The sequence below is a fragment of the Falco rusticolus genome, chromosome 1 (genome assembly GCF_015220075.1).
Source record: "Falco rusticolus isolate bFalRus1 chromosome 1, bFalRus1.pri, whole genome shotgun sequence".
NCBI lineage: Eukaryota > Metazoa > Chordata > Aves > Falconiformes > Falconidae > Falco > Falco rusticolus.
The window spans coordinates 108689779-108833174 of NC_051187.1; the positions used below are offsets into that span (position 1 = coordinate 108689779).

At 43.2% G+C, this 143396-nt stretch overlaps 4 protein-coding genes across 21 annotated transcripts; 2 read left to right on the forward strand and 2 right to left on the reverse strand.

Annotated features, from left to right (window-relative positions):
* Positions 1 to 2013: 2013 nt before the first annotated feature.
* SEC31A (SEC31 homolog A, COPII coat complex component) lies at positions 2014 to 47567 on the reverse strand. 12 transcript variants are annotated; one of them, XM_037395319.1, is made up of 30 exons: positions 47355 to 47567; positions 47013 to 47068; positions 46134 to 46216; positions 45462 to 45585; positions 42253 to 42451; positions 40810 to 40905; positions 38718 to 38858; positions 37273 to 37415; positions 36213 to 36312; positions 34801 to 34962; positions 34462 to 34614; positions 32839 to 33081; positions 32176 to 32250; positions 29744 to 29794; positions 28884 to 28961; positions 26404 to 26479; positions 25556 to 25734; positions 23564 to 23690; positions 22387 to 22532; positions 20414 to 20587; positions 19678 to 19851; positions 16947 to 17039; positions 16145 to 16274; positions 14760 to 15116; positions 11266 to 11313; positions 9532 to 9590; positions 7097 to 7369; positions 6602 to 6721; positions 3671 to 3742; positions 2014 to 2737 (listed from the first exon to the last, which is right to left on the reverse strand). In XM_037395319.1, the coding sequence occupies exons 3-30, from the start codon at positions 46210 to 46212 to the stop codon at positions 2558 to 2560; spliced, it is 3852 nt and encodes a 1283-aa protein (XP_037251216.1). In that variant the 5' UTR covers positions 46213 to 46216; positions 47013 to 47068; positions 47355 to 47567; the 3' UTR covers positions 2014 to 2557. The 12 variants fall into 12 exon arrangements, with proteins under 12 accessions (XP_037251216.1, XP_037251253.1, XP_037251233.1 ...); XM_037395356.1 differs by lacking the exons at positions 47013 to 47068; positions 47355 to 47567 and adding an exon at positions 46835 to 46961 and having other exon boundaries at positions 11275 to 11313; positions 14805 to 15116; XM_037395336.1 differs by lacking the exons at positions 47013 to 47068; positions 47355 to 47567 and adding an exon at positions 46835 to 46961 and having other exon boundaries at positions 14805 to 15116.
* Positions 47568 to 47881: 314 nt separating this feature from the next.
* Positions 47882 to 57119, forward strand: THAP9 (THAP domain containing 9). Its single transcript, XM_037395419.1, has 5 exons — positions 47882 to 48029; positions 48112 to 48307; positions 48405 to 48684; positions 49437 to 49587; positions 51099 to 57119. Exons 1-5 carry the CDS (start codon positions 47884 to 47886, stop codon positions 53023 to 53025), a joined length of 2700 nt encoding a protein of 899 aa, XP_037251316.1. The 5' UTR covers positions 47882 to 47883; the 3' UTR covers positions 53026 to 57119.
* LIN54 (lin-54 DREAM MuvB core complex component) lies at positions 56383 to 97909 on the reverse strand. 6 transcript variants are annotated; one of them, XM_037395439.1, is made up of 15 exons: positions 87423 to 88520; positions 84402 to 84565; positions 81245 to 81972; positions 75569 to 75689; positions 72123 to 72268; positions 70444 to 70599; positions 67901 to 68117; positions 67109 to 67182; positions 66761 to 66958; positions 64842 to 64933; positions 63525 to 63596; positions 61009 to 61111; positions 60700 to 60837; positions 59750 to 59952; positions 56917 to 59175 (listed from the first exon to the last, which is right to left on the reverse strand). In XM_037395439.1, exons 3-15 carry the CDS (start codon positions 81935 to 81937, stop codon positions 58974 to 58976), a joined length of 2415 nt encoding a protein of 804 aa, XP_037251336.1. In that variant the 5' UTR covers positions 81938 to 81972; positions 84402 to 84565; positions 87423 to 88520; the 3' UTR covers positions 56917 to 58973. The 6 variants fall into 6 exon arrangements, with proteins under 6 accessions (XP_037251372.1, XP_037251336.1, XP_037251328.1 ...); XM_037395475.1 differs by lacking the exons at positions 84402 to 84565; positions 87423 to 88520 and adding an exon at positions 97675 to 97909 and having other exon boundaries at positions 56383 to 58097; XM_037395431.1 differs by lacking the exons at positions 84402 to 84565; positions 87423 to 88520 and adding an exon at positions 97675 to 97909.
* Positions 97910 to 98179: 270 nt separating this feature from the next.
* COPS4 (COP9 signalosome subunit 4) lies at positions 98180 to 107827 on the forward strand. 2 transcript variants are annotated; one of them, XM_037395490.1, is made up of 10 exons: positions 98180 to 98365; positions 99617 to 99696; positions 100483 to 100634; positions 101918 to 102021; positions 102881 to 103034; positions 104166 to 104316; positions 104690 to 104860; positions 106203 to 106318; positions 106663 to 106747; positions 107248 to 107827. In XM_037395490.1, the coding sequence occupies exons 1-10, from the start codon at positions 98292 to 98294 to the stop codon at positions 107379 to 107381; spliced, it is 1221 nt and encodes a 406-aa protein (XP_037251387.1). In that variant the 5' UTR covers positions 98180 to 98291; the 3' UTR covers positions 107382 to 107827. The 2 variants fall into 2 exon arrangements, with proteins under 2 accessions (XP_037251387.1, XP_037251396.1); XM_037395499.1 differs by lacking the exon at positions 99617 to 99696 and having other exon boundaries at positions 98257 to 98365; positions 107248 to 107620.
* Positions 107828 to 143396: the final 35569 nt, after the last annotated feature.

Sequence of the window (143396 nt, forward strand, 5' to 3'; positions counted from 1 at the left end):
TGTGCCTTGCCGAGCCCCTTCTCACTCGGCATCCTCTTTTACGTGGATGGAAGTCTCACAAAAGCTTGTGCAATGCCTTTGAACATTCCTTGGCTTTTACAAAGCCACATCATACTGAAGAACTGTTCCCAGCTAGCCCTCTCGGTTCCCACTGCTCTTTATTCCCAACTTACGAACTTCCAGTTTACAGCAATGCTTTTGCCCAGAACCCTGCACAACGCACCTACCAGAGTGTAGCCTTCTTCTGCCACCACCATCACTCTCCCCAGCTGTTACTGCCAGAAACAGCCAACTTCACAAACTGTGGACCATCCGCACATCCTCCACAAGTGCCACTTGCCAGCCACTACTCCAGCTTCTTGTCCAGGAGTACTCCCAAAATACTCAGTGAGAGCATATGCAAGACCAGCTCCTGAATTCTCCTTGCAGCATCTCCCATCCACCAGTTTGGTCCTGAGGTGCTCAGATTCAATTTTGCTTTCCTTGACTTGCTGAACAGTGTTACCACAGAAACATCAGGCCAGCCCAGCACACCTGCTTTTCACCCTACTGAGGTTTTTTTCTATTTTATTCCTGTCTACCTTTGCACGTATCCTTTTAAAAATTGCTCTTGCCCACCTTGAATCAAGACACAAGGGTCTATGTTCCTCTGGCCAGACTGCACCCAGTTTGCTCTGAGGGAGAAATCAACACTGAAGTTCAGTGCAGCACTCCTTTCCGCGTGCGGAGATCCCGGGGTACTAAGCTACCCAAATTCTGCTTTTGCTGCAGGTGGCAGCCCCTTTGCTGCTGCCTTCTCCCTTACCAAGGCCCCAGCATTTCATTCCAGGCTTGCAGAAGGCAGGCCCAGGGGAGGAAAGGTGAAGCACACCGAGCCACTGCCATTCTCATCCACATCAGGAAGTGCTGTGAAATATTTACTAGATAACGTGGTCCCAGCGATCAGGTATGGGGCTGGTGACCTGAATGTTTTTCCCACCGAGATAGACTGCCATTTCCTTATTAACAGTTTCTGGCAGCATTAACATACTTCACATTTTTTTTTTAAATGTGGTTTAGCCAATACCAGAGCCTTCTGGACAAGGAGTCTTTAAGGGCATGGATGAATAAAGCAGGACACCCGCAAACCTTCCAGGTGACAGGACCAGAATACAAACCTACTTGTAACACTGCTTAGAAACCTAGAACCAAGATTAAGGCGAAGAAAACGACCCCAATTTTTTTTTAAAACTCCTGAAACAAAGCAACTCCGAATTGATGCTTTACACTCACCAATTATAAAAGCTTATGAGGTCAGAAAACACTGCAAGGAAATAAAATTAAGCTCAATTTTGCTGGAGGAAATGTTTTGCCTGACAGATCTGTGACTCATAATCAGCTTAAGTCACAGAAGCCAGCAATGCATTGTTATTTATAATATTTCTTGCAGAATGTGTTGCCAAATCTGCATTCCACAGGCACTGGTATTTTAGATAGTTTTCAGTCAAAGACCTTTTTTTTTTTTTATTTTAAATCGGGACATTTCTTCCAACTGTTGTTCCTCCTCCTAGGCATAAGTGCTATTCGTGGCACAGTGTTTCAAATTTTTAAAACTTAAAGCCAACTCCAACAGTGCCACAGGGAAAGACAGCGTGCTATGAAACTCGCCTGACCCGGCTTGCAGAAGCACGCTTGCATGCCCTCACAGTGCAGCGAGCAGTAATCTTCAGGTTCAGGAGACCGCAAGAAACAACGTGGACCTTGTTTACACACTAGGTATCAGTGTCTCTGTATGGGTAGCTTAAACCATTCCACTATTTCCATTCTTAGCTTTTAAAAATGCACACAGGTGTGTTCAGAATCCTTGCTAAACCTTTCTTTGAAATGTAGATCTCTACAAATGTTAAACAGAGCTTTTAGTGGTAAGCATGAAGGAAAAAAATATCCTCACGCCTAGGACACAACAGAAAGCCGCCCCACTGTACTTCAGGTTCAAAATCTAAGTTGCAGTTCATAAAGACACATTTTAATAAATTAACATTTATTGAACATATCACATGAGCCTTTATTTCGCTTGTTTGCCCCAGTGCAAAATTAAGCTATTTAACATGTAGATTATAATAAAAGAACTGTAAGCAGCTTCATAAAATGAAAGACCAAATACATTTTAATATGATCAGACTCTTTAATCTGGTGGATAAGGGACAGTGGGGTAGAAGGGAATAATCTGTTTTAGGGTCCGATATACAACCTATCTCATTTTTTAAACACAAATCTGTTAAAAGCCACCGTTTAGCAGGATAACATGCATCTAAAAATTGACGATATGGGGCATCATCCATTAAATATACTATTTGTAGACAACAGGGATGGGAAAAAGATTAAAATAAAAAGCACCAGGGCCCCACGGCCCACCTAAAATGAAGTATTTTGCAGGGAGAGTGTAATGCCATTTTGTCAGTGCTCTACTGCAACATGCTGTAAGGACTAGCATTTTTGTCTATTTCCTGCACATTTGCTGTAGAAATGCACTTCTTTGGAAAAGCAACCGTCAAGGCTTTGCAAACGCAGGGTGACTTCAGACACCCAGCTTATTGGCCTGGGTGAGGACAACTTTCAGAACGGGCATAAAAGCAGAGGTCTCGCTGAAGTTGCTGGTGCTGACTATGTGCGTGTGGATGTTCAGTCCTTCCTGGTAGTTGCGGGTTTCGATGCTCTTCACAATGTTGTGCAAACCGCTAATGATGGTTGGAGAAAGCTGCAAGGAAGCCAGACAAGGCAGGTCAGCAGAAAGAGGAAACAATGCATACACTAGTGCTAGAAAAACAGAGGTCCTGAGTGTAACATTTGGCCCTCGGAAAAGTGTAGCAATTAATTCCTTGAATGACAGCCACCTTCAGAGCTGCACCACACTGGGAACAGTCACTGGGAAGACTAACAGCAGACTTCAACCAGAACATACCTTCTCTGCAGCACTGCAAAGCTCTGCAAGCCTTCACTGCCAGCCCCTGGGTGCAATTCCCTGATGTGGGAGACCTGCTGTGACAGACTGTGGTGCATGAAAGACCTACTGAGCTTTTATACCTCTGGGCTAAAGTTAATTGCTCAGCAAAGATGGCCTGAAAACGACAGGATCAGACCACTCTAATCCTAAAGTACTAAAGAGATCTAAGCCCAGTCCTTTTATTCTGCCACAGACCTCCTGGAAGACTTTGGAAAAGTTACCAGATCCTCAAAAGTACTTGCACATCTGCCCTCTGGTGAAGTCAATGAGCCTTCAATATCTACATCTTCTGTTTTTCTGACCCCAGGCTGCACGTTTCTCACTCCCTGCTGGGAGCGGGGGAACTTGCTGTGCTGGGTTCATTCTGCTGGTGACAGGAACCCTCCTGATGCATTCACACAGTGCCTACTACAAGGAGCTCTGCTCTTTGGGCTCAGCACAGCTCCTGCACAGCACCATACAACTCATGACATGGCCCAAACACTGTGAAGTCTGCAGAGGCACTTAGGGCCAAGCACTATCTACCAGTTTCTGGGAAATGTATGGAAACATACAATAAATGGATTTGAAGCATGCTTCCAAAGAAAGAACAAGCACCTTTACATATTGCAGAGAGATCCACACCACCAATGAAATTCTTGGCTATACCTGCAATATCTGGGGTGAGGGGGAAGCAACAGAACTTACTGTCTGTTCCCTAAGTTTGTCATACAGAAACTCCAGGCGTTTATTTGCATCATCTAGTTTCCTCTTGGTTTGCTGCAAAAGAAATACATACATTAGAACACAGATTTTAAGAATACCATACTGATCTGATATTATTGCATAGGTCCATGCAGCATGTGAAATTCCTTTCTCAACAACATTTTCCTAACACATCATTTGAATTCTTTGCTCTGTACTTTTCTCCCCTGATTTTTCTAGGAAAGGCCACATGATATGACTGGTTCTCCACATGTAACTGCTCTAGTTAGCTAGACAAACTAGTAAACTGTTAAGAGGTACATTCCAAAGCCCACTGGTATAGCTGATACGGAAAAGTGACAAAATTCTGAGTTGCAGCATGGATTTTTTTTTTTTTTTGGTTCACTGGCAAAGCACGATAGCTGGATAAAGTTATTACTGGAATCAGGTATCCAGCAGTGTCAATGTGCTTAAGGGCACATGCAGTCACTGAAGTCTAAGGAAGTACAACTCAGTCCTTTATGGCAAATCCTAATTATATTTTCCAATATTTGATTAGTAAAACCACAAGTTAGTTTGTACGCTTTCATTTCAACAGAAAAACTAATAGCATAACTCAAACTGTCCTCCCAAGTCCTTTACACTTCCATGATTTTATCTAGAGCAAACCACACATTCATGTGTCTGGAATTATTCTGCCACCAAGGGCTCTTAAAACAACACCAGTATATTCTACCTGGAGTGCCACAGCAGCTGCCAGAGAAATGGATTTTTATCCACCATTTAGTTTTTATTCGCCTTTTTTTTAAACAGCTACAGAAATTGAAGATTTTAATCCAGAATAATAAAGCAGCAATAAAGCATCAAGGTTACAATTACAGAAGCACAAAAAAGGTGGTCAACAGCAGTAGAAATGGCATCAGTGCACAACAGTAATGGAACTTGCTCCCAAATCAGTATGCACTTCAATCCATCTTCACTTAGGATTGTGCCATTTCCCCTGGCAACTGAAATGTTTCCCTGGATTAAACAGTCGCCCAGAGAGAAACCAACAAAGCCTATGGCAACACTCTGGATCAGGGCTAAGACAGACTGGTGGCTGCCTGCTGTACTAGAATTTAGGGAAAGCTGTTTGGATGGCAAAGGGCATAAAGGAGAACACAGCACACCGATCTCAGGCCACACGTGGCAAACCCCTCAGCAGTAGTTACGCTGTCAAGGAACTGAGACAAGTAAGGAAAATATACCCCAGGAGAGGCAGATAAACTGGCTAATTCTTTTGGACTGGCTAACTCTCCCAGATACAGGACTTAGAACATTTGCTTCAAAACCTGCGAAAAGGCATACACGCTGTTTTCATTTTACAGATGGCCAACTAGGGCCTAGAGGAATACATTGTGTTTAGTGGAACACCAAGACATCTCTCCAGCTAAAGGAAATTAGGTGGAAGAAGTGTGAACTAGTTGTTCTCCTCACTTTTTGCTTCCAGTTCCCATGTTCTCCTTCAGAATCTAATAACTGAGTAGTGTCTGCATTTGTTCTGACAATAACTGATGTACACAGTCAGGGTGTTGTGTCTCGGCGCTGTGTGCCAGAAACGCTTGCTCTGCCTAAGGAAATCAAAGACACTTAACAAGAAGCAAGCAAAATATGATGGCAGAGCAGAAAAGCAATCCCTGGGTGCAGGTGTGAACTGAATGCTTTTGCCTTCTTTGTGTGTCTGGGGGAAGGGGCACTCAGAGGAGGTGAAGGTCAAAGGCTCTGTGCAGTATACAACTTCTAGCCCTGCACTCTACAGCCTAACCTTTAAAGAACGGATGTTGAGCAATGAATACTACTGAACCTTACACAGTTTGTCCAAAGAAAGGTCTATGGCCTTGAAAAGCTTCTGTAAATGTGTGCGTGGGTGAGTCCACCCTGAAATTGCTGGGCTGAGAACCACAGGAGGGGTACATACATTCAAGTGCCAAGTCTAAATTACAGAGCCAGCAGAAACTGTACAGCAGACTTAAGACAGAAGTGACATCAAACGCCCAACATACTCCCACAGCTGTGGCCACAGAGCCCTCAGGCAGCTCAGCTCCCAGTTACTGTAACAGGAGCGTGAGTCTGTGCTGCTGACCAAGCACATTTAGTGCACAAAGCTCTCTGCACATCACCAGCTTGTCTTTCATCATCCACCTTTCAGCATGCAGCAGGCATGAGCTGAACAGTCAGCATATGGGCTTTGAGGTAGCGTGCTATTTACTGACCACTGGAAATAAATGAGAAACTTTAAGACAGATGGCTCATTTACAAAGTACTAACTTAACTGCCAAAGGAAATGTTTTTCCTATCCAGCTCCATCCATCATGTTAAAGCCCATAACCTTGTACTTCTCTGCTAACTGTTATTTTCTTTTGAAATGAGTTCGTTATCAGAAATCACAGATCAAAATCTGTGGCATGTACTCACACGTGAGCCTTGTCTCAGACCTGGCATAATACCAGCTGCTTCCTGCTCTGAATTACAAGCAGAAGTTAAGCAAGTGTACAGGGCACACATCCACAGTGATCACCTGACAGAAGGAAGGACAGCCCTTTCTGAAGGTTTTAGATTTTTTTTTTTTAACCCATCAACATCAAAACCTCAACTATAACCAGTTCCAACCTTCCTCCTTAGAAAAGAGCAGCAGAGAGGGCTGCAATGGGTTAACTCCCTCCCCATAAACAGCACCATGGTATTCTGCCCCTGCTGAGGTCTGTAAGGACCAGAGTCAAAGTGCTTGGGCAGCTGGCTGTGTTCTGGCCCCGACTGCCACATCCTATGTGGATACAGCTTTTCTATGCATTGCTTGTGGCTGCTCAAAGCAGCCTTTAGAAAAAAAAAAAAGCTCTCAGGAGATGCTGTGATTCACCCAAACACAAGGGCACTCTGGGAATGCTGCAGACATACCGGGTCAGAGGCAGACAGCAGGCACCTCTGGATAAGAGCTTCAAATGTAGTCTTCAGAATAAGGTGCTCCTCAGGGATGGGCTTCTTGGTGATCTTCTCTGTTGGCAATGCCTGCACGTGCTGAGGAACAGAGAGCAGGTGAGGCTTTTCCAGGTCACCGTGACCACTCGTTGTTTTCAACTAAACCAAGTGGCATTATTAGCCAGCTTGGCACAACTCCTATTTCTTCCCTGTGGGTGTGTGGAGGTGACAGTAAGAGCATCTGCTGTCACTCCCTCTGGAGAGCTGTGAAGTCACATAAGGAAACAGCTTGTTGGTCCATACTGACTAGAGCATTAACTGCGAAGAGGTACTGTCTAGGTGGAGACTACAGCAGCAACGTGCTAGCGTGGTGCAGAGCTAGTGACTAAAAACTCCACCTGGCCAACAGGACCCCAGCCTGCAAGCCTCTACTGACGCACAAGCCAGAACCACGCAACGCTGGGGCTACATTACCTGGATGGCATTGCCAATTGGGGCCCCCGGGGCCCCCTCTGTACTGGGTTTGGAAGCGGCGGGTGGCATGATGCATGGTCCCAGGGGCTGGGGAGCAGCAGGGTAGCCCCCCTGCAGCACCGCCTGTCCCACAGGGAGGTGCGGTGGCTGGAAGCTGGGTGTGCCCATGGCTGGTGCTGGGCCCAGAGGCTGCTGCATCTGAGACTGCGGATCTGCCAGTGGATTCATGATAGGGGAAGTGATGGGAACCGGGGGCAGGAAGTTATCAGGGACCTGTTGAAAAGAAAAAAAAAAAGACACCAGTGCATTTACGCTGCTGTGGATGCCCAGGCAGAGCACAACATCCAGCTCCTAGACCTCCCAACCCATAGCAACTGAGAGCTTCCAGGCAAGCTGCTGAGTCCCCAGGATATAGAAATAACAGGGGCAGGCAATACAGGATTTCACTCTGGCTAAATAAGCCCATTCCTCTGGCCGCAGTTGCACAGCGAGAAGTGCCCTGGAGCAGTAATATCCTCCTGCATTTCCAGTCCTGTGTGTTCTGCCTGTCCTGCCCACACAGGGCAGGAGCAGTCTGCCCAACCCGCCCCCAGCCACAAAAGCTGAGCACAGCCACCTCAAATCAAAGCCAACCTCTCTCTGCTAAGGGTACAAAACAGAGGTTTGTTAGACCAGCACTAACAGAACAGTTACACTAATGAAAGTTAACTGACACCTACATCTATTCTTACTGTTGGGTCATTATATTTAGATTTTTGTGTCTCACTTTCAAGGGTACATTTTTGACTCCGCAGTACATAGGTCACAGCTAGCAACATGCACCGATAAAGCTTCTGAAAGCCTTTCAAGCTTCTGGCAAACAGGTTTGCGCTAGGACAGATTATGAATGCATTTCAGATTCATCCCTAAGCATCTGCCAGTCTTTACACAGAAGCGTTTCTGAAACGCTTGGTAGAGGGAAGAAACAACCAAATGAGCTACTGGCCTCCACTGCACATCATACAGGAATCCAAACAGAAGAAAGATCTCCCATGAGAATAAGCACATTTCTTTGTGTGTGCATGGAAAAAAAAAGGAAAGATTACAGAACCCTGAACGCCATCTTGAATGATGCCAGAATTAAGCTAGTAGTTATTAGTATTGAGAAAAATATTCTCAATCCAGCACCGAAGTCAGCTATAAAAGCAATTAATCACAACAATAAACATTTGAATGGTGGGTAAATTCTTAGGTAGAAAACAGTTGCAAATTACAGCCGGCTTAAAATGCCAGACAGTTCTTCTATTTTACAACAGTCCATTGTGGTGAGTCATTTCAGAATACCCTAAACTACCCCCTCATAGAGCAGACATAAGGGAAACAGAAACATTTCTGACAGAGGTTTGTTGAATACTCAAGAGTGAATGCAACAAATAAGCCCTTATTTAGGAGGGAGCCAATCCTCGAGACCTGGCTATGGCAGATATTCTGGCTGTGACACAAACTGAGCAGCAACAAAACCCCTGCTTGCAGAAGGCTGCTTCTTGAGCTCTCAGGTCCAGCAGTTATTCTCACTGACAACTCTCCTCCTTCTACTTAAGAGCCTGAAGCCCCGAAAGGCCGCATGCCGGCTGCTGTGCGAGAAACGCCCCAGCACTGGGGGCAGTCACAAGCACACAAAGCATCCCCTATCTATCCTCCAAAAGCTCCTTCATCTTGAACTGCAGAGACCAAAACTCAGAGTAAGGAAGAATTCTGCCTTCACCTTCACCCAGACCTTATCTTGCTTGCTCCAACTTTTCTTTTCTCTCTCCACACTTAACACACTCCAGACTGACACTTGCTTCCCAAATGCACCAGGCTCAGAGAGCAGCAGATGACACCGACTGCTGTGGAGATATGCAAGACTATAGCAGCACCAGGGGATGAAAAGGCTTACTCTGCTCTGTGCCAAGCATCCCCGGTTATTCTGTCCTGCTGCAATCCAAATCCATTTTACAAAACTATACTGTCTCCATCATGAAAATTGCCTTACTCTCAGCATCTCTCAGGGTCAGACCCTTAATCAGTATAAATGGCTTTCAGCTCCGGCAAAGTCAGTAATCTGTAACAATTTGTATGGCCTCATTTCACAAAAGTATCATCTCCTGCAAAACTCATCTGCTTTACTGCAGATGAAGAAAGCCCAAGGTATTTTCTTCCCTCAAACCAGGATCTACGCTGTTATTAACAACCACAACTTTAGCAAAAAGCCACCATCTCTTTACAGGCTTAAATATTTTGAGAGAGAATGCATATTGGAGAGGCATAAGGCCATTTCTGCTCACGAGGTGCAGCTTCTGTTTGCTGCTAGCCCTTTTTTCTTCTCCTGCCAACAGATTTCCCAGGAACAGCTTAAGTTACTGCTTTTAAAGTGGTAGGCACTCAGCTGTGTCAAGACAGGATACTTTGAGTACCTTCTTCTTCTTGGCAGCTCTGTTCAGGGCAGGAGGGTCATTCCAGCCATTCTGAGGCCCTGGAACAGAAAGAAAACAGACTTAAGCACCTCGGGAGAGTAGCGATGGCTTCTTGAGCTCAGCTCCCCACTACAGCTCTACTGGCAGGGGCTCGGCAGAGCCTGCCCTCACCTCCCTGCTCTTCTTCCCTTCACTGGGGACCAGAACAGCTCCTGCACCAGCCACAGCATGCCAGCCATCAGACCCTCTGGGCTCTGCACCCACTGTGCAGGTTTGGCATCTTGACCAACAGTTCTCAAGTTTGATAGAAGTTGATATTTTTTTGAAAATTTTTTTTTATTCTCTCGCAGGAATAAAAAAAAGCCTTTGAGCAGACACACCCTCTGAAGAGGCAGGCAGCTGCCTACCACACCTAGAACACAGATCTGCTATACAGACTGTATACATGAGGACAGCTTCAGCTACCCGTGAAGGTTTCTCCCATCTGTACCACACTCAAATGAGAACTGGTTCTGAGCTGCCTTTCCCGCCCCCATGATCACTGTAACATAATTATAAACATTAATCAGCAGCAAATATGTCAGAAACCATGGGTGAATAAAACTACCATTAAGCTGCATCCATTTCCCAAGAGCTGCTCTTGCTGCAATTGCATACTGTGATGGATTTATACAACAGTTGACATGTTCCCCAGCAACACAACATAGAGGCATAAGAGGCAACAGGAGCCTTAAACATTGCAGGCCAGATTCACCCAGCCACCCTGGAGATACAAGACAGCCATAAAATCAGGATTCCCCTGCCAGCTACAGCACATTTATGGGTGTTTTTGTCCCAAAAGCAGAGCAGAGCTGCTGGAGCAAGGTGGCAAAATCCAGCTTTCGGCACCAAGGGCAGTTTGTTTCAAACTGGGAGCAGCACAGAGGATGTCTGAGCAGGTTCAGTCAGAGTCTGGGGTGTTGTTCCTACCACATCTGATCTTCCAAGAAAGCACACTGTGCAGTTGCAAGATTTCTACACCAAAGCTTGCATTAGTGCATTAGAAATAGTTAACCATCTCAGAATGCATGTAACCGGGACCACAGCCTCGCCGAGTAATCAGGATTTATTGCACAAAGCCACAAAAAGCCAACAAAACCAAATCCCTGCTCAATGGACTTTTTCACCACAGTGTTTTTCACTTAGCAGATGATGAATTCACCTTAGAGCTTAACTTCACTGCAGAATTTGTTCAATTTATCTGAATTTTCATTTGCTCCTGAGCTTTTGTTGAAAAGGTTCCACATCCAGAGCATGTTAAAGGGGTAAATGAAAGAATTTAAAGCCCCTTTCACATCTGCTTTCTCTTTAACCAAAGGCAGTGCCATCTCCTGGCAGCCATGTGCCCCAGGAGCTCCTCTGTTCCCCCCTTATCCAGAAAATCCCAGAGTATTTCTGATACAGGAAGTCTAACTTCTGCAGTGTTAATAGTGATAACACAAGAAAATATCTCAGACTGTTATTGCTGTTAATTTCCTGGAAAAAACTGCTTTAAAAAGAAAACCAGCATTTGTTTCTGTGGTTAAAAACTCCAGATATGTTGTTATTGGTTTTAATTAAGGAACTGAAAATTAATTTGATTGAAGTCTAATCAGCAAACAGCATCACACTTATGTTCTCTGAAGAACATATGTGTTACTGATGTCTGTTCAATTGATTTCATGTAGTGGCTGTAATTTTCAGGTTAGGTGGTACCTAGTTCACCTGCGAAGGGAGGGGCCTGGTCTTGAGTTGGTAGACTTTCTGCAGATAAAATGCAAAGAGAACTAAAAAAGATTTCCATTGAAAATAATAAAACAATTGGTTTGTAATTTCTGACTAGCAATTTAGTTTCAATAAGCACAAGAAGTCAGGAGAAAAAATGCCTAACCTAATTACAATGCCATTTTAGAGACAAGTCATCTGTTCAAACCACCCTGTGGAATTACTTTTGTCTGTCTTCCCTGAAAACGAGCCTGTTGCTCTTCCCATGCAGTTAATCAGCGTTTCTGGTTGTTTCTGACAAATATTGCAAAGTCCTGGCCCACTTTCTTATCTCTTCTGGTGCTCTCATTTTCTATTCCCACCAGCTGATGCAGCCAACAGATCATTACTCTTTGCAACTTTTCAGAAGATGCTTAAAGTACTTCATTTCAAAGTGGAAGTCAAGCATTTTCCCAAATCAAGGTGTGCTCTCAACTGCATCCAGCCCAGCGAAAGGAGTACGTTCACACTGCAGCTTTGGACCCATGTGAAAAGACACATTGCTTGCTCAGACTGAGTAATAAATCCAAAGGGCAAAACACAGCCGACAAAGCATTTGCCATTTCAAAGAGAAGAGGAACACCGGAGATGAGCGTGCTGCTGTTCCTGGGGTTTGTCTAATGCAGTTCTGGTGCTAACCCTTCCCTTAGCTCAGATTTGCTCTATCACAATTCCACACAAGATTCAAGATTCTGAAAATTGAAACTCCCTTGAAAGCAGGTTCAAAGACCTATCACAAAACAAAGTGAGATAGGTTGAAAGTGAAATTAAATTTGGGCTTTTCCTGCTTACTGGAGCTCTAAGCACAGCTTAACATATTGATGTTATATGCATTTGCAAAACCCAGAAGATACTTACAGAACTATTTTTTAAAGTGATTTTTAAATCCAAGCCAGTTCAAAGTGCAGGTGCTTTTCAAGACTTCAAATGTGAGATCTTTTTTCCTTCCTGCCTTACCATCCCCCTCCCCCCCCTCCTTTAAGATAATCATATCTGTGAAGTGATACACGATGTTCTCAGATTGGATCATCACCACACACAAAAGTGCACCACCACTTCAAAGCCAAGATCAGCATCACTGTTATGCTCTGCACTGGAACATTCAGAGTTACAGGTGAGATCTGTGTCTGGCTGCAGATTTCTGTTGTTTTACGGGATCTCATGCCAAGGGGCCCTTCACAAAGCAATGCAGCTACTCTGGAAAATATGGTGGTGGTTACACATTAAGCATTACACCATCATTTCTGCACTTAAAAAGCAAGCTTTTTCTCTTTGTTTATATGTTTTTTGAAAGGCATAATCAAAAACTGGAAGGAAAGCAGTGTACTTTTTAGATAGCTCTTATCTTTTTTCCATAGTTCGTCAGCCACAGGCAGCAATTGTATGCCAGCAGCCCACATGCATGAGACACCTGGTCTCAGCACCTCACTGTGCCCTGCAGTCCACCCTCTGCATTTCAGCCCAAGGCTGGCATTTGCCAGGAATCGGAGATAATGCCCAGGTTTGGGTTCCTGAAGGCCTGACACTTTGTACTGGCTGCCTTCTTAATACAGCTGCTGGAAAAACACAAGCAGCACCAATAATTCTCAAGAAGTTTTATAAAAAAACTAGTACGGACAACTTTCGATTTTGAAAAGAAATCTGGCAAGGCAATGCAAATAACGACCGCTTCAATTCCCCTTACACTAAAATGACATGGGCAAGATGTGTTAGACTACTAAGTGGATTATAGAATTTTACAAATCAGGTTTTATTGTCAATGTCCCTAATTTCTATTGCCCAGAGTACAAAGCTTCACCTGCTCTAAGATGCCTCACTGACTACATCCCTTCACTATTAACGCCAGAAACGTAGCAAGTGACAGATCTGAAGTGCCAGCCAGTGACGCAAGTAGAGTAGTAAAATGAATAAGAACCATTTTCTTGTTCCTTGCATTTATTTGGAGGTGCAGAAGCTATGCTGGCTGCATCATAATGTGCTGATTCATATCCCAGGCCCAGAACCCTATCCGGCACCTCTTCCTCTGTTTAATTTAGTAACTCCTCTCTGGCTTAGAGATATAAGTTTGACATGCCCCATAATACAGGGTCAGGAGAGGTCACAGTACAGCATTTCCAAGAACAGAGGGGACACTGAATCTGGGTGCAGGATGGGAGGGAAAAGGCCTTTTCTCCCCTTGCAGCTGCCCTACACCAGTCTTCTCTATTTTTTGACAGAGCAAAAGACAGTTTCTCCCCAAAACACGAGCGTGTGTGTGAAGGCAATGCCATAAAGAGGTGTGGGCTCCCAGCCTCACAGATGCCAGGAGCACCTACTCCTGCTGCCGAATCAAAGACAATTACGCATTTTCTGCACTGCATCACCCCTAACAGACTTTTAAAATAGAGAGTGAGTCACAGTGAGCTCCTTAGTGCCTGTTAGTAGAGCCAGCATCCTGGAATATCCCTCAGGTCCTGCCCGATATTCCCTCTGCTCCCAGCTTCACAGATCTGGTCCCTGACTCTCAGCTGGACCACCTGGATGCGAAGTATGTTTGGCCAGGTTTAAAAAAAGGACCGCTCGTACTTCCTGTAGTCTGAAATATGCAAAGCTGCTGTTTCACAGGCTTCTAAGTGAAAAGACAGGTTTGTTGTCACAAGTGAGGTCGCCGTCCCACAGCAAACAGTTAAGTCCAGGCAGTCACAAGGAGACATCTAGCCCCACCTCAGTGCATGCGCTCTCACCATGCATGCTCAAACATGCTCATGTCAGCCACACACACATGCTTTTAATTAAAATTTAGAAAAGAGACATGTAAAAGCATTTCTAAATCATTATCTTTAAAGGCATTCACAGCTACAGTAAATCCCAAACTAAGTGGTTCGGAAAAAAAATACGGAAGTGAGCTGATGCCACAGGAAATGATGTTAGAATTAAATATGCTGTCAATCCCAGGCTTGGAATGCTGCTCACAAACAAGGGACACGGGGACAAATTTTATTTGCAAACTTGTTCTGTGAGGAGAATTGTGATCATCTCCTCTGCAGCAATTAGGAAAGCTTGCTCAATTTTGTAATTTGCCCTCCAGCCACATCGCAGGTTGTGACACTAGCTTCGCAAGGTGTGCCACCATCCACCCACAGCATATGACAGCCTCACGACAAGACAAGACAACGCTGCAGTACCCTGTCTTGGGCAAGGCAAAAGCTCTGTGTTTGTGGCAAGGTCTGACTCACAAGAGAAAGACGACTGTTCACGCTGCCCAGCAAGTGCTCACTGCAGCGACGTAGCTGTATCATGCCAGCTGCACAGGGGAGATGATGTGTTTTAGAAATGCTTTGAACTGACCTCTAAGCAAAAGCAAACTTTGTATGGAGCATCAACAAGGAAAAGTTGCACATTTAACCGAATGAGTAATACAGCAAAACCCTCCCCCTCCCTGCCTGCCCCCCTGTCCAAGCGCAGACCTGTTCTCTGGGATGCAGGAAGGTCACTGGCTGCAGGCAGAGTACCTGTTGGTCCAGTAGGTAACGCATAAGCCACAGAAGTTGCTGGAGGTCCTGGCCTGCCATGCTGAAAAGATGCGCCAGAAGGAGGAATAGGGAAGGAAGAGACTGGATTCAAGCTCGTTGGGGAGGGTTGAGGCTGCCCAGGGTACAGCGGGGAGGGCATGGAGTGGGCAGGGGCAGAGGACAGGTAGGGAGGGGTGGTGTTAGGGGCAGGGTTTGGGTAAGAGGCTGAAGCAGGGACAGCAATAGGCTGCTGAGGCTGATAGAGAGCTGGTCCCCCTGTTCCACAGGGGTACTGGTGTGCGGCCTGATACGCTACAACAGGGAGAAAAGGTATTCAGTCAGTTAGTTCATAACAGAGGGGCAGGTTTCACCTGCCTGCTTCCTTTTCCACCCAGCTCTCCTGTTTTCCCCTTTCCCCTCAAACCACTTAACCGGCTCAGCCAAGCCCTGGCTCTCACAACTCCACCTGCAGTTGCAAGGACTGCTCAAAACCTCAGCCTGCCACCGCGAGCCAGGAAGCGGAGAAAGGACTGTCTTGGCTGGAACCCCTTCTCCCCCATGGGCTGTCCAAAGCCGCCATGCCACTTGGGGTGGGGCTGGGTCACACACACACTGCTGCTCTGGCTGTTTTCTGGACCACTGAAATCCTCACTGTGCCTCTCAGGGAAGGGAAACCCCTGCCCCAGGTGTGCACAAAGGGAAAGCCTAGGCCACGGAGCTGAACGGCAATCTCTGGAAGTGAATGCAAGCTCACAGCCTTGCACTGTGGGCCCTGCAGATTAACTTCACTGCCTCTTCTCTGCCCATTTTTTCCCTCCCTGGTGCTTGTACTTTCAGCCCCCTGCTTTGAAAGGGTCAGTGCTCTGCCTCCTTCCTCACTCACCTCTACTACTGCCCTTGTCTCCTCATCCCCTTTCCCATCTTCATGGAGTCCCAATGAGAAGTGGATGGCCCAGCCACACAGAGATGAGTTGGGTCCCTCTTTGCCAGGCCTGCGCTGCTTCTTGAGGACTCACACTGGGGGGTTTCTGACCCCAGCACACCCTTGGGAAGGGCCAGCTGAGGAGTGAGTCTAAGAGCTGTGGACAGACACCTTTGCAGCGGAGAAGAGTGTCTGACAGAGGGTGCCTAATGTCTGGACTCCACCAAGAAATGTCAATCCTCATACATCATCTCCAGAGGTGGTTTTTTTTTTTTTTTTTTTGCTACCTAAGAAATGTGGGGCTGGCTTGGTCTGAACCCTCCCAACCCCAAAAAGGGGACTGGCTACCTCCAAGTAAATGTGGCTTCATCACCTAGCTGGCCAGCCTGGGTGGGAGGGGGAAGCTGCTGCTACTCACTCTGTGGGTAAGTTGGCCGGGCCCCTCCTTGTGAGTACATGCTGTAATTGGGAGATGGGGCTTGCTGCGGTGGCATGTTGGGGTTAACGGCACCTGGCATGATAAACCCTGGAGGAGGTGGGTTGTCTCCCTGTAAAAAAAAAAAAGATTGCAGGAAAAAGGGCAGGGGGAGATAAGGATTTAGTCAGTAACAGTAATGCAATGCTGAAGCAGAACTGTAACAAAACGATCAGTTCACATTTAAAGGCTTGAAACCACATGCCCTGGAAGAACCACCAGCACAGGGGCAAATGTCTCCAACCACCCCAGTGCCTCAGGATGCCCAGCACAACACTGAAAGCACAGCTTCTATGTGCAGTAACTTCAGCAGCAGCAGAGCAGCACACAGCTTCCCACACAAGGAAGAGGTCCTTGCCAGTGCTGCCTGTTATTCAGGCAGTCTGAGAGCACCCTGCCATCCACAGCTTTCAACTGAACCACTGAAACATTAAATTTTGAGGCTTCTAACTTCCATGGGAAAGAGGGAAAAGAAAAATACCATCACACTTCAAATATTCCAGTGTGGGGCAAGGGCTGGGGACGCTCAGGGCACACTGAGCTCCCACTCAAGGCTTTCCAGAGTCACTCATCTGGGTGTTGGTGGGAAAAAAAACTAACATGAGACACAGAGGAGCAAAACCAGAGCTCATGTGGAAGCTGCTCCTTCCGTCTATCCATACCAGACGGTGTCCAGCACACAGACTATACCAGGGGACATATTAGGGTGGAGCAGGGGCTCAGAGAGGAATAATGAAGGTTATACCTGTGTGTCAGAGGGACAGCCTGCAGGAGGATGGCTGGGAAGGGCAGTAGGAGTTTTGTTACTCCAGGTAGTGACAGTAGGGGCAATTCTAACCTGAATTGAACAAAGAAATACCAATCATGGAAAACAAAACAATAAAAAAAGTCTGAAGGGTTTCACAAAACAAGACGCAAAGTAGTGAACACAAAATAGTTTGCATGCTGGTACTTGTAACACAGCCATAAAGTCTCAGAGGAAGAAGGAAAACTGCATTCAAGACAGACTAAATGACTGTGCTGGAGCTGAAGTGAATTGCAGAGTGAGGATAAAGCACAGCAGAGATGCAGGTACAACAGGCTATGGAGCAAGTGCAGTGTTACACATGCCAGTGAGCCCGGTCTGCCTCTTTCATCACATTTTCCTATTGCAGAAACTCCCCCAAGGCTACTGCATGACATCAAGCATCACTAACCACATCTGGAAGTCCCAAGTTCCACGTTAAATTCAAACATACCGCCACACACAAAAGCAGTCTATTTAAATCGAGCTTAGGATGAATTAAAAAGGTTGAAATCTGACATTTAGATCTTGCACATGCACATACATACATCTTAACGCTAAATGCTTCCCAGCCAGTCTTCCACAGCTCCTTTCTGCTATCTTCTTTCTTTGCCACTCCAAAGCCCTTCAGTTCCATACAACCACTACTATCTTTCAGATGTGACAGAAGCCAAGAACCTCCTATGCCTGTGACATCCCTGGGCAAGAAGAAGGTCTGCTGCCCACCAGCAGGACACACAGCTGGGGTCAGGAGCCTGACATCCCACCTGAGCGCAGGCAGAGGGAAAGCTGCAGCCCTGAAGTCCTGGCTGGCTCAACTGGCTTCATGCTGTCTGTCTCTAACCCTGCGCAATGATGGGCTAATGGTGTAGTCAGCTGCACAACCACCACTGTTGATGTTTGCATAACTCATCACTGGACTCATCTAAAAGACTCTATCCCTTTTCATGCCTATTTTTTTCAGATGAAAAAGAGGGTTCAAAAACATACACTGAAAGGAAACCAAGTTTAAGTACATGTTCCTGTTTGGGACAGCAATTAAACAAAGGCCACCTCAAGCCTGAACAAGCACTGCGTACACAGTTTCTTAAAAGAAAAATCAGACAAAACAAGTATCTAAGGACTCAAATATGTCATTCCTTTCTGTTCTGGTTCATCAGCATACTGCTGGGCACCTTTCCGACATGGCACCAGCCCTCTTCAAGACCTTTCTGCTAAGCATGAGCTCCCTGGAAAGCCAAGAACATAGCAGATAACTCACTTGCACCGTGCTTGTGGGGTTGTGATACACCCCACCTTTTATTAACGAGCACGGCTTGCTTAAATAATAGTTTGAGGTGTTCTTGAAACAGTGGGAGAAAGAGGGAGCTCTTGTTTAAAAAGCATTGCTAAGGCGGCGCCATCTAGAGGACAGCTGCTATTGTCCGCCCCCAAACGCGAAACCCGCAGCACTGCTGCTCACGGCAATTCAGCGCTTACAAGGAGGAAGGTCAAAGACACAGGGAAGAGTAGTAGAGTTAATTATCGGCAGTGGTGCATTTCCAATCATACGCAATGGTGTTAGCAAGTAACTCTTGTATGAATGCCTTGTCCCTTCTGAAATCTACTTGTTAACACCCTGGAAAGAAGGTGAAGGCACACACAATTGTTGACATCAAGAGGGAGAGAACAAAGCCTGACTCTGCCCTGCTTCTCAGCCCTTCTTCCTTCCTGCCCCCATTTTTCTGGCAGGCAGCATGGACAGAAACCTGCCTCTGCTTGTGCCAATCTCCTCTCTGTAAGGAGAGTACTTGCAGCACTGACACAGCTCCGCTCTCGGAAAAGCCCAGCCTAGTACCCCTGCGTCGAGCAGGGACAGATGAGCTCCAGCATGGTGTTGAGGGATTAGGGACTTGGCAACGCTCTTTCAAAGCGGGCACACAGCTAGGGCTGCCCACTGCACCACGCTCCTGTGGTGGCCAGCATGGTCTGATGCAGTGTCAGCCTCAGGCTAAAGATAAAACCCAGGGCATCCGACCCCGGCCCAATTCTCCTCTTCCAGTCCGCGCAGCCCCCAGGCTTCCCATACTCACCGAGTCTTTCTCTTTGCACAGCTCTCAGCTCAGGCCTGCCTCCCCCTCCTATCTCACCCCCTGCCTGCGCTGTCCCCCTGATGCCTGGCTGGGAAGGTGTTTTCATTGTAGGCTGTACCCACAGCTGCTGAAACAGGCCCTGCATTTGCTGTTGCCACTGTTCAGCAACTTCAGCAGCTAACATCAGAGCTGGGGCAGGGAGGGGGGCCAGAAACAGTCAGCCCCAGAAGAGGCTGGTGAGCAGCAAGGGCAAGCCCAAAGGCCTGCAAGGATGGGATGACATCAGGGACTATGAAAGCAAGCACAGAAAAACCCTGCAGTGCTCTCCCACACTGTCACCCTTGGCGCTGAAGCACATTTGTAAATAAAGAGGGAAAACACCTGATCTTCAGAAGCAGGCTACTTGACAACTTGTTTAACAGATGTTTTCCAGACAAGGAGTCGAGGAGGCATCTGTACTGCCTGAAAAGCAGCACCAACGACTTTCACCACAGGACTCTCTGTAGGAGTACATCATACAGCCCCAGCTCAGACCAAGAGAAAGGAAAAAAAATTCCTCTATCCATCACTCTCCAGAACTCAAGCACCACGTCTCTCCCTGACTGCTGAAAAGCATTTACCTGTTGGTAATACTGCTGGGCTGGAGCCTGTGGCCCTTGCATCTGTCCAGCCACAGGGCCAGCTTGTCCTTTGGGCATGGGTTGTCTCTCGTACGGTGCCTTGAGGACTTCCTGTCCCACTGGAACCTCCCCTTGGGCTCTGCAAAGTCTGTCCCGTAACAGCATGATGTTTGGCTGCAATTAGAAAAGGACAGTGAAAGAAGGTTACCCACCCAGTGCATCACACTAAGAGGCTAACTGGTCACACGCTAATGAGTGCTCTCTCAGAAGCCTGCTCTGCTTTATGAGATTGGAACAAGTCTTTTCTGCATGAGACATGGGACCACTGGAACTGCCTTACCATGTGCCCGCCTCCCATCTTGGGTTGCATCATTCCCAAGCCAGCCTACCTATGAATACCAGCTGATGAAGGATGAGAAATCAAAAGAAAACCACCAACCAAGTGTCAAAGTACACATTTCACTATGTTTGGCTTGCAGGAGGGACAGCTGCCCTTTTGGCAGCCACTGGCTGCTGCAAGGACAAGGGTGTGCAATGAAGAGGAAGAATAAGGCAATATACTTCTGCCAGCTCAGTGAGGCTAATGGAGGGAGCGAGGAAACAGCCCGACCATCACATCCCCAGGTACATTTCAAATGGCAGCCCTGCTGGCTAACTGCACCATTCAGAGACCTTTGCTCAAAGTACACTTGCTCACACAGGGAGAAGGAGTAAAAAAAACCTGAATGCCCCGTACCTGGTTGGTGTTTGTAGGGAGGAAGGTCAAAGCTGCAGCAATGCTGCCCTGTGAAGCCAGGAGGTTGGCATACTGGCTCATCTTCTCAGCCAAAAGGGCCCCCACAGCATTAGGGTCCACAGCCTGGGTGAGTTGCACAGCTTTGCGCAGGATTACAACTTTCTCTATTAAATCCTGGAAGGTCAGAAAAAAACCCCAAGTGAGAACAGCAAGGTGAAGTAGGCCCTGGCTAACAGCTGTCACGGAGAGCTGTTCCTCAGGGCAGCCCTGCAGAACCCCTCTCACCCAACGGGAAGCCCAAGCCAAGTGCAGGTTTCTAAAACAGTTACAGCTACACTGAAGACAGCTTCTCTAGCATGTGAGACAACAGAACATCAACCAGCAGCTGTGCACCAATGACTTAACAGCAAAGCCAAGCAGTGCACCGGGTAGAGCTCAAAACCAAAAGACCCGTTTTTATTAAACAGGATTTCAGGGCCCTATCAGCAATAAGCATGTCCACCAAAAGAGTATGCTTTCATAAAAACATCTGGTAAGAGCCATGAGAGCCATCTGAAAACATTATGCCCATCACTGCTGTTAATGCTGGGGTGCCACACATTGATTTGCAGCATTTTAATAAGTCAGACCTTTTTGATCAAGATGGTTAAGAACTGACTCCTCCCTTGGGAGAGTTATCCATGGTTTTCTGGTTGTTACTGCAAAGATGGTTTTCCTGATATTCACCACGAATACCCCTCATTTTCCCTTTCTTGCACATCCCCAAATACCAGAGCTGGTCTTGGTTGGGTTTCCTCCTACTGCTGTTACAGGAACATTTTCTGGTCAGTCTTCTCAGGTTTTTCTTAGTCTCACTGTATTATATTGGTAGATAATATTGGCAAACGAATATTTGTAGTAACACTCAATAGCTCTTTAAAATCTTTTAACAGATTTATAAAGAGTATACCACACAGCATTTCAACCATACATCACTAATAAGGACTGTTTAATAATTCATTTTTGTTTTCTCTAACAAATCAGCACTTCAAAAAAAGACAAGGAAAAAATAAATCAAGATAACCAACAGCTCCTATGGCTTTCAGATGTTCCACATCACAGTAAACTATTAGCCTAATTATGACTAACTGTTTTTCAATTCTAGTGTCTGAGAAAACAAAAGCAATGCAATCAAAATGCAAATTCAAACAAGGTGACTCTGTAACTGAAGCCCTCAAAATCAAAAGACTGGAAAGAAATGTTGGTAATTCAAAACTGGAGAGAGTTAATAACGTGAAGCAAAATTCACATATACTCCAGTTCCTTCAATTAACTGAACAGACTCACAGCACTGCCCAGTAACATTAAATACTTTCTAAAACTGGTCCTTCTAAGGCCCTGAACAGTTGGAAGAAACTAAGATTATATATGTAGAATAAATTATTCCATAACTGCTTCATCTCACTGTCATCAAACCTATTCCCCCAATACATCTGCTATATGCAATATATTTCACTGCTGGCAACTAAACCCTGCATGTACAAGCCTCTAGAGAAAACTCTTCTGGAACCTTCCTACAACTTTCTTCCCAGATTTAACTCTGTAATTTATTAGATTTCTTCCCCTGAACACCCAAGCCACCTCCTCCAAAAGCAAAAACGTCCAGGTATTCTCCTATTGCAAAAAGTCCAAGTGTTCAAAGCCCCTTCTTTATCAAAGCACCTCTAAGCCCTACAACTACTTTGTTACACAAGAAGCTTATTAGCATGATTACCCGAAGAACAGAGCAGACACAAGGGCCGTCATGTTTCATAACTCATATTCCAATATTATATTTAGGTGTTATTTCTACAGAAGCCACCCATTCCAGAAGGAAAAAGCTTGATAGCTGTGTGTATCTCAGGATGCAGGCAGCACCAAAGCTCTACACTAAATCATTTAAGTGCCAAATGACTGCAGCGTGTTACTTCCAACACCTTAATGAAATTACCAACCTGGAGGGACAAGGGGCTGTTTCCGTCCCGCGCTTTGGTCCAGCAAGCAACAAGTTTTTCCACATTGCCAGCACAAATGTAACAGAGACAAGCCTGTGTCTGCAGAAGGCTGTCTCCCTCGCTCTCCAGCCTGTTACCCAGGAGATCTAGGAAAAATATGAACAAAGAAGATGCTGGTGAATCACTTTGTTGATCCCTCCATTACTGCCGAGGCTGGGGAAGCCTGCAAGGCCTGTTGTGTCTCTGCTCACCACAGTAAGGAGGAATATTGCCTCTGGGCTCCATTGCTAAGGACATACTCTGTTGTCCAGCACAGATTATCTCACGGGATAATCACTTCAGAAGTAGCTAGCGTCAGGGTAGCAAGGACTTGTCAAATGCCTACAAACCTGAGACATGTCAGAGGGACCAATCCATCTGCCAATACGGCAAAGGACAAGAGGCCAGGGTTCAATTTCCCCTCTGCCACCCACTTTTTACAGTCCCTCATTTCAGGGGCGAGGACAACCCAAGCACACAACTGGCCAAGGAACTGTGAGCAAAGCAGTGATACTGCCCTGGGCTGATATGTGCTGAAGTTAGTCATACAGCTCCCTAGACACCGTGGCTGGCATTTGAGGGGTACAGGGGTGTCAGGCACACAGCCATGGGCAATATAACTTCCCCATGGGTTAAGACCAGCCAGCTGTCTTGTCATGCAGCACACAATGAGGGCAGGCACACTTGCTGCTTGCGAGAGTAGACTCCTTCCACAAAAAGTCAAAATTGCTCTTGGGAAAGAATAGCGAAGTGCTTCGCTGAAACATTTCCAACACTGTCCTATGCACAAACACCAAGGCACTGGTCCCTTGGATGAGACACTTGTCACATCAACATCACCATTACCCATCTGGAAATGGTAAGAGACTGGCACCTGTGCAGTACACAGACAATGCCAGGACACAGTTGCTCACAAGGGTCTGGATTCCATGCCCAGAAAATCAGGGAACATACTGGGAACACAGCACCCCAGAGGTTCCTCTCCTCCTCTGCAACAGGAGAGGCATATCTACGAACTGTATTATTCAAAGCAGCTAGAGAGGCATAACAATAATTGACTGGAAGGAAATCCACCATGGCAAAGCATAATTTTGCTATAAGTGGAATAAATAATGTTCAGTTCGTAAAGTGTGCTTACCACAAAGGGCTGCAAACTCATCTGGCCTGGCATAAGTGAGCACAGCTGCCAAAGCTTCTCTCCAATTCTGCAGATCACAAGATTGCACGATCTCTTTCCAGTTCTTAGTTACCACTGCAGTGATGAGCTAGACCAGAAGGAGAGAGACCACAGTTAAGATCTTGTTAGGGTTACCTTTGTTTTTTAGGATACATTATAATTTATATCTATTCAAGTGCACTCATCCCAGCTGTATCCAAGCTCATGGCAGATACTGCACTGCAATTCAACAGCTATACAGGAGTACATTTTACTTCAAAAGGAATTCAGTGAAAAATCACAAAACAAGCTCAGATAGCATAGACAGGCCCGTCATTCTTGCTACAAAACATGCAAGAAGGAATGCACAAATCTGTGCAAGCTGGGATTGCTGCAGGTGGTTTTCAGCACTGTTTTTGCAGACAAAGATAACATACCAAGAATTTAGCTATAAATCTTCTACACAATGCCCAACAAGGGGTATAAATTTTGTTTGTCAAACTGTTTCACTCTGCTTTAAGCTCTTGGCCTCAGGCTGATCAGCAAGGGGCAGTTAAAAAGGCTGCTCAAAGGAAGCAGCAAGTTGGCAGCAGTATCAGCCTGAGCTGGCCACAGTATCTCTACCCTGCACCCACACACAGGCTGCCTGTCCACAAGCCCTCAGAATAGAATTCTAATTCTCTCCATCTCAAACTCTGCTTCCAGTCATTTTGCTTCAGACCAAAGACAGACTTGGCAGCTGTGCTGCTATTTAGTCAACAAAGCCCTTGTCATGCCAAGACTTCAAGCTCACAAACAGCTGAACAAGCAGTAAGTGTGCAGTTTGGGACCAGAAAAGAAAAAACCCACACCTGAACAACAAACACAAGGTCCTAACTACAAGGTCAACACTCATTTGTTAGCACAGTCACAAATAACGAGTCAGCTCTCCTTAAAAATACCTTTTCCTGAAGGATGAACTACAGTGAAGAAGTTTCCCATGCACTACACAATTCTCCTTCCTCTGATTAGGCCAGAGGCAGGAAAGGAGCTGGGAGCAGGGGAAGAAATCCTGAAGAGTTTTAATACTTGAGATTTTCCTCTTTTCCATTCTGTGTCCACTACTAGAAACACAAATTGTTCCTATGTCAAACTGGATTGTGGGTGATGACCAGCAAAATCCCACTTACAGACCCCTGCCTGTCGTGCTGCACACCATCACTCCCCAGCTGACTGTGCTTTGCGGCCTTCAGCCCTGCTGCAGGGAAGCACTGAAACCCATGCCCATCTTTGACAGTGGACTGATAGAAAGTGACCATGAGCAACTTTCTCCCCTCCTCTAAAAGCAGCCACCCTTGTTAAACCAATTATCCCGTGGCCCCTTCTTTTAAGGCCACTTCTCCCGTTTCAACCTCCTGTTGCTACTTTCACATCAGTAGTAAAAAGAGATTTGTACGAGCAATCTCAGCAATCCCTAGCACTGTAAAAACCTGAAGAGAATAATAACCAGCTGACCATAATGCGCTGTCTCCTAGGCAAAGGGTGATTGATCTACCCTGGGCATACTTTGTTTTCTTCTACACAGCAAAACCAAGCATCCACAAAATCTGTTAAGACTGATTACAGGCAGAAGTCAACATAAGGCTGCTGGCACTGAGCATGGGTCACGCGCAACTCTTGAAAAATGTAACAAAATAACAGACTTGAGATGTGTGCTGCTTGAGGTATTTATCTTTGTCAGTGAGAATCTACTTGTGTATATGAAACTCTGACACTGGAGACAAGGTAAAGAATACTCCACTTGTGTATTCATATCTGGGTAGTGTGCCTCTTCTCTCCTTACCAATGCATTAAAAAAGATTAACGGAAATCCTTCTGCTCTGAGATCTTGTGGATGATTTGAATGCTTATTAGCTTCTCACAGAAATAAACTATGGAACAGCAAGAAAACTTTTAAGGTAAAAAAGTTGCCATCATAAGTGAAAAAACCCATACCCTGGTAATTTTGCTCTGCATCTTGGCAAAATACTTTTCCTGTGTCCTAGAAAGCAGCTCTTGTCCACCTGCGATGGCCAAGATAATGGCATCAGCCATGCGGTTATCGTGCAAACAGAGATCCACCGCGCTCTCAAAGTTACCCGTCAGCAAAGTCTGGGTAATCAAACCGTCCACATCTGCAACAAGAGAGGAGAGCATTTTTAAACAATGGCACAAAAGTCACTTAAATATGCAACAGCAGGTGATTCTGTCCAACTGCACAACCCTGCGCAAAGCTCTCTGCAAAGCAGCCTGCTCCAGGCAGGTACTTACAGGGATGCTCAAGCCCATCTCCAGCCTCAAACACACTGTGGTCCCAGCCACATCATGTGGGGCACTGTCAAACATCACATACCTTGCTGCTGAGCAAGATGCTAGTAAATGCTAGCAAGATACTCAAGGTCTAAATGACCTCTAAAAAACCTACTCTGCATACAGTGCCAGATACAAAGTCAAACCTAGACAGGGATCAATGGCTTCTGTGTTATTTAAGATCCTCTGGGAGTTTCTGTACAAACAGTGACGCTAGCACTTCATGCCTGATTAGGTGTGTGTGCTCTTACATCACAAATAACTCAGAGTAGCTGCATTTCAGCCATGGGTTATATGAGTGCTGTATACTTCCTTTCCTTCCCTACAACTGTATTTTCAAGTGCCTCGAGACTGCTGTAAAATGAATGGAGTTAAGAGGCAGGTAATGATAATTCTTCTGTACAGAAATTGCCTTCTCACTGGAACACCAGTATCAACTTCAGTATTAATAAGTATCAGCAAATACAAGGAAATCTATTTCAAGGGTTTTTTACCTCCACTAACAGAGATGTTGAATGTCGTCTTTGCAGACCCCACATCTTCTGCTTCTTGTTTATGGTCCTTCATTCTCTAAGAGAAAGGAAAAGTGTAATTTTTGAGGTTAGGTAACACTTGGAATACACATTTAAAAAAAATTGGCTCTTGCATTACAAGTTGAAGACAGAGCTTCAGACAACCAGTCACCTAACAGACCATTAACTTTGTACAGGAAGAGCATCCTGTAATTTGTTAGGACACTGTTTCAGCACTGAATAATCAGCTTCTCCTGATGCCTGCACAAAGTCATCTTGTAAAGACACTGAGAAAGGCCTGGTCTTATCAAAGCACCTCCAGTGCATGTAAACACACTGTGATAAAAATCACTGTTCTGAGAGATCAGAGCAGACCATTTTTTAAAATGAATGCCAAGGGTGAAAAAATGCTGTAAGCCCCAGATTTCTGTGCACCAGGGAAGGCTTACACAAGCACAAGTGTGCATACCTAGAGATCACAAACACCAGCAACCAGACACCTGGATCCTGGGTACTGATTCGCATATGTTCACCTGTACCACACAACCACAACCACACAATAAGAAACCTTCTCCCTTTCTTCCTCTTTCAACTTCAACCCCTTACCAAGAACAGTCAGTCTACGATAATGCTACCTAGGGTTTGCTTCCCTTAGACTTTCAGCTCCTCCTTGAAACATTCTGCACTAGGCATACAACCTAGTTGAATTAAGCAAAACACATGAACACATGCTTAATTTTCAACAGAGAAGTCCAGTGTGGTCCAAAAAGATTTCAGTGTGCACTCAGTACAGCAGTGCTCAGCAGATGGAAGCTGCTTTTTTTATAAGTCTCCCCAAGAATTAAGACAGAGATCATTTCCTTCAAGTACTTGGATTTGGGGATTTCAAACAAAAACTTTCCATGATATAAAAATAATACCAAGAGGGAAGTGTGTCTCCACCATCAATCATCACAGCACAGCCTAGGAAGAGGGCAGAAATTGTCCCACAAACTGCCTCCTCCGTCATAAGCCGGTGCACTAGTACACGCGGTGGGAGTTCAGGAGTCTGCAGAGAACACTCTGCTTATATGCTGATCAGTGAAGCTTTATGTTTAACTCATGAAAGGAGGCAGCATCTGGAAAATTATTTTGCTGTCAGAAAATGCATGATGTGCGTTTGGTATCAGTGAGAATATGTTGTGACTATCACAGGAATAATGTGCCCATCCAGTTACTTTATGTGTGTGACAGCACACCTGTGATGTATCAGCAGTGGCTTCAGGCCAATCTCTCAAATATTTACTACCTATGCTGGCAGGCTAAGGTCATGTTTGGCTGTGAATTCTCTGCCAGAAGAGACATTTGTTATGAGACGTCTAATGTCTCCATGACTGCATACAGTGAAATCCTTACGCAGTCAGATACATGTGCCTGCCATTACAGTGTGTACTGAACTAACAAGCACCTAACCTAAGGACAGTGCTCTGTTTTGGTGTCCTTAAGAGGCTGTTATATGCACCACTCCAACACGCATTAGCCATCAACCACCATCCTCATCTTCACAGACAACTGCAGACAGGCATCAAGCACGGGTCTGAGCACAAGGAGTGTAGGTAGATTTGTGCTAACAGTGCAAATTCTAACCCAGAAGGGGTACTCAGGGAACAGAGGAAAGTGAAGCTGGCCTGTTCACACAGCGATAGTAGTGTTTTCAGTGCTATTAATCACACATGGCAGAAGCTAAGTCCTTAGTCCTAATTATAGACTTGTCCCCATATTTAAAACACAAGGGCTGAAACAATGCTGCTCAAATAGACAGAAATGAACAGAAGATGTAGGATTCCAGAGGCAGATGTGGAGCACAAACCACCTGTGATAAACATGGCTGAACTATCAGAACAGTTTTTTGTAAGACAGCTAGCTACCAAAACCCTGATACTCTCTGTTCAGGTGCAAAGGGGATGGATGGCACTGTGATGCTGGTGGGAACAGTTCAGAGAATGAACATTCCCCTTCTCTAGTACCACAGCTGCATCTCTGCAAAGGGGTATACCTAGAAACAGGGCAATAATAAGTTGAAAGCTTGGTAATAATCAGAGGTTGGGAAGTAAGGAACAAGGAAAGTTGGCAGGAGGGAGGACGCATTAGAGTTGTGGCAGCAGATCATTTAGTACGTTAGGAAAATGTCAGAGTGAAAATTATGGTAGAATTAAGCCCCCGAGTCTGGCGCCATCTGTACTACTGTTACAAAACAAGCTCGCTCTTCATTGCCACCAAAATCTATTCAACATGATGTCTGAGGCTGATGAAAATCCTCAAGCAACTTAACCAGAGCCCACACTTCACTCATTCTAAGTAACTTCTTGTATGTCGATATATCCTCAACATTAGGAAAAGGTAACAAAATAAAATGCTCTTAATAGTAACAAAGTAAATACACAGGAGGTCAGCACAGTTGCTCAAGAGGGCAACAGATATACCTGTCCCAAGGACTGCTCCTCAGTAGCCTGGCCTTCATCCCCCTCGTTCAGCGCGGATTCATCAGATTCTGCAGGAGCCTTCAGCAGAGAGAAGACACCATGAAAAAAAAAGCCACAAAAAAAAAGGAAGAAATAGTTCGCACTGCAGAGTATATAGCCACCTTCCCACAAACAAGAGCCAGAACTAGACTGCAAATCGCAAAAATGCATTGTCAATATATGCTTGAGAATGACAAACATGGTAGAGGCTCTCCATTTCCTTACTTTCCTTCATTACACAGTACTTCGTGCTGTTTTTATCTTAGCAGCCTGAAAACATGCAGCAAAATTTTTCTTCCTCATTAGGCAACTACAGATGACATGAGAAATGTCTGCGACACAAAAGCAATACAGTCCCCCTGTTGTAGACTCATGCCATGGCAATCACAACAGGCAAGGCCTGAACTGTATTTATCACTTGCGGGGAGCTGTTACGGCATCAGATGCATTCCTGCTTTTTTTAAAACTTGCAGAAGGTGCTGCTCTTAAAACCAGCTGCCAGGCAGCAAGGCTCTGCCCTGCCTCACAGACAGCAGCACAGTGTCACAGTAGGTAAGACACAGGTGGAGGGACACCACTGAGACCCTGAATTAAAACCTCTGACAGAGCCCTTCGTTGGGAAAGGCGGGGACATTTGAGTGGGGAAAAAGTAGTTCTTTAAAATAAGTATCTTTATCCTACTGAATGTAGGAACTTGTCATATGCTGGGTTATTTGTGACTGACTTTGTGACAGCTACCAAGCAGAAAGGTTAATCTTATTTTGCACATTACCATGGCATTATTAAACTAAACCCAGAGCTGTACACATGCATTTGCCTACCTCTCCTGAGTCACCATCTGCAAGACCCTCTTTATTCAGAGCAGATGTAATCTAGAAAACAACCAAGATTTAAGTAAGTGCCCTTTTATTTTCGAGAGGCAGACCTCTCACTGATGTCTCAGATTGCTAAACTGGCACATGTAGCTATTATATGTTGCTTGCAGAACAGTTAATATGAAACTAAAGCCATTTCCTTTCCCAGTCTGGCGGTGCATTTACTGCTGAGCCCCCTGCACCCCAAGCTCTGATGCAAACAACTGCTGCTTTATGCCTTTAAACCTTTAATTGTTAACCCAATGGCCTCAAACCTCACTAGAGCTGCTGGAAACCACAGTAATAAAAACAGTATCAGAGCATACAGGACAAACCCCTCTGTCTGCTCCTGTTAGGGAAAATGAACAATCCTTGTGGAGCAAGAAGCCTGTCAGGAAGCTGTGGTTTCAAGCACAGATGGCATATGGCTGTGGGCTAGGATTTTCCAAGCTACAGAAGAGTTAAAATGCCTATCTTTTACTGCTTTACAAGCAAATCTTAACACCAGATTCAATTAGGGCCCTCCAAACCACCATTTAACATATAGAGTTTAGAATACACACAGTTAGTTCAGTATCCAGGAGCCCGGGTTTCCTAATGCTGCTAATGTCATCTACTGCTTTTAGTTTTGCAAGGCTTTATTTTACCCTTGTAGGCTGGTTTTCACAAAAAGCTGAGCTCAAACTGCTGGAGATATTTTTTCTTTTTTAATCATTAGCTTCCAATGGAAAGGTGAAATCCAGGACTGGACTTGCATGTGAGAATCACAGGTTTTAAGATTATAAAACCCAAACCCCACCATGTTCTTAACAGCTTGTTCCAAGAAGCTGAAATCTGTGACCCCTTTTTGCTTTCCTTACCCTACTACCAGTAACATGAACAACTCAAACCACAACTTGTTTATCCTCTGGGTATCACAAGTTTTCAGACTAGCTGTCTCGTATTGTTTCCTGACACTAAAAACCATGGATTCAACTTCAACATGGAACGCTTTGTTGAGAAACAGCTACATGAAAACATGGCCTTACAGCTTCCCTCATCTGTTCCTCAAGTACGGAAATCATGGCATAGGCCCAGCGTTTCAGGCCTCTCAATTCAGCTATGCCCATTTTCCCAGCTTCTCCCCATGCCCAGGGCATACCAAACCCAGAGCAATAGTGACAGTGGGCTCCAGTCTGCATGAGGCTGCCCCACAGCACCACCGCTAAATGTCAACTTGATTTTCTAATTGAGATCTGCTTTTCAAAACCAGGATTTCCCTTGCTTTGCTTGCCTCTGACTCATGCAACAGAAATTTAGAAGCTGAAGACAGACTTAGCAAAGCCATGATTTTTTCTGTAATCATAATAAATGTGTCCCGGACGCCACTTAATTTATAAGCATGACGACATCGTTAAGGAGCCAGTCTTTGAAAATAAAACATTAGTTTGATACAATGAAAATAAATCAAACATTCAAATCCACTGAATCAGAACGGAAGAAATACTAGACAGTTCCTGAAAACAACAAAAAGCCAAAATGCACAGCCAGGTATCCCTCTGTAACACCGAGGTAAGAATCTTCTTCCAACTTAAAGGTGTGCAAGTTGCCTCCTGGTAATCCAAATTTTGCCTTTCCAAACATAACCAGTTTTGGTCTCAGTGGTTGTCTTTTTCGTAAAAATGAATGGTGACCCACACAAAAAAAGTAATCCTCCATGTTTTCCAGGATAGTTAATGAAACCCTGAAGACTGCTTACATATTCTTCAACCAGAAAGCCTAAAACCAGACCAGATTCCATGATGCTACAAGTAGAGGGATGTCAAACGAAGTTACATTAATAGCTTGAACTAACAAATATCAAAGCTTCTTGATGGGTAAGTATTTCAGATCAACATTGGACAGTCAGACGCAGACACGCCTCTGAAGTCTGTTGCATGCTTTGAAATTTTCACTCAACATCCACACTGCAAGATGACAATGCTAATAAAAACCTCAAAGCAGCAAACTGCTTGCTGTAAGAATTCCAAAGCTACTCATGAATTGTTTATCTAGACAAAATTTAAAAAGCAGAGGACTATTTCTAGTGTGCTTTGAAACAAAGGAATTCCCTAAATAATACAACTGTTCAAGTCAGCCATGTTTAAACAGAGGTCCTGGCACCATGGGTAACAGTTGTATTATGGCTACTTAGTATTTGACAGTGCTGCAGCTCTCCATCTGCTGGGAAACACACCAAAAATACTGTTGTATAAAAGTGTTTATTGTACTGAATAGCCTGTGGATACTGCTAAGTGCTCTTCCCACAAGTAAATGAGTACTTCGATCAAACATGGCATCGTCAACATTTTAGGCTATACTCTGTGGATACACCCATCAGTAAAGCATTTAACACAAGCACAGCTTCCAGGCATATTTACCTTCTTCCTCACATCATCCTTCCTGTACCCCAAGAGCTCAAGGTATTTAACACGGGAATCTTCTTCAAAGTTCACCTTCAAAAGAAGTTAAAGAATATATTGCAATTCACAATTTTTCCATTTTCTCCCTTGCTGGCTTTTTACTGGACTGGCACAAATTACCCAGTAAGAGCCAGTGACTGGGGAGACAGAGTGTAATGAAGAGAACTGAAAAGGTCTTGAGTGGCTTGGGCATTCAAGCAGTTAAGTAAAGCTTCAATCTGGTTATTGCAGGTGAACTATCTGCTTATCTGTTTCACTTTGAAACCTCTAAATGATCATAGTGAGCAGTGAAAAGCACATCTAAAGCTATCCCAAAGCTTTACTCCTTCTCACCAGCTCCCTGCGCAAAGATGTACTGGTGGAGGATGTCAAAAAACACAGGATACCTTCCTGCAAGCTTTGGCTTCTGCCATGATTTCTCACAAACACTGCCAACAGCCCTGGCCTTGAGGACCCTCTCTCCTGGTGGGCCACCTCCAACAACAGGCCTTATGGTATCTAATCCCACAGCCTACACTTTTTGTTCCCAGCATCTCTTCTGCTATAATCTGCAGAAGGAATCATTTTTGCACCATCTTTTCAAGTCACTGGGGAACTCCTGAACTGCTGTTATCCTGTTACCTTTAAGAAGGCCCACACGTTTTTCTCAAAGTCAGCCTGGGCCATGTCAATTTTCCTCTGGCAGTAGCTGACAAAGCCTTCAGATTGCACAGCCTCCTGCAGCTGGTTTGAGCGGGCCAGGAACTCCTCCTCTGTAACGACCTGGCTCACGTAGACATGGTGACGCTGCTGCTGCTGCTGCTGCTCAATGCCTGGCTGCTGCTGAGATTTGGCATTCTCAAATGTAACCAGCTTGCCTCCAAACTGGAATTGAAGTGAACATGCAGTATATAAAGACGTAAGTATACACTGAAGCGTATACAAAAAAGTATGATACACATACGTATGCACGTGATTTTATATAGCATACATATGCTTATCATCCAACAGACAAACATTCCTGACATCAACTCAATGACCCACCCCGCTTCTCCCCTATTTCTAGGCATGTAAGAAGCTTGCTGGATAAGTGGGTGCACATTTAATAAGATTCATGAGCAGCTGCTCCTGTGCCTTTTTCCCTCCAGCAAAAGATTGACTAGAAACTGAGAACTAGAGCTGTGGGTCTGTACAGTGCGCAGCATAAACCCAGTATCTCATTATATTGCAATGTAATTACCAAATAAACCTGTGCATCATTACATAAATGTTCAAGTATGATGTCTACCCTGCTCTTGGCACACTGTTTACTAGTTAAAAGCCTACTGAGAGATGGGCAGTAAGTTTATCAGCATTTGGAGAAGTAAAATAAACAGAAGAAAAAAAATTAGAAATGGCTTGTAATATTATTCCATTTTACAGCTTAAAGTTAATTTACACAGGCCAGGCCAGTAAATGACAAAGTAAGCATTGCAAAAAGACTACCCAAGAAAAAGACTGACAGCTGGCCCCTGGAAAACCAGGATGAATGAGGGAGTAAACAAATTTATAAAATGACACATCAGCCAGTGGCTAGGCAACCGCACTTCTGGGACAAAACTGCATATAATTTGTGCATCAGATTGTGAATAAGCAGACATACAATGCTGAAAATTGGCAAGTATTTTGGCAAAGAAATCCATTTCAAATGGACAGGCTAAAAATCTTCAGGAGAACCCTAAGAAATTGCCGGTGGGTCTAGAAAATAAGCTAAAGGTGGAGCCAAACATCAGACAACTCTGCTCTCACAAAAGCAGGGCCTTGCCACCTTCTCACCTGGCTCCTCTGCAAATCAACCACCCATGGAGAAACCCAGCCATGTGCTGCTACAGCAACTCCTGCTACCCTGATCAGAGTTAATGTGAGTATTCTCCACCACAGACTCACATAATAGCTTCAAGCTGCACTCAAGTCTCAGATACTTGCCCACTTAAGCCCTGTTCCCCCCTCCCAATGTATAAGTGTTTACTCCAAAAAAGAAACAAGTGCCTGTTGGCAACACCACGTCTTGTTTCTTTTTCCCAAGCGTTTTTATTACACTTTTGCTGGCTTGCTTTCCCCAAGCTCCCTGTCTGGAAGCTGCTGTGAGCATCTCTTGACACAGTCACAGGGAGGGGATGTTCTCCCAGATGGAGCACAATGTTGAATTCCCCTCTCAAGTGTTTTTCTGGTGGCACCACCATCTCCCTCCCTGCCTAACTATGCCCAGCCTTGTCTACTGCTTACTGAGAACGATGCTCCCACAGGTCGCCGGATCCACTTCGGTGGTTTCTTTAGGGGCAAAACAATGCTCTGTGGGGCAGTCTGCTGGGGAAGCTGCAGGGGTGGGAGGGACTGTCCCGTACCAAACGGATCAAGGTTCCCAAAAGATGATGAAAGCTTTGATAAGAAAAGGGGGGAAAAAACCAAAAGTGATGTTATCTCCAGTAAACTAAACATAAGCATTTATTTGCACCGGACTGGTACTCCTGCAAGCAGGGCTGCAGACAGCAATTGAAGACTTCCCACAAGCCAATGTTTCTGCCCACTGCCTGTCCATATTCATAGGTGAACATTTCTCAATACCTGGTCAACTTGCTTCTGCCTCAAGCCATCCGTGCTGCCTCCCATGATGGAGTAAATGCTGATCCGCCCATCAAATGAAGCTGCAGACAAGACAGCAGGGTTCCTGGGGCACCACTGGATATCAAAGCACCACTGTGTGTTTGTGGGCAACTCATACAGCACCTGGGCAGCAAAAACAAGTCCATCAAATCAGGACTTTTTTTACAGAGCACCACATTCAACAGCAACAATTCTCCTCTCTGCCCTGAAAGAACTGGTCTGCTCTTCCTATTGCCCAGCAGCCTCCACATCACCACAGAGACTAACAGTGGCCAAATTGGAAATTATCACACACTACTGCTTAATTTCCTTCTTCTCCCATTAAATCTTCTGTTTAATTGACAGAAGACAAACTATGCAGGTGGGGTATGTCTGTGCTGTCCCACTGCAAGCTGTGAACTGCTGACAATATTCATGCTAGCTTGTTCAGAGCTCATTTGGGTCTCTCTACACACTACATGGAGACATGTGCAGGCTCCAAAGTAAGTGTTCTCCCAGGAAAACTGGAAAAGTTAAGACCTGCACTCTGGGCAGACAGCCTCTCCTTCCCTGGAACAGAGAAGCCCACCACTGCAGCTGACATTTAACCATAACCTAGGATAAACTCAAAGAGCAAAACACTAACTGCCTTGCTGTCTCCCAGGAAATAGTTTGTTTTGAATAAAAACATGTAGTGTGATTCATCCACACAAAGCCTTCCTAGCAGCACAGGATCCAGCTCTCATAACTCATTCACCACCCCATGGCTTTTGCACTTCTGGGCCAATGTCTGAATTCTAGAAACACTTCCCACTCTGTTCTCCAGGATTGTTGCCAACGGCAGGCAAAGAGACTTCCCATGTGCCTGAAGCCATTCTCATAATTTGATTGTGTGCCCCTTGACCATCTGAAAAAAAGGATCTGCATCCTCAGGCCCAGAAGGGCAGGGTGGGAACACATTCAAGTGGCCCTCACTGATCTCCTGTTATTGTAGTAACCTACAAAATCCCTCTGGTCTCTGTAAAAGCTCTTGCACTTACAGAAGGGAAAAGGCAATTGCAACAGTAATTCAGCCACATCAAACCCAAACCAACAGAGTAGGGAGCAAATATTTATGTTTAGTGGGGCTATTTCTATTACTTATAATTAGCAGGGACCTTACTACTTGCAGGAAAGAAGCAGTAAGGACAAATGTATAATATCAGCAATACCAGGAAGGAATCCTGCATCACCAGAACAAGCTCAGAATACACATATACCAAACTACACAGGACAGGGAGAAACAGCCCACAGAAGCATCACTCTTAAGAATGCAAGCACACCAACACCCGCTTTGCCTAAGCCACTGTGCCACCTCTGAACAGAAATATTTTGACGCAATGTGTGTACAATACCTCGCCCGTGTTAGGGTTGGAGCAGAGAATTTTCGCATCCTTCCCACAGCTAAGCAGCAGCTCCGAATCTGCCATACTCCAAGCAATGGCCAATATACCCCTGCATGAAAAGTCACAACCAAAAGTTTAGCATAAGTGTAAAATGGTAATAAACAAAGCATATTTGTAAGTTGAGTTTCTACACTAGCTGAGCATTCCACCTCAAAATGCCCTCCTTGCCCCTTACTCTTACAGGAGCAGAAATTTTTCAGTGTTATCAGCACTTAAATAGAAGCTTTCTATTTTCTGCATGAAGAGGTATAAAGGTACAGCTATCATATCTGAAAAATTAAATGCAATAGTCATGTGGGAGAACACAGACAGTAGTGTAACAAAATGGTTTGTTTGCCTGCAGTATGATTAACAAAGTGTGCAAACCTGTAGGTAAGGTCAGTGGTTACAACATCTGTCAGCTTCTTTTTATTAGCAGGAGATTCAAGTCAGCAGAACCAGTGGCAGCAGTTTTGTTAGAATCTGCAACACAGACTTAACTGCTATTCTCTCTCCTTAAATGAAGTGCTGGTTTTAGGCAATAAGGAAAGTTTCACTAACAATCCAGGAGGGATGAGAACTTAAAAATCTTCCTTTGTACCCAAATTTAAGGCATTTAGGGGACTGATGGGCAGAGAGACTATGCATGTCCACAGGTGAGGATGTGCCCAGCTGCACCTTCAGTCTGTTACTCAGGCAAAGAAATTACCAACTCTTTGCACCTCAGCTCCCTCTTTTCAAAGTGTAAAAACAAAATAGCAACTTCAGTGTTTTGGCAGGAACTTTTTTTTTTTTTAAATTATTTTTGGCTTATGTTCCCTTCAAACCAGCAGGCCCCAAAAAGTCAAGCCTTTCAGAACACAGGGTTAGTTAATCAAGAAGCCAGCATGTAAGAGTACCTGCTGTTGGAATTGCCACCTCCAACCCAGTGAGCCTGCTCAGGGAAGGCAGCAAGGAGTAAGATGTACAAACCAGCACAGTCAGCAACAGTGCAAACACCATGGAGCAGCAGCCTACATAAGTCTCATACCTTGTATGGTTTTCTAGAACACGAAGTGGTGAGGAGGCAAATCTTAGGTCCCACATCTGAATCACAGGCAATCTGTCATCCTCTGAGGCCAAAACCATCTGGGTAGCAACATCAGGGTGCCACGCCAGGCCTGAGCAGTGCATCTGAGGAACAACATTGTGCCACAGCGTAAAAGAACTAAGCAGCACTAAGGACAAAAGACAACTAGCCTAAATACACCTACGTGCTTGCTAAGACACTGTTGCAAGGGAATTTGCAGCTGTGTTTCTGGGCATTATTTTTGACTGCATTCAGATTGGGATACTCTTGTTTTTGTGACTGAGGGAACTTGCAGTTAGTTTCCGAAGGTCCTCTCAAAGAGAGGACTTTGTGCTGTCTTGTTCACAGTCCTATGTTCTAATGCAAGAAAACAGTAAAGCCCTCTGTACAAACCTTTTCTCTATTACTTTTATTGCTATTTTAATAAAAGCTGTCATTAGGCAGAGGTTATGTAAACACTGTATCGCTAGACTACAATAACATGATGAAGACAGCCTACTGTGCTGCTGTTATGTTAGGCAATGAAAACATACATTGAGTTACACAATTTATCAGAATAAAAGTGCAGTGACCAAGCAGTTACTTCAGGAGCACTCATCTGTACGTTTCATTATGAACTCTTACTACATCTTCATAGTTTGTTATAGCAATATTCCTTTTAAAATATACAAAATTATACAAATGTGTCACTCTCCACAAGTTCAACAGGCTTATTTTTTTTTACATTTACACTGGCTGTGGAGCAGATGTGGTGGTTATGACTGTATGAGGCAGTGTCCCTTGTAACATACTCAATGGCAACACTCTTCTGTGGCACCCTCTGCCACAGACCCTGCCCTCTCCAAGCTCAGCTGCAGCCTGCTTCCATTTCCATGTCTGGACCAGCAGAAACACAGGTCCCAGCTCCATCAGTCACCACTGTCCTGCCAGGGCTCAGCCCTTGTGCTCACCCAGCTGTGATGGCAAGGAAGAAGCCCTCTCTGCCTGAGCAGTAAGTCATGACATGTCACCTGCTCCATGAAACTAAGCTCACCCAGAGCATGTCAGCTGCAACCTCATCTCTCCAAGCACACAAAACATGTAATTTCTAACTAGCTGAATAAAAAAGTATCTTTCTGTGGTAACCCCAGACAGATCAGTAATGTCTTTCTCCAAACTAATGTGTCACTCCAATAGAAAATCTGAGTGCCTTGCCTTGCTTCAGTCTGCATCTGCCTATTTTTGTTTAAATTAATGACAACCCCTCCGCATATACATAGCCTTTTAAGAGAATGCGTTAGATATTTAGTACATTGTATAAGAATGGGCCAGGCACCAGTATCTTTATGCCACGTAAGAAGGGGTGCTATGACCTGACCCCACACCTCTCCACAAGCATCTGTGCACCCCTGCGAGAGCCAACTCACCCGGTTATTGTGGTCACTGACTTTGATGATGGGTTCATTCTTTCTGAGATCCCACACAGTAGTTCGGCCACTAGGGCTGGCAGATGCCAGGATATGCTGGACTTGCCTGTTCCATGCGATGCAGCTGATGTCCTCAAGAGGCTGACACACAGAGAACAGCCTGTCTCAGTCTTTCCAAATCAAAGACTCAAAACACATTATTTTCAGGACTTGCTAAAAGACACATCTGCAAGGAGACCCATCCCAGGTATTGCATGTGTTCTGGTTTCCTATGTACACATGCTGTAGGGTAGAATGCCTGAAAATCCTGATTTATAAACTGCTAGTATTTCTCCAAAATCTGCATTTTCTGCTTTACAACATGATATATCAGTCACTTAAAGACAACTAAGCACAACTGCCTTCAAGAACAGCAAATTACTCTATGGAAATATTATAGCCAGGTATATCAACTGCCCTTTTCCCTTGGATTATTAGGTTTTGACTTAAAAACTTGCTTGAAGGAATTCTAGGTATTTTTTTAAACACAACACCCCCCCTCAGCTGCTTAATTTTAGATCAAGAATTAAAAGCAATGTTAACTCAGCCTTTGTTGCACTATTTCCAACTGTCACTAAGCATATGGACTAAAAGATTCCCCAGCCTAAAAAAATTACTGTTAGACATAAGAATCTTATACAGGGATCTTTAACTGAAGTGTCCTCCAAAATTCCCACGTGATAATAAATGACTCTGACTAAACAAAGTATCCAAATACACAGAGTTTAAATTAAAAATCTTTGAAGAGTAATTCTCATCCCATTTTCTCACTTTATCTCCAAATTTTCATGCGGTAATAAACCTGTTTTCCAGTAACCACAAACTTCTTGTGCAATTTTTATAACAGCTACAGAAATGCACTGAAACAGTTTCTTCCTGTTCTTCTATCTCCCTGACAAGGCCCAAAGTACTAAAGGCTGTTGTGTGTAGTCCCATTTTCCCCTCTTGCCCCCTCTAGATCATCTTTTAGGGACACAGGCTAAACCCTGGCCCTTAAGCATAGCAATTAAACACTCCCTGAAAAAATGAAGGTAACTGGCCAAGCCTACTGCCTCATCTTCTGACTTCTCAGTAGCTGCTTTTTATCTTCTTTCTATTTTCCTCAATCTGTACCTTCATGATCTTCAGACTCATGCATAAGTGAAACATGCAGAGGAAGACTGGAAGACGTGTAACCGTTCTGGTTATATCAAGTGGTGTAATCTGAGAAACTCTGCTTGATGTTGTTGCTTGATAAAATGCATCGTTTCTCAAAGACCAAGGGGATACTTAAGCTTTCCCCAGCCAAACACAACTTTCTAAAAAATAAAATCCCACCACATGAAGATGTCTATCAACTGCTTGTGAAGCCAGCCAAAACTGCAGGTCTGTTATGGATAAACATGACTGCACACCCAGGGTTGCTGCACGGAAAGCAGAGCAAACCACTCATCGCGCGAACCTGTCCATGCTTCCACTTGCAGGCACAACCAGGAAACCACACTCCAGGGGCTAAAACAGCTACAGCATCCAGTCATCCTTGTATGGAGCTGGGCAAAAAAAGTCATGGCTCGAGACAATGTGTGGCAAAACAGTGCTGTCATGACTGGCTTCCTTCTGAAAGCTCCCCAGGCTGCCACTCAGAGTAGTGTCCTTACAGACATGGGCTGCCATATGCTTTGAGTCACAGGCATGTCAGAAGGTGAAAAACATCTCAAACTCCTTTTATTAGACTCAGAAAGTCCAATAAACACATTACAAAAATTAAGTACCAATAGAAGCCTATTTTTGCTGGCCTTTGGGAAAGCCACTGGAGAACAACATGCAGACACCTATTTTTCTTTATTGTGATACAGAGTGATCTGTTGTACCACTCCTTAAGGGCTGTATCTAACATTGCCAGAAACATAGCTCATGCCTAACTACAATTAACTGCTACCCCAGTTAGACTTCAAAAGGCTTTCCTCCCACCTGTCACCTTTAGAACTGTATGCTTCAATGAGCGTTCAGCTTAAGTGACAGCATATTTTTCATTAGTCTGCTCCGCAGCATTTAACAAATACAAATCCGGTACCTGTGTCTTCACTCCTGGTGTCATTGGTGTGGCAAAATTGTTCAAGTCCCAGATGTAGATTTCTGACTCATTAGCACCAGAGGCCACCAGATTAGTCTGTAAGACACATTAATAGATGTTAAAAGAGTATTTTCAGCATCAGCATTCACAGTCTTAGCTGCTGGGAGGCATCAGACCCACAGGACTGTACCAATTTCTCCTGTCAGCTTAGGATACAGCCTTTGGCTCACACAGACCAGCTTAGTGGAAAAAAAGCAAGTTTTTTTTTTAAATTTCAGGTAAGACTGAGCTAATTAAATAAATCCACATGCTGCACTAGACTGGAATGCCATGCAGTGAATAACCATTCCACAGAATAGGGATTTTGGTCTTGGCAAACACCTATGAGGAGGCTGCAGAGGTGCAACCGTGGACGGGTGAGCAAAAAGCAATGACACTTCTGTGAGGGGGCAGACGAGGAAGCAGTGGTGCAGCTACTGCCACTGCAGGTTGCACCGCAGAGCTTTGCTCTGGGCAGATGGCAACACGCAGGGTTGGCTGGAAGCAGCATGGCATTCATGGCTCCAGCAGTGGACAGCACCCTGCCCACAGCGAGGACAATCATCTAGGGCAATCCTGTGCCTGGGATGCAGAAGTCCAGGCAGAGTGACCGGAGCAGAGGGCATCGAGCACCCTTTGATCGCACACTGCGGCTAGCTGGGGACAAGCAAGTCCTGACTTCATAACAGGCAGAAAGGAAAAGCAAGTGATTCAGGGAGGACACAATGAATACAGGGCAGCATGGCTGAAAGCAAGCGTGCAGGGACAGAAGTGCTATTTAGGAAACTAATTCAACTGAATTCTCATGCAGCTGGTGGGGACAAGGGAAAAAACAATCCACTGTATTTAGAAGGAAGTAAATGCTCATTAGTGATGGAGGAAAGCTTGTCAGTTTTGAGAGCTCTTCTGCTAGAGAGGCCACATCACCCTGTTTCCTGTTCTGTCTCCTCTTTCCACTTAATAATACTTAGAGGTCTTGAAGACTGACCCTACCCACCCTCCACAAAGGGGGTACCTAAATTCTGATGTCACCAGAAACATGAGTGAGAGCATGTAAATACTCCCCATGCGATAACAACAATATTGGCACAGTACACAGGAGCTAAAAACCCGTAGACTAGCTTAAAATACCACAGAAAACCACCTCTACTTTACATGTAATGCAAGCTGAGCTAAAAAGATCCACTAAATTGACAGGGTGAACTGACAAGTGGAAGGAATGAACCAGACACCTTAAAATCTTTCATTCCCCACCCTGAAATACCAGTAACAGGACAGGTTTTTCCTACTAAATACAAACAGATACTCAAACACATGCTTTTCAGGGGAGGGGAAGGGGACAGAAACATTTAAAGTTACAAGTTAAGACAGGCCACTCATCTAGAAGAGCAGCAGAAAACCAACCTGGAACATGTTGACATCAAGTGCTCTTACTGGTCCCGTGTGCTTGTCCTTCTGAGCAATTACTACTTCAGCATCTCCAGCTATGACTTTGGCTGGGTCGTACAGGATGACATTTCCATTTTCACCTCCAGCAATCAGGACTCCAGAGACTCTTTCACCTGAGTTCATGCTGTGCGGCCCCCAGATCAGCTTGTGGTACCTGTAAGACACAGTGGTCCCCAGTCTACAATCACCCACCACTGACTCCACGTACACTGATGCACCCCGTTTTGATCGTTCCAGCTAAGGCCTCCAGACTTCTGCTAACAGATGGAGCACACAGATCAGAGAAAAGACTGCCCACAGCTCTCCTTAAGAATGAGTCTCTGTATTTCTGATGGAAAGGGTTGTAAGTACAAAGTGTCACAATTCTGCTCATTATCAAGACACAAAGTCACGACATACCGAACCAATAACATCTCTCATCTCCTGACTGCAAAATCAGGTAAGTGCTCCCAACTGCATGTGATTTTGAGCTCACCTCTGAAAAAAAACAGGAGTAATTGAAGTAAGGACTGTAAGTCCATTCAGCCACAGCCTGGAGGTAAACCTCTGCTATTTGTGAACAACTCTCCATACAAGAGAGGAAAAAGATGGAACTAGAAAAATTCCAAATCCTTTTCTGTATCTGTGCTTCTGGATGTGCAAGTGTTTCATCTGCTATACTGGAGGCTCAGCAAGTTGTTTATTCACATCACAGACATCTCTTGGACCACAATCTGTTAACCATACTAAATAAAGAGGAATTAAACATACTACTAGAAATGAATTATTTTCACACCACCGTGTCCATCGGCAAATACCCAAATTTCCGTCAACTAAATGAACCTGCTGCACATGCAAAACAGCATGCCTGTGTATTCAACCACGCAAAGAATGAATTTTTTCTACAGAAAATTAACACACACTTATCAGCTCTTATGCAAGCAAAAAGCAAACCCACATTGACTGGAAGGTAGCAAGGAGTTACTTTAGCATTCACTGTGTTGTTATTAATCTCTGTTATCTCTGGACAATCTTCAAGTAATTACTTTAGGTCACAGCAACTTCACCATGGTAAAATACATAGTGCAGAAAGCTAGAAAGAAAGAGCATATACTGGGTGAGAAATACAATAACAGCCAAGTGCTCAGCCTCCTACTGCAGTGTTCAGGTCACAGTGTGGGTTCACCAAAGAATGGAAATGGGTCTGCAATATCAGACATTCCCTTCTCCGGGTACAATTTTTAAACTTCTGCACCTAACTGCAAGGTTACAAGAAAACAAAGTGATCAGCAGAGGTGTCTGGGCAGTAGTGTTACACCACTAGCAAGATTCAAGGGGACTTCAGATAATCCAAAACGAAGGCAGAAAACAGTGAGGAACAGAAAACAGTTAACTGTGCAATTGCTTTCTCCTTGCCCCTTGCTCTTTGCAAGATAACATAAAGCTCTATAAAAACAGTGCAAAACTTTCCTTGAAGGACAATTAACAAAGCTTGTTGCCGGATTTATCTTTTGCAGGTTTAACCACCTGGACATTTTCACTTGCTGCAAACCAAAATAAAGCCTGGCATATACATTGCTAGCTGGGGCATTCCTTGTTATCCTTAATTAAAAAAAAATAGTAATCAACTTCCCTTGTAACGCATTTTCTGGAGCAAAGTCAAATTCTTGTGCTGCTCACTAAGGGAAGTACTTGCAAAGCAGCACTGCACCCTGGCTATAAGGAGTATTTTTTTGAAATTCAGTAAGCAAAAGACACTTGGCAAGCCTTGAAAAATCCCAGTCATAGTTAAAGCTAGGTAGAACCAGGAAATTTTAAAAGACCAAGCACCTCATCCTGCTCCCAGCAGGTCAGTAGAACCTGTTAACATCAGCTTTGGCCACAGTGCAGGGCATCGAACAGAGGCTGTGGTGGTTTCTCAGGAGCCCCATGTACTAAAACACAGACAACTGCAGGGCACAGACTTCGAGCTGCCAGCCAGCACAACTGCTCTGCCAGCCCCACAAATCATTACAACAAAACTGACATGGCACAAAACCAGCAGCCTAACACCTTGTGCTTCCTCCTGCAAAAGCAACCACAACCATTTTCTACTGAAATCAGAAGAGCATCCTCAAGCAGGGTCACAATCTTACTGTGGGCAATTGCACACAATTTCAGCCCCTCTCAAGTCGTTCATAAGCAACACAGCCTCCAGGAAACAAGCCAACTTCACGTGGTCAAGAACTTTAGAATAGTTGTAGGTCCTTAGTTCTTAAAGTTAACTGTTTAGCACAGATAACGAAGACTCAAGTCCAATTCCTTTCTGCTCATGTCAGAGGTGGAGGAGATGAATTGCTTCTCTAGAAGTGTCAAATTCTCACTTGAACATACTGTGAAAACACTGTAATTGCCTGCACCTCCACTCACATGATTTCAGGTCACCAGGGAAAAGAGTGGTTATGCCAACACTGAGGCTGGTATGAAAAAGCCATGGATCCAATCCAATGGCAATGGAAATTGTTACCACCTCATCTACCCACAGAAACATCCTGTGCTTCCACCCAAGTTTTTTCAGCTTACCCACAAGAAGCAGTAGCCACTGAAATAGCCACCAGAGAGCCACTACAAATGCTTCCAAGATGGAAACTGGATGCTCTGATGCTAACTATTTCCTTGGACAAATGCATGGTAAGGAACTATGAGTTAAGTGGACTTTCACAGTCAGGAACTTGGCTTCCCAGCTGCGGGTTGAGGTATGATAATACACACACACAACATGACCCAGTTTAGTTACATTACAGGAGTCTCCTTGAAATACCTAAATGCAAACAGGATGGGGCAATGTGAAAAGTTGTGACTGCATTGTCATAATTTCACATTTCCTTCTGTTCTCTGAAGAATCGCAGAGGCTCCCGAAGATAAATGGCCTGCATACATACTCAAACCTACCAACCAATGCAAGATTTTTTCAGGTTTATGTCAGAGCATGAGCTGCTTGCAGCTCCTTGGAGTCCAAGCTCACTGCCTTCACAATGACATCTCACTGTCCCACAACAGCAATGACACTCAGGTGCCTTCATCCTTCAGCACTGAACTTCTGCTCCTCTCCTTAACAACCGCAAATAAACCTCACAAAGCAGCCTTTCCACACACGTGTAACAATTCTACAGCCATTACTTTTCCCTTACAACCCCGCTGCTTACCTGTGAGAGGAAGAGAAGGTGGCACAGGATTTCATATCCAGTGAGGGGTCCGATAAGTCCAACTCAAATATTTCTAGAGAAGCACTGGTACTGAAGGTTGCATCCAGCTGCTGAGCCGATGTACCTGCAAAGAAGGATGCTTGGCAGTGAGAAAGCCATGATACACAAAAGATCAACTGCAAAAGCAGTACAAGGAGGGGAATAAAAACATCATCCTTGCAATGCGAAAAGGATTGTGAAATGAGGACAAGTTTCTGTTTCTGTTATTTGGATGTAGTTCTATATAGCTCTCCTCCCCATGATTCCCCCTCTAGGCATTTCTTAACCAGCAAGAACAGGAAAAGCTTTGGGCAAGTGCTTTTTCCCCCCCATGACGATGCACAGAAAATGATCAAAGTTAGAAATGAGCCGCAGGAGACAGAAAACTAGTGGTTCAGATTGCTGTCAACTTACACTGGCAGCAAGAAGAGGATGTTTGCTGTCACTTGCAGAATGTAAAGCTTTTTTTCACACGTGACACAACTAGAGAACTCCACTAAAGACAGCACAGCATATACCCCGCTCCTGCCTTCAGGACATGAAATAACTCCTACAGCTTTCAGTTACAACCACTTCACGGCAGCCACCACACGTAGTCCAAGGCCTGCTAGCACACACTTCCCAGAAGCTCACCTGTAGCCAGGTAAATTGGGTGCTGCTGGGCAGGGCTCCATGCCTGCATGGCAGTGCGATCAATTTCCTTCAGCTTCATTTCACTAAAAAATAAAACCAAGAAAAACAACGCTTAAAGGGAGCAAGGGGAGATGGCACTGCCACAATTTCAGCAGCTGCATTTGGACTTGGCAGAAGCTGCCAGGGTGATTGCTTTCCTAAGGATATCCACAGACAGACACACATCCGCACATCCCAAAGCCATCCCCTCCAGCGCACACCCAGGAGGAAGGGGATGAGTAATTCTCCGTTGGCATAATAACACAGAGGGTACACAGAGGAAACTGACAGTTGCTGAACAGACCATAATAAAGGAAAATGTGGGCAAAGCTCCAACCGCTCTGAAAACCCTTCCTCTGGTGGCATGGAGGCACACGCCGGGCACCCCACGGCAGCCCCCTGCCTCGACCCACGGCGCAGACCCGCCTGGAGCAAAGCCCCGCCAGACCCCCGCCGCCAGCCGGCTCGGAGCGCGGCACACCGCTGCGAAGCCCCCACCGCTCCGGTTCTGGGTCTCACTTGAGCACCCCGGGGCTCTGCCCGCCGTCGGAACACCGCGCACGGCCGGCGTCCGCGGGCCGCCTCGCCCACCGGCACGGGCGCCCCGGAATTAAAGGGAAAAAAGGCGGAAAACGAGGGTGAGGGTGTCCGCCTCGCCTCACCTCCGCGTCCCCGCCGCTCACCCGGCCCCGGCCCGCTCCAACGTGGCAGCCACGGCCCCGCCTCCGGCCGCTGTTTCCGGGCGCGCCCGGCGCCTTCCGGGCGCGGGGCGGGGGGGGAGTGGGGGGGGCCCGGCCGGCCGCCCGGCGCGGGAAGCGGCCGGTGTGCGGGGGGACGTGCCTGTGGCTCCTGCAGGCTCTCCTCCGGGCTCCTGGGGGCAGGAACAGCGGTCGGCCCTGGGAAAGAGGGAGACAGACATTAGGGGCGGCCGCCCCGCCGGGGTGTAGAGCAACCGGGGGAAAGCGGGTGCGGCAGGGGGGACTCCGGGGCCGCCTGTCCTCCTCAGCTCAACAGCAGTAATCACGGCGCTGTCATGATGTGAACAGCAGAGAGGCTCATCATCGGACAGGTGCCAGGCCGACAAAGGGCTCCTCCGCCTCGCGGGACGGCGCGGGGGGGAAGCACAGCACCCGCACGCCTGAGGTACCGACCCGCCGGCTGCGGGCGCAGCCCCTGACCCACCTCTCACAGCAGCTGGAGCACAGCTCCGCTGCCACCTCCCGCCGCCGGAGCCTGCGGCCGCACAGCGGGCGGAACCTGTGCCTGGGGCGGGCGCTGCCCCGGCCCCATGGCGCGGCTGCGGCTCCCGCCTCGGCGCGGAGGAGCGACCACGCGCACAGGCCCCGGCGCACCGGGCAGCCGCGCACAGCAGCCCCGCCCCTACCAGGCCGCGGCGGGAAAGGCAGCGCGCTTTCCCGGCCCTGCTATATATACAGACGGTGGCGCTGCTGCCATTGGTTGCGAGGATCGCCGCTTGTCATTGGCTACCTCTCCCTCCACCACCACTACCGGTTGGCTCCGTTCTCTTCCCATTCCTACCGTCCGCTTTCCCTGCTTACATCAGACCGAGGCGGAACTGCAACACCGCTAGGAGGCGGCCCGCAGCGGCCGCCCGCCAATGGAGAAGCGTCTTCCGACGCGGAGGCGGAGCTGTCGCGGCTTGCGAGCCAATTGGGAAGGAGAAAGCTAGACGGGCAGGCGGTGTCAGCCAATGGGCCATCGCGTTCCGTGCCGGGCCGGTCGTGCCGGCGCGGCGCGGCGGTGCTGGGGGGCAGCCATGACGCGGAGCTGCTCGGCGCTGGGCTGCACCACCCGCGACAACGGGCGGAGCCGGGAGCGCGGCATCTCCTTCCACCAGTGAGTGCGGCCGTCCCCCGTGGCGGCACCCCGCGTCCCGCCCGGGCGGGGCGAGCGGCTCCCTCTCTCCCCTCCCCCGTAGGTTCCCGGTGGACGCCGCGCAGCGCCGTGAGTGGATCCGCGCCGTGAACCGCGTGGACCCGCGGAGCCGCCAGGCCTGGCGGCCGGGCCCCAGCGCCATGCTCTGCTCGCGGCACTTCACCGAGGCCGACTTCGAGCGCTACGGGATGCGGCGCAAGCTGAGGCGGGGGGCCGTGCCCTCCCGCTTCCCCCGCCCGGTGCGTGCGCTGCCGGCCGCCCTCCCCTCTCCTTCCCCCGCTAGCAAGCTGTGCTGGCCCCGCTAGGCGCTCACCGCCCCTCTCCTTCCCCCGCCAGGAGCCGCGGGGCGCCGGCCGGCGGAGCCCCCCCGCCCGAGCCCTGAGGCAGGCGGGCCTCACCCCCGCCGCCGAGGACCACAGCTACACCGCGGCGGGGCAGCGCGCAGCGGGCGCGGAGGCGCGGCCGGCCCCGGCCCCCCCGCAGAAGCCTCCCCCCGCGGCCGGGAGCCGCCCCGCCGCGCAGCAGCCCGCAAGGGTGGCCAGCATCCTGATGGAGCTGGTCGATACCCAGCAGCTTCCCGAGGAAACCGTGAGTTTGCTGCAGGCCCTGGTTGCAGGTACCGCTGGGGGCGTTTGCTGGGGCCCGGCGTCGCGGGGTCCCCGTTCCCTCGCCGCGGGTTTCATGCAGTCCTGTAATTTTCTGGCATCGGTTATCCGCAGCCGTTGGGAAACTGTAGCGCAAAGGCTTTGCCGTTTTTATGTCTGGAATGCAACCGCCAATGCTGCAAGGTGTTAAAATCTCCCGAAAAATGCAGTTGCTCGAGGCTGGGGTCGGACCTGGCGCCAGGGCTGTTAGATGAGACCTGGCCGGTGGCCCCAGGGTGTCTGTGAATGGGAAAACCCCCTTGTCTGTGCTGTCCGGACATGGGCTCTGTCAGTGCCAGTAACAGAGCCTGAAGAAGCCATTTCAAATTGCCGTCGGCCGCTAACGGCTTCCCTGCACTCACTCTGAAGCAGCAGCACCCACCTGTAAGATACAGCCTTTACTCAAAACTGGGGAGTGGTATTAGGTGGGAAAAGAGGGGAAGGACGTGCTGGGGACTTGGCCTGAGCGTGGGCCACATGCTCCCTAGCCATTCCTCTCTCTGGGAAGAAGTGATGCACAGTGACAGCATTGCTGAGCCCTGCTCTTCATGTCAGGCTTCAGGACCGAGCGATTCCAGAGGCTGCCCCATTGCTTTATATTGTGCAGTTTGTATTTTACATCCCTGTGTTAACTTACCAGCTGATTTATTTGCTTCTCTAAAGCTGACAAGCTCTTGGTTTGTTTGTTTTGTTTTGTTTTGTTTTGTTGTGGTTTTTTAACCAGATCTGCCTTGTGAGTTACACAGCTGGAGGCACATGACAGAATACTCACCAGAAATGAGGCAATTCGCTTGTATTCTCCACCTCTACCATGTTAAGGCCTATGATTATCTGCAGAAGATTCTTCCCTTCCCTCATCCTCACAGCCTGACCAAGCAAGTTTTTATTCATTCATTCATTCTGAGTGTATTGCCAGGTACTCGTATAGCAAATATGCGTAACAGATCTGTCCTGAAAACATTCAGCGGTAGTAGTTTTTCCTCTGCTTTAAGTAACAGAAGCAGAGTAGGAAGCAAATGTCAATAAACATTGATACACCTCGTCTCAGAGAGTTGGTATGTGGGTCACAGCATGAGATTATCACATTACTCACACCAACGATTTTGGAGTGTGGAGTTTGCTGAGTATTCCCAGATGAGTATGTGTGAAGAAAAGCTACATTTCAGGGCCTCAGCTGCTGTAGGGCCTATATGTGTTTACTGTTCACTGCGGAGGAAGGAGGAATTCAAAAAAACAGGTGCTTTACTGCATTGGCACATGCTTTTGACCTGTGATGTGCAGTGCAGGCTTGTGAGAGGGGTTGGACAAGCCGAACAGTGGAAGGAAGGGCAAATACGAGTAAGGTCATCTAAAAAGCAGCAGCAGGAGGCAGTGTAAAGGGAGCCGCTGCAGTACTTCACCAACAGCCTAAACCAGGTGAGGAGAGATGGGCAGGATTAAGTGTCAGCAGAGGAAATGAAAACCAATAGGACTAAACATGGAAAACTTTGGGACTGTTTTCTGGAAAAGGGAGTGGTCAAGAAGAGGGCATGAGAAAGCGAAGGACTGCATAAAGCAATTAGACTAGAGCTTTGTTTTTTCTCACCTTGCCCCACAAGGACTCTGGGAAGTTAGTGAATCTTGACAAGTGTCTGTTTCAAAGTTACAGAAGGGAGATTCTTCTGTATCATAACTCCTTTGCGTAACTCACGGCAAGTAGTTACGTAGGCTCAGAATTTAATACCTGAACTGCTATCAGACCCATTAACAAGGAGTGCAGTTGTAACAGCACACAAAACAAAAGCTGAAGAAACTCTCCCCCTACAGGTTTTGAATCTCAGATTCCTGTAGTGCAATTGGAGGATGCCCGACAGATAACAGACGTCCATGCCAGCCTGTGGGGGTTTCACACAGTATCTTCCAAATAATCTGCTTGAAGGGGTGCCAGGAGCTAGTGGATGGAGCATATTAAAGGGAGTAGCATTCCACACAGGCTGCCAAGGCTTTCCCATCTTCCAAACTGGAGTACGATGTACAGCGTGGAGAAAGCCAGCTGGGAAGGAGAGCAGCCTGGTGTTGCTGACCCCCTGCATACCCTGATTTGTACTTCTGTATTTGGTTTAATTTTTTTTTTCTGTTGTCCCGATTTCCTATACGTTGGAGAGGCAAGAAACTGCTTTGTTATTTCCCTCGATGGTCAGTACTTTCATTTGGCTTCCCATAGGGTGTGAGAAAAGAAACTCAGAGTATGCATTAGGAAAGGCAGGGCTGCTTGCTTTATACTCTGTGCCTTTGCCTGCCCTGCATGGCCGACCATATCTCCTAAGAGGTAAAAGGTGCTGACTGTTGCTTCAGTTTTCTCAGATTGCCTAATCACATCCTGTTTTTCCTCTCCTCACCCCTCCAGTTGGCTGTCTACTAATGAGGCTACTGCAGGCTTCAGCAATGACATTTTTCTCTGCCTTGAGGAAAAGGTGGAGAGTGGGGAACGGGCCTACCGCTACTGCACCCTGATGGTACAAGACATGTCCCTGCAGAAGCAGCAGGAGTGGGACCCACAGACGCAGCGCCTGACAGGCTTTGTTGACTTGGGAGCAGGCATCCTTGATGCTGATGAAGCGCCGCTGGCCTCAGAAGCGATAATCCTCATGGCAGTCGGCACCTTGAGTCCCTGGATGGCTCCACTTGGCTACTTCTTTGTGAACAGCACGACTGGCCACTTACTTGCTCAGCTGCTTCGTCAGACCATCAGTAAGCTGAACAACATTGGCATCATGGTGTTGGCTGTGACGTCAGGTGCCACCGCTCGTGGTGCTGAGACTGCCAGAGCTCTGGGGATCAGGATAGATCCCGAAAGGATTCAGTGCACTTTCCAACATCCGCCAGACTCGGGTCACAGCATCACGTACTTCTTTGACATTTGCCATGTGCTGCAGCTAATAAGGAATGCTCTGCAGTGCTTCCAGAAGATAGAGTGGCTCAGTGACACCGTGTGGTGGCAGCATGTGGTGGAGCTGGCAGCTTTGCAGGAGCACAGGGTGTTAGAGCCATGCAGTCCCAAGTCATGTAGACTGGGGAGCAAGGAGAGTTACCACCTGAAGGTCAACCTTGCTACCCTGTTGTTCAGTGAGGGTGTTGCTGATGCACTGGAACACCTCCAGAAGCTGGGCCTAGCCTCATTCCAGAACTGCAGCGGTACCGTCAAGTTTGTGCGTTTGATGAGCCGTCTGTGCGACGTGTTTCATGGTAGAGGTCCCTGTAGAAGGGGACTTGAAAGGCCTTTGCTAGCTGTAGATTACACCAAAATAAGCCACCTCTTTAATGAGGCCAAGAGCTCCTTCACCACTTTAACAGACTCTATGGGGAAATACATTATTAAAAGCAAACGCAGACTAGGTCTTCTGAGTTTATTGCTCAATGCTGAAAGCCTCCAGTGGCTTTACACCAACTACATATGTCCAGAAGGCACTCCTTCCCACCACCTCCTGGCCTGTGCCTTCAGCCTTGACCCACTGGAGCTGTTTCTCAGGGCCCTCCGGCAAGCCTGCGGCAGCAGCCCCACCTGCACTGTGTTCCAGGCCGCTTACCACAGACTGCTGGCCAGCTGCAGCCTGGCACCAGGCTTGTCACGCAGCAGCGGCGCAGGCAATACAAGCTCCTTGGACATATCCTTGTCTCGCAGGAGAGATCTGACCCTTGGCAGCATTCGTGCTCAGTATAACCCAGCTCATGGGAAGACACTGACAAAGGAGTACCCCTATTGTGCAGGCCTTCTTTTGCATGGCTCTGCACTGAGTGATGCACTGACAGACCTATCGCTGCACGCACAGAGCATCACCTGCATCGCAGGCTTTGTTGCTGAGCAATTAGCCTCTGACTTGCAATGCGAGGCTTGTCTTGCTTCCCTCTTTGAGTCAGATGACAGCAGGCCAGGATGCGGGTCAGTGCTTTACATAAAAAAGTTAGGTGGAGTGAGTCTGCCCTCAGCAAGTGTGTACCACATAACAAACATTTTGGAACGAGTCCTGAACCGGTATGGCGAAGTAGGAGACGGCAACAAAACCACTAAGCTATGGTGCTTGTCTCTAGAAGAGAAAGTCTTGCAGGAGCTTCTGGGAGAAAGTTCCCTCTTCCCTACTCTCATGAACCATTTATTTGATGGGGAGTTGTGCATCAACAATCACTACACAATCCTAGTAAAGGAAATAACACGATGTTATTTAAACATCAGAATAAACTGTGCCAAACACCTGAACTTGAAATACCATCGTGGAGGGCACAGACTGAAGGGAAAACATTTGTTTCCATCACCACTGCTGGGTGGCTCTCACTGAAGCCAGACCCACATGGGGTCACAAGTACTCACTGCTGTTCCAAGGATGCCTGTCCCCCACTGAGGCTTGGTGATGGCCAGGTCCAGGCAACACATGTGAGGAAATCTTCCCACGATTTGCCCAGCAAAACTGATGTTGATAAGCGGTGGTGTGTTGTGCCACCACTAACCATCTGATCAGAGTTTGGCTGAGCAAAGCAAGGAAGTTCATCTGATCCTGTGTTCCATTTAGCAATCCTGCAAAGCAGCTGCATGTTTCACAAGATTTGCGTGGCAGTTCACAATGAGCAATGGCTCCTCAAGGTGTTTGGCAAAGTGGCAGAGGTGCTGGGTGGCTTAGTGCTGTAAGCACTCTTTTGGGGAGAAAATTGACGCGTATTCCACACTGTTGGTGAGATCATGTGTGCTGGCACTTTGATTTCACCAAAGCAGATCTTCTTTAAAAAAGCTGGAGGCAAGAAAGCCTGCAGAGCTTTTACTTTAAAAGGAAAATAAAGACATGAAAAGAAAATGGCACTCAAGTTGTACACAAGCTCTGATCTCTACTCCTACGTGTCTCATCAAACAGCTAAACAAGCTGCTTAAGCCTGAATCCCCTGGAAGGGGCACTGTGATATCAAACTGTATCCCTTAAAGCCCCATGTTTTACAAGTGAGGTAGTGAATGCTCAGCAAAGAGGCTGTTCTCCACAGAGGTGAGAGGGCAGTGCTGAGACTGTGACAAGACTGTTGTGCCCAGCAGTACCCAGGGGCACTGACACCCTCTTCTCTGGGCAGGAGCCCCAGGCAGCAGCATATGGGTGTGCTGCAGCAGGGTGTGTGTTTCAGGTCCTATTACATGGCCCCATCAGGTCACCCGCTCCACTGTGCCACATGGCCCTGTCCTCCCAGAGCTGTTGTGTGTCCTGCAGCACAGGCCATAAGGCAGTTTCAGCTTCAGATGCTGTTTCCACTGGTGACTTGAGTCATAGATATAATGCCACCAAGCAGGACAGGCTTCTTCAGTCAGTTCATTGCTGTGGCAAGGAAGCTGCCTTGGTATGCAGTGCTTTACCTGGAATAGAGAGTTTGCCGTAACTGCTGCTAAATGGCTTCCCTTTGCCACGCAGAACAGCACTTGCATCCATAGAGATGCAAGGCAACTATTTCCCACATAACTCTGGCTGTTCAAGTTACTTTTGAGCTGCATGTTGGAGATGGGATGAAAAATGATGTACTGTGTGCCAGGGCAGGAATAATATTCAACGTGCCATTCTGCCTACTAGTGACTTGACAAAACCGTCCCTGGTTGGTTTGGGTTCTTCCTCCTCCCTTTAATCCTACTCACTCATGGCGGGTGCAGAGGTGCTGCGCTCAAGCACTCAATTCTTCAGGCTCTGCTTTGAGAGCAGCAGCACCGCAGAACTTCGTATGTTCTCTGGTGGGAGTAGCAAACCAAGAATCTCTATAGATGTTTTCACAGTCCAGTTACCTATGAAAAAACCCATGTTGAAGCTGTTGCTGCCATGGAGCCATTCCACCTACAAGAGACTCTGCAGGAACCGCTTCCCTCCCATATAAGATCTTTAGGACCACTGACAAAATGCTGCCGAAATCCCAGTGGTAGATTGTTTGCACTCACGTAATGTTTTAACATTTGCATTGCCTAAACCTTCGAGCCCCAGTATGAGCTGAGCCCCAGGGAACAGGCATTTCCTTGCTGTGCATTTTTTTCAGCTGAACATAAGCCTGTTGCCACTTCTGTTTACATCTGAGGCAGCCTGTCTTGCTTGATTCATACTGAGCCTCCTCCCAAACAAGAAGCTCTTGCATGAAGATGTGCATGAGCTCCTGGCTGCTGCGGTGAAGTTGTGAATATAGTAGGTGTGCTGTGCACAGAGCTCCCCCACCTCTGAATTTCTCGTGGGTTTTCTGCAGTTGCTGCTGATGGGTGAACTGAGCTAGAAACCACTAAGCATACAGGCTGATGTCAGCCTCTGTGCATTGCCATGGCTGACCTGCCTGTACTCATGACCACCACAGTTCACACATCCTTTTGTAATTCACTGAAATATTGATGACAGAGGTTTTCAAGAGATGTTGCGGAAGTTTTACAGGGCTTGGTAGGATAATGTTTGAACAAAAGCACATTATAAGAAAGAAGTGTGGCAATTACCTAATTAACAAAGCTATACAGTATTGTAAGAATGCTTGACAGTTGTTGCAGGAACCCTGTACCAATTGCCATTATTTTCCAAGAATACAGACCTGCTGTTTGCCTACCACAGATACTGCTGGCTGTACTCGCACCGCAGGAACTGTCAGGTTTCAGTGGAATTTTTCAGCATTCCTAACTCCACAAATGCAACAGAGTGATTTTCTGCACCACTCCCTTTTCCACAGTGTCTTTTGAACACTGCATTCTCTTCCCAGCAACTCCTCTGTCAGACATTCACTCTCTCTGTAACACTCTCACTTTTGCCACCGCCATGCCCCCCATTAGGTCCATACAAACCCATCCGTAAGTCACTCTGACACCTCATTCCTTCTCTTGGTCCTTTACAACAGCCCAAGGTAACAGACAGTTTCCTCTTGCAGTGGTTGGTGCACTACAGGGGGAAAAGCTCAGTCCAGTTACATCTTCTGTTCACTCAACATCCCAACAACACTCCTAAGGCTCCCTGAGCATCGATTGTATATTGCCTTTACCAAGCTGCTAAAAAAACTGAGCACAGAAATCAGATGCACAAAAATAAACCCAGGTTTTACTTTGCAGAAACAAACCACAAGCTCTCTTAATGACTTGTATTCTGGAATGCAACTGGGTAATATGGCTTTGCAAGAGCTGCTCACAAACCTCCCCCCCAACAGAGACACAGTAAGACACAAATGCCACAAGAAAATGGTGCGTTGCACCCCGCTAACAAGCAGTCTTAAGGCTCTCGACAAAGCTTTGCCGGGCTTCAACAAGCCCTGTGTAGTACCCTGCTGTCTTCCAAGAGCGCTGCAGAATGGCCTTGCACATCTTTCTGCTCAGTCCAAGCCTAACGCTTGTCCAGCCAGTGCACACTGAAAAAACCCTATGCTCTCTCATTAAAGAGTTTAAAAGAATTTGAGAAATCATCATGTGGGCTCAACTACCTGGTGTTGGCTTGGTTGACACATTCTGGCCATGTCACAGTGTGCCAGGAATTGTTATGTATGACAGTACCCAGTAACCACGGGTTTCTCTCTGGTAGGATTCCATCTCGTACTGAAAATGCCAGCCCGTACTTGCATCAGAAGTGGGCCTAGTGCTAATGGATTTATTTTGATATTTCAGTGAGAATCTTCTGTGTATATTTGTCAGTGCTGAAGGAAAGGCGTGCAGAAAAATCGTATTTACAGAATAGTATAAATGTTTATTTTTCTTTGTGATTTATCTGACTGTTTATTTGTACAATATAGAAAAGTGTATTCTTTGAATAGGTCTAGTAAATATAAATTTAATTTTTCTACTTTCAGATGTAAACAGAACTAGAAAATGAACCCTTGCCCCATTCCCAATTATTTTTATGTAACTGAATGAACTTGACTGTAAGTCTTGTCCAGCAGTTTGATGCAAATGGCTAAGGAAGTACAAAAACCAATTCACACATTCTACACCAGGGAGAGGGGAATCCAAGCTTAATGTTTGAGAAAGCTTGTTCAAAACAAAATAGAAGAACTAAGAGCATTTGATTGCACCTTCAAAGTCTTTACAAGCAAAATATTCTCAAGCAATATCATCATACATAATTACAACTGTAATCTAAATCTCACAAGTGTTTTTGCACACTGTATATAAATACACATCACAAAAGGTGCAATTTAGAGTAAGACATGGAATATTTACAAAATTAACACGGATTGAAGTCTAAACAAAAGAAGGCATATTGCAATCAGAAAAATACCGTAAATAGGTATTACTTTATTCACTTACACTAATTTACATTTATACAAATCTTACTGGACATACTATATTAGGTCACTAGAAGTAAACTGAATATCCGCACTATCTACATGTAAAGTTACTGCACTGATTTTTTTTTTAGTAAATCCAAGTCCTAATTATGAAAAAAAAAAAAAAGAAAAAATATGGCATTTACTTACACAAGAGGTGGATTCCCATTTCAGAGGTCTGCAAAAACACACTTGCTATTTATGCTCAGGGAGATGTTAATAGCAGACAGGGCCCTTCAGAGGGTGACTGGCAGGTCAAAACTTAACCTGCAATGACCACTCGATGGACCCGCCAGCACCGCTGGCCACCTCCCAGGCCCTTTCTGCCCCTGAGGCATTTAGAGGAGGCAACAGAGAAGGGTGGAAGAGAAAGGGCCTTCTGCTCAGTGCGCAGGACCGTGGGGCGAAGACAGAAGTGGAAGCATCCTCCCATCCCACTGCCATCACGCATGGAGGCACTTGGCTCTGTTGCTGGTTTGCCTAGCCCCTACCTTTCCCCGGCCTGGCCCTGCTAGAAAACCTGGAGGAAGAGCTCCAGAATACATTTCTCTGTATTAAGTTTTACACAAGGAATACAAAATCCTTTTTGGAAAAACCTAGCTAGTTCAGGTTGCACTGTTTAATAAAAATGCCTGTGATTAAACATGGTTATGGATATTCATGGTAGGTAAGTAACCTACCGGGTTAATTCTGCAAATGTGTTCCACTATCAAAAAATGTATTCTGAGATTGCCTGTAACAAATACTGAAAAAGTCCCCTGCCCTAGTCTGTACACAGCTATAGTTGATTCCCCTTGCCCCCCTTGCTGTGTGTAAAATGATCCATGCCTCTGTTTTGGTAGCAATCCTGATTCTGTGCTAGCATCCTCTCTGGTCACAGCTCTCACAGTCATTCTAGACAACACTAAAAAAAACCTTACACCCCAAGTAAATTGCCAACAGAGAAGCAGCATCCTGAAGACCCACGGCCAGGCTGAACATGATCCCTACCTGTGTTTGCAAGTCGATTCAGATGCAGATTGTTTCAAATCCTCATTAAAACAACTGTGGTTCCACTGCCTCCCATGGCCTCAGCTTCTCAGACTTAACACTCTTCCAGAGTTACAGCTCAATCCTAGAAAACACAGTGGACTGCACAGCCCTACCTCCAGTGAGGGACCAGGCTGCTGCAGACCTCTGAAAAACCAGGCTTCCCCTAAGCAAGAGCTTAGGTAACACTGAACACTGGGCAAACAGTCCGGCATTGTGGCGTGGCTGCTCTTCTTCACTTCTGAGAACAGGCCACTGTCTGTCTTAGCCTTCAAGCTCCATCTTAAGAAACATCTCAGCTTTCAGCCATGTTCCTATTAAAAAAATTCCCATTAATTCCTTTTGCCTCTTAAGTTTCTTGGGCCCTGCTCCAATGAGAATCTGCAAGCAGCTCCTTTGTATTATCACCTGTGTATTTCACAGTGCTCTGTGCACTACATAAACATGCTGTGTCATTTCCTAAACACAAGTACTACCTTCCATTTAGATGCTCATTTTTATACACTTCCTTTCAGAACTATCTTGGATACACTGGTACCTCCTTATTACGGACCTGTTTGCCAAAAGTTGCTTGGCTGTTGACAGCTGTGTTTTCCTGTATGCACAAAGAGATGCAACTTCATACACTGTAAATAATATATATTATAATAATTTATATATGCCCCAGGCAATTATTCTGGGGGAAAGGGGAGAACACATGTAATTATTTAGAAATCCAAGGTAAAAGCTGTACATCAGGAAGAAGAATTGACCTTTAGGCATTGTCTTAAGTAGAAGAGGATTTAGCTAAGATTTAAAAGGCTCTACATCTTGTTATAAAAGATTTTCTTGTTTCAATCTTACGCATGTCAATTTACAACAAGCACCAAATTAACAAATATTATTAAATCCTCTATGCCAAAGTGTCCCTGTGCCTTAAGTGTTCTGTTCAGTCCGCCTCATTATGGCTCATGTGCACGAGTCAGCAGTTCATGGCACAAGGGTCACTTTTGGACTTCCCTGCAGAGTTAATAACTCTCATCAAACAGCGTCCAAACTCCTCCAGTATCATGCGCTCTGCTGCAGCTTTTGACTTGCCCATCTTCTCCGCTTGCTCTGCCTGTGCGAGAAGGCATTCGCAGGTTGCGTCAGCTACCTCCTTGGTTACAAATGTAAAGGGCAGCCTGAAACAAAGAAAGATCCACTCGCTCTCAGCAAAAACACAAAACGCACCTAACTCCGTGGCTGGGCAACTGTTTAGTACGAGGACTGATGAGATTTCATCTGTCTCACTGCTTCCAAGAGCCTTTAGACAGCTAACAGGGAGTGAATAAACCAGAGTTACAGTCAAATGAACTGGTGGGCCACTGTGCTTTGGTGCTTGCCTCTATTGATGTAGATTTTGAAATAGGCTTTGAAATGCCCAGGTACATATAACAATTCTCCAGCTTTTACTATAAGGGTAGCTCAAGAATTACATTGTCAGTAATTGTGACACTCGTACTTCCATGTTTTCTGCGAGCATATGTGCAACCACAAGAAGACAACACTTAGTTACACGCTTGAACGCAGTTAAGCTTGGCATACCCTAGGTTCCACAGAAAGCACGGCTGTGTCAACAAAAAGCTCCATTCACCTGTGTGCTCCTGCTTCTATAGCTTACACAGATAACATTCAAAAATGACAGGGACATACCGGTCACGTACATCAGAAAAAATACATTAGAAGCAAATGAAACAGGGTGCTGCATTAACTTACTTCCCACCACCGCTGCTGAGTGCTGGTGTTGGCCTTGTCAGCAGATCTGAGATCTGGGAAGATAGCTTGGTCTTTGCAGCTGTCTGCTGCTGGACCCTAACTTCTGCAGCATCTGCTAAATGCATCAATGTCTTTCGCTCTGGGCTTTCTTCAAAATTTTTACAGCCAATGCATTTGCATATGGAAGAACACATGATTTTTGCCTGAAAGGAACAAACAAAACATGAGAAACCCATTGCACCCTTGACTCTCTTTATGGCAAGCCACAACGAAAAGAAGATCTTTAATCTCTTATCAATTAGCCACTAGAAGAAACCCCCAAGTAGCTGTTTCCTCTCTAAATTCTCACCTCAAACTGAGATGCCTTCCCAGAATGCATACTTGAATCAAATGCAAACCAGTGGTTTCCCACTCATCCCCTTCTTCAACAACCTACATTTTCCAGTGGAATTTAGGTGGTCGAGCTATGAGAAAGGTCAGTCTGCCACTGTTTCTGCATGCACAGACCAGTTAGCTGATGCAACAACAGCTTTTGCTTTTGTCTGTCACAGACATGTTCTATCCCAGAGCACCTGTGGGGTGCTGTTTCAAATCCTCCAATGGACCTGGTGCAGTAGATTTCTTTAGGAAATACTGCTGTTCAGTAAAGGACAAATCCAAGCCTGAGTTCAAAGTTGCTACATTTAAAATAAATTTATGTTTATACATATATAAAATATACATAAGTTTAAACATAAGTTTAAACTTAAACTTATATAACATAAGTGATCAATTTTGCCATATACATGTCTTTCTATGTGCAAACTGCTGGAATAAGAGAAAGAATCATAGCAATAGAAAAGAATAGAAGAGAAAACATTATAGCAATACAAAGAGACAAAGCAAGTCGGAAAAGTCACAGCACTAAAGGGAAAAAGGCAGTATCTTTAAGAAGAGATAATGTTTCATACCTCATAACATTCACAGTAGTTTTTGAGACATCCCGAGCGTTTACAGTTACACCCTTTGCTGTGTCTTCGATCCGATTCTCCTTCCTTTCCTTTTCCTATTTTGGGCTTGAAGGCTTCAGGGTTTCTGTCAAGGCAAGCCTGTCAACACAGACCCAAAGGGTCAGTCACTGCATGTGGGGAGCAGAATTTAAAGGTGCAATAAAAGAACTTAAGCCTTGCACATGTGGGAGGAGATCAGGGCATTATATACCCACTCTGTCCCATGCCGCAGCTTCAGAACATGCAAGCTAAATGGCTTTCATCCCTCACCTTTATTGCTTTTTGCCTATCATTTTCATGGTCCAGGTTGTTATAACAATTTGTACAGTTGCAGTTATTGCAGAATTCACCATTTGCAAAACAATCACAATACCTGAAACAGAAGATGCAGAAGGCATTTGTAAACATGTCTATTACATTGTCATTAACAGAAGTTCCTAGCCTGGTGATACACCTATGTACCAATCAGGGTAAGGGCCACCCTATGTTCAACTCCACACGTACAAGTGGTATCAGCCTCCTTGCAAAGCCTAAATCCTCCAGTGCAGGTCTAGTTGCTGTCTAAAGACACAGGTATAGCTCAAGAGTTTGTCTGAGCTGATGTTGACGTAGCACAGGTCCCCACAGAAGCAAGAAAAGCTAATGAGGCTTTTTTCTAGGGTGACTCCTGGGTGGCTGACCCACATATTAAGGGCCATCCTGCTGCAGCCCATCTTGCAGCCAGTTCCTAGCCCTGCCAGTTCAAGCCGGCCTTCAGGAGCTCTCATACAGCTGAAACAAAAGGCAGGCGATTGGACTGCCAATCAACAGGCAAACCGACTAACATAACGAGTCTTTTTTTGTTAGTTTTGCCCATAAACTGTTTGCAGCTGTGAACTGAGGCAGAGTTCACCAAAGCAGGGATGGAAGAACAGAAAAGGAGTAAGGAGTGGTACACCTCATAGGCTTTGAAGCACAGGTAATGAGGGAAAGGACCTGAATGAGGATAAAGCTGTGGTTATCAGAAACTTTTTAAAGGGACAAGTATGTGGATAAAAACCAAAATATTGACGCGAAAAGCCAATCACATTGCCAGGCCTCTTATGTACCTCTGCTACCTCTCACCAAAAACATGATCTCACCATCCCATCGGTCTGATATGTGGAAGCACCACATTCAGCCCCAGCTCAAACATGGCTCTGGGCCACAACAAACTGCCATGCTTCAATGCTTCCAGTACCACCTCTAGCTATAGCTGATAGAAACTGCGGATCCTCTTCAGCTGCTTTTCAAAACCTGCTGGGACCATACGTTCATCTTTAAGGAGCCCAAACCCCTTGCACAACTGGCTTCCTGGGGCTTGCCCTGGGTAACACTACAAGAACTAGATAAGGGTTGCCCTGGAGTCCACTATAACTATTCATCTTCTTGAACTGCGTTTGAGTGATTTTTAGCATCCTGAATGGTCTCAGGGATAAAACCACATGAAAAGCTTTTTCAACCTGTAATAGCTCTCCTTTCTGCCTTGTTTGAAATTCAGTAGTGGAATGGTCCTGGTTTCCGAAACAAAGAGTGCCAGCATCAGCCCAGAGCATCAGTGAGCATACAACTACTCCGAGTTCTCTTCTTTGTAGAATAGGCTACATGCTTACCTTCAACATTCATTTGGGAAAAAGCAACTCCCCTTTCAGGCAGGAAAAAGTTTTACTAGTGAGAAAGCACCTTTGCCAGAGCGAATTAGCCATTTGCTCTGCACCAATGCCTAGCCACTTAAAGATACAATTACAGTAACTTACAAGAAACGTTCATTTCCAAACAGCATTCTGAAGGTGCAAGGCATCACCAGCAATGCCATTGTTCTCCCAGAACTTCTAGAGCATTCAGGTGCTGATGACTAAAACAAGTGGAAAATCCTAAGCATCTAACATATATTTGGCACTATGAAGTCAGTCACGTATGTTGTAAAACATCTGAAAAAACATCTACAACATCTTCCCATTTCCAATGTCTTCTGTGCAACAGACAATTTTGAGGCTAGGAAGCACAGGGCACACCTCCCCACATAGAGGTGGGGTGCATTACATGAAAAGAAACCCAAGCTGAAAAGTTTAAATATACTTAACTTGGGTTTAGATACTATTGCATCACTTTCTTTTTGAGTAGCACACCACTGTCTACGACTCAGAGAACCACAGATTAATTTCAGTATCTCCTCCTGTTATTGTCCCAAAATTGGTAAACTGACTTTGCCTCAAGTTAAGGAAACTTAGCATCTCCTCAGCTTAAAATGCTTTTATGTCAAATTCTTACAAAGACACTGAATGGAAGAGCAAAATATCTCATGAGGGTGACAGACTCGGACCTATCAGTGAAGAATCACTTGCCTATTCAGTCATTTAAAAGACACACTGCCAATTTTTTCTGAAGTATTTGATACAGCATGGTATTACTGATGTGCTTCATCAAAGTATAGTAAATGCCCACTGATGATACTATGGGATGCTGCTTCACTTATAGCAACAACGATGCAACTACAGCTGCTGAGTGGAATTGGCTCCAACACACAGCAAGGCTGCAAAGTTAGAAATTGATCAAACGTTAGGGTCCACATAGCTCACAGGAGACGCAAAATTGCACAGGCATTGCAACATCTCCACCAACCTTATCAACATTATCAACAGCAACCTTAAACTAGCATCTAGACATAACTTTTCTGATATACTTAACATTCTATTCTGATAATTGGCATAAATCTGTGATGTCAAAAATAAGGCTTAAAAAACCCACTAAACCCAAGCTGTACTTACAATTTCAAACACAGAGACTTAGTACAATTGCAAGGCTTCCTGGGGCGGTTTGCAGATTCCGAAGGAATTATTCTGGGGGGGAAAAAAGTGCATTTACATACACAGACACTTTTATCCATTTTTTCCTATTTTAAATTCAAGTAAATAGCTCATAATAAGAACTTCAAAAAAATCATTATATTCCCCTTGCATTAGGTTTCTGGCTGACTGTGTTTAAGCAAGTATTATATAGAGTGCCTTTATATAGTGCCTTTCCAACCCAGCAAGAGCTGGGTTATTTGTTGCACATCTGGCTGCATGGCTGAAGTAGAAATGAGACTTAGAGCTAGAGGAAAGATCGTAACTGAAAACTGGAACCAGAGAAAACTTCTCCAGAACCCTTCTACATGCAGGGGGACTAGATCCAACCAAGGTTCACACAACATGCTTGTGCCTTTCCCTTTGTTCTAGTTGGAATTAAACAATAAAAAAAAAAGCTATGGAATAATGGAAAAGCAAGCCAAAACATGGTATTCATTTTATAGATAAATTTTATATCAGAGACAGTCTTTAACTGCTCTTAAAACTCAGACTGTGTGTCCCTAATCACTTTTGATGAGATTTGTTCCATCCCAATCCAGCAATTTCTGCACGTAATACCAGGGAGATTAAATCAAACCCATTTGTTTGAATAGCTGCATCTGGATTTGGGATTCGTTTGCGTCAGTTGAGGTTGCAGCAACAAAAAGCACCTTGGCGCTTATAGCTTCCAGCAAACAGTAACACAAAAGGACTGTGCAGAACAGCTAAGCCTGCTGGATTGGCAAAGGGAAAGTAATACATGTTAGCTGTTATTTTCATCCTTCAAGGAAAAATACAAGACTGAAAAAAACAAAGCCTCCTATCAAAATCCATTTTGGGCTTTGGTGCCATTTTGCTGTTCAGCTGGGTGTCTGCAGATGCTAAGCATCTAGCTCTTGAATTGTCCAGCACCTCCTTCCAGCAATGTTCAGAAACAGTTGAGGCCTTTAGCTCCCAGATGCTGATGCAAAATGAAGACTGAGCGACAGGGAGCTTCCAAGTCAACTTCCTGCTACACAGGTTCGAAAAACAGAAAGGAAAACACAGCTCTGATAAAGAGACTGGCTCCATTGTCAGACAGATCCATGTCCTTTAGTCAGAGGTAATAACCACGCCACAGTATACCAGATTTTCTTGGAAAAATCCCCCAAACTCAAGCATCTCTGCTCCCATCCTTCCTGGTAACGGGACTGAGAGAAGATGCTCATTCAGTAGCCTGTAATGCATGTTTCTGGGTTTTTTTTGCAAAACACTCACCCATTGAATGGTAGCCGTGCTTGGGACTGGATACTAGACGTCCCTGTAAAGCCAGTGTTGCTTGCTATAGATACATATGATGATTGTTGTAGCTAACAAAACAAAAAGGTTAATGCATAGCATGAAAGAAATTAAAGTATACACAAGAGGATGTGTAGCTAGTCTTTTAATTAGCTTTTCAGATATTATTATAAGAATAAGGTGCTTGTAAAGCACAATTTTAGACATTTGTGTAACTTGGAACAGGCAGCAACCTCCTGCCTCCATACTTAGCATAAAAACATTTCTTTAGATAATATTTTTGTTCTGTATTACAGTGTCTACAGCCATACAAACACCACAAAGATCACACACAGAAGTAGTCAGTCCACAAACACTTCCAGCTCCTAAAAACATGTTCATTTCCCCCCTTCTTTTCCTAAGCAACCCTGCTCCTAATAAAGTAGGATTGCTTCCTGCACAAATTACTTCAGTAGTTTCCTTAATATATACAAGGCACTTATTGCGGAATTAAATAAAAGCAATTAAAATGATTTACATTCCAACCTCTTTGCATACCTGGACCCACAGTTTATTTTTCATGCTAAACCCCCAAAAACTTGCAAGAACCTTCCAAACGACACTGTCTTGTGCTACCTTCTTTAATATTATCTATGTGCAGCCCTTTTCTCCTGCTGAGACAGGTTCTGAAGACAGATCGGCACATAGCAAGATGTGGACCTAGTGGGGCCAGGTCAAACAGGACAGATTGTGTTCGCAACACAAAACCTCTGAGAAGAGGTCCAACAAATGGATTTAGTTTAAGGTAAGATTTGTGGAAGTGGACTGGAAGAACACACTAAGAGTCTTCAGGGTCAAACTGCAGCTGTGACAAAACTAGAAGGGAACCAAGAAATTACGTTGGTACCAGTAGTGCCATTAGCTGACAGGAATCCTTGTTTGTACAGAATGGCTGGTCAGCTTTCAGCAGGAGGTTTCATTTATTCTCCTTTTCATTCTGACTGTTGGTCAGATCTTGGCAAAGAGCAAAAAACTAATTCCTAGGCCTTGGTTGGTGTGACTTGTACCACCTGCTCCTGATCCCTGGTAATGTGGTTAGCATAACTAACACCATCTTAAAACGCAAGCAGCCATTCTCTGTGTCCAAGCAGGTCACATATTTGTTCCCTTTCTCCTCATTATCAGGCCCTGAAGTTCCTATGAACCACATAGAGAAACCAAACAGATTTCTTCTTCCCTTAACTACTGGCCTCAAGATTCCTGGGCACCAGGCTGGTTACTCCCTTCTTTACTGGCCATGAAAGTCTCAGGCGCCTGGCCAACCAGGTGGTGGTGATGACTGTCACAGAACAGGGAAGCACACAAAGCACTGTCTATAAAATCAAGCAGTTACAAGTCCTAAGTGAGGAACTTGGACTAGAACTGCTGCGGGAGAGTGAGACCTGTGGCCCGCTGGTGGCCAGGGATGCCTCCACTGACATCCGCTTCCTCCAAGGGTTGACGGACTCGTATTCTTTTATATGATTTTTGAGTCTAGATTATGATTGTTATATTGATAAAACAAGCCATGTACTAAGATCTGGCCTGATCTGCAGATGGTCTAGGTGATTAGAAATTAAGTTGTATCATAGATTTTGTACTGCTACTTGTGAAATGGTACTACCTGATTCTGTTTATAGAAAAGCTGTGCTATTCTGGTTATAAATTCTACGTTATGCTAATCACAAAATCCTGTTAAGAAAATAAAGCTTTAATCGTAACTACAGTTTAGTGCTGTCATCATTCTGCCAAGGATCCCTAAAAGAAATTGTTTGTCCTCTTAATGTCAAGCGACAGTTGGGGAGCAAGACCTTTAAGAAGAGGGTAGTACATTCCACAACAGCACTATTTCCTTATTTATCTTTGGGTTAACACCGTACCTGTGTGACATACTGAGCTGGAAGGACTGCATACCCAACATTTCCTGTGCCAGGTGCTGGTGCCAGTACAGTGCCCGGTGGGAGGTTGGTGAGGTTGGGCTGGATCTGTGGCAGTGGAGTGGCTGGCATAATAAGTCTTTGCTGGGGCTGACTAGTAGTAACTATCTGGGAAGCTGGGTTGATCGGTTTGGGCACCACCTGGAGACAAAAGAGGTCTTTATGAAATTGGTGTTTTGTTGATTCAGAATGCACTTTTATTAACAGAACATTTCATTACAGTGCTGAAACTGGACTTTTTTTCCATCCAGCCAAAATAAGTCAAGAATATGCATTTTACATTTAGCTCACCTGTTTCACAGTCTGTGCTGGCACTATGGGAACAGACATCCGCACTGGGGTTGTGTTCACCACCACTGGCTTTGCTAGCATCAAGAAACAACATCACATTAACACACATTATTCAAAGTCCACAGTTCAGTCCTCCAGAATTTCACATACACGTAACACAAAGGTACTTAATACTGTAACTATGTGCTGAGAGTAACTGGCCAAAGTCACGGCACATAACATTTATGTCTGAAGAGCACCTTTGTAAACAAAGATGCATGCACTCTTGTGCAAATACATTTCACAGCAACGGCTGAAAAGCCAGCTTGGGTGCAGAGCTCCTCTGGACATGGGTTTTAAACCACAGCTTGGTTTGAAATCCTTTATTCCATCACCGCTCTGGAAAGCATAGACAGAAACATCTGGTGCTTCTAAAGCATTTTACGTGGAAGGATCTTCATGTTGCAGGAATTTTGGCAATGTGTTTGTGGGCTGTACTGAGGATATACATACAGAGGATCTGGGACTTGCCACAAGTCACTCACAAAGCTGGTAAACTAGGGAAAAGCAATCTAAACTGCTCCAAGAATGCTCTGTAGTTGGGCCTGCAATTTGACACATACAGAGGAGCATTTCCACATACAAACCAGATGTAACAGTAGAATATGAAACTTACAGGAGTCTACCACAACACCAAGTACATCTGGCAGTCTTGATTGATCTCTATTACATACTCACTTTAATCCTTATAAAACAAACATGAAAAAAGCCATAAAAACTTACTTTAGATAATACATTAGCACTAGCACTTACCTTGTTGAAGAGGCTGTGTATTCGTACTGGGATTTTGACTGGCTGATTGGGTTGAACTATTGGCTGTTGTGGCAGTAACGAGTCTGACATAATGGAACTTGCTTCCAGGTACCTGAATCTGCTGAACATTGGGCGCAGTTGCCAAGGGAATAATCGTCTTAAATTGAGATGTACCCACTCCTCCTACAGTAATGGTCTGCACTGCTGATTTCACAGCCTGTTAAGCCAACACAGACAGTGCGAAGTTACTTGTACAAAGGCAGAAAGAACATCAGCGTGTTTATTCCTCAATTTGTCAGTGAGCAACTCTTTAATCCTTTGAGAAGCAACTCAGTTATCCCCATTTTTGTTTTCAAAAGTAAAACAGATGTGAAGGGATTAAATGTCTCTCAACAGCTCAGCGCAAACTCACTTCCATTTTGAATGCTCTACACCAAACAACAGAGTAAACAAATATTTACATGAGTAGGGTGACTCAGTCCACTCCCTCAGATACGTCTGCCAAAACACTTCAGGGTGAGTACAGAGAACATTGCTCAGTTTGTATTCAAAAATCAAGCCACAAATCAACCTAGGTATATTCCTACGAATAAAAACACAAGGCAGCAACTTGCAGAACTGTTCACACTGGACTGTGGTGTGATTTATCTCTGTGTGTACAGATACGTCCTTTTACGACAGGTTGCAACCAATACACAGAAATCACTGTGCAGCCCTTAAGAAAGAAATGGAACAGAGTCCAAAAACTGATAACTGAAGACATGAGAAAGAGAGCACAAGCTGAGAAATGAAAGAAGCAAGAACAATGAAGAACAGCAAAACAAATTTGTTAAGAAAAAAAGCAAAAAGGTGAAAGGTAGCTCAGTAGACCTGTACTACCTCACAGCTGCAATAACGGTACATTTGGAATTTGCCAGATTTCATCTTCCCAGTTTCTCTCAAACTACAAACTGGTAACAACCAAGTGTTTATTTTATTTATACACATTCATAAATCTACCAGTTTGATAGCAGCCTCTTTTTCCAGCCTCGCTGACAACCTCAAACCTTGGTTTATTCCTCCTTTTTCTCCTTCCATCTAACTTCTTTTGGAGCTTAGCTTTTTATTCTCAGTATCTTTTAGTATCAGTATTAAGCATATAATTGTCCTTGGCATTAAGTTTTAGTATTAAATTTGGTTGATAGTATTATGTGACTTCCTACTAGAGCGTTTTCACAGCTCCCCAGCTTTCAGCAACTACACAAATGAAGTCTCAATTTGCACATACTTCACTGGAAATATAAGCCCAGTCTTTTACAAGGTGATGTTTTTGCAGGATTTTTTTAAAATACCAAAACCTCAACAACCCAGAGCAATTCAAAATAAGCACTATCTGCAAGCAGTCACAGCCTAAGTGTTATCACAGGGAGACCAGCATGGGCAAAGTTCCCTCTAGCACACAAATTAGTGGCCGCTATCCAAGAACACCTGGAAAAACTGAAATTCATGTGACAGTTCTTCTAAGGGCATATTGAGCCCAGTGAAGACAGGTGAAACCCTTATGTTGTGCCAGATAGCTCTGGATCAGAACTCAGCATGTATACCCCACAGCCATCTTTGTTTTGTCACTTAGGGTACTCACATTAGAGCAACTTATCCATTTAACAACAGTTTCAAAAAGACAATTTTGCCAGTTCTACCCTGGGGAAAAAAATATGTTCAGATCGTGCTGGTGTCGATGTTCCCATATCAGCATTCCAATTATCACCTGTATCAGGAAGACGAGACTGGCACAATTTGTCCAAGTCTCTGGTGTCGTGGCATACATACAACTGTGTCCACTCCCTGCTATATCCACTCTGGTTATTTACATTCATAGGCATCCCCTCATGTTTACCAAAATGGGAATACATACATTAAGATAGAAGAAGATTCACCCAAGATTACAAAAGAGGAAAAAGGTAAGAACTGTAGTTTGTAATCAAGGTCAGTCTTGTCTTGTCATTCATTAACGCAGATCAATTTATCAAAGGTATTATGGAAAACCCTGATATTTTTCTAGAAATGAGACACAAGAAATTAATAATTTTTAACTCTGTAGGTCTCAGACCATGGTGTCTTGCTTATGCAGACCTCTACCACAAGGATATGAACTCCACTGTTGCAAACCTCAGAAACGCCTGGAAAATAGCCCTAGTCAGTGGCACAGAAACACTGGTAGAAGAGATAAAACCACCCAAAGAACATTTCCTCGTGTCACGGGGAGCCCTTCAGATGATTTCGGAGATTCAGTATACGGAGACGAGAACTTGCACCAAGTGGTGCTTTCCAGATTGGAAAGCTGATTTCCAACAGCGTGCCCTCATAAGGGCTTGCAACAGTTTGCGCCTCTCAACTGAAGCAGCGCACACTCCTTGGGGCAATGCTCTTGCCAATTCTCAAGGAAACACCACTACAAGAACACCTTGGGACTGACCACTGCCAATCTGCAGTTCAACACTCCCAGTTTCCCGCAAGCGATGAGACAGAGACACTCTAGAAGACAAAGGAAAGTCAGTTTGTACCTGGGTGGTTGTGTGGTTGACTATAGCCTTCCCAGGGGAGGAGGGTGCTGATTGCTGCACTGTGAGGATCTGCTGTCCTAATGCTACATTCAGTGGGACGCCCACCGTCTTCTGGGGGGAGTTGGGAGGCTGGGAGGCCACTGACACCACTGCTAGCTGCTTGGCAAAACAAAGAAGCAGTTTAAATCTCCGTGGAGGATACAAGACCCTGTACATATACATTTCCCTCCTCATGAAAGTACAGTTCTCCACCAGTACAGAGGGTTCTTTCTGTGAGCAAGAGTGCTGTATTTAGTCACAACTCACATGGGTCCAACTGCGCCACAACAGCACATAGACATGTTAGAAACTTCAAGGCATTGCTCGTTTCCAGCAACAAAAAGCCCCTGCAGAAAGCTAGCACAGCTTCTGGGTTTTGGATTGTTTGTTTGTTTTTTTTAAGGAAACTAGCCCGCTGAAGCCTGAGCATTGTCAGGAAGGATTTTCTGAATAGCAGCTTTATAATCGGTACTATGTCTATTTAATCATAAACTGAAGTTTTAAAGGAGAGCTGTGGAAAAGAAGAAAAAAAATATCTCACCTTACGCTACTGATTCAGCCAAACTACAAGAACATCAGTATTTTCAAATCTACTTTCCAGATTCCCTTAGAGGTCTAGTCTTCTGTTTGCATTTCAGCAGAATGTAGTGTTTAAGTACTGTACTCTATACAGCCACACCCTTTCCAAGGCTGGTTTTCTACTTTTTGTTCTAAACTCCCTTCTTTGTGTTTTAAGAGAACTTCCAGTTTTTTAAACCATTTGCTTTTAAAAGATACAATTACTCACCTACGGCAAATTCAAGATGTAACCCTAAGAGCCTTTTTACCCCTACTTGATGCTAATTTTGATTCTAGACTTGTATTTTTTTTACTTCTTCCTCATGTTGCTTTCCTCACTAATAATTCTCAAACAAGAGTCCCCTATCCATTTCTATAAGATTACATAGCTAAAGCATGGCCAAACTCAGAGAACTCTTTACTCTTATGCCAGTTTCTATACACGATACTTAGTTTGCACGTGCTATGCATCTTGCATGCCAACTCTTCATCTCTCCAGCAATATTTCTCTTCTCAAGACAATTTTATCAAGTCTAAAATAGAAGCATCACCACGACATCTATAACACAGCTTACGATGGGTGAGTTACCTTTTCTATCTGTTGCCTACCTGTGCTAATCTCCAGCTCTGTATTTTTCAAGGACCATTGCAAATGCCATTTACTGCAGACGCGGTTAAGGAAGACTAAATTATCTATGCAGTAGCAGGCAATGGTTAATAAGTGCTGATCTATTATCATCAAGGTCTCCTCTTAAACAACCTGTTAACATCTTGTGAAGACACTAAAAGAAATAGTTTGAGCACTTGGCTAAGAGAAAACAGCTGCTCTTGCAATGGATGCTTAGGGAATGGCAAGAAATTGCAGAAATGGGAAACTAACGCAGTAATGCATATTTACTTAAAACCACAGGAAGGGAACCAGTTGCAAAAAACCTAGCTTAGGCCATTACCACAGAGCACTGTGATGCATAATGGAGACTGAAGAGGAAGGATCATAAACAGCTTGTAGCAAAGACACAGAGAGCTCCATTCAGACAGCTGGCAGGAGAGACAGAAGGCTGCAGCCAAAAGCAGGTCCTTACCTTATTAGGGGATTTGAGTGGGGAGATAGCTATTTTATTCGGTGTCTGTTGTGTTGTTGTACTCAAAGATGATCCAATGACTCCACTCTCAGAGATTGTTATTGTCTTTGGTGGTGTTCCTGGAGCAGACTGTGAAAGAACCCTACCTATAAACAAGGAAGATACCATCAACTCAAGTTATCCCTGCTTACATTAATTTTTAAAGCAAAGTTTTCTCTGCATATCGTGCAAATGATCCCTACTTCTGATAGCGTATTACCTGGTAGGAAGGACATTGGTATTCTTTAAGTTAGATTTAGCAACAAAGAAGAAAATAATTGGCATTATTGCAAATAAAAAGTTTGCTCAGGTTTAATAAAGCTGAAATGTACACTGAGCTTTCTGTGACATTCAGCTGAAAATTCTTGAAGCCAGGACAGCATCCTGAGGGGTGCAGTCCTCCAATACACATGCGCTGGGCACAAACACCCAGCCAGCTGGCAGTTCCCCAGGAACTCCCTGGGCTGCTGCCAACACAGAGAGAAACTGAGCATCTGCAGGGGGCTACTTCCTTTTAAAAACCTCGGCTATCAGAAATGAGCTGTGTTACAGTGACCAAGGAAAAGGTGTTTGGTCTGTCCAAGATCAACTCTTAGTTGTGGGTTTTTTAGGTTAAACATCAAAACCAGCAGCTCCAAATCATGAAATCAGCCTTCAGAACTTTTTTGGTTTGTTTTTTTTAGCCCATACTTCTAAGTTTCTTTCTAAAGAGTGCTTGACCACTGAGCTTTTCCTCTACTGCACTCATTTCTGCCGTAGCTTCTCTGTCACTGTGCTGGTTTTGGCTGGAATAGAATTAATTTTCCTCATAGCAGCGAATAAGGGGCTATGTTTTGGATTGGTGCCGAAAACAGTGTTGATTATGTTTGTTATTGGTGAGCAGTGTTTATGAAGAGCCAAGACCTTTTCTGCTTCTTACCCCACCTGTGAGTACAAGAATTGTACAAATGCAAAAAAAGTACAAGTGCACAAGAATTTGGAAGGAGACGCAGCTGGGACAGCTAACCCAACTGACCAAAGGGATATTGCATACTATATAACCTCATGCTCAGCTTATAAAGCTGGGGGAAGAAGGAGGAAGAGGGGGACATTCAGTGTTACGGTGTTTTGTCCTTCCCAAGTAACCATTATGCATGATGGAGCTCTGCTCTCCTGCAGATGGCTGAGCACCTGCCTGCAGATGGGAAGCGGTGAATGAATTCCTTGTTTTGCTTTGCTTGTGTGCGTGCCTTTTTGCTTTACCTATTAAACTGTCTTTATCTCAACCACTGAGTTTTCTCACTTTTAGCTGCGTGGTGCCTAGTTGCCATCAGGGGTTAAACCACAACAGTCACTCATTTTCTTGTACTACATTTATCAAAATAAGAAACGCACACGCACACTCAGGCATGACTTTTCTGTCCAGCACAAACCAGTGGCATGACAAGTCAAGTAGAACTAACAAGAAAAAGCATCCTCGTGGCAAGCTGCCTTCCTCTGAGGTCTACGTGCTGTAAAATAACCTTCACTTTTGTACAGTCTAAGTAACAGCACAGACAGTTGCTAGCAGCTGCTAAAGCCACACACAACCTGAAAAATGTGAGTCTGTAGGAATTCTATCATCTCCAGTATTCACTGCTTTGAGCTTGTTCTTTCCTGGTGACAGCTTTCCCTTTCTCACTACATGCCCTCTGTGCCCCCTGGCATCAACTTCCTAAACAGAATCTGGCTGCTTATATTGACAAGTCTTAAATTTAAAACTTCCACCTCAGCTTCCAGAAATTCCCAGGCAATTAAAAATACTTATCAGATTCATAAACAGACATATATAAACATCAAAACACAACACTCAAATGTTACACCTTCCCCAAAATGATGCCAGCCTCTTGAAGCTGGCAAGCTGCACTGGCTGTTTGGGATGGTGAGAGGAAAGGCAGATGTTTACAAAGATTTCCCTCTCAATTAGAGATGCATCTTCACCTCCCACTGATGATTCTCTCACAGGCTGAGGGAGAGGTAGTCTTGATTTTCCAACATACTGATTTAAAAACTGGAAGTTTGTTTATTTTGTAACATATCCGTTTATCAACATTATGTAGGTATGTTTTGATTTGGACATTTTCCCTTCATTCTGGAGACAGCAAACTTAAACATATGCTATTGGTAGTATTATTTTTGTTTTGGTTCCTTACTGTTTACCAGTTTTCATGTATTGCTAGATGAAAATGTAATGCAGCTCTAAGTGGCTTATTTTGGGGTTTTTAATCGTTTTAGGTTGGGTGGTTTTTGTTTACTTTTTTTTTAACACACACGAACAGCTTAATGTAAATATTTATAAACAGTAGAACAATCTTATTCACAGGTCTGTATGTATGATAGGGAACTGTTTGAGAAAGAGCTAAAACTAGGGAGTAGGATGGAGAATCCCTCTTTCATCTGAAACATGAATCAGGCTTCAGGGTGCAGGCAGCCTGACAACTCAAGGAAAAGACTATGTTTCAGTTTTGTGCCATTCACTTGTATTTACCAAAGTTTCGAGAACAGGACACTGTTGCATTCTTTTTAAAACCAGCTCAAGTCCCAGTTCTGTAAAGGCTTAACTAATTTGTTTAAACATGTGGAAAAAATTTTAAGCCTACTTGGGTTGGTCAATCTGGAAGCAGTTGAAGATACCCTTCAAAGCTCTGAAGATGACTGGCTTCCTACATTCATCATTTTCAGGTAATTTACGTATCTTGGATGTTACTTGCATACATGCAATGATGCATTCAGCAAGGGACACATCAGTCCCACTGCCACAATAAACAAATGTTTACACTGTGAATTTTTTTCTTTAATTCTGTTGTTTAAAGGACACAAACAGATTTGTTTTCCAAAGACACAAACCCTTTCATATTTGCCTTAATTACTTTTTTGTGATGCTTATTTTTGAAGTGAGCAACTTAACAGAAACAACACAGCTTTATTCACTTGTTACTCAAGCATTTTTCCTGTTATTTGCATGTATTCAATTGTCCAGCTGTAAGCAGATTAAAGTAATAGAAGAGCATGTGTCTCCTTTTCCCCCTGTGTATTTATATAATGTATCTACAAATACTTTCTGTTTATCAAGCAGCCTTTTCTCTGGCTGTGAGGTGGTTTTTTTCCTCCTCACCAAAATCCAGAGAGCAAAATCATCTTACAGTAAAAGCAAAATGATCAAACTCTACCACCACAAATATAGTTCTAAACAAACACTGTGTAAAGGTACCAACAACTGCATTTATCTGCTTCCACCCACAAAATACTCTGATTTATTTTTCCAATTGCTTGAGGTACTTCAACAGAAACTACAGTAAAATCATCAAGACCAAAAGATCTCTACAATCATCATCTCTTTGAACAGCCTTTAAAAAATGATAAAGCAAAACAAGTCAAAGTAGTACAACCTGCAATGACTGGTGACACTTGAGTGGTCTGCCCTGTAACAGCTTTGCTATTAATCGGTTTTGCAAAGATCAGCTTGGTGATCACAGGGCCAGAAGTTGGGGTTCGGGTCTTCTTCGCAATCTGAAAGATGGAGGAAAAGAGATCTAAAGTAACTTGAGCATTTTTGATCTAAATTATCGTATTGTTAAATATGTTAGAAAAAGGGCAATACTCGCACAGATAATCAGAAGAATAATTGCTTCTCACATTTCATCTCAATTTCTCTCTATGGAGAGAACTAGGATATCATCCATGCCACTTAGAAAACTAACCACCAAAGCAGGATAGCCAAATCCCTTACAGCTTTTTTTGTAAGATATCTCTCTGTGCAAACATACCTCATCCTCAAGATGCTATAATTATTTCTTACATGCTGTTAGGTCTAGATCAAAATGTTAGAATTAAACCCAGAGCTCTCAATATCTGAAGCTTTAAAAAAGGTTAGATCTTTTCCAGCCAATTGGGACACACTGTGTTCCTCCAGTGATTTAAATGTAGCAACTACTACTCTGAAATATCTCTTGACCTACTCTTGACATGGCAGCATGCTTTTATCCTGCAAATGGGGAAAGAGCTTTCTGCCACAGTTCTCAAAAAGTAGGTGGATCATCAGTCCCTGGAAGTTTTGGGTACACACTAGCCAGGAAGAAATCAGTTTGCTACATCCAGGCCCAAAGGAGTCTTTTCTTCCTTCCATGATCCAGCCTCTGAAAACACAGCTGGACCAGAAACATACATGTGCACCTTTACGACACTGATAAACTTGAAATCTTTATAAGCAGGGTTTTATAGTCTTAAAATCTTAAACAAGCCTTTTTCCCCTTTTCCATACTGACAGAAGTTAACTACCAGATGTATTTATCCTAATAGCTCCTACACATCAGCATCCAGCTGGTAAATAGTTCAATTAAGAGGCTGACTTCTTTTAAAGACTATTTAAGCCTGTTGATTGCAGAGGCTGCCTACAGATGTGGACTATGTCTAAGATCTTCCCCGAGTCCAAAAGAGCACACTGCAAGACATTAATGAAGTCCTTACACTTACCCACCCCACAGGTCAGGCCCATGCTGCCTCTCCTCCGCACACACCCCCAGCCACATCCCCTGGGCACCAGCTACCAACTCCAGCCACATCGAAGTCATGACATTAGCGTCTCTGTGGGGAGCCACTTTTGCTACTCAAGCAGTTCGCTGGAGAAATCTGACTGACATGCAAAGATACAGAGATGACAGCTACTTTTAACAGCCTGAGAAAGTTACGAGTACTTAGATGAAGCAATTGAGTAGGCTGGATGTTATGGTTTCCTACACAAAACCCTATTTATAGAATTTGCTGACTGAAAACACCTCCTTTACAGTAGAGTAACACCAAAACATCTGAAATATTCAGCAGCACCTAACGAATTCCCCAGCTGCCCTGCAAAAAGCACACACATGAGGCTGTTCCAGCTTCCAGCAGCACACACACACGGCTGGGGACACCAGAGCCCCCCTGCTATGGCACACAGACTCCAGCCTTCGTGCCTGAGCTGTGCCTAGCCAAGGAAAGCCAGGAACGAGCGACACTGACACCGGGCAGTGCCAGAAAACAGACCTCATTTGAAACATTAAGTTGTTTGAAGAAGAAAACTTCATTCATATCCCAGTTGACAAATTCAACTCAAAGTCATTTTAACACCTCAGGGATTCAGTTCTCTTAGCACATACAAGCTGATAGACGAGCAGGCATTTTATCTGTAATGTATCTTATTATTTTTGTAAATTTGCACATCTTTTAATTTCTGATAAATGCCCCAAACTTCGTCTGCCTGATTTGAGCTTTCCATTCTGCTGAAATTAATCTTATCCTGCCATAAGGTATTACTGTAACTGAACTGCTATTGCTTTTACTCTGAAGCGAGGGCAAAGTCTGGCTCAGAACATGATCACCATCCAGCAGGAACAGCCAGCTCTGGACAACAGCAGTCATTTCCCAGCAACAGTCAATAAGCATGCTTAAATGACTTACATGAATACATATAAAATACTAGCTACCTGTCAGCATGAAGTATTTCAGAAAAACCGTAAAAATCCCAAAACTATAGCTGGTCAATGCAAGTAGCCCTGCTTCCCTCAGCCTCAACTTACAATATCCTCTACTGATAAACTCCCCCTTGCTTTTCAGGTGAACTTTTTCTCTATGAAAGTCATCTAACAAATGAGTGAAATCCCTCAGGGCTTAGGAAACACAGCAAAACTCAAACATGGTTGATTATAGGTGAGGAACAGCCCTTGGCCCCCAAGTGCACGCCATGAACTCCTGTTTTTGCCACTCTAGTCTTTGCCACTAGAATTGATAACCCTAGCCATCTTCTAGGCATCTAGAAGTGAGAGCCTTCTAGTTATCGGTGAGAAACTTGCTACCCATTTCAGAAGAGACTGGAGAAGCCAGAGAAAACAGTCAACATGACAGACTGCCCCTTTGATGCTTCAGAAAGAGCAAGTTCTCCAGAGCACTCTGCCATGGCCTGTACTAATTACAAGAAGCTTAATGTTATTCCTCTGACTGTGTAAACTAAGCACGCTCCCTGCGAGTTACTTAGAAATAAAGTGAAAAATATTTCCTGGGGCAACAAGCTCTTCCACAAGAAAATTATGGTATTTAGAGGCACACACCAACCTTCTTCCCCCTACGGAAGTAGACAGATTTATCTGCATTGCTATTTAAAAGGTCAATTAGTGTCTTTCCAATCACTCTCCAGTAAACAAGATGAACAGGCAAGTTTCTACAGCCAGACTTTGTTTTCAGTGGTCAAACAGTGTTCCATACATATAGAAAAAAGCACATACATACCTTGCATTTACTGCAGGACTGAATACCCACATAGTCAGCTACCACAAAGGAGCTAACATACTATAAAAATCCACTCCCTAGAGGACCTCATGGGAGCTTGTCCATGTAGCCACACCCTATGTAATTCATATTTGGCATAAAATGAAAAATCAGGGACTCTAGAAACAGAAGAGGAGAACAGCGTACTTCAGAGAAGATGAAGAAACTGAGCTTGGAATGAGAGTTTGCTCTGAGGTTAGGGAGTGCATGAGGTCACTTCTCCACGATGAGATGAAGCCACAATGATGGCTTAGCAGTTGTCTTGCCATGGCAGCAACAATGCTATGGACACACAGATTTATTTGCTGAAACACAAAGCCAGTTACCACATCAGGAGAAGTTCAAGTTAGACTAGCTTAGTGACAGCAATGACAACAGGTCTGGACATCTGGTTGAGAGTCCTCTGCAAGGCCAAACCCTTGCTTAATGCACTTGGACTGAAGCAGTACACCAGTAAGCACATCACTGTTTTTAAGCCTGTACACGGACAAGACCCACAACCTGAAAGCAGATGCACTTGCCTAGTAGTTTTGTCCACACATCCTGGGAAGTGTTTTCAACTAAATCAGACAAGCTGCCAATGGACAGTACAATCCTCTGGACATAGATTAAGCCCAAGGTCCTGCCACATTTTACACCTCACAGCCTCATACCTCTAAAACTGCAGTCAGGATTCCAAGGAACATTTTGCTCTATCCATTATGCCCTTTCTCAAGTGCTGAGATTTCAAATGTCACAATTAAGATTACTGCAAAGCTAACTGAATTTTTCCAATGACCTGCAAAGCCCCTAGGACAGGGAGGATGTAAGGAGAACTGATGAGCGCTCTTTGTCATCTAATCTTTTACCAATTCACTTCTCGGTACCAAGTCAAACTGCTGTGCTGCCTTTACATGTGAAATACCTGATTCACAAAGCCACAAGAGATAAGCTACACAAGACCCTTGGGAGGCAGGGTGGCATTCACAGCTTCCTTTTCTACTCACTGAAAGGCTAAGAGGCTTGTTCAAGACGATGGGGTAAATGCATGACTTCATTTTCTAAGCCAGAGACTCCAGGCATGGGTTAACTCCCCTGTCATTCATGATAGGGTAGACCATGAATCTCTCGCCTAGCCTCATATATCCCTCCGCTACTCTAAAGGGAAAAGCACTGTCTGGGAAGTGCTAATGTAATCTTCTCTGCAGTATTGGATACTAACTGAACATTGCTGCCTTGCTTTTCATTTGTGCTTCCTCCTCTCCTTATAGAAAAAAAGGTGTTAACAATTCAATCTGTTTTGCAAATGGAAGCAAAGACTTAATAAAAAGAGACCACAAGAAAAATATACTCAAACTGCAATTAACTGTATTTACAAATGGATGCAAGTGACTTTGTAACTGCTTCTGTTAAGAAACCTGCAGAATTCCTAATGAGAAACAGCAGAGGTCAATCACCGCAGCACTGTGTTTCAGTCACTGATGGCACAGGTCATCTCATGCACTCAAGAGCACATCACTCTCCTCAGTTTCCTCTGTCACTTTGCAGTAATTGAAGCCAAGTATCAAGAACTAATTCACTCAAACGTTCCTATGCTGAGTCAAGGGCAGAAGCTTTTTTGAAAGCTATAATGACAAAACCATATCATTAATGATCAAGGTACAAAAATAAAAGCCGCTTAAGAAAATGGGTATGTTTCAAACAGCCATTATTAAACATGTTTTCCACGGGTATGATGTAGCAACAAACAAGGAAAAAGCAGAAATCAGTGCAGGGATCATCTGCAGCTTTAAAACAGTCGTGAGAGTTGCTCACATATGCTTGCCATGAAATACTAGTCAGAGAGCTTACCATTCAGCTAATAACATGCTTAAAATTTTTTAATTTGCCATGTGCAGCAAATTAATTTTTATTAGCTTAGAGTTTAATTTCTCGTTCAATTTAGACTGTAAAATAAATATTTTCACATCATAACCTGCATTGAGTTCTACTTTTCCTTCACTTTAATGAGGTCTTATTTCTGCCTCACTGCCAACTAGAACGAAGTCACTCACATTTTGTTCTGCCATACAGCAAATGAAAAAAATCAGACCCTTTGGGTCATAACCCAAGTCTTTTCAACAGATTTTCAGACCCCAGTAGATTCTCTGTGGTTTCAAATACCTCAAGATCCATGCCACAGAACAGGAACAAAACCTTGTTCAGGTTTTTTAAGTGTCCAGCTTACATTCCTGTCTAGTCTATCAGTATCTATCAACAAGCTTAAGTAGATTTGAGGCAGACAAGATACACCTTTACGAGCTACGGTTAAACCATGACTGTCGTTCTTTTTCAAATTCTCGAAGGTTTTTTTTCCACAGACTTTATTTAAACAAACTAAATGTAATAGGCAGAAGCCACTCTTTCGTAAAAGAGTAAGGCAGCATACACTTTGAATTAAGAACAATAGGCACAGAGAGTTCAATTCCATCTTCCTGAAAGCATGTAGGATTTATTTTTATAAAATGAAAATAATGGGAAGATTCTCTTCAATTTACTGAATTTTAATAGCTCGCTTTCTCTGAGGCAAATTTTAGGTTTCTAGACAGTAGCTAGAGGTAAAGGGCATAAAGTGGTAAATGCATCCACAGATGAAAGCATGGGCTAGGAGCAGCATTCTGTTTTTTAACACAAAGAATAAATGCAAAGGCTGAAAGCAACCGTGTGTCTATCAGTGAAGAAAAGGGACAACTGTTGCAGCAACAAAACTGTTTTTAAGATGTTTCATCAGTATACACTCACTTTACCTGTACTGTTTTTAATTGCTGGGTCTGCAAAACAGAAGGCTGGGCCGCAGTGTTTATCAGCTGACTTCCTTGTGTCAAAGCTGAGACACCAACTACAGGTTTCACTTCTGACCGACCTCCGATAACAACCTTGATCTGCTGGCCTTGTACCTTGGAGTCTCCGCCTTGGGCTTGGGACGTGGCCTTCTGCGCCTGCGGGAGCTGGCTGTGGGGTAATGCTAACACAATAGGCTGGCCAGACTTGCCCAAAGTTGTTACAATAAGCTTTTGTCCATCCGGTTTAATACTCTGATTGCCTATTTTAATATCGGCGGTCTTGTTCAGAATAATTTGATTGGCCGATATAGTGACAGGGGTCTGGGCACCAAGTTTATGGAGACCACTTGGAAAAGTAGGCTTTACAACTGCATTTGCATCAGTTTTTGGGGTTGTGGTGTTCACTGCTGCATCGCCTGAGTGATTGCTGGGTGCAGTAAGTGGTTCTGTGGTGACTGCGGCCGTAGTTGTAGCTGAGGAGTTGCTGGTGGTGCTTATGTTCACTATTTCTTCCAGTTCTGTTTCCATGGGAATCGAATCTCCGATCGGCGACGACACAATAACTGCCTCGATGCTGTCATCTTCCACCAGGGTTATACCAGTGTCCATTATTTCCTCAGGGAGCAAGCTGTTGACTTCTGCTGAAACCACCTCCATTTTAGCAGTTGTGGCAGTGATGACCGGAGCAGGTACTGCAATATTTTAAAAAGTTATTGGCTTCCAGAAAACACACATTTTCAAAGTTTTTATGAATAATATTACCAAAAAAGAAAATACAGCAGCAGATTTTTTTTTAGGTTGAAGGTATTGTGCATGCACAGAAGGGATAGCACAAAAAAATTTATCAAAACATAACATATTAAGCTGAATTTACTCTCAGTAAGAATTTATATCATCCAGTGACATCAAATCAAGACACTGACTTGCTGTGTATTACCAGTCCACTCTTGACAACACAGTACACAAAGAAGCAGTGTTTCCTTCCCAAGACACAGCCACCTTGTTCACAGACATTTAAGCTTACTGAAATATAAAGCAGGAGTTAAACAGCTTTAAATATCCAACAGACAATAATGGCTTTTCTCATACATGTCAACATTGATTAGCAGGTTATCTTGCCTCAAGAGACTTGTTATCTGTACCAGATGTAACAGGGGTTCATCTTTGCCAAATCCTTATTTTTGAAATCTCAGAAAAACAAACAGCTGTCTAGTGATGGGCTTTATCAATCCCACAAGCTCAATCAACAGCCCACCTACCCCAGGACCATGCCAAAGCCCTGCCCTTCCAATTAGGCAGACAATTCCTCTATGCTGGCTGTGAAAAGAGTAGCTCAACCTTTCTCCCCCCCTCAATACTCACAAGAAAATATAATGCCCAAATTCATGATTAATTTGAAGCATGTTCTAAACATGAAACACCCCATCTGAAATAGAATATTTTAAGCTGCCTAGTAAGAGCAACCGATTCGTATTAAAAAAAATAATAATACAGTGAGATTCAAGGCCAGAGTCACCGGTCACTTGAGAAACCTTAAATACATTGCTGGGAATTGTCTCGTCTACCATTCCCACCGAATCTATATCGCTCTCAGAAGCTGAAGACTGATCAGCTTCATAAGGCATTTTCCCCACTTGCTGACTGAATCAGCATGCTTGGGAACTGGATGGGCGAGTATGCCCCTGAGTACTCATAAGCTGAATTTGAAAGGATCTTGTCCTCTTCAATTTCCTACTTGCTAGAAAAAAAAAAAGAGCTGAGTTATTCATACTAAGCAACATTCATAATTAAGGAATCATGCCACAAAACCAGCGCCCAAATGCCAAGGTGAAATAGATTCCTCTGGAGTCGTTGTGGTTCCATTTTGCGCAACACCAAACTACAGGACAGCTGCATTTTGCTTGTAAGGTAGAAGGATAGGGAAGAAAATCCTACTATAATCTACCCAGTTTCCCCGCCAAGCTCAGGAGGCTCTGTTGGAGCAGTCCATGGCTTCCTGATTGTGAAGGGTGCCATGCTGATCCCCCTCACCTCAGAGCACAAGGCATATCAAACTGCCATAACACTCAAGAAGCCCAAGCTGTGACAGAACCTGTTCAGATGACAGACGGTCAAACACACACAGAGCTCAACTTATTGGCAGGCACTTAAAGATACCAAGTTATCTGATGTCACTGCCAGAAATACCTCCTTTGGAAAGCATTTCTCCCAAAGCAATACCAGTACAGCTTACTGTGATGTCAGCCCTGGTAATTAGCACTAGACAAAACAGCTTACTCCTAAGGACACATTAGTAACAGTATTGCATTGCTGTCTTAAAGTCCAATTGGTTGACTGCATATACAAAATACAAGATTACACAAAAATCAGATTAGTAAAAGCGGACTGTTTCAGCATATGTTAAAGCCAACAGATCTCCTGAACTGTGTCACTTTCTCATCTCCTCATCAACCTGCATGGGCTTGCATCTTAGATCTTATAGATTTTAACTATTTCAGACAAACAACCCCACACCATCACAAAAAAAGCAACACACACCTCACCATCCTGTTCTATACTGACAAGCACAAGGGGCTTGCATCCAGCAGTTTGACTCCTAGGATCAAGTGCAATCCAAATTACGATTGCCTCAATGTTTGAAAAGAAGGGAAAAATCACCATTCACTAATGACAAATAATTTTAAGTTACTTGCTTTTGGCTTGCATCTGTATGTGTTATTCCCTAAAAGAAAGGTCATTCTTAGTATCTTTTAACAGTATGACCATAAAGCATTTACATATACTTTAGTTACACAGTTCGTTATTTATATTCTTCATTCTTACCATTAGGTTATGTTACAAAGCAGTAAATATTTATTAAATACCTATATCTAGTTGAAAGGATAACAACCAACAAACCACTTTTAAGTCAGCATGCAGAAGGAAAAGAAATACATCAAGTCTGGAATCAGAAACTGACAAGTTAAAATAAACATTATGCTTCCTTACTGGATTAATAGTTTATGGCCATCACATTGGAAGGTTTTACAATTAGGTCTCATCATTTTACAGTAGGCTTGCATTAATGTATTCAGGCTAGAGCCATCAACAACAGCAAGAAAAGAACCACAACACAACCTACCTGTTCTATGTCTTCATTGCTTATTGGATATGACTGAAATAGATGAAATGCAATAAGGAAAATCTCATCCTAGCTATTCCAGAAACTGCTGTCATCAAAGGCTGCTTCAACATCCCTGCAGATTTTACTCCTAGGTACTTAGCCAGAATTTCTCAGAAGTCCAGCTGTTTGGTATAAAAGCATTAGAAAAAATAAACATGTGCTGTTTCCATTTTTCCAGCTCCGCTATTAAAGTGATTTCCAACAGTAAAAGCATGTTAAGATTCTAACAGCTTTGAGATACTCAAGACAGGGTAGAGAATTACTTTAACTATTTAAGATGACTTGAAAATTTCATTCACTTCAGCAATTAGGCTTTGAGTCACTTGGTAATGCAAGGGCTGTACCTACAACACCACCCCCCCCCCCCCCCCCCCCCCAGATACATCAGTAAGTGTTTACCCTTATTTAGCTCAAAACCTGAAGAAAAAACAATTTAACCCAAGGAAGTATGTAAGCACACTATCAGACTGGGGAACTCCATAAAAAAATTCCAGGATCAGACTACTAAATAGAATATTTTAGCCTACAACACAACCATACAGCTAAATTAAAAGCTCAAGAGTAAATTCACATAGTGAAGATTTGTTTAGAAAAAGCTCAGGACACCAAACCAGCCAAAAACATATTAAAAAAAAGCAGGGACTAAAGCATACCATCAGCAGAGTCTTGGAGCAACAACTCTGAAAAATGCTGAGTACTGTTAGGAGGACAGGAATAGAAGTTCATCTTGAGTGAACCACCTCATCAACTTACCCACAGCACAGATCTCTACATTTGATATTCACAAAAAAATATATAATGTATACAATGTCATAAAGGGTAAGAGGAATTTATAAGGAAGAGGCTAAAGAACGCCATCATTGTTGGCAAAAATACAGAACTGATGTCTGACAGGTACCTGTGAACTTTGATCTGTTTTCTTCCTTCTCTTAAAGATTCTGCACTGACATACTAGTGACAGAAACTAACATTGTTAAAGTGCTGAGATCAATTACATCAACACCTTTGTTGATAAAGCATGCAAAGCAGCCACACTAAACAGGAAAATCAAAAGAATCAATATTTAAGCAGGTTGACCTGCAAAAAAGTAAACACATTGCAAGACATAACAATGCCTGTATTTTACAGAAACTAACTGCATCTTATTACATCTCCAGAAATGCCTGCATTTCACTAACAATCTTTAACCTCTCAGTCTGCAACCAGGAGCAGTTTCAGAGCAGCATTTACAGGAGGATATGTTACAGAATCATCAGGAAGGCTATGTACTGCAAGGACAACTGCTGGGAAATTCAGATTACTCAGAAATAAGGCTGCTGAAACCAACTTGATAGGATGTCCTGGGATGGTGCTGCATGTGAGCAAGGTCATCAAAATGAAGTGGCGGTCTGAGGGACTTGTCACCAGTTGTGGCCCCACTGGCAGTCCCCTTCCCATTCTCAGTACCCAGTACAGGCCTGGTAGCGCTTAGCCATAGGAAGACTCTGGTATAACTTGACAGGTTTAAGAACATTGGCCAGACCTGCCTTGAGTCATTGGCAATTTTAGTTTTAAACTAAATTCTGAAGTGTCACTTTCACTAGAAAATAGGGAAATCAAATCAGTAACAGCTTTTGCAAGAGTATCTATCTTGACTTACAAAAAAACCCTATCCCAAAATCAAAAGCTTCATAAAGGCACAAAGTCCAACATAGCCCCCAAAAGAACAGGGATTCTCTTGGGAATCAGTAACTGTTGCTGCATGCTAAGCAAATGCTAACTGAAACCAAGTATCTTGGCCAGATACAGCAACTAGTAGTTCTTTGTAAAAAGCTGGGAGAGATGCACGCACCTAAACATAGCATTACTAAGTGCTAGAGCAAGGGCAAATACTTTCAACTTCCTGAGGCAGGAACTGTAAAAGTCCTTAGAAAGAAGTATGAAGAGGAATGCTGAAACACCACAAGAAATCCCAGTCCTCAAGAGGTCACTGCTGGTGTGATTATCCAGGAGACAAGTCACATGGACATGTGTATGTGAAACTAGTTACTATGGCTAGCCACAAGAACACAGAAACAGGACCATATATTAATTATTACCATTTTCCTGAGGGACATAACATAAGATACAGTTTTGCAGCTCCCAAGAAACAGAAAACCAGAATTATTTGGATTAAGAGACTTACTAGCATCTCCACCCACCCTTGGTACTGCAAAAGGCCAGGTTTTTTTTCTGAGGATCAATAAAGTTTAGATATTACTAGCTTTTAAGAGAATCAAGGTGCCTGTCTAATAATTTTCAAAGTTTAAGGGAAAACACCAATAGTTGCAGTATCCCTCAAGGGATTTACTAAACCAGGCGGAGGGAATAAGGCTGGAAACTAGGGTCAGATAAATAGCAGAAAAGTAAAAGTGGACCACCAAACAAGTAATTATTCACTGCAAGCACAATGGACTCTAAATGCAGATGTGGAGGGAAAAAACAAGAACACAGTATCATCAACTATCCAATACAGAAGGGATAACATCTGGCATTTCCTTTGCTAAGACAAAAACGTGAGAACATTATAACTTCTCTTTTGAATAAAGGTTGAGCAACTGACTGTTGCCAGGCTATGGCTCAAATTTGAGGATTTTAAAAGCAAAAAATCTCAAAATATTCATATGAAGTTATATTCATAAAATCAGTCTATTTCTCTTAACTAGTAAAGGTTTAAAAAACATAGTAATTTATTTTATTCCTAAATCCATTCATCAGAACAAAGGCAAAGGCAGGAGGAAGTAGAAGAAATACAGCATGGATCTTTGATTTATCCAAGAAGCATGAGATGCTGTCAGCCACATGCAAAGTTCAGGTGCTCAAATGCTTTTCAAATTTTTCAGCTTCTGCTTATCTGGCCTGTCCAGTAGTGGTGATATGTAAACTCCAGAAGGCTGCTGAGCTGAAAGAAATCCAACTTTTTGGGTCTTAATACTTAGAGATCAAACAGTTTAAAATTACCAGGCCTCAAGTAGTTGGAAGCTGCCACAACAGAGGTCCAAGTACAATCCAGTGGGAACACTGCATCAGCAATCCTTTCAACTGGTCCCATTCTGCTTCCTAGACTTCCAGTCCCTGCGACTGGGGGTGAGGGGGGGAAACACCTTGCAGTTATTCAATCATGGAACAGTTAATATGCTGCTATCACTGACATGTAACGTTATAAAATATTGACAAGGACAGCTGAAAAACAATGACCCAAAAAGATACAGATTAACAAAGAGATGTTCTTTGTAGACATGCTGTAAAAAAAAAATTAGAAGGCTTTTACTTAAGTTTTCAAAAATTCACGTCCTATTGTCTTCAAAACAGAACCATTTTGCCAACTTATTGATATGAAATACACTGCCTTCACCACAAAAATCTTCCATTGATCACACCCTCAAAGATTTAGTGACTGCATCTTCCTTCACCACAACCACTGCTACAAATACACTTTAAAACTCTGCTATTCTATGACCTATAGCTGTTTTCTTCACATCAAAATTAATACTCATGTACAAGGAATCACAGCATGCTACCACAGAAATTAATTACACACGCTGAGTACAAAAGCAAATTTACTATCAAAGTAACAAAGACCTTAGATACAGTACATAACCAAAATTCCCCATGAGTCAGAGAACCTTTCAAGCAAACCAGAGGTTAGAAAGAAAAAGGGGAAAAAAGCCATAGCCAAGTTTTTGATGAAAGCAGCATGTCACAAATTGTAAATGGTTGAATTACATTACAGGTACATGAATGTACTGCTCACTAGAAAACCAGCATTCTAAACCACTCTGATACGTAACTCCAGATTGGACAATGCCCTTTTCACCACAAGAAGAAAATATTACATTGCCCAAATGTACCACCAGTTACAAAACAAGATTATTAAGGAAAAACATTCTAGCCATTGTGAGGTACTTAGTAGTATTACTGAAAAAACCCAACAAAACTCCAAGCACTCGCCCAGAATCATTAGTGTCTAGAAAATTAAAATCACTTAAATGTCAAATTACTTTCCCATGCACAGCTCACACTTGCTACCTAGCTCTCACATGCTAGTTAAATGTCCATTAAGAAGGGGACAAAACCATACCATTTTACTAATATTGGTCTGCATTTCAAGCCATGTCTACATTTTAAATTTGCATAGATACTCATCTCATAATCATCAGTTGACACTTCGAGTTTGCTATTTGTGGCTCAATTCAGCTCACAGCTGAAAACTTAACTTCCATATCATTCTGAGGATGGACTAAGATCAGCAAGCTGATGATAAATCTGCTTCTTGAGAACTTAGCACCCTTTAAGGGTCTAATCCTTGCCAGTGATAAATAAATTCCAGACTGCACTGGAGAACAAAGGCATTACTATTATGCTAATGCTGCCCACTAATCTAACAGTGCAAAGTTCTGCAGAAGTAAGAGAACATAGACATGAGTGTATTTTTCAAATGATTAGCATGTCGAGGCTATGAAGGTAGAAACACAGAATTAGGATAGCCATTTATGCTCTAATTATCAACAAATGCATGCTCTTTACTTAAAGCAACTTTCCAGGAAAGAACTGGAAATAACATTCATTGCAGCAGAACACTTCAAAGCTGTTTCTGAAACTGGAAACAATGTTCTACTTTCAAGCTGAGGTTCATGCAAACTAAAAATAAAATAGAAACCAAAAATCACAACACTTCCGCCACCCTTCCCTTGGTTTGCATGCCAGTTTCAGCCATTTTCACAACATACAGTAGCACAAAAGCTGAAAAAAAAAAACCCTGAACAAGTGACCTTATGATCATCAAGCACATTCTGAAGGTGTTCACTGCAATGAACGATCAACATTTGGGTCTGTAGATACCTGGGCCTTTCAGTCTTTAATGAAGCATATCCAATCAACGTTGTGGTGAGACCAAAATAACTAACTCCCAAAATAGTTTCAAATTATTTTCTGTCTAGAAGGCCAAAATTAAAGCATTAGGAATCTGAAGTTAAAATGAATATATGTGGTGAACTTAGCTTGACTGAAAAAGCCCCTGTAACTTAACCGATGTGAAGAGTACCGAGTACTTATCACTAGGTCCAAGAAATGTATTTTTTCTTTTAAATATAGCTTGAAATAAACTGCTTTTCAAATTCCAGGTGTCTCTTGAATGTGGGGCTACAGAAGAATTCAGACACACAGCAATATCACACCAAGAACACTTAAAAACAACACGCATGACAACTGCCATCGTAGGCTTGGTATCGAGCTCCCCACAGACTTTTAACAAGTATTATCGTATTGGGCATCTTTTAAGATTAGGCTTGCTGCCAGCAATTTCAGCAAAAGTGCATTTTAGAGTTGTATTTATGGGCAAAGGTTCATCACAACAGAATAGTTACCAGTTTTATGAGTCTTTGTAAATCAGGAAGCACAATGACTATGTGGTGCATTAAACATATTCTTCAGCAGCACTGCCCAGTCAGAAGGTACAACACATGAACTTCGTTCTAACCAAAACACCACCACCCCCTGACTTCCCCCCCCCAATTTCAGTGGGGTATTTAATTTCTAAAAATATGCTACAATGGCACAAAAAAGCATTTTGCCCTAAAAACCTTAATTCCTTGTGCGTCTTATGCAATCATATGATTCTTTTCAAAGTTAGAAGAACACAGAGATGAAAACCAGATAAAAATCTAGACACCATAAACTGTAATGCTTTCAGGGTAGCTGTCAAGATTTGGACAGCAGTGAAAGTTGTTATGGCCACTATTGCTTTTTAAACTTATCCTAGAAATCAAAGTTGGCTTTCTTAATTTTTTGAGTCCAATGAGGCATCGAAAGAAAAGCAAAAATAGCTCAGTTACATTGCAGTGATTTGCCAAAAAACATGCTTCTAGCTGCAGATTTCAGCAGCTCCACCAGCCTTAAACATGACAACACTTAACAAGTACAGAATATATTTACTTGCAGAAGGACTGAGCTGAAGATAAATAGCTAGCCTGCAGGCAAACTGTGACTTGGGTTCAGATGCCGAAAAACACTATTACCCCCTCCCTCCCACTTTAATCTCTAGATAAAGCATCTCCATATTCCTTTTGGGGAGAATTTATTTAAATAACTAGGATTATGCAATAGCTGACTGGCTTTTGTGGAATGAAATTCTGCATAAAGATTTTGAGTCAAGAGATAAATAGGAGAAATGGGAATTTCAGTGAAATCTTAATCTCTGCTCCAGGACCATATGGGCCACTTCAAACATAGGCTTCTCAGATCTCTGAAGTCTCATTTATCATAACACAAAAGGTTGAAGAGCTTCTGAAACACAAACTAGTAAGTTTAGGCATACACAAGAAAGCCAACAGTTAAGCTTTTGCATAAACACCTCACACAAAACAAACAAACAAACAAGCCAACCACAAACCACCAAAAAAACCCAACCGCCCCAAAAATGCCCTCAACAAAAAGCCTTACAGACAGGACTAGCCAGAAAAGAAGCGTATCAGTGACTAGGACCACACATTATCTCTTACAGTCTTTGTTTTCAATATCCTGAAAGCGACCCAGAGAGACATTTACTGTATCTTACTCTACCCCTGGAGATGCTTTATTCCAAACAGCATACCAAGGCCACCTGGAATGAAGAGTTCTTTGCATGCGCCCTCTATTCTGCTCAATCTATCCATCTCCCTTCTGTCCTTATAGAATGTCCTTTCCAATTTGACTTCCATGGCAAACACTCTACCATCAGTTGGACAAGTTACCACTACACTGTCCAAGTTGAAATGAATCCAGAAGGTTCACCTCATTCTCAGAATTAGCAAGAGAGGAAATAATAACATGCAAAACCTTAATTGTGTTTCTCCATGGAAAAAGGCTATTTTCTTCTTTTACTTTGCAAGACCACGTAGCTCATAGCTTCCCTCTTTACTACATCTAAGACAACTCTGTACACAGAAGAAGCTCTTGCCAACTGTCAATTCATAACTTTGGGGACTGGAAATTAACAGTGTTGTTTTGTTGTTGATGACAGGACATCAAAGCAAACCTGTAGCTTTAGCAGGTTGTCTGCTGTGACTCAGCTGCTCTAGGTGTTTGCTACACTGTTAAAGCACCACATATCCAGAATGAGCTGAATGCACCTGCATCAGAGGGTTTTCTCAGTAAGTTCCCCCAGAATCCAGCTCAGGACACGCAGCTAAACAGCTCTGTATCAAACTACAACATATCAAAATGAACTGAGCAGCAGCAGTATCACTTTTAAGTGACTATGGGATGACTTTGTACCAAACTGTATAGCATCTGCATTGCTGGGTGTAGTCTAGGTTCTTATTATCTGGACTGCTAAGAGATAACTCTCTTCCACAGACAAAGCTTATTTTGCAGCCATAAACAAATATTAGAAGTAGAGGCAAATGTAACAACTCATGATAACAATGTCACTAAGAATTTTTGTTAAGAATCCAAGACAACCAACTTATCAAAGCTTTTTATTCAACTTACATCTTTTTGCTGACATAATATCAAAACTCACCTACCCATTCAACAGAGAGAATGAGTGCTTAGTTACTCTAGTTGTTCCAGAAGCAATGGTAAAAATTCACAAGTAGCTTCCTTCTTTCACATTTTCTGCTTCTCCCAGCAGAATTCATAGCCCGTATCCAATTGTTTGATTTTTTTTTTTCTTCACAGGAAACAGAAGTGACCTTTGCTAATATCACTGTAGGTGCTAAATTGACTACAGCCTTGTTGGTCCCTTTGCCACTGCAAGTTAGCAGCACTGGCACCAGAACTACTCTTGGCAAGTGGAAAAAAACCCCTCTTCATTGAATGTTCCAGACATGAACCCAGCAAACAGAAGAAACATATTTCAAGAAAAGACTGAATTCACTACATAAAAACAGGCTCACAGTTCCCACAAACTCTTGACTGCTTACAGTGCAAGTGTTATAGAACACCTACCCATGCAAAGCAGAAACGATCCACAGTTAAGAAAGTGAAGGTCACTTGTTTGCCCAAGTTGATATCGACAGGGAAAGAGAGACAAATAATTTTATTGTGTCATTTTATAACAATAAAACAAATATGCTAGTTCATCTCCTTGTTTGCTGTGTTCTTTAGTCCCTTTCTGCCAAGTACATACAAGCACACACCAACTAATCCAGGTAACTGAAATTCACCAAGATCAATGGTGAAGAAAAACAGGAAATGCAGTTCTTAAACTCCTGACACTGGACATGGTCTCTTTCATTTGCTAGAAAAGCTTTCACGGAAGTATATGTATACCCAAGATTCACCCCATACTGCCGGCATATTATCAAATGAAAGACCACAACCACACGTATGTGATCTTACTTTACCTACAATTATCCTAATTAAGTGCCATCCCTCAATTCCACTACCATTCCAATAATGGGTAAAATAGTGTCATTCATTTTATGCATTCCCGATTTTCTTACTCTCTGACACTTTACACTTCGTCTCTAAAATGGAAAGATGTGTTTTGTTGTAAAGCAAAGAATTACAGAATCACTCAGCACCACATTTTTTCAGTCTTTTGTTTAAGCTAACCAACCAGGAGATTGCTTTAAAAAAAAGTCATGAAACCAACAAAAATGATGAATGCATAAGAAAGCTAGAGTTAACAGAAGGTAAGTGAAAAAATTAATCACTTAAGACTGCAAACTCACCATGTTTGCACATGTAACAGCAGAGTGAAACCAAATCATTTTAAGACAGACAAAATACTTGCCATTCTCATTCTCTACAGATGACAAGATACGGCAGTTTGTCTACATGCTTCCCAGAGTATCGTGGTTCTAGATTTATCAAATACAACACCAATGTCTAACTACAGCAAGGAAAAAGCCCAACCTTACTCCTTATCAAATGCTGAATACACAACTACTCTAAGTATCCAGTCTTTTTTCATCAGTTACAAGGAACACCAAGAAAGTATCAGGTGTTCTTCACCACAAATTTAACCATCTATAGTTGCAAAATTCAAAATAATAGTTCCCAAGGCAACCACAATTCACTCAACCAACGCACGCCATTCCCTTCCCATTACTCTACATTCTGTTAAGCGAATGCTCCCTACGTGACACAGCATACATACAACCGTATGCAACACATTGGAGGGACGGGCGAGGTACACAAATTAGCAACTTCTATATGTTTAAAGTAACAGTTAAAGTGATACGGACATAAAAGTTTTATATTATACAAGATTTTGGTGTGGGGTTTTTTGTTGTTTTTCTTTAATAGGAAATAAGACAGCTTGTGCCACCACTGCCATGTTGTTTTCTTTTTAAGAATGAATGGAGAAAGAAATACCCAAACCAACCACTTGCCCACATACCAGTTATGAGCAGATCCTTCTTCCCTTGGCAAGTTCTGGGTAATTTAAGCTTCTATAATAATTTTGAAAGGAAAACCAACAGCCAAAAACCCTTATCTGTGAACTGCTAATTACATAGTAATAAATCAAGCACCTGCTACAATTTTTTAGGATTTACTGTGAAAAACATCCTAGCAGTATCTTTGTTGCACTATTATTTCAAATAGCATCCTTTGCTACTTAGACCACTGTGTGCATGACCAGCAGCATTACTTTCCTTGTACTCCAATTCCCTGTGCATATTAAGCCGGCACTACAGCTAAAGCTCTCCCATCCTCCTTCGGCATCTGCCCATTCATTTCCACACAAACATTTCCCCTCCTCCTTGTGGTAGCAAATATTTGTGTAGCTGCAAGGGCAGCCCAGATGAAGGAACCAAGCTGGGTTAAAGCTGGCCATCCAAACCGAACTGTGGGCCCCGCTTTCTCCATGCTGCTGATGCTGGTGTTCAACCCAGGAAGAAAACTACTCCACATAGCAGTGAGCAAGTTCTGGTGGGTCAGTGGGCTGCGATAACTCAGTTCGAAGTCTATGAGCACCAGAACAGCACCAGGGAATTGCACCACAGCCAAAAATTCAGCTGAGTCAGGGGGCTTGGGAAGCCCAGGAGCCTCCCTCCCCTCCCAGCTTGGCATTTATACTCCCTGCATGGAGGCAAGGGGAAGATAAAACCAACTGTTTGAACAGTGACAGAACACTGGACTATGTCAGGCCATTTTGTACAGATTCATTCCAACCTAGAACAAAAGCCACTTTAGTTTTAATGTAGAGCAGTCTTGTTCTTCATTAATGTACTCTAATGTAGAACTGTGATCTACCTGTAGCTGCTTAACAGCTTACAAAGCACAAGAGAAGGGGAAAGCATGGAAAAGGAAGAAGCTGCCAGGGAAGAATATAGCCATTCTTCTCACCAGCAAAGCAGCAACAGGTACTCATGGGATTACACCAGTGCATAGCTACATCTTCTCCAAAGTAAATGGGAACGTAACACTTAGATAGGCTCCTTGAGTCCACAGGAGAAACTGCTGTTACTCCAAAGGAATAAAAAGAAACCCCAAACTCAGCCAGATCATAGAGATGGGGATCTGGTATGTGCCTTGAACTCAAATGACAGCAGAGCCCAAAATTAAGGGCATAACCCTCACATGGTTAGCAATACATTCAGCTGCGTAAGTACAGCTTCCGAAGGGGGACGGCACACAAGTTGGAAGAGTTAAGGAGCCACTAATCTACATCTGGATCTGGAACGCAAGAAACCTGAATGTCTCACTTCATGTAGCTATGTACCCCCATCACTGATCAAGGGATTATTGCAGCAGTCTCATTCTTGCCTGTGCAACAAAAACTTATGTTTTCTCATGTTGTCAAGTGAGAAAGCCTAGCCACAGGCTGTACCAAAAGCCACATGCTGCTTACTGGTTTTCTAAGCAACTGAGGAAACCAAGCTTCTCAAATGTAAGGCCTGGTAAAGTAAAATACAAACCCTTGAACAGGGAGTTCAAGGAACGTTTTCCACTTCTTATCAGGAGCTCCTACAGCTCAGAATAAAAAAGTCCAACCAACCATGAGTTTGTCTCCTAGGTACTTTCTATGAATCCCACCACTGTAAGTATACAAAATCTGTAGGACATGAAGATGTACTTCTAACAGCACGTGAAGAGAGCAAGCGCTACCCCTATAGCGCAGGAATGGCAATGAAGCAAAAGCAGACCAAGCTACAGGTAAGGAAGCACAGCTGGTTGCTGAAGCAGAAATCTAAACACATCCCCCCAGTCTACCTTGCTTCTTTTTTTGCCTCCCACGAGACATTTTTCAAATACATGTAAGGGAAAAGAATCTAAGGGGCTTTTACTGCTTTTCAAAACCTAAAGTAAAAGATATCCAACGCATGAGGTAAAATGTCTCTAAAGCTAAAATCTGACAACACTCTTCATCATCACACTTCAAATTTAAGTGTGGTTAGCAGAGACTCAACCTGAAACCACTTAAAGCTTTTTGAGAACTCAAGCCGAACCATTCAGAGCATTCGGTTACAAACTGTTTGAGCTTGGACATGACAGAAGCATAAGCAAACGAAAAAACAGCAAGTTGTTCTTGATACATAATCTGAACAGTCAACCTTGCATAACAAACTTTTGAAGCTTACTGCATTACAACAAGTGTGAAGTACCTTTTAAACCACTTTGAGAAGCTGGGCTGTATTTTCTAACATGCTCTTCAAGGCAGCCTTTGAGAGTGCTTGGCCTACAGAGAGCAACACTGCTGTATGTCTCTCTATAGGTTGACACAAGCCTGTACAAGGCGTGTAACCAACAGTTACCGCTTGCTGACACATATGTAAACTGGATTACTTGGAGAATAAAGACAGATGAGTCCATCTAATGTATTTTATTTTACAAAAGGATTTCCCAACAAAAGAAGTACTCTCAGCTTTATATAAAAATTGCAAAGACAATTCCAAATTATTCTTGTATATTCAGTATTTTCTACAATGGCTGTAATATATTTCTATCAACTGTTCAGAATGATCTGATGAAATACCATTTAAATATCTGTTCTTTCTTCACTTGAAATCTTAAATCAGAGAGCTTTCCTCCTGGGCACACTACGTTCCAGCGGCCGATTTCACACGTTCTCCATCCCGCAGCGCTTCGCAGGACTCGGAACATCCACACCAAGCGTTATGTAATTTTTACATGATACGCTTCGAAGTGACAACCACACGTCATTCACAAAGGCGTCCTGACCACCAATACACCAATAACAAGCCAAGGCGACAAGGCGAGAAGCTGGGACTACCCCGATAGACGGTCCAGGTGAAAATTCCCCTCCCCACGGGGCGGCCGCCCGGCAGCACGCGGCAGGCGCAGGTCGCCCTGGCGCTCGGGCGAGCGAAGGAAGCGCGGCACTCGCCCCCACCGCGGGGCAGAGCCCCGGCGAGCGTCCCCGTAGACAAAGGCGGGACGGCGACACCCCGCACCGAGTCGGGCAGGTCCTGGCGGGGCAGCCCGGTCCCTCCAGCGGCCCGCGCCGGCGGGTTGGGCGAAGAGAGCGTCCCCAGGCCTAACCCGGCTGCCGCCGCGTCCCGCCGCCGCGGCACGGCCGGGGGACCGGGACCGCCCGGCCCCGAGAGGTCCCCACCGCCGGACGCGCTGTCCCGGGGGAGCCGGGCCCAGGCCCGGCGCGCCGAGCCCCAGCGGCACCGGCCGCCGCTCCCCGCGCAGGGCGGCCGTTCCCCCCGCGCGCCCCCCCCGGGCCTCACCTCACCGGCGGGCGGCGCGGGGGCGGTCGGGAGGCGCCGGGCTTCGTCAGCGGCCGCCGCCGTATTTCGAAAGATCCGCCATTTTCACCCCGTCACCACCGCCCCCAGCGGCCCGCCCCCGCCGCACCTGCCCCCGCCGCAGCACCCGGCCGCTCCGCCCCGCCACCGCCCCCCCCCCCCCAACCCCACCAACTGTCCCGCCGCCAAACCCCGGCCGCTTCCGGACAGGCGAGGAGCGGGGCGGCGGCGCGTCCCGCACACATCCCCGCTCCGAAGGGGAGCCTGGCCGCCGGCCCGCCGCAGCTGCAGGGGCAGCTGGTCGCAGGGAGCAGCGGCTACGAGACCCGCCGAGCCGGCATCCCCGGCGGCGGCGGAGCGACTGGCGCGGCTGTCCCCGCAAGCCCGGGGAGGTCGGCGGGGCCGCTCGGGAGCCCGCCCCGCCGCAGGGAGCGCACCCAGCAGGGCCGGGCCTGCGCCTTCCCGGCGGCGGGCGGCTGTCAGCGCTCCGCCGCTCGCTCCCGGCCAGCGGAGCCGTGCCCGCGCCCCCTTCTTCCCTCTAACGCTTTCCCGCCCCTCGCACTCACCGGGCGGGCGGGCGCTCTTCCTCCTCCTCCTCCTCCGCCGTCGCCGCTACCTTTCTCCGTCGCCGCGCGCCCTCCGCGCCTCGCGCCGCCGCCGGTCCCCTCTCCTCCGCTACCGCGCCCGGCGGCCGCGGCGGCGGCAGCGCCCGCGACGAAGCCGCCGTGTTTGTTCAAAATCACGCGCCCCGCGCCATTCCCCCGCCGCATCCCATAATACTGCGCCGCGCCGCCCTGGCAACCACCGGCGCAGCGCCCCGCGCGCGCTGCCCCGCCCCGCGCTTCCGGGCCCGCCCCACCCCGCGCCAGGCGGCCCGCTTCCGGGGCCGCGCGCGCCACAGGAGGAGGACCCAGCCTCGCCGCGCGCTGGGGCTGCCGGTGCGCGCGCCCACCCACACGCACGCGCGGCTGCAGACGCCTGTATTTCGCTCCCTGCGCGTGCCGCCCTGCGGCCCCGGGGCGCCTGCCCGGGCGTTATCTCCGCGGCCGGGCTCTGCCCGCGCGGGCGCTCCCCGCCCACGTGACCCCGCCGCGCGGCCGCCCCTCTAGCCTTCCCGCGGCGCGGCTCTCTATGGTAGGAGGAGGTCTGCGGCGGCCAGGGGGACGGCGGCGGGTGGGTGAAGATGGCGGCCGCGGTGAGGCAGGACCTGGCGCAGCTGATGAACTCCAGCGGCTCTCACAAGGACCTGGCGGGCAAGTGAGTACCGCCGTGGTGGGGCGAGGCGGATGAGCGGCCGTTGGGGCGGGGGAGGTGGCGGACCCCACCACAGTATCCCTGGCACGCATACTCGCCTCAAAGGGCGAGGCGGCTCTTCCCAATGGCCGCGCTTTTTTTTTTTTTTTTTAAGTAAAAAGAAGGCGGGAGGAAAGATTTCACCAGGTGGTTCTGTCAGTTTTTTATTTATTTGTTTCTCCGCCGTCGCTAACGGCGGCTTGCAGTGTGCGGGCGGTGCCCTGGCGCAGGCAGCCGCCCGGGGCCTGGGCCCTCCGCCGGGGCTCCCTCACGCCTGCCCGCCGCCCCTCAGCGCCCCGCTGCCTGCCCGCCGGCCCCGCGGGGATGGTGAGGCGGGGAAATTAGTTTTTCTCGACTGCTGTAGATGCGTCACTAACTCCACCATCGTTATTATTGTTCTATATTTTCTATAGGTGGGTATTTTGGAGGGCAAACCTTAGGGTTTGAGCTACTCGCGGTGCAATGTGTCACATAGATTTTTCTCTCCCGCGAGGCTTCAGTCAGATGTCGGTCAGTCAACTGAAATTCTGCAAGTTCCAGTCCCGTTGCTTGTTTTCTAGAGGAATTGCTTCACTTGAAGGAGCGTCGTGTAAAAGTTTGGAAATAATCCCCTCAAAATGTGGCTTCAGTATGATTGTAATACTTCATCAGTGTTGCGCACACTGAGGTTGTGGCCCAGGCCAAGTTTAGTTAGGTTTATGAAGCGTGAAAACGGGAGTTGATATTTTTGCAGAAATTAACACTTAAAAACAGCTGTGCCAGTGCTCATGTCAAGTGGCCATAACATTCTGTTTATCTTCCGCTCCCAACACTGTTCTCATTCTCATTGAATAAGGCATTTTGCACATTTGACTAACTTTATTAATCCATGAGTGATAGTTTTAATTACTTTTTCTGTGCACTATCCTAGGGATGTGGATTTTTTTTTTAAACCTTCAGAATTGCACATGTATTCACAGATAACAAAATGGTGAGCTATGTTATTTGAGAATCTAGTCCTGGGATTTAAAAAGAGCCAGATACCAACTTGAGGTGAATCTTCTTACATTTGAGTACAAACACTGGAAAATTGCCACCTTAAAGGTATAGAAAATACAAGCAAAGTTAGGACTTTGACATAGAAAGTAAGCAGAGAAACAAACAGTGTTAGTGAAAAAATGTGTCTTTTGAGTGATTTCTATTTATTTATTTATTTATTTTTAAATCTGTGGACAGGTATCGTCAAATATTGGAAAAAGCTATTCAGCTGTCAGGTGTAGAACAACTTGAAGCTTTGAAAGCTTTTGTGGAAGCAAGTAAGTGCATTTGGTATAATTGGTTGCACACTTGAGTGAAGGTCAGAGGTCTGTGGGATTACGTATTTCTTAGTTCTATGTGAGGCTACATAAAGACATGATATGTTGATCCTGTTGGAACTCAAAAACAACTAGAAGAGGAACCATTGTTGCCACATTCAGAAGGTATAGGAGAATGGACTTGTAAGCTTTGTTAGTTATTATAACTTTCCAACCTGTCGATGTGACAGTGATGGAAGGTGAAAAAGTATTCTCTGTTGAATGCTAAAATTGATACTGAATGCCAAGCAATACTTAAACTAACAACGTCCTTCTCCCATCTTGAGTTTGCTTGAAAAATTGTTAAGAATAAATGGTTAGGGTTTTTTTTGTGTTGTATTGGATATTTGGTTTATTGAATACATGTATAAATGGTTGTATTTTTTGAAAGTTTATTCTTAACTTAGTGAACTTTGGCCTGAAGTTCTACTTTGTCCAAGATCTTTCAGAAACAGAAAAGTGATTCAGAAGGTAACATCTCTCTCAACTGTAAATCAAAGTGAGAAATTCATTATTATCTATGAGGGGTTAGAACTCTGGTGACCTCTAGTGTAAACAAACAGTTTCTGAGAGAAAAAAAATCACCTTTTAAAAACAAAGAAAAAAACCCCACCCTTTGCTTGGATACGGATTTAAAACCTTGAAATATTAAAATTTAATATAAAAGTAAATAATCACTTACAGTGAAGGCACTGAGAAGCATTGCATCCATCTTGTTTTTTCTTCCATGTGTTGTCTCTGAACCAGTGGTGAATGAGAATGTCAGTCTAGTGATCTCACGTCAGCTGCTGACAGATTTCTGTACCCATCTTCCAAGTCTTCCTGACAGCACAGCCAAAGAAATTTACCACTTCACCTTGGAAAAAATACAGCCTAGAGTTATTTCATTTGAAGAGCAGGTGAGAGATCCGTGATGAGGGGTTTTTTGTTTGCAGGCTTGGCTTTGGGTTTTTTTGCCCTTATCTGCTGACTATTTTAAATCTTTAAGAAAGCTATTCAAAGCAGATATTCCTACTTAAGAGTCCAATTTTGCATTCCTGTACATGCAAAACCTGAGCTAAATGCATAGTATTTAGGAAATGCGAAGAATACAGAATTTGTCTCTTCATTGGAATGCTGTTCATGTAATTCCTTTGCTACCAGAAAATGGCTTCTTAAAATGAAACAACGCTTAAGCTACTGGAGGTACTATTGAGAGACAGACTGGTACTCCTTATATTGTTTTACGCAACTAATGGAACAGGCAGGTTATGTAAAGAGAGAAGCTCTGACAAATAGCTTTTGTTTCAAAATAAGTATGTGTGTGTGTGTGTTAGTATAATCATTTTACCAGGAAAAAATGTTTTCTTGGAATCCCAGTTATCGTTAATTAATCAACATGCTGCAGTTCTTTTTCAGTTCAGGTCCTGGTTTTGTTTTAGGAGTATTCACTGTGATCTGAGAGTTCCTACAGAAGATATTTATATAAAAAGCCTTTAGGATCTAGTATTCAAGAAGAAAAGCAAGGGAGTTTGTGTCATGATTTGTATTTGCTTCTCTTTATCTTTTGTCTTTTTAAGCAGCTTTTACTCTTTAACTGTTTCTTTACTCAGTTTCTTTAACTGAACATGCTTGCCTATGTTATTAGGATTATGCATAAATTAAATCCAAGATTTGAGATGATTTCTTTTTTTTACCCACACTTCTGCTTACAAAACCCAGATTATAAGCACTGATGTTTTTACCTGCTGACAGCTGCTCTACAAAGTAGAAGTGTGTGTGTTAGGATCTAATCATAAGTCACCTTGTTCATGTCTCATGGGCATGATATGAGGTATAACAGCAAGAAATAGTTTGTGAATCTTGGTGCTTCAGTTCTTGGAAGCTTTATTTCATCTTTTAAAAAACTTTCTAAAAGGTTACTACTTATTGCTCCTTGAAGATAAGCTCCTTTGATCTTGTCACAAGTTTAAGTGGAAATGCATCAAATCAGCACTCATATTTAAAAAGCTTGGTATTAAAGCTTGATGCAGGAGTCTCACTCAGGACTCCTCATGCAGGAAGAGTTGCATGCTTGCAGGTTGCTGTGTCTGTAAAGCTGGGGTGTGTTGAGGGGATTAATGAACAAAAACAAATACTGTGAAAGTTAATACAGAACCATTCAACTTTCATAGCATTTACTATTGATTTTATTATTGTTTAGGTCGCTTCAATAAGGCAACATCTTGCATCAATCTATGAGAAAGAAGAAGACTGGAGAAATGCAGCACAAGTATTGGTGGGGATCCCTTTAGAAACAGGGCAAAAGTAAGTACTCTGCTAGACACAGTTCTGTGGTATTAAATACACTTGCTCCCCTTGTACTTAACTAGACCAGTGAGTGAGAATTTTGGGGTTGCATATTTTTCCAGAGTTTCAATAGTTCAGGCCAGAACCTACTGCGAGATGACAAAAGTATAGTATGATGACTGTACATTACGGTAAACAGTTCAGTGGGTCAGAATACTGCACCAGAAGTTTTGCATTACCTGTTAGTCTTGTTGATAAAATACTATCAAGAAGGCTATTTACCAGAATGCTTCTGAGGTTCTTGAAAGGTGGCAGTTCTTCCACGTGTTCACTTTTACAGTTCAAAATGAAGACGTTGTTTGAAATTGGATACTAACAAATACAGTTGAGTTTTCTTGTGAGGTTTTGTTTGTGAGTTTGTGGTTTTGTGTTGGTTTTTCTTTGAGTGTAGAAACCTTGCTGTTCCTTTTCACTGGCTGTCCTTTCTGTCCTTTCTCTGTAGGCATATAAAGGAATTGCTGTAGGTTTTGCCTGTTTAGTGTCTATTTGTTCCAGTGCAAGTTTGCTTCTTAACTCTAGTGGCTCACCACTTAAGGCAAATTCCAGTCTACTAAAAGCATATTATTAGAGTACGCATTTGTGTCTCGGTAGACAGCATTATTTCTGCTGATGGTTGTAGGAGCTGGTTCTATATTAGCATTCATTTCAAATTTCCTTACTCTAAACCGAGAGCACTAATTTTCATATTAGGGAAGAAGAAAGCAGAGTAAAACAAATGTTGCCAAGTGCTAAATAATTGTAATAGATGTTTAAAACAGTTAAGAGCAAGGGTAGTTGTGGAGCAACTCTGAGCACTTGATTTTCTGTTTCTCTACAGACAGTACAATGTAGATTATAAACTGGAGACCTACCTGAAAATTGCCAGGCTGTATCTGGAGGATGATGACCCAGTTCAAGCAGAAGCTTATATTAATCGAGCTTCCTTGCTTCAGAATGAATCAACTAATGAACAGCTGCAAATCCATTATAAGGTTGTCTGACTTACTTTATTGCTTTCTCTTTCTGAAGGTAGATGATTCCACATTGAGATGTGTTTATGCAGTGCCACTAAAACTTTCATAATGAGGAAAGAGACAAAGGGAAAAGCTTCTAAATGGTTTTGGGAGCTTGAGAGCTACATCTTAGCAATAATTAAAAAGTTCTATCCTTATGATATGGTGCTAAGTCTGTGAAGGTTCCTGAAATGCCAAATGTACTGATTGGAAATAAAATTTAGGCTTTAAAACATCTGAAATATTATTGGAAATACTACCTACCTTCACCTTTGTAAATCTAAGAGGGGAGAAAAATCCAATATTGGATATTGGGGACAATGGAAGCCCCCCCCCCAATAATTAAATAGTAAGTCCTATCCATAGAAGTAGCTGTAAGTCTCAAGTAGTAAAGTAACTGTTGACCTTTCTGCTTATTTGTGGGTTTACTGTATACGTAAGTTGTACACTCATTTCTCAAACTATTTTAGTAACTGAGATGAGCAGTGATAACTGTAGTGCAGTATTACCAATCAGGTGTGGTGGTGTTTAAAATTTTACAACACAAAGCAGATGTGCCCTGAGCTGTAGCTCAGGGTGTGGTGGTTTTGGTTTGTTGGTTTTCCCTTTTCTTTTTTTCTTCCCCTCTGTGCTATGTTTTAAAGTGTGCACTCATTTGAAAGTGTAAATATTTTCTGTAAGCGTTATAAAAGCACAAAGGAAGGGAGAGAAGAAATATTGAATGCTGCCAGTGGTTCTGAAAGGGAGAAGCAAACACTTGAAATGTGTAAGTTGCTACCTAAGTGCTGCTAGCTGTCAGTGTTGGTAGTGAAGGGGAAGCTTGCATAGCTACAATATCAGCTGTACAATATTTCATTAGTCTTTGGCCTTTACATATTTGCAGTGTTTAACATGTGATTAGTGCTGGGAAATGCCCTTTCCAATGCTTTCCATAATACTTCAGCAAGAGCTTTACAAGTCAAGCTAATTATTTGAAGACACAGATTTCCCTAGGATGCAGCAGAGCAAAATTTATGGGAGTTGTCACTTGATAATGGGGCAATTTATACACACCTGTATTATGCAACCACCCCTGTTAGTTTTCTTTTCTGAAACAGACATTCTTTCTAGGTTTGCTATGCTCGAGTTCTTGATTACAGAAGAAAGTTCATTGAGGCTGCCCAAAGATACAATGAGCTCTCCTATAAGAGCATAGTCCATGAAACTGAGCGACTGGAGGCACTAAAGCATGCTTTGCACTGTACTATTTTGGCATCAGCAGGTAAAATACACATTATGTTTTTGTGTAAAAGACCCAATGTATTTCATATACCCTGAAGCAAGTCAGCTGCTGGATTACTTGTGGGGAGGGATTCAGAATTGCAAATGTGATGTCAAAATTACCTGTTGGCATACTGTTAACTCAGAGTTGGATTAATTCTGTGTCTTTGCTAGTGATAAGGTGGCATCTTGGCTAAAGGTGCAAAAGAGTCAGTAGCAAACAGTATTTTGGAACTGAACACAGCTGAGCTCCTTTGGTAAAGCTTTGTTGGTTAATTGCATGTATTGAGAAAAAAAAAAGATTATAACTTTCTGTTGTTTAAAGACTCAATGATTTGTTGATTGCTTATAAGGATGATTCCTTACTCTCCTAGGACAACAGCGTTCTCGCATGCTTGCTACACTTTTCAAGGATGAGAGATGCCAGCAGCTTGCAGCCTATGGGATCTTGGAGAAAATGTATCTCGACAGAATTATCCGTGGAAATCAACTGCAAGAGTTTGCAGCTATGCTAATGCCTCACCAGAAGGCAACTACAGCTGATGGTATGTATTTCTCTAAAGCCTCGTAATGCTAGGTGTTCATCCACATGAATTAGACTTGCCCAATGCAGTCAAGAAATGTGATGGAAAATAATTTAGTCTTGCTTATATGATTATTTTAAAATTATTTCCCAGCATATTACCCTCATGAGTGTAGCTTAATAGTAAAGCTTCTTAGCCATAGTGAATCTTTCTGATTGGCTATTAAGGTTTTGAAATACTCATGTGGAAGATAATGTCTAAAAATGTTTCTGTGTCCATGTACGGTCTTCTTCACTGACAACCTGCAAGTACTTCTAACTTTGCCTCATACTTTGAGTCTGTCCTTTTGAGCTTCTCCAGTTCTAAGGCACTGTTACAAATAGGGTGCCTAGAAATATGTGACTTGCATGTAGGCTGTCAGTGGTCTGTGTGGATGATAAATTTATTTGAACTGCTTCCTGACTTGACAGGAAGATGGCAGATAGTGAAGGGATGACTTGGACCTCACAGTATCTCCAAATTGTTTTCTGGTCCTTCTTGCTGACATCTTACTAGCTCTGTTCTTCCTGGAACCTCTGAAAAGTGAGAAGTAATGTGAAGTAATGACTTCACTGGAATCCTAAACACACTGGTCTCTATTTCCTAGATTAGAATAAATATTGAAGTGGAAAAATACATAAACGTGAAATACCTCTTAATCAGGAAAACCTTCCTAGTGAACAATCCTCATTACTTAAGGGCAGCTAAACAACTGTGTAATCACAGAGGTGAAAACTGGTTAAAGGTACTTACTAAAAATAAGCTGCAGCCCTTTCCTTGGGTCAGTTTGTTCTTTATTTATAACCTGTTCTTTTTGTCCATATAAGTTAAAGAATGCAAGTTAGTTGGTATTTAATAATATGCTTATCTTCAACTGGAAGTTAAGAGGCAAATGAGTTAAACCATTAAATCAAGAAGAGAGAGATTAGATGAGGGTTTATCACCGTACAAGCACCATAAGAGAGGTTAATTGTACCCCTAAGAGCTGTAATGAATTAAAAAAAAAACCCAGCAATGATCTTTCCATTTGTCAAGCTAGGAGCTGATCACAGGAGGTCAAACTCCCTCAGTTCGGGTGCTGAGTCTTCTGGCAAAACCAAAGGCTCCACTTGATTATTCTAGAAATTAAATAAAAGGGTTTAAGCTACTTGTCTCTAAAGTCAACCACATGCCATCCATTTCTTTTTTTTTTTTTTTTCACTTTCCTCTCTGTGGCATACCTTCTGCTCACTTTCCCCCTTGGGGGGAAAAAAAGTCTCCTCTACAACATAAACCAAGTATTTCAATCTTACAGTAATGGATGTTTTTCTCATTTAACCCTAAGGTTCCAGTATCCTGGACAGAGCTGTTATTGAACACAACTTACTATCTGCAAGCAAACTTTATAACAACATTACTTTTGAAGAGCTTGGAGCATTACTGGAAATCCCTGCAGCTAAGGTATCAGTTTTCTACTTCCTTTGTAAAAACAAGGAGCATCAGAGACATGAGAAAACAGCTGTGTTCAATATTAGGAAATAATGAAAACTTCCATACTATGAGGAAGTTTAAATATCTAGCACATCTTATGACAAGGAAAGGTACATGATGTGAAATTAACAATGGTGGAGTTAGATGCCACTGATAGTATGTCCAATCATTTCATAATTGTATTGTTGTCTGTAGGTTCCTCCCCTACCAATGCATGGAGCTGTTGAAAAACCCACAAGGACTATCAAGTCGTAATAATTTTTAACTTCTTTTGGAATAAAAGTAGTTTCTAATATCTTTCTTCATTATTTCAGGCAGAAAAAATAGCTTCTCAGATGATAACTGAGGGTCGCATGAATGGATTCATTGATCAAATTGATGGAATTGTTCATTTTGAGAGTAAGTTTGACCACAGTAATATTTCTGTATGTTATTTTTTAGCACTATTCAGAGTGAGCTTTTTCAGTTTGCTGCCTTACAGGATAAAGAAATTGGTTTCTTACCATCTTCCATCTGAAGTGAGCTTGCTGCAATCAGGAGGTGGCAGAGTTTGCCATAATGGAGGACCACACTTCACCCACCCTCCCTGCTATGTATTTTCTTACCCCCAGGAAAATGTGAATTTATTCCAGCAGTCTACTTGTAGGAACAGGTTCACCAGGAAGTTTTCTGTTCAGTTCTACTTTGCAATGCAGGACTTATGCTTGTAACAGACAGCCAGAATCATTGTAGGTTTCGAATACAGAAATAAGCATGATGTAGCTGCAAGGAAGGCTTCCTCTGTGAGGTAGGTGAGGGCAGTGGCAGAAGAAAAGGTTACAGTTGAAAAGACATGGAAATTGCTAAGAAGCTAAGAATTAACTTTTGTGTGGGCTGGTTGTTTTGTGTTTTTTTTGCAGCTCGTGAAGCTTTGCCAACTTGGGACAAGCAGATTCAGTCACTGTGTTTCCAGGTCAACAACCTGCTGGAGAAGATAAGTCAGACAGCCCCAGAATGGACAGCGCAGGCAATGGAGGCCCAGATGGCTCAGTGACTGTGCAGCAGTTGTCTGAATGGAGGCAGTCAACTGCCTGCTGTGCTGGAAGAAGGGAACTGAGTAGGACTGTGAACCAAATGAATAACCCACTTTTATTTCCCTACCTTCTGCTTTCACTGTGGCTAAGAATTAGGTCATACAGTGTTTGGTGTGACAGTCCCCCAGTTCTCTTGAGCATAGAATGATGCTGTTGCTGCCTCTGCATTGCACTCTACTGTCCTGAAAGCTGTAGTTTCCACGCAAAAGCAGCTGTAATGTCTGCAGCAAGCTTTGGTTTTGGTTTATTTAATTTTACTTTTTTTTTTTTTTTCCACTATATTGCTATAGCTTTGTAGCCCATTACTTCCTATGGTGCTTGTTCTGCTGTGAAAATGTAAGTGCCATGTTTCTTTTAGTTGTAATTATTCTAATAAAGCCTGGAATGAGCCACTTGGTTTAAGTGTTGTAGGGGCCTGTTGTTTGGTTTTTTTTTTAACTTAAGCAATAACTTGAAGTAAGTTGGTTTTTTTTTTTTTCTGAATTGTCAGTTTCAGCTCCTGAAAAATGTTAAATGAAAACCACCTTTTTTCCTCCTCCTCTGTTTATAAAATGCAAGCCTGAAATCTTAGCTGAAGGAAATACTGACCCTTCTCCCGCACTGGTGCGGGAGGGTACAGACTTATCTGTGCTGAGAGATGGGGCAGAGACCAGCATTCCCAAGAGAGCTTGTTGCACTGATAGTGACAGTGTTGAGAACATAGCACATGCCAAGTAAGGTAAGCCAAGCATGCTTTTTGTTTTATTTTCTAGGTCAGCATGAATTGATAATTTTACAAAATTATCCAGTGTTTTTTTGGAACTAGAGGTGTGACAAAAGACTTTTGACAGGTAAGTATTCTGCAGTACAAAAAATTAAACACGTGAAACTGGAGTGGCTGGAGAATACTGTGCCTATTACTTACATAATGAGATAGGATGATGAGGTGAAGGTCTCATGTGATAAGCAGGACTAATTTTAAATGCATATGCCCAGCAACAAAATGCCAAAGTGGCCCTTCTGATGTTTGTCAGTCTGGAGCTGTACACTATACCCATCTTTACAATCTGTCAGCTGTACATGGAGTCTTACTGTGCAGTTGACTGAAGAGGTTTCCATCAAGAGCTCATCTGGTAATGGAGAGCCAAGTCAGAGTTTCATCAATAGCTGTTCCTGCCCAGAGATTATGTTTCAGTTTGAGGTGATCTTGTTTAGGTTGTAATTCCAGCTTTAATGTGAATTACCTTAGTTCCTTTTTCATTTCAGTGAAGTAATAATACTGTTAATGAGTTTTCAGTCTGCGTTCATTGTAGTCTTTTTGTCTCAAGATCTAGAGGATGTTGATGTCTTAAGAGTGAAAGGTTGTGGTTTAATTCACAACTCAAATGCCTTCATTTTTGTTTTGCCTTTTTGTTTTTTAAACATGTTTATGCATTTATATTTGTAGTGCTGTTGAGACTTTTAGAAAAGCCAGGAGCCTAGTGAAGAGGAGTTCATCCATAAATAGTATGGACTTCTGTCAGCCTGGCAGGTGACGTTTCTGAGTCCCAGAACAACTGGCTAAGTAAGTTACAATGGCTCCCAGTTGGTAGCATCCTTGAGTTTCTCTGGGAGAGAGTGGTGACAGCAGCTGTGGGAGCAGGAAGGAGCTGCCCACCTCTTGACAAGTTTGCTGTAGAAGAGTAGAGGTGGAAGATTTTGCAGATCCTTATTACAGACAGAGGTTGAGTGTCTGTTGTCCTTCAGTATGAGCTGACATAATACAGTGTAAGGGTCTCCTGTCACTAGTCAGTGCCTGGCACTCTGGATGCTCACCTCCAATACTCACAAAGTTCATCTGTAATACTAAATAGCCTCCTGCATTACCCTCTAACACAGCAGAAGTAAATAATTTATTTGCTGCAGGAAAGATGGTGGTATTTCAGTAGATGGCAATAAAGGCCATACTGACCACAAGCAAGTCCTGAGGTGCACTGTACGCATCTTTGCTGTACCACTTTTTCCAAGGCAGCTGTGTCAGGACTCGCTTTGGCTGTTCATTGGATTGCTTCTTTTATTTCCAGATGACCTTTTTTTCCTCTCAACTCTCCCAATTACTTCAAAGGCAACTATATGTCAAAAAGTATATGTAGACAATGTAAGACAGCTAGATACATAGTATCTATAATTACTCAAGTAGTCATCTAATTAGTATGAGCAGAAAAAATAAAGCATTCAAAAATTTGTGATTAGGGACATTGAAGTCCAGTGGGTTATTTCATAATTATAATGGAAACTTCAAATGATGTGGTAGATCTAATTCCCTTAACTAGTCATACCATTACAGCTTGAGAATTGCAGTGTAAACTTAGTTAACTACTGTTCTACAGAGGATCAGACGCCTTGTCTCATTTCTTTATGGAGTAAGTGCCTGGCTTATCCAGAAATTATTGCTTATGTTTTGACTTTGTTAATATTGTTTTTCCCCCGGGATACTTAAGTGACCCATGAAACTTACATTACTTAGGGATTTGGGGTTAAATTGGATGCACAAACTCTTACTTGTTGAATCCTACAAGGAGATGAATTTTTAGTTTTGCAGTAATGGAAATTTAGCCCTATTGCAATAAAATACTCATTAGCAAGATTTCACTCATTTCACTGTTCAGTCTGGGAGAAAAAAAACAATTTCAGAACCATCTGCATTTGAAAGCAACAGTTGTAGAGGAAGCCACCATTTCCCAAACAAAAAACAACCAACAAGGGTTTGCATGGTACTGGAACTTTAACATAGGAAGGATAGCAGCCTGCAAATTTTATATTTGCTATTAGTAAGTACCTTATTTAACAGGCTGATAAAAGAAGTGAAGCATTTAGTGATATTGGCACTCGCAGAATTAATAGACTAAGCTACTCTTTTTCTATTTCTGCTGTTGATGTTTTTTTTAAACATGACAAACATTTGAGTCTTCAGAGGCTTTTATACTCTTATCTCCATTCTGTTGGAAACTCCGTTCACTCAATCGCCTGTCTAGGTACATACTGTGGATCCAAGCTACTTTCATACTTTTCAGTTCTTGAATTGCTTATAGAAGCAACAGAGTTGGATGACAAGGCAAACATCCCTCAAGAAAGGAATTCACAAGGCTTCAGGATGTCAAGCTCAGGGTGACAGCACATCACTGCTCTTTCAAATAATTTGACAGCAGCAAGTACTTGCTATCTAATCAAATTCTGTAATACAGGAAAAAAACAGACCATGCACACTTGCTATACTTATTACACATCTAGATCACTGAGTGGCATCGTGTTTCGAAGCATATTTACACTCCTACTCAGTAAGAAATTGTCACGTGAGTTTAGACTCAATTGTAATGTTATTCTTAGCTATGTGAGTATTCTTGGATATTTTAGTCCAAGACCATCAAAAAAGGATGAGCAAAATAGTGACGTAAATAGTCAAGGATGAAGGGTATTTTGACCACATGTTTTCATGAAAGATTACTTATAACTTGTTCAAAGTGGTACTGGCTAAGAATTTTCTCTCCCTTCAAGACAGATGTGGACGTAGTCAATATTAGTCGGGAGCCTCCTGGTTCTTAATTATCTTACAAATACTTTTTTCTATACTGAAAAGTGAGTCACATTGACTTCTGCACACAGCTCTTCTCTTGGGAGCATGCGCTTTGCAGATGGAGGTGTGCTTTGTAGGCCATTCATACATATCTCATTTAGTGCATTTACTGCTTCACTCTGCTACTTAAGGGAGAAGACACTTCTAAAAAAAACCGTACCAGAGTGTGTTCACAATGGAGTATCTTTTCTTCCTGTGGGCCAGGAGTGACTTCTGGAAAGCAATACATAGATCTACGGAATATTTCTGAGAGGAGAAACCCATGTGGCCATCTTTAGCCTCAAAACCAAGATGACCTTTGGTGATAAGTTAACAACATGTTAACAGGGCAGAAGTAACCCCTCTGAGCCCAAGTCCCACTGTCAGACCAGGTATCCTTCCTGCTTCAGCCAGGGCCTGACCTAATGCGGGAGCCAAAAGCAGCAGCTTCCCACTAGATGGAGATGTAAGCACGCATAACCAATGTAGAGGACTCGGCTCTTAAGGAAAAGTACCAGCACGTTCCCAGTTTTATTTTGTGATTAAACTGTGTTCATCCATAGCGAGCACAGAAGAACAAACCAATCAGTCTCTGGGCCTTTTAGATTTCTGAGGCTTTACCTGTACTCAAAACATGTTACAAAGCTTGCTTCCCACATGCATGGCTTAGGTTGTACTTCAACTAATCGGTCACTTGGTACCAGAAAGTTTTCTCTTCACCAGAGTAGAAAGTGTAAGGAATTAAGAAACACTTAATGCAGAATGAGGGAGTAAACAGACTTTTTATTGCAGTCTGAGTCAAAACAATATGTAATATGTTTTTAATTGCAGTGTGGGACTGATCTTGGGATTCAGGAGGTTTCGGTAGGTTTGCAATTTTTTTCAATAAAAGTTTAGTATGCTGAGTTGCATTTATGTAGTTAAAGACTTCTGCAAAGAAACCTGGAAACAATGCATGTCATCGATTAGGAAGACAACACCAATGCAAATCCGTTATTTTTAAAAGCCTAGAGACTTTACTTTACACATAATAAATGAGTTCTTTATGAAATGATGTTTTTATTCTTTGGAGTAGTTACTACTTAGGCTTTGTTATTCATTGCAAAAGATAATCTAAAAGCAAAGTAAAAAAAGTTACCAGACTAAGAACGTTAAACTAAAAAGAATAGGCAGCCCTGATTGATTCTTAGTGAGTACACAACATTAGTTTTATTACAACAGCATAAACTTGACATTCTGACTGATGATCTAAGAAAAAACAGGACAAGAACACTTCCAGAAAACAGTTTTGGGTTTGGTGTTTGGTTTTGGTGGGGTTTTCTTTTTGTTGTGTTTTTTTTTTTTTTTTTTTTTTTTTTCAAAGATGCTATTGGAAACTAACCTGGACAGTTAATCTAGTATTAAGGCTCTCTGTACTGTTTTGCCAGACATTTGTTACTGCCTGAATAACTAGGCATATTCCTGTCATACTTAAAAAAATATTCAATAGAATAGTAAGAAGATATATTCAAATAGCCTAATATTTCATTACTAGATGTGAATGTTAAGATCTGAAAAAAATACCCCCCCCCGAAGACACCTAGTGTAAAGCCTTAAATACATGAACTGATACACTAAGTTGAGTGTTTGCCTAGAACATACTACTTTTAAGTACTAAATAAACCAATATTTATATTTACAACCTTGCTCCCCATTCTGCTATTAGTCTAAATCAAACACCTGTAAATGAACTCTTCCTCTTATAACAAGACTCAGTTTTTATTAGCCATGTAATAGTATTAGAAAAACCCCAACAACCCTCACCCATGGTAACAATCTTAACAATAGTTTACTACTTTAAAACCCCTATAGATTTATTCAAATTTTATCACATGTTAAACTACAACAACATATTACTCACCACTTTAAAACCTGCAAAATCATAATATGACCTAAACTTTGTCTTTTCAAACAATTATTTGGGGGTCTCTCCAGCTGCTTTTAACTAATTGTGCCCCTCCTGTTAATCAGTGCTTGGCTTTGGGCCAAATTACTTTTAAGTTTATATGAGCTTGCAGTGTGTGCTAGATAGGGTTTTTCTTAGATGCTTCTTTTTTCTGTTTTGGAAAAGAGATAATTGGGTATTTTTTTTTTAAGTCTCATTTTCATTATTTTCTTAGGGACTTTTAATGTTACACTAAGCTACTCAGTCATTTTTTTATAAAACTCTAGAAGAAAAGAATTTTCTTAGTGCTCTATGTATGTTGGGTTTTATATTGTTCAGTGTTGGTTTTTTGTAGGAATGGATGTTTATGAATTGGGAGCATTTTATGGTGGGGCTTCAATGGAGAGTAGGTTGCTGAATAGTTTTAGGTTTGTTTTTAGCTACCTGCATCTTTATCAGTGTGTTCATTATGTTTGTGGGAGAAGTGAAAATGTGTTACTGATACATTTGAACATAATAGGAGCTCTGAAAGGTGAGTTTGTACATAATGAGGCAAGGTCTAAAATATTCAATCTACTCCACTCTTGGTTTTATTTAAGGAACAGTTTATTTTATCAACTGTGCTGAGTTGATTGAAGTGCACTTCAATTACATTGTTTGCCTGAAATGCTGCAGTAAGCTAGCTGACCATGTGTCTCACAAGCTTGGTGGCTTGTGTTAAACTTTGATGTTAAAGAGCAAAGAAAGCTGGGGTTTATATGTATATATATATACATATATAAAATTTTTTTTTCAGTATTTGCTGTTTCTTGTTTTCATTAATGCAAAACTCGTTTAGTTTCATTTTTTGGTTAAATGGTAAGAGAATTTCTTTGCTCTATTTTTACTACCGTGGCAGTCCAGGTAGTTTTTTTGTTCTAATTGCTCTATTACTACTGTGTTTTCCAGGGAGAACCAGGTTTCAGTGTCTTTATTCTGAGCGGAGTCAGAAGTGATGCATAATTTCGTTTTTGCCTGTACCGTGCTATAAAGCAAGCAATTGATAAAATATTTTCACACCATAGCACATATTGAACGTTTGGAAACAATTGAGGAAAACATGTATTAACATTTATCACATAATTTAAGGTGAGGCCTGGTGTGATTATCTTTTTGTTGGCTTTCAAATGCTGCAAGCATCATTGCTACTGCTATACTTGAGGGTACATACGTGCTTCCATTTTTGTCTGTATGGGACTTCAGAGAACGTATCAGAGTACCTAATCATTTCTGGATACAAAACACTGCACTGCTGCTGTGACTTTGCTTTTAAAACATGCACTGTGGTTACATACCTGAGAACCATTAAAACATCATGTAATGTTTTGCTGTAATTGTCACTGAGTATTTTCAAAAGCCAAGCAGCATGAAGACTGCGTTCTCAAGCATATTTTACCTGTCTGGACTCCACTACCTATGGCCAGTCCCAACTATAAAATTAGAGGGAAATGGTAAAGTTAGCATTCTGTAACTGTTTCATATTGTCAAAATCCACTACCAGCTATAATTCTCTGCTGTGAAGAATGGGGAGTAGTTGCTTTCTATAGTTACTCCACTGCCTTGTTTAGCTCTGCTGGGTATGGCATTTTTTTGTGACTCCTCATGGCCTCTAGCACCATAGGCAATAGTATGACTAGGGTTTTGTTCTTTGAATTACCGTATTTATTATGTGGTGTTTTTTTAAGTAGAAGCACTAGGGTTGGAAAAGTGATGGTGTAGGTGTAGTAGATATAGGGGACAATAGGTACTCAACAGGAGTTTGTGATTTGCAAGGATTAGCTGTTGGGAGTTGATAGGATAAGAGTTAGTGAACTGATCCCCTTCTAGGTATTAAGGAATCTTTATCTACTGAGGGCTTTTGCTGGAAACAGCCTCAACTTGGCATTTCTATTTACAGTTTGCAAGTAAATAGATAATAGAATTATATTTGTGGATGCTGCATTACAGTGAGGGCAAACTGGTAAGACAAGACACTCTGGATGGAGGGGAGTCATTAATGCAAAATAGACCTTGAAATTGCTGCATGCAAATTAGACACTGGTATGTTAGTGTTTTCATTGCTTTTTAGCTTGCATATTGCTACTGGCAAAACCATTAAGATAAATAAGCCTGAAAGTTCAATACATGTGCTTTAAAAGGGATGTTAAAGCATTGGGGAAAGACAACAAAGTGTTGTTTGACTAATTTTAAAAAAGGCAAATACCTTTTAGGGAGGACCTGAGGAATATATGCTATTGAGTTCTTTCAGAAGTCCCTGGAGTGGCTGAGTTAACTATGCATTTTCTTCCGTGGAAAACGTGTTTACTAAATTAGCGAGAGAGATGCAATAACAAATAGGTAGACATTGAAAATATGCAACTGTAATGAGAAAAGAAAGCAGTTTCTAAGAGCAGTGATTAAACTCTGGAACTAGCTATCAAGGGGAAAGGGTAGGTTTCCACTGTTTTGCTTTCTTGAAATCCAGACTGACTGTCTTGCTGGAAAGTAGCGTAGTCAGCTAATGTTGACTGAGTTTAGTCTAGAGGTAAGGGTGCAATTTAAGGATCTACAGGAGGTCAGACATGGTGACCTAATGGTCTGTTTAGGCCTTAAGCTTTTTGAAACTATTAAGTGATTTGAAGGTGAAAAGATTTGTACTTCATGAATTTCTGTACAGCAGCTGTGCTGCAGGTTTTAATTATTTCTACTCTGTGATACTTGTATTTGAGGCAGAGTGGTGTCAGGAAACAAAGAAAGCAAGTTAATAAAGTAATATCAACGTTAACCTTCCATGTAGACCCTAAAGTTACATTTCATTTTCCAATAAGGTAATCATGGTTAATCTGAAAGTGTGACTTTAATGAAACACATTAATTTGAATTCCTTCATCAAAAAGTGAGCTGCTACAGTACACATTGCCACATGTGAAACTCTTCTTTTTTTTTTTTTTCTTTTTTTTATTTTTTTCTTTCTCCCTGTTGTTTGCTGTAGTTGAGTCAGGAAAATGTTTTTCACCTCTGGGTAGCCTTATGCCACATGCTTGCTTAGAAGTGATCTTATAGTTTTTAGTTTTTCACTAGTCAAGGAAGTCTGTGGGCCTGGGAGGAAAGAGGTACCTGGCTTCTCTCCCAGTGGGTGCTCAGCTGAAGGAAATGGGCTGTGCTTTTCTGTGGGAAGGTGTGGGCTAACCTGAACACACAGGGCATTGCAAGCAATGTGGAGGTTAGGCTTTCTGGAAGGAAGCTATTCTTGCCTTGTGAAGAACAGACATAGTTTCAGGCACTGTTGTGAGGAGTTAAGCAGCCTTGGTGAACACAGGTCCCAGGTGATGCCCTGGAAGGGTTATACTATGTTAAGCTGTTACCAAGTACTAATGAACAAACAGAAGCAATACAGCTGTGTCATTGGTTTCCAGGCTAAGAAGATGAAATGAAAGGGGAGCCAGGATGGAGCCTGGGGTGTGCTTGTGCCAAGAGCTTGGCAAATACTTGCATCTTCCAGCAGTGGTAGGATGTGTTCTTCTACTTGGAGACAGGATCACCCCTGTTGTTTTCAGTTCCCTCCACTGATGGTTTGAGAGTGGTGATATCTAAATCTGTGGGATTTTGGCCTCGGCAAATAATTTCTTGTTGGGGGTATGGTCTTTGGTTTCAAAGCACTTTTGGGATATCCAGGCCTTTGGCTGAAGCAGTAGGGCTGTTACCAAATGACTGGCCATCTCTGTGCATGCTTTCAGGCACAAGCCATGGCTGGCTATGGAGCGCAGGTACCTTTGGGTGGGTTGGGCGATAGCTGAGTGATGGCATTAAGGGTGTCAGCGGTGTCTGACTGCTGGTCTTATAGACACCTGAAGAGGCAGAACAACTACCAAGCAGCAATGCTTGAAGAACTAAGTATGCCAAATGGGAAGATACTTATAGGTACATGAAACTTGAGTTGCTTCTTGCAGGAGAATTATTAAACATGGGTGAGAAGCTAGTAATACTTGTGCCTTGTCTGCTAGTGAGGGCTAGTGAATGACATTGACATCTTATTAGTGATGATGAGTGACAGAGCTGGATACTTTGGGAAAATGAAAAGGCAGGTGGGTGATTTTCAGATCAGTCTTCCCCACCTCACGTGTGGGTTGTTGTTAGCAGAATGGTAGGGTTCAGAAATGCCTTCTGCTGTCAACTAGAGCCTGTGGCATTTGGCTTAGTCTTAACATAATTTACAGATAGTGTTGCTGGTCATGAAATTGTGCAGCTGCTCTTTAAAATTCCATCAACGTGCTGTCTCCTGGCATTAATGCAGATAGCCTTTGGGAGCCAGATTGGTAAAGGACCACTAAAGGAGAGAGATTAGATTATCAGTTGTAATTCTGCATCACACTGGACTCTAGCATAATTTTTAATTTAAAAAGGGTAACTGACAATTCAATTACATGTCCTGGCGTGCAGACAGTCAATTTCATAGCCAGTTGTTCCTCCTCTCTCTGCCCAAGGACAGACCTGGTTTTATCCTGATCTTGCTTTTGATGCCTTGTGACCATTGAATCTCATTGCCAACCTGCTTTGTGCACAAGCCTGTGTTGAGGAATCCTAGTGCAGCTTGTAGGGCAGTCAGCTTGGAGCTGCTACTGGTAGGAGGAGGTCCGGCAGAAAACTGCCTGGATTGTGTTAAAGGGTTATTACAAACCTGTCCATCCTATGCTCACACCAGGCATTGGGGATGTTTAGGTGTGTTTATGCATGTGGGAGCTGGGAGGGAAGTAAGGTCATGGGCAGAATTGCAGGTGATAAAAAGGAAAGTTGGGCTTGCTTTGTATATTTACTGTATTTGATGGTTTTAGGTAAGGCTTTTGAGGACAGATTCTGTACTCTAGTGCGCACAGAGTAGATGGCTTGATTCCCACAGATGGCTGTTTCTAGGCCTTTCTTTCACTGAAATACTGTAATTGCTGTGTTGGTTTCTAATGACTTACTTTTACTCAAATGTCACACTAGGAGACAGATACCAGCCAGCTGCTGTCTGCTCCTGAGGGTCTAAAACAATTATGTTACTTAAAGGAGAAGATGGTTCAAGATGTTCCATGTGCTCCTCCAAGGTAGTTATTTTGTTTCCCACACTTGTAGAGTTGTCAGGCATTTTCTTCCTTTGTTGACATAATGCAGTTGCTTCTGGCTGCTATCAGCATCATTTGTGGTATTAGCTTGTATTACAATGAGAGAAAATCTATGCATCTGGTTAGTTCTTCTTTCTCACCAGTACATAGTAATCAATTCCTAAGCTGCTGGGGCTGGCAGGGCAAATTGTTTCATTCTCACAAAAAGAGATATATTCTGTTTTGGTGGGAAGCCCGTTGTACTTAGTTGGATTGATTTTCCTGAGAGCACCACAAAATTGACTTCAGATTTCTGCAAGTTAGATGCAGTGGGGAAGGGCGTCTGTTACCTCACATTTTAAGGGCTTCAGAAATTAAACATTGATTCTGTCTCACAGCAAATATAACTAGGCTGTAGTGGGTGTACAGGCCTTCTATTGGCACCTGCACATCTCGTGCAGATAACCGGTCTTATTGTTCTGTACGCTAAGCATGGACACTTAATGCAATTTGAAGTCATTGTTGTTCAGTAAATTTAATGCAAGTTTTAATTGCTTTCTGAGCAGCTGTTGCTGACTTTGCCCTTAAAGAAATGTGTCTGGGGGAGCTGAAGAGTGAACCTCATCTTCTAACTGGAAGTTAGTCTTTTAAGCTGGTTGAAATACCTTCCAAAGTGGACAATTGATTGAAAAAACAAACCAACAGAACAATGAAAATTTGGTCAGGGATAAATAAAACGAGATTGTACAGGGCAAGAGTTTTCCTGTAATTGATTATTTGTTCTCATGGTGGTGACCACAAGGTTTTACAAAGGATAGCCCTGTATTACAGGCAGTTTAATCTTCTGTGCTGGCCTCATGACAAATAGAAAACTGTTTCAGGTCTGTTGGTGCTGGACACTGATGACAATTGCTGTACTCAGACTGTCTCAGCCAGGTGAATAGCGTTTTGTGAAAACCGTGTTCTCAGTTCTTAATTCTGGGTGTTCACCAACTTTTTGTATGCTAGGTGCAGTTATAAGCCTGTCTTGTGTCCTTCCTGTTAAACGGTCTGGTAGCTGCACATGCCTGGCACACGTGCCCTGGACAGGCTGGAGTTACAGCTCCAGCAGCTCAGCATGCTGCATTTTCCCCAGTCATGGAGTTGTAAAGGTGTCCTGAAGTGCTACAGATGTGCAAGAGTACTTTGCCTTTGTTTCCAAGGGGTAGCCAATGAGAAGGAGAGAGCCCACCTTCAGTTAGCAGAACTGTATTTTTGAAAGCTGGTGTTACATGAAGAGGGGCCGTATTTTGATGCTGTTTCCACAGAAGTATGTCAGCATGGGCCTAATTCTGAGCAAATGAGTAATCTCTGGACGAAATGGATCACAGGATTAAAGCACATGCAGCAGAAGCTGGTTAGGAAACCAAGTGAAAATATCCTGTCAGATTACCTAGTAGTACAAGTGACTGCTGTAAAATAGCATTGGTTTTAGTGCCTAAAATGTTCTCTGATCTCCATCCCATTAAAAAGTTACTCTTTAAACAGATTAGTTGTTTTGGGGCATGTCTTAAAGACTCAATGATGTGCAGTATTGTTTTAGCTTGTGTGATAAAGTCTTTTCTTTACTGCAGCGCACAGGATATGTTTTATTCATGTTTTCCATGCAGTTGGTATTTTGTTTCCTGGAAATGGCTGCTATGCATGGTGATCAGGAGAGCCATGTAAGGTCTAAACAGCATCTCCACACCTGTGAGAGTGAAATAGCTGGGTAGTTTTCTTTAATGAGCAGCTAAGTCTCACAGTGGAAGTTGCCACTGCAAGGGGAAAGGCTACATCTGCAGGATGCAGCAAGCTGCTCTTGTGCCGCCTTCTCTCCATCATTGAATCCCGTGGGACCTGTGAATGAAGAATAAGAGAGGAAGCTGTGCTAACCCTTGCTGCAAGGCACTGTCTTTGGGTTTTGCCTTAAGACAGTCAGGAGGCAGGATGTGGATTTCTGTTGCAAGCTTATGTTTGCCTGTTGTGTCCATGCTGCAAAGAGCTTTGTACTATAGACGCATCCAAGCTACTTAGCAAAGAGAAGCAGGACCAAACAGACCATGCTGAATTCTAAGCTTTCGTACCTAGTCTCTTGTAGGCTCCTGGTTCAGCTCATTTAAGGCTTCCCTTCGTATCTCTTGATTGTACCATGTCATGGTTAGCTTGTGCATGGCTAATAGGGGCTTTATTATGGAGAAGGAGCTGCCTTCTCCAAGGATAATTGTGGCCTTACGGCAGTTGGCTTACTGCCAAATGAGGTCAGCACAAGCACTTCTAAAAGCAGCAAGAGCAGCACCCAGCATAGGGGAGTATGCTGCAGAGTACATGAAAATTTCTCTAGAGAGTATCTTGTGGTTCTGAGCTTTAAAAAAATTACCTTCAGATTCTCATCTGACTACATTGCTTCCTGCTCCCAGGAGTTCGTGCGCTTTGCAGGAGCTGAACTCTTTTCTCATTAGTGGCAGTAGGAATCTGCTGAAGGGAGTGTTCTTTCCAGGCCACCCCTCCTCTTGAACTAATTTTTTATGTTCCTACAACACTCAACAAGTTATCTGCTGCCATAAAATCTGAGTGCTAGCCATACAACACTTGGTTAATTCTCAGGCGCTTGCCACTTTGTCACATGGATCATTCTTGATGTGCTCCGCAGCTGGTCTCCTTTGCTACTTAAAATCTCTGCTGAAACATTTTAAGCTCCTGAGGACACGCAGTGATTCACAGTGGTGTCATGGTTTATTTTCAGTATTAACATAGAGGAACCATCATCACACTGCACACAAGAGCCTCCACGATAGTGTGTTAGGGAGTCTCAGGAAAAGCCTAGAATTTGCTGATCTGAGACTACAAAAATCCTTTCTTAAACATAGTAAATAAATAACTTTTCGCAAAAACCTGATTTGTCTTCTGTCAGAGGTCTTGATGGTTTTGTGCAAAAAATGTTAATACTAGCCCACCTGAAATGGGGTTTCTGAGTACCAGAGAGGACAGCCAAATGTGAGTTGTCCCAGATCATCTTAATGTGGCCTGCAAGGTGGTCTGCTAGTAAGGATGCAGCATTACCTGTTGCACTGTGTGGATAACAAATCATCCAGTTTCCTGTAGCTGGGAGACACGAGAGGAGAGTGGTTTACCTTTAAGATGTGTGGAACATCTCATGCCCAGGAGAGCACTGCTTTTCGTGCTTGCCTGTTGAGGGAACCAACACACCTTGGATGTTATGTGCTTATGCTACCTTTAGAAAACATTAATTGGGCAGGACAACCAGTATTCAGAGCACTCTCCCTTTTACTAAGACTGTTCAGCCACATGATCCAAAGGCTTAATAATTCCTGTGAGCATTAAATGCAGATCACCTCTATTAGTTAACCTCTTCTGTAGAGATTGAAATAAGCCACAGATATGTGCCCACAAGAATAGAAAACAACATTGTGTTGATGGTAGCAGAATCAGTGTAACTAACATGAAAGTACGTTAGTGTTGTCACTTCAAACTAAAAAGGGAAAAAAGCAGTTAATACTTGTCAAGACAGAGATAATGGGACAAAGTTACTTCTTGTCTTGTCGGAGTATGTTTCTGTGTGTGAATTTCTGGCGTTGTCCTAGCCATTACTTCAACTTGAAGTAATGAAGTCAGTAATAACTATTTTCTTGACAATGCTTCCCTTGTTATCAGAGGTTGAACTCCAATGGATGCAAAACTGCCATTTCATCTTGCAGCCAGTTGACCTACTGGAATAAATGCACTTCAGCCAATTGGTCATTGTGGTTTTTTTCTCTTCTTGAGATGGCTGGCTCTTTGGAGCAATCTTCCTTTCTACACTGCAATGTAATTATTAGAAAGCAGTTGCATGTTACTGATAGTGTTTGGTGCTGTCAGTCTTCCAAGAAAGAGTACAGCAAGGAAAGCTAGCCTCTGTGTGTCTCTTTATGTGTATGTGCCCACTTGACTGCACAGATGTGGAAGGAGCCATGTTGCAAGATGCTGATTCTCAAACTGGTATTGCTTCATGTTCAGTCCCTATTTCTCAGTTTCCTGTGGCTGCAGGAGCATCAGGTAGATCCTGAGGGATAGGGTAGATCCTGAATCCTAAAGGAGTGGTGGAAGAAGTGCCTTCTCTTCAATGCATACAGTCTCAAAAATCACATGTATGGTAACTTCGTATTCATCTAGGGAGAAGTTCCTTTGGCTCTGATCTACAGTAAAGGCTTTATTGAGAAAGAAGAGCCGCTGGTACTCTGATTCCCAGGGTTGTGCTTCATTGCAAATAAGTTTTGCTAAGGCTGTTGGTCTTTCCAGATGACATAAGTATCCTTCCTCCTCTCAGTTGTTGAGTGATAGAACTTGAGAAGAACACTGACAGTGTCAGAGCTGAGAAATCCTTTGTAAGGAGATCTTGTCGAAGGGAAGATGGAAGATACATATCAGGCTGTGAGCTGTCTTTGGTTTGGGGGGTAATGTTAATACAAACATCGTCACACAGTAACAATAGGAAAATATATTCTCTACTTACTGTAAAATAGACTTTCCTTGAGTCACGGAGCGGCAGGTAATAGGCAGTGCTAAGGGCAGCTGTAATGAAGGCAGTGACTGGATGTTTTGGGATTAAGATTTTGTTGTCTTTGCAGAAACTACAATGCTTGTAGTTGGAGAAACTTGTGTTATTCTTTCAAAATGTGCTGCAATAACATTGCCTGTGATTGAGGAAATTAGAACATGGTTGTTCTGGCTATGGTGGAGTGGGAGCTACAAAGCAGTGATGAAGACTTGCAGAGACTATTCCCTCTTCTTGCACCTTCCCGTCAAGTGCAAAGGCTTAATTACATAGCTATAGGATAAGGGATGGAGTTGGCACTGTTAGAGTATTTTAGCGTGCCTTCAACACTTAGGCCACCAAATGGGATGGGTGGAGCAGGGAAATAAACTCACAGGGGAGTAAAAAGTGAGCCAGATAGATTACTGATGTGTCTAAATTGTGTGAGTTTGAGGGGAGAATTTGTGTTGGCGGGGTGCATGATTGCATGTACATGCTTGAAACATGGATCAGCAACTTTATTAGTAGGCATGGTAATCCCACACAATATAAAACCCTGTGCTTACGAGGATCAGGGTGTTGGGCTTCTCATTTAGATGTTAACTATGAAACTTGCTCTGTCAATATTATACTGATCCCAAACACAGGGGTCTTGCCACAGGTTGGAATGGAGGAATTCAAACAAGGTAAAGGCTGTTTCTTGGTGAGTTGGTACTAACTAAGTGTCCTGCAGGTCTCTGCTGCTCTTCTGTTCACCCAGATGCCATTTACTGTCATACTTCCTCAATTTGTCAGTGTGAAAGTTGAATAGGGACTGTCTCTGCCCTTTAAAACTGCTGCAGATCTGTTGGACTGTACACATGATTAATCTAAATATACATTTAGGTAAAATATATAACACAGCTGCTAGGCAATTTATTTTCACCAGTGGAAAGACTATATTTCAAGACAGTGGTGAAATGTCAAGTGAATTATGGGGTTTGTTCTCTCTACTTGTGAAAATAAATTGTATATTCTATAATCTGAACCAGATTGGTTTTTAATTTTGCACTGTTTTCCTTTGATTTACTAGGCAGGTTATCTAGCGGCCAAAACACTAGCAGATTTACCATAGTAAGTCTGGAATAACTTAAAGGGCAAACATTAGACCAAATATTTAATTTTTAACAAGCTACCATAGTTTTTTTGCTAGGCTTTCTTTCAGCTTTTGCTTACAAGATTAACTGTTTTGTGGATTAGTATCAGCATCTCCTTTCTGTTTTATGTTTTGACTATTGATTACCAACTGTGTAGGTTCTGCATATAGCTTACATCCATAGGTTTCTGGAGAAATAGATGTAACTTGGACTTGTCCATGCAGGGCTTTTATCTAATTGACTGTTCTTCCTTGTGGTGATCTGAGACTGGAAAGATAATCTAGAGGCAGTTGGTGGTTCAATGAAGTGTGTGCATATCTTGTGCTCCAGCAATGGTCCTCAATCTGTGACTCTTGGCCCTGGCCAAGACCTGTGGCCACAGGGGATTAAAGCTGAAACAGACACAGCTGCTGCTACTAGGAGCAGACTGTGTGGAAGAGCAAAGAGCGGTGATGCTAGTTGGCCTTAATTCCTTGGTACTGCTGTCCAGAGGCAAGCAAAGACTGGGAGCCAAAACCAGTGCTGCAGTTAGACCCCATTTAACTTAAGTCTAATTTTCTGCTGATGGCATGTGGGGAATAAGGCTGCCCAGTCTGGTGCAGTGGTGGAGTGCATCCCACCTTTGAGCCGCTGCTGAGATGCCTTTCCACAGCCGCCTGGGAGCCAGGTGAGGATAGGTGCTGGGTAGTTTGGGCATAGCCAGAGAAAGGTACCTGGGATGCAGAAGCAGCCAGGACCAAATGGCATCTGGTTAATTAGAGCCTTGCAGACCTCTTGGAACAACTCTAGTTAGCATCACATGATGCGAGGTGATATCCCTGCATGCTCACTATAGTCCTGTGCTACTGATAGCAGCACTGATGTGTAATCTTCCTAAACATATGATGGTCCAGCTGAAAACCAGTGAGATTTTACCTTCTTGCTGTAGTCTCATCCTTGAATTTTGTGTTCAAATCAAATGCCAAAAGTTTCTGCAGAGAGATGAGTTTTGAGTCAGACAAGCATTTCTTATCAATGGATTGAGTGCTTGTGGTCTGTAATGAAAGTTCAACATAACACTTATCCTAGACTTTTTCCTGCATGCTGCTCATGGATAAGTCTGTATTCTGACAGCACATTGAGAGGTGCTGTGTGTAGACTTCCAACATTACAGTAACGTGTCAGCCTCTAGAACAGCCAGTTGAAGTGGTTAGTTTGGATTAGTAAAGATAAGATCTGAGAAAAGCTAAATATAAGGACCATATATTAACATCCCAATCTGCACATGATTACTCTAGCAGATTTGATAAAATTGATAATATACTGAGGCTGCAAAACTGTTGCTAGAGCAGAATCCCTGTGTAAAGTACCTAGTAAGTTTACCTAGTGTAAAGTAACCCAAAGCAGCTTGTAACAAAAAGCAGCTTGAGGCTGTTTGGGGCTGCCGTTGTGTTGGAAGGTTGGTTGTTTTTTTTTTTTTTAAGGCAGATAATTCAAGTGATGGCTATTATGTGAAAAGAAGGAGATGCTAACCTTCAGGAGAAAGTATTTTAGAGAAAATGTTAATAATTTGGCAGCAGTGTTTCAAAATGGATGCTGCAGGCAGGCCAGCTGTCAAAAGTTAGTAAGCACTGAGACTGTGCTGGAAGAATAAATCCTGTTTTCATATCTACCGTTGCTCTAGCCCGACTCTGCTTCCTTCTGGGATCTTAAGTTCTTTTAGCCTGTTTGATGCCTTGAATGACTCAGCTGTGAAATGGGCATAAATGCATTCAGCTTTTGCACTGGATGGTGATTTCTTGATGTGTGATCAAGTGCTGCAAAGCAAGCTGCTATTTGTCAGTGAGCAGTGGAACTGGATTTGTTCACTTGAATTTGTAATACTTGAGTTAGTTTTTCAGTTGCTTTTAGGTTATTCCTACATCAGTACAAAATTTACAAAAAGGCAACAACTCAATCTGAAGAATTATGTAAGTAGAAAGCCGGTTATTCAGTAGTAGTAGTAGTAGTCTGTATTCTGTGTAAGTGCTCCCGAAGTGTATAGTGCCCATTACTAGTTGCTTGTAATAGGGGATAGAACAGTATCTGCCTCACACGTGCCCATGACTCTGGTTTCTGAACTGAGTCAGGAAAGAAAATTTGACCCTACTCCACAAATAGCTTTTTTTTTTTTTTTTTTTTTACAGTCAAATATCTCTGTTTTAAAGAAACTCCATAACCAGCAAAAGTGGGTGGAACTCAAAATTCACCAGCTTTGCCTAACAATAAGTGCTGAATGTATGTACTGACCCTGCTACGAGTATTACCAGAGCCTACTCTGGCGAGCCCAAAGCAAAGATTGTGCTTTTTTCATTTACTCATTTAGTTAGCATGCATTGGCAAGGTTGTGGAGAGCTAGATGAATTACCTGGTATACATTGGAAGCAGTGTGGTATCTCAAACTGAATTCTCCTTAGAGCTAGAGCTGCACTTGATTATTTGTTAACAGTAAGTTTTTAATTACCTTGTCACTTAGATAACACCAGATTTATGGACGGGCTTCAGTGAGTCTACATGTTGTGGTACAGCTACTGAGTGTAGCACAACACGGTTGATGAGATTTATCTTGTAGGTCTGTCAAGGAGGTTTTAATTCTTTGTATTAGTATTGTGTTATTGTGTATACAACTTTAGAGGTGTGCGTTTTTTAAATTTTTCTCATGTAAAACATCTATTAGGAAAAAGAAAAACTACCAGCTGAGAAGCACCTTTTAGCATCAAGAAGCAATGGTGTGTTCACTGCCTCATAGTGTCAGGGTAGTTTAATAAATATTTTTTTTGCTGTTGTGGTGGATGTTTGCTGCTAGAGCCCTTGACTAACTGTTGTTCAGGCAAATGATAGACAGAAAAGGAATGGTTGCATTTCACAGAAAAGGAGGAAATAGCACCAGGGTAGCTAATTAAAGTAATGATCTTGTCAAATGAAAGGGAGGGCCAAGGAAAGGCAGTGAAAGCTGAATTATAAAGAAGTGGTTATGGTAAGCAGGAGGAGAGAAATACAGCCTTGTGCTACATTTGCCTTCTGCCTGGTGACTGAAAAATCAGCTGCAGTTGTCTGTGTAATACTACCCTGGCTGTGGTCTGACAATCACCATTTGTTCCCAGGCAATCTATTTCTCTCATGGAATTTGTTATCCTGAAGTAAATCTGCGAGAATTTATATAAATATATATGCTTACATCATGAATTTATTTTCATACTGCAAACAATTATCTAAGGTAAACTTGTAGACAGTGTCCAAGCACAAAAATTGAACAGGAAGAAGTAGAAAGTTGCTCTCTGGAGAGAACCATCTTGCAAAGAAGCAGTTAATTTTTAACTTGTAAACACTTCAACAGTATGTAAAGAGCTATAATTTGCACTTCGTTTTTTGTTTCACATGACTCACCCACTACTTTTTCCTGGACATAATTGTATACATTAAAAAACAGAATAAGGTTTTCACAGCAAATGGCATTACTTAACTGAGATTTTACACTTGTTAAACTTCAAGGTCAGTGAAGTATCTCTGGGTCACAGCAGAATCAGATATTCCACAACACAAAACCCAGGTTTGCTCTTTGCTCGAGTCTAGAGCTGAAGGACTAAACCAGGTGGTGAGTGCAAATGGTAATTTTGCATTTCTGGAGATACTTTGTGTGTTGCTGGCATGTGGGAAGTCAGTTGATATGATCAGATCCTTTCCTTTTAGATTTGAAATCAAGGAATCCATAAACTGGAGGAAGTGGAAATATTTTACCTGCTCATTGAGGTCTGTATTTCAAATGTGTGTAATCAAATGTAGCCATTGAAATTCTCTGTTTCGTGATCATGGTTTCAGGGACTGAAATATTTAATACCCGTTAATTTGAATGAAAGTTAAGCATTCGCACAGCTGAGAATCAAGCCACGTATGAAACTTGGTTGTAAAACTGAAGAAAAGAAAGTAGATAATCTCCATTTAGCTTCATGAGAAAATCCCTTTTTCAATACTTGCCGTGTATTATGTAGTATATTTCTAATTAAATGTTGCTAGGTGGTTGGATGTATGGCTGTTCCTTGGATCACTTTATAGATGGGTGACTTGTATGCTACCGAATACATCAATTAAGCTTCATCTGATCAAATAACTAAACAAAGTATTAAAAAGCTGTATTACAAATATAGGTATCTGTATAGGCTGGTTGCTTCACGTTTACTTGAACACTGCTGGGTAATAGCAGTGTAGGGTTACTTGTGGCTTATCTGAATAGGGTTATCAGGTTTTTCCAGCAATTGTTTCTAGCTGTTTCAAAGATAAGTGTGAGAAATGGAAAGCTTTGTGGAGAAGGACTGGATGCAGATATGCAAACTCTTACTGTTATCATAAATAATGTGTGAAAGTAAATGGTGCTGCTTTGAGGACCTGTAACAAGGATTTTGGAGTTGGTGCCATGTGACAGGTATAATGAATGCAGACATGGAAAAGATTATTTATCTCATGTAAAGGTAATAATGGCAGTAGCAGAAAAAATAGTTGTAGCACTTTATATTAGTGAGTTTTCCTGACTCCTTGGTAATTCATTGTAGAGCAACACAAAGAATTCAATTTCTCATTTGCTCTTACATTTCCTGAGGGTGCAAAAGGTATTTTGTTACTTTATGCAAGTAATACTTTCATATCTAAAGCAATTGGTTGGACTGGATGCTAGAGTGAGGCCCTGTTCTGATCTCTGGTAGATGGGAACCAAACCATGGATACTACCAGAAGTTAAATTTAGTGAAGTGGATATGAGCACCACTCATACAGCCAGGCATAGCATCTTTAGAAACTATTGTGGGAAGTCCAAGGATTGTTCACTCTCACTGTTTCTCATGGGTTTTGTTATTCAAGTGTTTGAGGCCTGAAATCCTGACTTGTCTGCTGTTTGGGTCTCTGGAGGCAGGAAGGTGTTGTCTAGCAGAGCATCTACTGCGTCGTTGAAACAGTGAAGGAAAAGTGCTAGTAGTGAATTTGCTGCTACTGTGTATTATTGATTCAGCAGCACCCAGTGGCTCAATACTGCAGTGACATGGAACAGGTAAGCACAATGCCTCATTTACAGGCACGCCACTGTAATGCCATTGTCTGGCAGTGACCAAACCCAAATCATCCCATGTCTTTTAGCCCCTTCAAAAGCTGAACAATTTTCTCAGCTTGATGATGCTCCCAGGAAATTTTCTGGAGCCGTAAATTTTGCAGTAGAAGCTGCTTCCGATCACACTGAGAAGGTGGACCTTAGGAAAGGAGGAAGTCCAAGGACATAAAACCTGAGATCAGCTGATGTTCAACAACAGGTCACGCTTATCCCACCCTCCACGCGCTTTATCTTGTATATCATAGTATGTGAACATTGCTGTAAATATTTTACATCTTAGGGATGTAGATTTTTTTAAATTGATAAACAGAGCATCCGTTCATCAAGGTTTTTGCAAGGGAAGATCCCAGTTTGGTCTTAAATTAGTGCCCTGATTTTGGTGGGATAGAGTTAATTTTCTTCCTAGCAGCTGGTATAGTGCTGTGGTTTGGATTTAGTATGAGAATAATGTTGATAACACACTGATGTTATAGTTGTTGCTTTATGTAGTGCTTACTCAAATTCAAGGACTTCAGTTTCCCATGCTGTGCCAGCGAGGAGGTGCACAACAAGCTGGGAGGGAGCGTAGCCAGGACAGCTGACCCAAACTAGCCAAAGGGATATTCCATACCACAGAGGGTCATGCTCAGTATGTAAACAGGGTGGGTGGGAGTGGGAGTTGGCTGGGATCTGCTGATCACTGTTTGGGGACTGGCTGGGCATCAGTCAGTGGGTGGTGAGCAATTGTAGTGTGCATCACTAGTTTTTATTCGGGTTTATTCCTCTCTATCTCTTTTTCCTTTTCATTACAATTATAATACTACTAATAACAGTAACAATAATATTTTGATTTATTTAAATTATTAAACTGTTCTTATCTCAACCAACAAGTTTCACCTTTTTCAGATTTTCCTCCCCATCCCACTGGGGGGTGAGGGGAAGTAACCAAGTGGCTTTGTGGTATGGTACTTGGTTGCTGGCTGGGGTTAAACCATGACAATCAGGAACTTTTCCAAAAGATTTTGGCCCAATTAGTTGGAGTTTTTAGGATAGAACCAAAATGCTTATAATACCAGTGGGAAATTTCCTTTGAAAGGAAATATGTTCTATAAAAATAATTTTCAAATAGATTTAAAAAATCATAAAATTCAGAATAATACGTATTATTGATGCACTAATAACTAAGGTTGTACCTTCTGTATGCTCATGTGCTAAATTACAAGTGTTTTTACAAATAACTTGACAGTGGAGACTTGATAAATATCTTCTCGGCAGTCAGTTGAGTTCATAAAATGTGGTAACCAGAGAAAGTTCTTAGTTAAATTAGATTAAAAGCATTTGATGTCTTAATAGGTGCATGGCTAAGAATGTGTGCTTCAGATTATTTTCTACTTTTTTGTGGTGCTTGACTGAGATGTCTTAAGCACAATTAGGGTTTTCCCACATTAAAAAAAAAAGCTTTAAGCAGCCTTTCTAGTGGTGATTTTCTGTGGAATGCTGCAGTGTAACAAAAAGATGCACTATTTGCAATATCATCTGGAGTTCTAATGCAACTTTAGCTTCAAGCTATGAAGCCATAACTGTAGGTTCCCATGGCTTTAATGACCACACTCTTGATTCCAGGAAATGCTGATTAGTATTTTTCCCTACCCTTTTTCTTAACCAAAAAGGTACCCAAACAAATATTTGTGTTCCTCTTCCCTCTCCTAAAATTCAAGGTTATTTCTAGGTGGTTTAAATGTTTGTAAAGGCAGGTATGAATACATGGATTTTCTGTCAGAATGATGTATCTGCTCCTACTGGAGTGGTCAGGTGATCTAATAAGCTTTCATCTGGACTAAGGGAGAGTTACAAAGCTGCTATATCGTTGCAGGGACAGCAAATAACACTGTAGTTTTTTCATACTCTTTCATAGAATGGTTTGGGCTGGAAGGGACCTTATAGGTCATCTAGTTCCAACCCCCCTGCTATGGGCAGGGGCACCTTCCAGTAGACCAGGTTGCTGGCATTCACAGCTTCTCTGGGCAACCTGGTGTGGTGCCTCACCACCCTCATGGTGAAGAATTTCTTCCTTGTATCTAATCTAAATGTACCTTCTTTCAGTTTAAAGCCATTACCCCATATCCTGTCACTACAGGCTCTTGTAAAAAGTATTTCTCCAGCTTTCCTGTGGGCCCCCTTTAGGTGCTGGCAGGCTGCTATAAGATCTCCCCGGAGCCTTCTCTTCTCCAGGCTGAACAACCCCAGCTCTCTCAGCCTGTCTTCACAGGAGAGGTGCTCCAGCCCTCTGGTCATCTTTATGGCCTTCCTCTGGACTTGCTCCAGCAGATCCATATCCTTATGTTGGGAGCCCCAGAGCTGAACGCAGCATTCCAGGTGGGGTCCCACAAGAGCAGAGTGCACATTGCTGGTTTGTGCTGAGCTTCTCATCCACCAACACCCCCAAGTCTTTCTCCTCAGGGCTGTTCTCAATCCATTCTCCACCCAGTCTATATTTGTGCTTGGGATTGCCCTGACTCATGCAGAACCTTGCACTTGGCCTTGTTGAACTTCATGACGTTTGCACAGGCCCACCTCTGAAGCCTGTCAAAGTCCTTCTGGACCTCTCTTCCTTCCAGTGTATTGACTGCACCACACAGCTTGGTGGTGTTGACAAACCTGCTGAGGGTGCACTTGATCCCACTGTCCATGTCACTGACAAAGATGTTAAACAGCGGCAATCCCAATACCAGTCCCTGAGGAACTCCGCTTGTCACTGGTCTCCACTTGGACATCAAGCCATTGACTACAACTCTTTGAGTGTGACCATCCAGCCAATTCATTATCTACTGAGTGGTCTGTCCATCAAATCCTTATGTCCCTGATTTAGAAATGAGGATGTCATGCAGGACAGGGTCAAGTGCTTTGCAGAGGTCCAGGTGGGTGATGTCAGTTGCTCTTCCCTTATCCACCAACACTGTAACCCTGTTACAGAAGGCCACAAAACTTGTCAGGCATGATTTGCCCTTAGTGAAGCCATGTTCGCTGTTACCAGTCACCTCCTTATTTTCCACGTGCCTTAACGTAGTTTCCAGGAGGATCTGTTCCATGATGCTGTTTCTTCTAATATGAAGTCCAGCTAATGAGACAAAGTCTGGAGAGACGGGTCACAACCTTTATGGCTAAACTAGCAGTGTTCTTGGCTTTTGTCCTTTAAGTGACGTCTCTTCCTAACTCACAGTATGTGTTGAAACAGACTTTACTGTATTCTAGAAACAATAGTTGGATTTTACTTTTTCAGCTACATAAATTCTGTCATCTCAGAAACTTTGCCATCTACATTATAGGTGTAATGTTACTTTAGTTGCATATTTGTTGTGTTTTTATTGGTAAAAACTATTGGAATAAATCTGTTGTACTCCTTATTTATGAACATGTTAAGTAATGAAAATTAATGCTGGTTACAATTGCACCAGTATGTTTTTCATTCCAGCTGATCTCTTTACAAAGCACATGATGTGCACAGGCCTAGTATCTAGTGATACTTGGTGAGGTTACAAACTTACAGAGGGGAGGAAAGGATGCCCAAGTCACTATTTGCTATATGGATCGAAGTGCAGACTTGGATGTCATGGAGGATATTGCAGGCTAAAGCAAAGTAATCTTCCCCCGCCCATGATCTCAGGAGCTAGAATACTTTACAAATTACAGCCTCATTTATTTTTGATAATGGTGAAATTAGTAGAGGTAATGTTTGAACAAATGTAGTTATACTAAAAATTTGTTATCTTGAGGAAAATAGTTCGGGAGCAAAGGAAATGGTTAACTTCATGTCAGAGTTCATCTGTTAGTAAGATTTCATCATTGCATATCTTTGAACTTCACTTGATCCATGCAAGGTTAATGCAGCAAATGTAAGTTAACAAAGGATTAGCACTTTGACCTATCACTGGCATGTGACAGGAATTGTCCTGTGTTGATGAATGCACAATAATTGATTGTGTGTTCTAGGGTTCTTTAATATAGCAAAATTTGAATGCTGGCACCTGTTGCACTCAGATGACAACTTTTTCTGCCAGGCTGCATTGCACTCTGTTAAAACATATGCATTTTATCTCTTTGTTCACTGTGAACAGGGAAATAATCTATCCGACTTCTGTATTCTACTGAATGGTTAAAGGATGAACTTGGCTACGTTCCTCCTTTTGGTATTGGAGTTTTCACTTCAAGCATCTTGAAGATTTGTCTCTATGGCACTCTAGGGGACTGCAGTAAGACTAGATCCACAGATGGCCCTTGGCATGGTGGAAGTCTGTGTGCATGGTGGTACATGGGGTTCACTCCCACTTCTTCTGTCAGCTTCCATCTAAGGAGGCACTTGGCTGCTAGGCCATTGCCACCGATGTCCAAAGTAAAGTTAAGGGGTTTGCTATGTAACAGTTGGCTTGGGACACTGCTGGGGTAATGCCCGTAGGCGCCTCTTCAGTGGCTGAAACTTCAACTGTTTAAGTTCTCAGCTGTGGAAATTACTCAGTAATTTATACAAAGCTGAGCTTAGGCCTTGATTTTGTAGTATGATCATGGGCCCATAGTAGTGTCAGATGAAAAGTCTGGCAGACTGTTAAGGTGAATGAACCTTAAACTCTCTCAATAATTGGTATCAGTAATTAATCCCCTTTTCAACCCCTTTGTGCCCACTTGTGTTTTGGATGCTTCACAGGACTTTGGAATAGAGCTGTTGAATAAGGGGTGTATAGGCACACGAAAAGTGAATCTAACTGTTCTTTGCTAGATCTGGGAGGGAACTACAGATATTAGGACCTGAGGGGACTCTTTACCAGCCTTGACGGAAAAAAAAAAAAGACACATCCTCCTTATTGGGGACTGCGGTATCTCAGGCATTTGTTTGTTCAGACTGAGCTAGGATTTTGTTTACTGCTGCTTTGTTTGATGTCCAAGCACGTTCACCCTTAAATGCTGCGTGCTTTCTGTGTGCTCTTCAGATGTCTCCAAGGCTCTAGCTGAGACAAGTACTTGACCTGAATCATAGGCCTGGAGAAAACTGTTGGCTTCCAGGTGGGTTAAAAAAATGCAACAGCTGCTAGGCAGGGTTACCAGCTGTATCTGTGTCCTGTTAACTTATTGGTGCCCCAGACACTGTAGCAGTAGAGTGACATGAGTAGTGCAGTGCTGGCATGAGACTGACTGGGCCGTGTGGAAATGGTGTGCAGAGCCACCACTGTTTGAACAAAGTTTACTGTCTGTCTGAAGAATTAGTGTGAAGGGAAAAGATGGAGGGGTCAGGATCTGCAGGATGAAAGACAAGAGACTGCAATTGCTACTTTTCAAACTACAGACTTCTGATCTGAATGCTAATTAGAAAAAGCTGTTGCTTTCTGGACAGTAGCAACTGCTTAACTGATTGAAAGTTGAAACTAACTTTCTGTAAAATCCCCTTTACCCACTTTACAGGAATTTTCCCCAAGAGAAACCACTGTGTTTGCCTTCGGATATGACAGGTAGATGTTTAATTTCCTTTCCCCACATTTGCTGAGCACTCTTATCTGAGCTTTTGTGCAATAGTGAACTTCAAAGGGAGAAGTTGATGGTGGTTAAAAGTGATGGAGGAAAAAAAAAAAAAGAAAAAGGAGAGATGAGTTCTTAGGTCAGATGCACTACTTCTACAAACAGTTGCCTCTGTGCAGAAGAGGTGGGGTGGGCAAGAGCTAAAATTTGAAGGTGAGACCATCTCTTTTACTTCAGTACTTCAGACCTAAACTGATTATGGAAACATAGCTCAACTATCTGTCTGGTCAGCCCAGCTTGTGCAGGTAACTTGAAGGAGTTGGATTGTGAGAAGTGGCACATGGCTTATTGGCATACATTTTCCCTTAATTCTTGCTTTTCAAAATGATTAAAATAAGATGCATGCTGCTTTTAAAGCCAGAGTTTGAAGGTGCAAAATGCCTAGTGTTGTAGGTATGTGACACAGCAAGGAAAAACCTGACACCAGTATGTGCCGATATGTTGGAACAGTGATCTGAGACCCTGAGCTTCATCTCTCTGAAACAGATTTGCAAAACTAAGGCAATATATCTCAATTACTGACCAGGTCTTGAGGCTGTAAGGAATGTATCTTGTAGAGTCAGATGTTGTGTGTTCATCCTTGTTTTTGCTAGGAAGTATTGTTAATGCTGAATGCAAGCACTGAGTTTGGAAGGGGGTGGTGGGGTTGTGGATGAAAATGAGTGCTGAAGCTGTACATATAATGAGCAGCCCCCAAGGACGAGCAATGATTTATCCTGCAGAAGCCATGGATCCTGAGCCTTGTCAGAACAGCTTACAAAAGTAGAAGGTGTTATCTGTGGGAAGGGCTCATGCCCTGCTTGCTGCTGCGTGAAGCTGGGTCAGAGGGTTTTGTCAATTCAAGGTATTTGCAGAGAGAACAGATGAGAAAAGGAATATGTTTGAGAAGGGAACAGTCACACAGTTCATATTCCTGCTAGGACAAGTTTGTATTGTTCTGTTAGTAAAAGTCATTTCTTAAGAAGGCTGGGAAAGCAGGAAGGCAAAAATGTTGACACCTAAGGATATTTGCCTGAGGTATTTCTTCTTGGGGGTTATATCTTATGAGACTGATTCTGATAAAGGAAAGTCTTTGTACGTCTCTCAAAACAGGAAATGATGCAGCAGTTAAACCAACTTTGACTTTTGTTCCTCACTTGGATCTTGGTTGCAAGGCTTAGTATATTAGAAAATTGGCTTATCAATTGTAGTATTTATGTAAGCGTTTTTGTCCTCTTTGGCAATTCTTCTGCTTGGAGAGACATTATTTTATCACTAAATATTGGATGGAATATGCTTCATGGGCTTTGTTGTTCGTAAAGGAGTTTAATCAGTTTGGAACAAGATGTCTGTGAGGCATACTTACATCAGCCATACCATAAGGAGAGTGTGTCTTGTGTGTATGTTCCCAGCAATCCTCTGTGTACATCAGTTTTGTTGTTGGTGTAATTGTGTATGGGATGGGGCTCAGGAGATTTAAGTTTATCTGGCACACTCTCATAGTTTAGGAAAGCTTATTTTGAATGAAAATGAAGTGTTTGAGAACTAAGGTTTTTCCTTTCAGCATGATAGGGAAAAGGAGATGCCATGGTGCTCAATGAATATACAACATCACTCTGAGATTGTGTGGTCTGGGGATAGTGCCAGCTCTTCTACTGACTGGCCACAGCACCCAAAGCAAGTTGTGTGCCGAGCCTGTCTCCATTCTACAACCTGTAAAATAAGAGACTGCTGCCTCTCGATGCTTTCACATCTGTGGGGGAGAACATGGTGTACATAATGGCAAGGAAAATGTTTTGCACTTCAGTCTCATAATGACTGTTGTCATAGTCCTTAAACACTTGAAATTTTCCTACCTGTGGAAATTATAAGATTGTCACTCAGGTTAAGATTGCTGGCCTGTGCAGGGCAAAAGTTAGCACTAACCCTGTTTTCTTTTGGGAAGAAACCTTTCCCCTGGAAAATAGTTTGCAAGAGGCTTCATTCACTTGTGGAGACAATGGACAAAATGACTTTGCTGTGGTGCTGAAGTGAATTTGAAATTTCGAACTATTTCCTTTCAGAGTTGTTACCTGTTATTCATCTGAGTGGAACAATTCTGAAATGGGAGATCTGTTCAGGGAGCACTTGGCTTCAACTTGAGAAATAATAAAGGGGAGGAGGAATAAAAGGAATGGTTTGTACAATGTATGGAGCAGTGGCACTCTTGAGATGCTTCGGTAGACTTACGTATCTTGAGTGTAACCTTTCATGTTACCTCTGGCTGCACTCGCTTAGCTACAGCCTCTAGCTCTTTGTCTTGTTTGGCTATTCTTCTCTTTGAACGGATTTATATAATTTTTTTTTTTTTCCCTGTATGAATTGGCTTGCATCCACTTCAAGGGCTTATTGATCATGATGGACTTTACTTGCTTTGGAACAAGCCTCCGATGAGGCATGCTTGTAAGGTGCTTCCTACAGTTTATGGCCAATGGATCGTAACTTTCTTTAATCTGCTTCCTCTGTAAACTTGCGGTGGCCAGGTTTTTACCAGTCTCAGCTTGCTCCTGCACCTCCAGTGAAGTGTGAGGATGCAGTGAACCCCATCCCCTCTCAAAGGTGACTGGTGAGCAAAGCTTGTTTGGAAAGGAGTTGTGCCAAGTTTCCCAAGACATGTGAGTTTTGGAAACTATGCAGAAATGCCTCTTGCCATTTAATACTGTGCCAGTACTAAGCTCAAATGGGTTCAAGCTGATTTTATTTTTTTTCGCCCTGCTAAAGAACATGGAAAGACAAGTTGCTTCTCGTCTGTTGCCTCTTGTTGAATTTTTGAGAGATTTCTCTAGAAAGCTGTTTAATTTATTGAGGATTTAAAGAAATTGACATGCAGCGGCAGATCCCAGCCTCGGAGCCGTGTCGTTTCTTGCTAGAAGGAAAACAGGTTTTGCAGTAATTACTCAGGAGCCCCATACATCCCAAATCTGAACTTGAGAGCTGCGGTTCGGGACCGTGCCCGGGCCGGGCTGCGGCGCCACCTCCGAGCCACGGGGGGGCGCTGCCGCCGGGCGGGCGGCGCGGGGCTGAGCGCGGCGGGGCAGGCAGCGGGGCTTTTGGGGGTCCCCGCCGCCGCCCGGGAGAGGGCGGGACAGGGCGAAGCCGGGGAGGAGGGTCCCCCACCAAATGAGTACATCCCTCCCTTTTGAGTGGGAGGTCCTGCTCCAGGCTCCCTATCGTTCTTGGGGTTTGGAAGTTGCGAGAGGTTCTCACAGCGTAGGGCTGGGGGCGCAACAGCCATGTGGCAGCTCAGAAAGTTTGGTGGTCGATTTGCTTACAGTGATCGTGTATTTTATATGTACAACGTTGTTTCTTATTGTACTTGTAACAGAAGGTATAATGAAAGAATATATGTGTATGATAAAGGTAGTCAAAATATAAAGTTAAATAAGTCAAAAGAAATAGTATTTCTGTGGTATTGTTACTTCTGGTATTGGTGAGCAACTCAGTCTGCTAATTTGTATTCTAATTCCCTTTTTACAACAGAACAAGGAGTTTCTTGGGATGGTTCAATTAATCACCGTTTTCATGACTCAAAATACATAAAATGCTACTGTATAGCAGTGAAGCATGGATGACTCTGGGCATGCTGGCTGACCTTACAATTCCATCAGTTGAAGGTCCTACTTAAGCTTTTGTTCTCTGTTCTCTGACCCAAACCATGTTTGGGTCTCAGAGGTGCAAATAATAAGTTCTTTTGGATGTGATTTGCAGCGAATGATTCATTTGTGATGAGTGGTGCTGCTGTGATTATTTCTGACACGCAGTGTGTCTGAGTGGTGTGTGCTGGGTGGAAAAATCTGATAAGGGATGAGTTCATCCCTTTCTTGCTGTGGCTCACATCTCGCTACCAAAATAAAATATTCAGTGTTTTTCTCATCACTAATCTACAACTTTTCTTTCTTTATATCACTTAACATATTGAAGAAGACTCACTGTTACCTGAAAAATGTCTTTAAATATTTCTGCTGCTTAAATACTTGAGGTTTTTCTGTTTATTTTTTCTACTGGTACTGAGCCTGTTCAATGTCAATTCAATAATCTCTGTGCCATTCTTAAGATTAAATTTCTTTGGCAAACCAAAATTGAGCTTTATTGCTGTCCTTATGTTTATGTGTACATTAGATTGAAGCATCAATATTCATAACTGTTTGACTGAAAGTCACGTCTCTACCTTCTGAGAACAAAAGGCAATGGATCTTCATGAACACCACTGGCAGCTGCTGGTGTCTTATTACTGAGCTTGCCTGTATGGTTTTTCTTCCCTTGGCTAATAGAATTGATACTTCTTACCTCATTGAACTGTCCTTAAGTTTTGGATCTAGGGCTGCAATGCTGGTTGTGCCCTACTGAGTTATTTGTACTTCTGCTGTGAGGTGACATTGTCTATTCAGGACCTAGCAGGGTCAGGGAGTAGCTTTCAGGTTACCGACTTCTGGGGGACAAATAAATAGTGTTTTGTGAGGTTTTCACTTGTCTCTTTAAAAAAAGATATTTATGGCAATTTTGTGAGACAGCATTGTAGCAGTTGTCTGGGAGGCGGGGGGAAGGTCCTTAGTGGTCCCGTTACCAATTCTGCTTTGCCATGTTTATCTCAAGCTGTACCTGCATGAGTTGGGCCAAAATATTTTCAGTACTTGGAGAATGCACTTACTGCAAAGATTCCCTGGCCTGGAAGTGTGGATTTGATCACTTAGTTGATGTTCTGCACAGCTGCTCATCAATCTGATTTCAGCTTTGTGGCTCCCGTTATCCCTTATCATCACTGCCCTGGTCAGAGATTGCTGGGGAAACGTCATGCAGCTGTTGCCTAGTCAGTGGCTATTGTTGGTGTAGAGAAGACCATCTTCCTTGCAGCATGAAGGTCCTTGATGAATTTTATAGCATGACATAATGTTGCCTTGACTTCTGCAGTTTGTGTGTGTTGGCTATTAGCACAGCATGAGGGGAGATTAGAACAACAGAGATGTCCAATGCACACCAGGTGTACATAGCATAGTGGAAAAGGGAAAGTAGCAGGAGGGGGGGAAAAAGCATGAAAAACTCTGGTAAGGAGGGAGCTTTCTAGCCTGTGGAGCTGGGCACCTTGTCTTTCACTTATAGGTATGTTGTAGCTTACTCTGTCTAGAAGAAAGCAAATTTTTACCTTAAATCACCATCTTGTTCTCCGTGTAATATCCTTGCACAGAATTTCCCTGAAAATGTTCTATTGTGCTTTCTCCTGTTTACCACCTCTGAACTTGGAAGTTCTGGTTTACCTTAATACCGATGAACAAATATATCAGGAAACACTAGCTGAACTGATTATATATATATTTTACATGTATATTTCACCAATGTAATAAATGAATATTGCAGACAGACACACTTGGTTCATTAATACTGTAACTTTACCTCTTTGCTCCTTGTCATTGGGCTACTCGAGAGAGAGTGCAGACAAGAATGGAGAACCTTCATCCCACTAAGCCTCCAAAACACTCACAGCAGAACAGACTTGTGTTTTGGGATCTTCAGCGTGGCTCTGCAGTACTTAACATGCTTCAGGTGGTCCACTTCTGAACACTTAGTCATTTTTCCAATATTATGCTAAGAGCTCATGCGTGTGAAAGCTGGACTCTAGGAGTTTCTTGAACTGTAAAGGTACAATAGCTCTGTACAACACTGGATGTTACTTTTTTAGGGGCTGTGTATGCTTTCTGGTTGATTTACTTGAAACTTTCTCCAAAGTATGTAAGATGTGTTATTGCTCAATTTAATTGGTCACCTGAGTGGTATCAAACCCAAGTTAGCTCTACCTGTCTGCACGGTAAGTCATCTTAACATCATATATTTTAGTTATATGCAGAGGACATTTATGTTACCATTGTAGGTAGAAAGATGCAAGATATTAATTGTATTTTTTTGAGTAAGTAGAAAGTGATTTCGTGGCTAAATTATAGACGATTTAATTGATGACAACTGCATCTGTTGTCAAGTAGTTCATATAGTAGAGCAACAGTTTGATACCTTTTTTTTTTTTTTTTTTGGTTTACAAGGTCAAGTTACATGTATGATGGCCAGTGAGAGACTGCAAGTCCCATTCAGCTCTGAATTGTTTTATCTGCGCATGTCATGAATGGAAGTAAGATATCAGGTGTAATCCTACAGTTAATATTTCTTGCAGTAGGCAAACCAATGAGGGGAGGATTGGCTGTTTGACTGATAAGCAGTTAAGTTTTTACAAATGTGTAAAATATCAGGTAAGCATAGATTTAGTGTGGTGTAGGTATTCAGCTATGTGTACGTCTCCTTAATGCCTGTGCAATGGTCATACCAGTAAAAGGAAATCTCGAAGCAAAACTCAAGTGAGATCTAGAACTATCCTTAAAGCCCCAACCTGGCCAAAAGGTCTCTGTGTAAAAAGTCTTTCACTTCGGTGGAGAATGAGTTACCAAATCGCCCATGTATTATAAGAGCAGAACCATGACTGAATTGTTTTCAGGTGAACTGCAATTGTGTGTCCACTATAACATTTGTGAAAGGATTCAGAATTCCCCAGTGTAAACCCTTAATTTGGCTCTAAAAGCACATCTTCAGGTGGGCATGTGGAATTAGAGGAACCTTTGTGTTAAGGCATCAGAACTGGCCATTGGCTTTGTACATAGTAGCGCATTAATTAACGCAGCTTTGAATTCTCATTGGTTTTTGCCTTGTGATTCAATGCTCTTATCAGAAAGTCATCAGTATGTTTTAGGGGCCAGCGCCTTTATAGTTAAACAGGGTTGCACAGAATAACAAAATACAGATTGAAAACTGAAAGTTTTTGTACTAGGAAACAATATGTGAAATAACATCTTCATATATGTTTTTAAGAGTGCATCAAAAGCCAGAGTGCCATTATCTGTATTAAATGTTCTGTAAGTGCTGGAAATTAATGGAATGTAATTTGTTCTTCAGCTCTAATATATGGACTGGTGAGAAAACCTTACAGCCAAATGAACGTTTTTAGATTTAGAGTCTGAAGTACTTTTAGAATTGCAACAAATCTTTTAAATGGAAATCTTCATGTAGTAACTATGACATTTGATTGTTTTTGACTGTGAGGTCTGCCAAAATGTAAGAGCCTCGTAAAGTTCAGGGGTGAGATTTTTGGTGAGGTCAGAAACCTTTCTCTACATAGTTAGAAGACAGGCAAAAAAAAATGTTCCAAACGCTTTAAAGATAAAAGTGAAGTTTGGAGCATACCCACAGCTAGCAGATACTGTATTGTGTACTCAGTACAGTGTTTTACATATTTCACCTTAACATAATTTATTAAGTGATAGTTTTATTTTCCTTGACGTTTTGGAAATTATTGTAACATTATAAAATTAAAATTTTTTTTTGCTTGCGGAATTAATTTTAATTGGAAAGGACCCATCTGTATCCTGCAGATCTCCTTCAAGTTAAAGGCTTTGTGGCTCTTCTGTGTAGCTGCAGAGTAATACATCAAAGTTATTAACCCCTGATCAATGGAGGTTATGATAATAGAAATGCTGACACATTTCATCTTTAGGGCTACAAGGAGTGCTACTGTGATAACACAGTCTCGTCTCACTGTGTGAATATTGTGAAGAGGCCTTCACATGCTCAGGTCCTTTTAAAAAACAAATTTGATTTATTGTGGAACAAACTTTGGGACAGACAGCTCTAAAAGTGAAATACTGCTTTTAATCGTAGAAGACATGTAATGTGGACAGTAGAAGCATGGGTTTCTTAACACCAGTAACAAGGAGTTCCAAGTTATTTAAGGCTGGTTCATAGAATCAGAGAGTCATTTAGGTTAGAAAAGACCTTTAATATCATGGAGTCCAACCGTAAACCTAGCACTGCCGAGTCCACCACTAAACCATATCCCTAAACAGCATCACCATCGTCAACCTCTAGACAGTCAAAACACTCTCTAACCCAGAGGGGCTACCCCACCGCCTCCCTTCCTTGCCTATCCCATCTGAGGAGTTGATAGCCATCTGTTGCAGCACTCCAGTTGTATGAGTCATCTCGCTATGTTTCTGTGATTACAACTATATCACAGTTTTTCCTGCTGCACAATGGCTTCCAGCTCCTCCTGTTCGCTGCCCATGCTGTGTGCACCAGTGTAGATGCACTTCAGTTGGGCTATTGATCCTGCCACCTTTTTGGGGTAAGAAGTCCTAATTCCTATATGACCGTTCTTAGGTACTTCTGTGGTTCCTGACACATAAGTAACCCTTGTGTCTTTGCTGCCATGTGGATCTCCATCCCCTGCCTCCACTGAAATGGCAGACCAAAGGACCTTGCTAGCACGCAGCCCCCAGGCTTATCTCTGGTGAGCCTGGTTTTATTGCTTTCCCCCTTGAAATCTAGTTTAAAGCTAACTCCTGTGCAAAGATCCTTTACCCTTTTGAGACAGGCGTTTCCCATCTGTTGCCAGCAGACCTGGTGTCTTGTAGACAGACCCATGGTCCAAAACCCGAAATTCTGCCAGTGACACCAGGCTTGAAGCTGGGTAAAGATCAGGTGGCTCTTAAACCTGCTGAAAAAAATTGGAATATGCTAAGGACACTGGAACTTTTGGTAGCCTGAAGGTGACTGGCAGCTCTCCCCTTGGGAAAGACCTTGCAGAACAACTAAGTTAGTGCATGCAAAAGTAAATTAAGGTTTTGTAAGTGAGTCTGAATTGGAGTGTGTGCCCAAGATCTAGGTTGCACTTCCAAATTGCTGGGAGTGATATGTAATTAAGCTTATTGGGGTGGGGAGCAGTGCTGAAGGTGCTGCACCTTGCATTTTTAACTCAGGTTTTGAATTTGCACTGGGATCGATGTGATGTAATTATTCACTAACCTTAGGATGAAGAGGGCAGCAAAACATTGGTTTACCTTGCTTACCAGCCTGTCAGTTTCAGGAACCTGATATGCAGTAATTCACCAACTGATGTATTTCTGAGTTCTAAGGCTTCATTTTCTAGTCTTTGAAATATAGTTATTACTTGGAATCAATGAAGTTAATCCTTAACGAGTAAAGA

Coding starts and splice junctions, on each gene's coding strand:
- SEC31A (XM_037395319.1), bottom strand. CDS start 46,212: ATGAAGCTGAAGGAAATTGATCGCACTGCCATGCAGGCATGGAGCCCT. Junction 38,859..40,809: donor CACCAGGAGTGAAGACACAG/GTACCGGATTTG, acceptor TCTGTGTGTCAG/CCTCTTGAGGACATCAGCTG. Junction 37,416..38,717: donor TCAGTGACCACAATAACCGG/GTGAGTTGGCTC, acceptor GTTGTTCCTCAG/ATGCACTGCTCAGGCCTGGC.
- THAP9 (XM_037395419.1), top strand. CDS start 47,884: ATGGGCCATCGCGTTCCGTGCCGGGCCGGTCGTGCCGGCGCGGCGCGG. Junction 48,030..48,111: donor CGCGGCATCTCCTTCCACCA/GTGAGTGCGGCC, acceptor CCTCCCCCGTAG/GTTCCCGGTGGACGCCGCGC. Junction 48,685..49,436: donor GCTGCAGGCCCTGGTTGCAG/GTACCGCTGGGG, acceptor TTTTTTAACCAG/ATCTGCCTTGTGAGTTACAC.
- LIN54 (XM_037395431.1), bottom strand. CDS start 81,937: ATGGAGGTGGTTTCAGCAGAAGTCAACAGCTTGCTCCCTGAGGAAATA. Junction 63,597..64,841: donor GCACGGCTACCATTCAATGG/GTGAGTGTTTTG, acceptor TTTCCCCCCCAG/AATAATTCCTTCGGAATCTG. Junction 61,112..63,524: donor AAGTCTCTGTGTTTGAAATT/GTAAGTACAGCT, acceptor CTTCTGTTTCAG/GTATTGTGATTGTTTTGCAA.
- COPS4 (XM_037395490.1), top strand. CDS start 98,292: ATGGCGGCCGCGGTGAGGCAGGACCTGGCGCAGCTGATGAACTCCAGC. Junction 102,022..102,880: donor CCTTTAGAAACAGGGCAAAA/GTAAGTACTCTG, acceptor GTTTCTCTACAG/ACAGTACAATGTAGATTATA. Junction 104,317..104,689: donor TACTATTTTGGCATCAGCAG/GTAAAATACACA, acceptor TTACTCTCCTAG/GACAACAGCGTTCTCGCATG.